This window comes from Andrographis paniculata, unplaced genomic scaffold (genome assembly GCF_009805555.1).
Source record: "Andrographis paniculata isolate CXL003 unplaced genomic scaffold, ASM980555v1 Contig87END, whole genome shotgun sequence".
In the NCBI taxonomy this organism is placed as follows: Eukaryota; Viridiplantae; Streptophyta; class Magnoliopsida; order Lamiales; family Acanthaceae; genus Andrographis; species Andrographis paniculata.
Genome location: NW_026137625.1, coordinates 1,670,786 through 1,789,708, shown reverse-complemented (window position 1 = coordinate 1,789,708; position 118,923 = coordinate 1,670,786). Strand labels below are relative to the sequence as shown.

The 118,923-nt window shown below is 30.0% G+C and overlaps 10 protein-coding genes across 21 annotated transcripts; 7 read left to right on the top strand and 3 right to left on the bottom strand.

The window, feature by feature from the left end:
* The first annotated feature begins 9,037 nt into the window (after positions 1 to 9,037).
* LOC127242699 (probably inactive leucine-rich repeat receptor-like protein kinase At3g28040) lies at positions 9,038 to 12,660 on the top strand. The gene is made up of 2 exons (XM_051262351.1): positions 9,038 to 10,891; positions 10,987 to 12,660. Exons 1-2 carry the CDS (start codon positions 9,342 to 9,344, stop codon positions 12,461 to 12,463), a joined length of 3,027 nt encoding a protein of 1,008 aa, XP_051118308.1. The 5' UTR covers positions 9,038 to 9,341; the 3' UTR covers positions 12,464 to 12,660.
* Positions 12,661 to 17,312: 4,652 nt separating this feature from the next.
* LOC127242711 (uncharacterized) lies at positions 17,313 to 18,113 on the top strand. Its single transcript, XM_051262374.1, has one exon. The coding sequence runs from the start codon at positions 17,352 to 17,354 to the stop codon at positions 17,865 to 17,867; it is 516 nt and encodes a 171-aa protein (XP_051118331.1). The 5' UTR covers positions 17,313 to 17,351; the 3' UTR covers positions 17,868 to 18,113.
* Positions 18,114 to 34,540: 16,427 nt separating this feature from the next.
* Positions 34,541 to 40,595, bottom strand: LOC127242731 (eukaryotic translation initiation factor 3 subunit H). The gene is made up of 12 exons (XM_051262403.1): positions 40,466 to 40,595; positions 40,298 to 40,377; positions 39,686 to 39,802; positions 39,497 to 39,600; positions 37,852 to 37,918; positions 36,651 to 36,784; positions 36,493 to 36,541; positions 36,199 to 36,270; positions 36,020 to 36,121; positions 35,871 to 35,938; positions 35,618 to 35,770; positions 34,541 to 34,831 (listed from the first exon to the last, which is right to left on the bottom strand). Exons 1-12 carry the CDS (start codon positions 40,473 to 40,475, stop codon positions 34,774 to 34,776), a joined length of 1,014 nt encoding a protein of 337 aa, XP_051118360.1. The 5' UTR covers positions 40,476 to 40,595; the 3' UTR covers positions 34,541 to 34,773.
* A 9,808-nt stretch (positions 40,596 to 50,403) lies between these two features.
* LOC127242619 (importin beta-like SAD2) lies at positions 50,404 to 61,429 on the top strand. Of its 2 annotated transcripts, XM_051262220.1 has the most exons (23): positions 50,404 to 50,707; positions 50,938 to 51,073; positions 51,474 to 51,561; positions 51,772 to 51,927; positions 52,658 to 52,820; positions 53,126 to 53,310; positions 53,395 to 53,568; positions 54,408 to 54,553; positions 54,655 to 54,778; positions 54,866 to 55,046; positions 55,302 to 55,461; positions 55,555 to 55,596; positions 55,683 to 55,801; positions 56,139 to 56,337; positions 57,722 to 57,853; positions 58,675 to 58,778; positions 58,856 to 59,035; positions 59,543 to 59,682; positions 59,764 to 59,903; positions 59,995 to 60,170; positions 60,501 to 60,627; positions 60,714 to 60,900; positions 61,171 to 61,429. In XM_051262220.1, exons 1-22 carry the CDS (start codon positions 50,618 to 50,620, stop codon positions 60,878 to 60,880), a joined length of 3,129 nt encoding a protein of 1,042 aa, XP_051118177.1. In that variant the 5' UTR covers positions 50,404 to 50,617; the 3' UTR covers positions 60,881 to 60,900; positions 61,171 to 61,429. The 2 variants fall into 2 exon arrangements, with proteins under 2 accessions (XP_051118177.1, XP_051118176.1); XM_051262219.1 differs by having other exon boundaries at positions 60,714 to 61,429.
* A 7,851-nt stretch (positions 61,430 to 69,280) lies between these two features.
* LOC127242719 (UDP-glycosyltransferase 92A1) lies at positions 69,281 to 71,347 on the top strand. The gene has a single exon (XM_051262389.1). It carries the CDS (start codon positions 69,442 to 69,444, stop codon positions 70,942 to 70,944), a length of 1,503 nt encoding a protein of 500 aa, XP_051118346.1. The 5' UTR covers positions 69,281 to 69,441; the 3' UTR covers positions 70,945 to 71,347.
* Positions 71,348 to 77,332: 5,985 nt separating this feature from the next.
* LOC127242708 (signal peptide peptidase-like 2) lies at positions 77,333 to 85,423 on the bottom strand. 9 transcript variants are annotated; one of them, XR_007836854.1, is made up of 17 exons: positions 85,017 to 85,423; positions 84,462 to 84,620; positions 83,514 to 83,625; positions 83,269 to 83,385; positions 82,684 to 82,841; positions 82,250 to 82,426; positions 81,432 to 81,466; positions 81,176 to 81,332; positions 80,766 to 80,819; positions 80,600 to 80,692; positions 79,547 to 79,689; positions 79,162 to 79,232; positions 78,870 to 78,953; positions 78,670 to 78,775; positions 77,924 to 78,077; positions 77,792 to 77,840; positions 77,568 to 77,705 (listed from the first exon to the last, which is right to left on the bottom strand). XR_007836854.1 is itself a non-coding variant. In XM_051262368.1 (15 exons), exons 1-14 carry the CDS (start codon positions 85,179 to 85,181, stop codon positions 78,675 to 78,677), a joined length of 1,626 nt encoding a protein of 541 aa, XP_051118325.1. In that variant the 5' UTR covers positions 85,182 to 85,423; the 3' UTR covers positions 77,333 to 77,499; positions 78,670 to 78,674. The 9 variants fall into 9 exon arrangements, 5 of the variants coding, with proteins under 5 accessions (XP_051118325.1, XP_051118323.1, XP_051118322.1 ...); XR_007836855.1 differs by having other exon boundaries at positions 77,792 to 77,833; XR_007836853.1 differs by having other exon boundaries at positions 77,568 to 77,833.
* A 3,950-nt stretch (positions 85,424 to 89,373) lies between these two features.
* LOC127242707 (prolyl 4-hydroxylase 1) lies at positions 89,374 to 96,447 on the top strand. 3 transcript variants are annotated; one of them, XM_051262361.1, is made up of 12 exons: positions 89,374 to 89,527; positions 90,168 to 90,215; positions 92,100 to 92,141; positions 92,257 to 92,303; positions 93,002 to 93,067; positions 93,571 to 93,645; positions 93,990 to 94,064; positions 94,209 to 94,279; positions 94,369 to 94,420; positions 94,537 to 94,626; positions 95,557 to 95,649; positions 96,040 to 96,447. In XM_051262361.1, exons 1-12 carry the CDS (start codon positions 89,461 to 89,463, stop codon positions 96,145 to 96,147), a joined length of 834 nt encoding a protein of 277 aa, XP_051118318.1. In that variant the 5' UTR covers positions 89,374 to 89,460; the 3' UTR covers positions 96,148 to 96,447. The 3 variants fall into 3 exon arrangements, with proteins under 3 accessions (XP_051118318.1, XP_051118320.1, XP_051118321.1); XM_051262363.1 differs by lacking the exon at positions 92,100 to 92,141; XM_051262364.1 differs by lacking the exon at positions 93,571 to 93,645.
* Positions 96,448 to 96,806: 359 nt separating this feature from the next.
* Positions 96,807 to 101,735, top strand: LOC127242706 (uncharacterized). The gene is made up of 6 exons (XM_051262360.1): positions 96,807 to 97,201; positions 98,025 to 98,220; positions 98,418 to 98,490; positions 99,537 to 99,586; positions 99,796 to 99,909; positions 101,340 to 101,735. The coding sequence occupies exons 1-6, from the start codon at positions 96,889 to 96,891 to the stop codon at positions 101,464 to 101,466; spliced, it is 873 nt and encodes a 290-aa protein (XP_051118317.1). The 5' UTR covers positions 96,807 to 96,888; the 3' UTR covers positions 101,467 to 101,735.
* A 6,958-nt stretch (positions 101,736 to 108,693) lies between these two features.
* LOC127242704 (pirin-like protein) lies at positions 108,694 to 111,104 on the top strand. The gene is made up of 7 exons (XM_051262358.1): positions 108,694 to 109,010; positions 109,492 to 109,541; positions 109,662 to 109,700; positions 109,790 to 109,818; positions 109,890 to 109,952; positions 110,030 to 110,133; positions 110,281 to 111,104. Exons 1-7 carry the CDS (start codon positions 108,793 to 108,795, stop codon positions 110,765 to 110,767), a joined length of 990 nt encoding a protein of 329 aa, XP_051118315.1. The 5' UTR covers positions 108,694 to 108,792; the 3' UTR covers positions 110,768 to 111,104.
* Positions 111,105 to 113,299: 2,195 nt separating this feature from the next.
* LOC127242705 (ras-related protein RABA5c) lies at positions 113,300 to 114,781 on the bottom strand. Its single transcript, XM_051262359.1, has 2 exons — positions 114,381 to 114,781; positions 113,300 to 113,821 (listed from the first exon to the last, which is right to left on the bottom strand). The coding sequence occupies exons 1-2, from the start codon at positions 114,712 to 114,714 to the stop codon at positions 113,487 to 113,489; spliced, it is 669 nt and encodes a 222-aa protein (XP_051118316.1). The 5' UTR covers positions 114,715 to 114,781; the 3' UTR covers positions 113,300 to 113,486.
* Positions 114,782 to 118,923: the final 4,142 nt, after the last annotated feature.

Sequence of the window (118,923 nt, the reverse complement as noted above, 5' to 3'; positions counted from 1 at the left end):
CGAAGGGTTGAAGAGAAGTCAAAACTTGCTGCAAGTGGAAAATGCACATTCAAGAAAGGCGAAAATGTCGATAAACAAAAAAAAAAACCACATATTAAGATGAGTGCAAGGAAATGTGTTGGCGGACGAAGAAGAAATTGATTGTGATGTATGTGATAGATTGAATAGATTGTTGCATGTGATGGATTAAATTGATGGATTGCATGTGAATGAATTTTTTAATATAATGGATTGGATGGATTGAATGTGAAGTTTAGATACTTTATTCCTTGTTTTAATAAGTTTGTGGCAAACATGTTCAAAGTTTTAGACCTACCAAAATGACCCATCAAACCTCCATAATGTGTTTCATGCACAAGAAGATTCCTAAGTGAATATTTAGGAATACATAAACGATTCTCATACAAAAAATAACTATCATGTAAATGATACTTGTCATGACCATGCTTAACACACGCAGTATAGATGTCACCAAAATCAAAATCAAATTTGTAAAGCTCTTTTACATAAGAAAACCCATCAACTTGAACTCAAGTAATGTAACAAGTGTGTATCTTTGAGATAGAGTGTCGGTGACCACATTCTCCTTACCTTTTTTGAACTTGACAATGTATGGGAAAGTGTCAATGAAGGCGATCTAGCTTACATGCCGTGCACTACACTTCACTTGGGACTTGATGTGCTTTAGTGACTCGTGGTTAGTATGCACCACAAATTCTCAGGGCCAAAGATAGTGTTGTCAAGTCTGAAATGTTCGAACCAAAGAATACAACTCATTGTTATACGTTGAGTAGTTCAATGTAACCCCGTGTAGCTTTTCGCTGAAATAGGCCACCGGACGTCGCTCTTGGGACAACATAGCTTCAATCCCTAGACCAGGCGCATCACAATCGATCTCAAAAGCCTTAAAAGAAAATCAAAAAATGCATATACAAGTGCATGTGTAAGTTTATGCTTCAGTGAATCAAAAGCTTATTGTTACTTTACTCCCCAATCAATTGTTGGTCCCAAAATTCATTTAAAACAAAACAACACCAAATTTTTGCAGAAAGAATTGGAACGTCGCGAGTAGAATTATATTGTTCGTAGAAGATTCAAACCACTAACACACTCTAGGCGAATAATAAATCATACTCGAAACTGATAATCCAGTTCGATCCAATCGTGAACTACATTTGAGGGTTCCACCTAAGCAGTATCATTCTCCATGAAGAATAAATCGAGTTTACAATGTAACAGTACTAGATCCTACTTCAAAAGTACACACACCAAATCTTACCTACTCTATTTTTCTCTCATAGAACTAATCATTACTCCAAGGATTCTCCCTCTAATTACTATGCTCTTCTTCATTTCATTAATATAATCAACATATATAGTAAGAACGTCAAATGTGAAAATAAATCATTCTAAATAAATTCATATATTGACTACATGATATTTTCTCAATCAAATCCCCTAAAATATACTTATTTAACTCAATTAAATCCTCTAAAATCGATGTTCCTTTCTAAGATATGTTAGATTGATTAATTTGGGCTTCAACAAATAGATCTCTTGTTTTACGTTGAATGGGCCGCAACTGTCCACCAAAATTCATACGTTGATCAGACCACGTGCGGACAACATCAATCAAAATCTATTTCATAAGAACAATAAAATTTGTGGAATAAATTATACAAATATGATATTTGTAATGTTAAATACAATGACGTAAAAAATAGTTTGTACAATTCTTATGAGACGAAAATAGTATATATTTAAAAAAAATAATATTGTTCCAACTTTCTGTTTTGAATATGATAGTTGAAAAGTTTGTGATGATGAGAAACACAAATATATGTATAAAATATTATAATACATTATGAATTTTAAAAATAGTCATATATGAATAACACTTCAATCTTATACGAAATGAGAAATAATGATATGTTGAACGGTCTGATATAAAAATACTATTTTATGATTTTAAAGATGTTGTCAATAGAATCATTATATAATGCGCTATAAAAACATATAAAAATTTAGTTTCAAAATAAAAACTTACCGGGGTTCGAAGTACTTTGAATATAATCTTCACTCTCAATATTTTGAAATGTGTTATATTCTTCTTCAAGTAGTGTTGCACAATTGTAATATTTTTGAAAAAAAAATATTCTTTGATCAAGTGATTTTGAGATTATTTTATTTCATTTTTATGTGAAATGAATTCCGTACCAAATAAAAATTAATTTGTATAATCTTATATATATATTTTATATTTTTAATGATTAATTTAAATATGTAAATAGTGAAATCAATATCATAATTAATATTAATGACAAAAATGATACTTTTACTCATAAAATTAATTTCATTTCATGGGTCAATTTTTATTATCATCGAATAACGAGAATACATTCAGTATGATGTTGAATTAGACATTATTTACTTATAACCAGACCCACATTTCAAAATAGATTACAAAGATATTTTTTGAGTTTTAGACATTATTTATTAATAATAATTTTTTAATAAAATTATTTAATAAAACATATTTTTTACATTTCAATTCAAAATATTCTTTTTATCATTTTTGTTTGTTCTATTTCGAAGAATCAATTACTTATTTTAGAAAAAGTAATTATACATTAATATCAAAATAACTTTAATTTTTACTTAAATTACAAATATATCATTACATATAAAATTAATTTTTTTTTACATAGAGTCAAAAGACAAAAGTGTTAAAAATTCTTACACATTTCCACTAACTAATAAAATATTATTATTTCTTAATTTATTGTAAATTCCAAATGACCTAATTGATTTAAAATTGACAAAGTATAATTTTTAAAAAAATATTACATCAAATATTAATTTTTTTTTATCATTTTTAAAATATTTAGAATTTCAAAATTTTCCATGTAAAAGAAACCATTTTAAATAAAAATAAAAATAATTTTTATTTAAAAAAATACCTTAAATCCACGGTGTTTTTCGAGTAGGAACACGACAGCATCTTTTATCCCAACATTCCTCGCCATGCAAAATTATTCCACAAATATAGTAATATAATATTAAATTAAATATTCGCATATTAAATATAATTAATTAATAGAAATTAAAACAATTACAAAAATAAAAATAAAATAAAAGGTGGTGGGGCCCAGAGGCCATATGTTTCCACCGGTGCAGGGAGGCACCCGTGACTCGCCATGTGAACTCATTTTTGTCATCACCTCAATTCCTTTATTTATTTTATTATTATTATTTTTTAAATTATTTAAAAAGTAATATTAAATCAAATTATTGTGTATATATATATATATATATAGGGGTGGACATGGTTCGAATATTTGTAAATATGCAGGCATTTGATATCCGAACCAAATCAAACAAATATCCGAAATCGTGAACTGTATTCGAACCGAAAGTTTCGGTTAATTGAAAATATTTGCAATATTGTAAATAATTCGAACTGAACCGAAACTAAAAAATAATCTATTAAAAATAATTAAAATTCTAATCAAATCAAAATATTTGCAAATATTTCAAATTTTCGAACCGAAACCGAATCGAATTTAATTATTAATATAAATTTTAAAATATAATATCATAAATATATAAATATATTCGGTTCGGTTAATCGAATCGAAAAAAATATCAAAAAGCGAAACCGAACCGAACCGAATAAATATCAAATATGCAGTATTTGTATTCGAACCGAATTTGCTCGGTTAACCAAAAATTCGATTCGATTCAGTTTAGTTCAAACGGTTTGACAATTTGATTCAATTTTTTTGCCCAGCGTAATCTAACAAACAATTGTAGGAATTTGAAATTCCTGAGGAAAACAACAACGATGCACAACCAGCACTAGAATTATTACTCACAAACTACTAAAAATTCTTGCCATAAATCACCAGAAAAATCAAATTTAATCAAACAAACTGTAATAAAATAAAATAAAAAGCATCACAAAATGGGGAAAAGTTAAATGGGACAAATTAAGAAATGACATCACATGAGACACTGCATGCATCCTAATATATATATATATATAGAGAGAGAGAGAGAGGGGTACCTAGAGAGAGAGAGAGAGAGGGGGGACCGAGTACTTTTTTTTTTTTTTTAATTTGTGAAAAAAATTATAAAAATATAATGATATTTTTAATATTAAATACAATAACACAAAAGATAAATGAGACCCTTAGTATCGGACAAATAGAGTATTTTTGTGTAGGAGGGAAGATAAAATAGAATAATTTTAATATTTAGTCCATATATTATATACTTCCTCAATCCCATAATTTAATCTTAATTGGATTGGGCACTGAATTTAAGAAATATTGATATTATATTGGTAGTAGGTAAAAAGTGCATATAAAAGACTTTTTTGCCCTTGTGAGTATATTAGTGTAAAAAACAGTGACAATTGTATAATAAAAATGAAAAAATAGGGATAGTTTTACGGTGATATTATTATTTATGAAAATAAGACTATTGTTTTGGGACGGACAAAAATGGTAAACAAGACTATTGTATTGGGACGAAATGGACTATATAAATAAAAAAAATAAAAGTAATTTAATAAAATTCGATTAATTTATTCATAAAATATGATACAAAATTTATTTGTCCAATATAATAAGCAAAATTTACATTATTACTCATAGGAGAAACCAAACACTATATACATTAGATATGTATTAAACATGTCAATAAAGATAAACAATGATTTCATGTACAAATAGTAACAACATAATAAAATTATATAATTAAAGTATATTATAAAAATATACTTAAACTAAAATAATGTAATTCATTTTAGATCATAAAAATAAATATTTATTGAAATTAAAATACAAATAAATAAGAATGTTATATATAAAATTTATATATAAAAATCAATTATAAAGATTAATTCTAATAATTTATGCTAATTTAAATATATTTAGTTAATTAAGTCAATTATTTAAACTAAATCTATTTATTTAAAGCTAAAAAATAAATTTATAATTATTTATTAAAATAAATTTGATTAAAAAACTTTAATTAAAAATATTCCAAAATATATAATATTATAATTTAAATATATGTATAAAATATGTTAATATTTATTTGATGTAATGAAAAATAAAAAATAAATAAATATTAAAATTTTGAAGATGTTACAAAATTTCTAATAAAATACTTAAAATGTATAATATGTAATTAGATAAAAATAATAATAATAAAATTTCTTCCTTCCAAATTTTTCCAAATTAGAGGGAACAAAAATTAGAAGAAATTGTCTCTCCTCCCTTTTAAACAAAACATAAAAGATTTTATACATTTTTTTTCTCATAAACCCTGAAACCAAACAAACCTTATAGTGTTTTGATTTGAATTTTTTTTATGTGAATTATAAGAAATTATGTCGGTATTATAAAAAATAATATTTTATGTTGAATGTTGACTTTTGTGAAAGGATAAATATATATATTGAAAATCGTGTCGAGAGAAAAAATTTGGCTGAACAAACCCATATTTTCAAATTTTTTTCTAAAATACTCCCTCCGTCTCAGATACCGTGTCTGCTACACTGTAGACACGGTATTTTAGGAGGGGTGTAATTAGTAGATAATTAAGAATGTATTAGTGAAAATAATTATCCTATAATATAAATAATTATAAATTAAGATTAAGATTAAAAAATTTAAAATGAGATTAAAGTGTGTAATCATTTTCCAAAAAAGAAAAGTGATATGGTATGTGGGACGAACAGAAACGGCAACGTGGACATGGTATCTGGAACGGAGGGAGTATTAATCTATCCGTCCCACATTTTTTGTTCACTATTTCTATTTTCTTTCATTCCATATTATTTGTTATTTCCTTTTAGAAAATATGATTATACACTTTAATCGCACTTTAAATTTCATAATTTATAATAATTTTTTTAATTTAAATTTTAATTATACTATATAATTATCTTAATTTTAATATATAATTAATTTTATTATACAATAATTATTTTTACTAATACATTTTTTAATCAGTTACTTTAATTCTCGTATTTATAGTAAACTGGACATAAAATGTGAATTGGGGGAAGTATATTATATAGGACCCATTCGAAATATATTTAATATTTTTTATTTTTATTTCTCTTTTTAATAAATAAATATATTTGTATACATTTAAAGCTCTCAATTTATTCGAAAAATATTGTATATTAATTATAAATAAATATTTATATAGGTATTATGTATTTGTATTATATAAAAAATTATTTTTTATAAAGTAATATTTATATTTTATATATTTTTATTAAAATATGATTATTAAAATAATTAAATAAATATTTACAAAATTTTAATTCTATATATATTAAATCATAAATATTAATTAAATAAAATACTTCTAACTCATTTTTTTTTAAAAAAAAAACTCGATAGGTAATCAAAAGATTTAAATAATTTGAATATATTATATTTCATTGTTACATAATAAAATATTTATTTTTTCATTTTAGACCGTTCCATAATAAAGTATTTATTTTTTTTTTAGTAACTGTACTATCTATTTAACATTACAAATACCCTTACAACTTACAATATATTACACAAATGTCATTACTTTTATATCACACATACTAATAATGTTATTTTAGTCATTTTTACTTTATTTTTACTACTTCCAAATATAATACTAATATTTCTAAAACTACGTATAAAAATGAAATGAATATCTCGTTGTGGAACAAAGGGAGTAATAAGTATTTTAAAATAGTACTCCCTCCGTCCAGCTAGAAAGTATACATGTTTCTATTTTGGGACGTCCAATTACAAAGTAACTATTTCATTAAATACCCCATTTTTTTTTTATAAATACCCCTGCTTTACATCACATCATTACTTTTATACCAAAAAAGTAAGGGCAAAAATGTCATTTCACTACTTTTATTTACCCACTATAATTAAAATACTATTATTCCTTAATCTCCGCATCAAAAGTAAATGTATACTTATTTAGTAAACGGAAGGAGGAGTATATAATAAGTATTTTAAAATAGTATACTCTGTAACGAAGGTACTATTTGGACTCCACTTGAATTGATTGTTCCCGTACTCTCTCAATTATTCAATACCATAATCAGAAATTTTGAGGTTAAAGAGATTTACATTGACTATGTTGTTAGAATAATTATGGAAACTTTTGTTTGGGTGTTTGGATTTTGAGTTGGAATTTGAATAGTAAAAAATTTGAATTTGAATAGTTGTATAATGTGATATAAATATGTGTTGATGTGATGTTTTGAATATAAAATTGATTTTTAATATAATATAAAAATAAAAAATAAGTATTTGATTTGATGTTTTTAGGGGAAAAAAATTGGATGAACAGTGGATTTAAAATCCAATCCTTCAAACAAACACACCCTAAATTAATATGTATATAGTTCAATATAATATACTACTCTCTCTATTCCAGAACTATAGTCTTTATTGGATTGGAATATTGATATTATATTAGTAGTCGGTAAAAAAGTATAGATAAAAGATTTTTTTGCCCTTGTGAGAGTATTAGTGTAAAAAGTAGTGATAATTGTGTAATAAAAATGAAAAAATAGAGGTAGTTTTATGGTGATATGATTATTTATGGAAATAAGACTATTGTTTTGGGACGTACAAAAGTGATAAATAAGACTATTGAATTGGGACGGAGAAAGTCGTATTTAAAATCAGATTACAAGTATTATTTCTATTTCTATTATCATTATTATTAAATAAAAATAATAAGCATATTAATTCAATATAATATACTCCCTCCATCCAGGTCAAGATGACCCCTTTGTTTAAGGACACCGTATTTTTGGTAGTGTAGATCAGTAAGTTATTAATAATAAGTTATGATATTATTTTATTATTTTTATACGAGTAGTGTTGTTGCCATTTTAAATATTTTAAATATTATATATCAATAAAATATATACAATATGGATATCATTTTGTAGAGAATAAAATTTTATATAATACAAATAAATAAGAAAAATAATTTATATATTTATAATTAACTTAAAACTAATTTTATTTAAAATAAGAAGTTTTAAATATTGAGAATTTATTGAAGAGAGAGATAAAAATAAAAGATTTTTGAGTGATCCCATATATAAGAGATTATAAATTTAATTAAATTGATTTATGTTTGTTAAATATATTTAAGATGAATAAATTTATTAAAAATAAATAAAAATCATCTTGGACCTGACAAAAAAAAAAAATGATCATCTATTGCGGAACAAGGGAGTACTACTGTTTAAAATCAGCTTACAAGTATTATTTTTATTTCTATTTCTATTATAATTATTATTAAATAATAATAATAAACAATCCTCCGGGTTATTGTAAGAAAAGTTGAAAGGCTTCTGTGTTTCTTGCAGATGAGTTTGAAAATTACTATTTATTTGAATTTTATATTAAAATAATATTTAAATAAATATTTTTTAATAAAAAATATGTTTTTTTTTCTGAAAAAACACAGTAAAATTTTTTATTTAAATTTAAATTTTTATTTAAAATATAATTTAAATATTCTCTTAATTTAATCTATAGTGTTCACATTACTATTTTTTTAAAAAATTATATTAATTAAAATATATTTAGATTGAATAAATTTAGTGAAAACAAATTCATGTATTATGAAAAAGATAATGATAAAATATTTATATAAGGACGGATAACGTATAAAATTAATTTTAGTAAGATATATAATTAGTAAATAATTAAAAATATATTAATAAAAATAATTATTATATAATAAAAGTAATTTTAAATTAAAATTAAAATAATTAATTAAAATTTTAAAAATTATAATATGAGATTATTGGGTATAATTATATTTTAAAAAAAAAATAATTGAAAGGAAAAAGTAAATAAATAAAACACACGAAAATAAAAAAATGAGCACGGGAAGGAGGAGTAATATTTTAAATTAAAAAAAAAAAGTTAATAATTTTGAAGTTAAAATAAATAAATAAAATTTAGGATGAGTTTCGTGACAAGCTAAGGGCCACAAACTGAACTACTTCACTTCTCTCTCCTCTCCCTCATCTGTTGTTAGTTTCTCACTCCTAAAAATCCTAAAGCAGTGAGCTTCTTTACTCATCAATGGCGGCCTGTGACATCTCTACCAATCCCACCGCTCCCATCAATATCTCAAGATTCCAATTCCACTCCTAACCTTCCCTCCCCAATGCCCCACCACCACTTCTGATCCAAACGCCGCCGCCGCGCCGCCGCCCCTCTCTCTCTCTCTCTCTCTCAATATACAAATACATACACATATACATATATCTACTCTCTCTTTGTGTGAATATGGGAAAGGAGAGAGAACGAAAAGCCCTGCGGCTGCTGTCTTTCATTCTCTCACTCACAACCCTCGCCGGCGCCGTCGACGTCGCCGGCGCCGGAGAAGGCATCCAGCTAAACGACGACGTTTTGGGACTCATCGTCTTCAAATCAGGGCTTCTAGACCCTTCCAAATCCCTAGATTCCTGGACCGAGGACGACGACTCCCCCTGCGCCTGGGACTTCGTTCGTTGCACCGCCCGGAGCCGCCGCGTATCGGAGCTCCACCTCGACGGCCTCAATATCGCCGGAAAAATCGGCCGGGGCCTGGAAAAGCTACAATCGCTTAAAATCCTCTCCGTCTCCGGCAACAATCTCACCGGCCGGATTAACCCCGAGTTACCACTCATCCCCGGCCTCCAAACCCTGAATCTCAGCCGGAATTCCCTCTCCGGCGACGTCTCCAACCTCTCCTCCTCCCTCCAGATCCTCGACCTCTCCGGCAATTCCCTGTCGGGGCTCCTCGCCGGAGACGTGTTCGACGGCGGCTGTTCGCTCCGGTACATCTCTTTATCGGGGAATCAATTCCAGGGCCCGATTCCAGGCAGCCTGTCGGAATGTATGGTCCTGAATCATCTCAATTTATCGGGAAATCGCTTCTCCGGCGGCCTCGATTTCGCCGGAATCTGGAATCTGACGAGGCTCCGGGTACTGGATCTCTCCGGCAATGCGCTGTCTGGGCCAATCCCCGCCGGCGTCGCTCGTCTGCACAATTTAAAAGAGCTTATCCTCGGTGGAAATCAGTTCTCCGGCGCCGTTCCCGGCGACATCGGATTGTGCCCTCACTTGACACGTGTCGATCTCAGCAACAATCTCCTCACCGGAGAAATTCCCGAGTCGCTGCAACGGCTGGACTCGCTCGTTTTTCTGAGTTTATCCCACAACTTCCTCGCCGGAGACTTTCCCCGATGGATCGGAAAGATGACCGCTCTGCAATTCATTGATTTTTCCGGCAATGATTTGACGGGGTCACTTCCGGCAACCATCGGAGACCTGAAATCCGTGAGGTATATCAGCTTATCCGACAACAGACTAAGCGACGCCATACCGGAATCCATGGCAGACATCGCAGGATTATCGGTGATTCGACTGAAAGGAAACCTCTTCACTGGCAGCATACCGGAGGCCCTTTTCGACATGAACCTCGATGAAGTCGACCTGTCTAGAAATAATCTGACCGGACCGATCCCCCCTGCCTCCGACAAGCTTTTCGAGTCACTCCAGCTATTGGACCTCTCTGGCAACAATCTCATCGGAGATATCCCGGCGGAGATGGGCCTTTTCGGCAAGCTAAAGTATCTGAACCTGTCGTGGAACGAATTGGAATCGAGAATCCCGCCGGAGCTCGGCTACATCCAGAATCTCACCGTTTTGGATCTCCGGAGCAGCGGCTTGATCGGAATGATCCCGCCGGATATTTGTGATTCCGGCAGCCTGGCGATCCTTCAGCTCGACGGAAACTCCCTGACAGGGCCGATTCCGGCGGAGATCGGCAACTGCTCGTCGCTCTACTTGCTGTGAGTTGTAATATGTTCGTCTTTTAATATATAATCAATCGGTCGTTCATCGTAATCCTTAGTCGGAAACTGATCGGAGATGTTATCTACGGCAGGAGCTTATCCCACAACAATCTCACCGGCGGCATACCAGAATCCATGTCGACGTTACGGAAGCTTAAGGTTCTTAAGTTCGAGGAAAACCAATTGAGTGGCGAGATCCCTCGAGACCTCGGAAGGCTCGAGAATCTCGTCATCGCCAACATCTCCCACAACCGCTTAGTCGGCCAGTTGCCGGCCGGAGGCATTTTTCCGACGCTCGACGCCACCGCCATAGACGGGAACCTCGGCCTATGCTCGCCGCTGTTAAAAGGACCGTGTACGCTCAACGTCCCGAAGCCATTGGTTCTCGACCCGTACGAGTACGCCGACCAAATACGCCGCCGCCCGGATGGCTATAGCCCGTCGCATCGTAGCTTCCTCAGCGTCTCGGCAATCATTGCCATCTCGGCGGCGGCGCTGATCGCCGTCGGCGTCGTCGTGATCACTTTGCTCAATGCGTCGGCGAGACGGCGGATGGCGTTTGTCGAAACCGCACTCGAGAGTATGTGCAGTAGCTCGACGCGGTCGGGTAGTATCGTCGCGGGGAAGCTGATTCTACTCGACCCGAAGGCGACATCGCCGTCGCTGCCGTCCCCCGAGTCGATCCTCGACAAGGCAGCCGTGGTCGGGGAAGGCGTGTTCGGGACTGTGTATAAAACAGAGCTCGAACAGGGGAACCCGACGACGACGGTGGCGATAAAAAAGCTTGTTGCGGCGAATACGCTCCAATACCAGGAGGAATTCGACCGCGAAATCCGGATACTTGGCAAGGCGCGCCACCCGAATTTGATCGGTGTGATCGGATACTACTGGACGCCGCGGCTGCAGCTGGTTGTAACTGATTACGCCAATTGCGGCAGCCTCGAGTCGAGGCTGCATGGGCCGGAGAATGCGCTAACGTGGCCGGAGCGGTTCGCCGTCCTTATCGGGACGGCGAAGGGGCTGGCCTATTTGCACCACAGTTTCCGGCCGCCGATCGTACACTACGACATAAAGCCGAGCAATGTGCTACTTGCCGGCGAATTTTCCGGCGGCGGCGTGGTTCCGAAAATTTCGGATTTCGGATTGGCGCGCGTTCTGGCGAAGCTAGACAAGCACGTGGCGAACAATAGGTTTCGGAGTGCGCCGGGATACGTGGCGCCGGAGATGGCGTGCCGGAGCTTGAGGGTGAACGAGAAATGCGATGTGTACGGATACGGAGTGCTGGTGTTGGAGGCGGTGACGGGGCGGCGGCCGGTGGAGTACGGCGAGGACAATGTGGTGGTGCTGAGTGAGCATGTTAGGGTTTTGCTGGAGGAGGGGAATGTGCTGGAGTGCGTGGACGGGAGGATGGGGCCGTACCCGGCGGAGGAGGTGCTGCCGGTGCTGAAGCTGGCGCTGGTGTGCACGTCGCAGATTCCGTCGAGCCGGCCGTCGATGGCGGAGGTGGTGCAGATACTGGAGGTGATCAAGGCGCCGGTGCCGAATAGGACGATGGAGGAGGCTATCTGAGAGGTTGCTTCCATGGCGGTCGGCGTCGCCATTAATGGATGAATTGAATTGAATTAGGGTTGAGTATTGTTGGTTTATTTGGTGATTTGGGGATTGGGTGCTTTTAGCCGTCTGAATTTCGGGTTTATTATGGGTTGGGTATGTTAATTTTGTTTTGTTGTTATTGCAAATATTAATCAAGTACCAAATTTTTAAGATGATTTTATTTTTTTAATTTTATTTTTTCTATAAGTAAAAATCCTCTCTTCGTCTAAAATACCGTGTCTGCTACACTGTAGACACAGTATTTTAAAAGGGGTGTAATTAATAGATAATTAAAAATGTATTAGTAAAAATAATTATCTTATAATATAAATAATTATAAATTAAGATTAAAATAAGTAATTAGTTTAATTAAAATTAAAAAAAATAAAATAAAAAAATTTAAAATGAGATTAAAGTGTGTAATTATTTTAAAAAAAGGAAAGTAACATAGTACGGATAGAAACGGCAACGTGTACATGGTATCTGGGAACGGAGTGAGAAATAAATTGTGGAAATGAGATAAATCCAATTTTAGGACTTTGTATATTAAAAGGACTACTATGATATTAACATAAATTATTATAAACCTAACGTTTGGAGTTGATTTAGAATTAATAAAAATTTAAATAATACTCCCCCGTCCCATCTCCAGGTGTTCGTACGAGTATTTTTATTTGTTTTATATTTAATGTTATTATTTTTTTTTAAAAAAAAAATTATATTCTTTAATTTTATTTTAAATTTTTTAATTTATAATATTTTAATTATAATTAAAATAATTAGTTATTTTAATATTAATAGTCTCTTCGTTCCTATAAAAATTATGCATATTGTTTACACACGGAATTGAGATAATGTAGATTAATTATTTAGATATAGAATTATTATTTAATTATTAAAATAAATTTTAAAATTTATGTTCAAATATTTTTAATACTAACTTGTAACCGGTGCTATGCACGATTATTTTTATATTAAATTATAGGATAAATTATATAACATTTTTTTGTGTTTTAAGTAAAAACGCACCAAACACTCTATATTTTATTTATTGTGTGAAACTTTTGTGTTAATGTAAAATTGCACGAAACATTCCTATTGTTCAAAATTGATGTTCGACTCTAAATAAAGACCTAAATTATGCAAATTTTATAAAAAAAAAAGTAAAATATCTTAAATAATTTTTTTGATAAAATAAATAAATAAATAATTGATCAATAATTTATTTTTTACAATTTTTATAAGAATCAGATAACAATTTGTCTTAAAAACTATAAAATGAAGAATTATTTATTTATTTATTTTATTCAAAAAAATTATTTAAGATATTTTACATTTAGGAGACGGTGAGATACTACCGTTGATAATTTCATCCACAATGATGAAAGCCAAAATGAATGAGTTGAAGAACAATACAAAGTATTACACGTGGGATGACCAGTTCAAGGATGGAGAAGAAGTCTGTTTGGATGGCTCTTGAGGGACCTTCATCCTAAATTCTCAATTAATAATGTCTAGCCAAAGACGTTAAAAAAAGACGCTTTTGGAAGGCAACCCAATGTTTTTTTTTTTTTTTTTGCTTTCTGTTGTGTGTTTAGTGTGTTAATTTGTTTGTCTTTACTTTCCGTAGGTGATGGTGATCTTAGCATGCCCGAGACAATATTTTGAGTATTTAAGAATGACATTTCAGCAGGTGGCATGACTTTAGGCATGCCCATGCCAGACTCTCAGCATGCCTATGAAAGATGAATTTATCAAAGTTTTTTAAGATCTTGGGCACCACCCCCAACCGGTTCAGGGAAGTCCTATTATTTTTTGCTCTTTTTCTTTTTCGAGATGCATTTACATTGAAGACAATGTGCATAATGGGTGTGGGGGAAAATATCAATTGTTTACCCGATTGCATGACTGACTTGTGTGCTAAAGACTTGTGTGTATTTCTTTTCAACTTGACATATTTTCATTAGATGACTTTCCGATGAAGTAGACGATAAATATGCCGAGAATGACATGTTTTACCAAATGTGAGATTTGGGTCTAATAGCGCATTCACTATAAATGCTATATATTTTTTCTTGTGTATGATTGTTGCTCTAAACTTAGTTTTCTAGAACTTGCATAGCAATGCATGTCGAATTTGATTTTCTAGGAGTCTATGTGATCAATATGATAAGGGCATTAGGATGAACCATTTGGCCTATTATATTTCCTACCTAAAAAATTAATTACATAGTGAACCCCTTTGAGCTTGAATATCCTATTTTTATTGTTAAAAGAACCGCATTTTAACCTATGACTTTTCTTTTTAAAGCCAAAATTTATTTGAACCTTTAGTCAAAGGAAAATGTTTCGAGCTTATATTATTTTAAAGTCTCCAAGGGAATGAGAAGTTATGTCTATTGTTTGTTATTCATTGCTTATGAGAGAAAAGTAAAGGGACTGAGAAAAGATTGAGAAAAGCAAAAAAAAAAAAAAAAAAAAAGGCACAAGTTTTATTATAGCGGGAATGGGCATTTTTGTATTAACTTTTCGATTGAGTTGGGTGTACTACGGGACGTAGTTTGCATGAATAAAGTTTTAAGTGTGCATGTTAATGAAGGAATAAGTGAGGAATGAGAAGTTATACATAGAGTCTATATATTATAAAATGAGCTTGGAATATTATCTTTTTGACTTATTTAGTCGAATAATATCCTATATCCTACCTCAACCTAAAGCCCCGTTACAACCTTATTTAAAGAACCTCTGATTTTTTGCATTAGATTTCGAAGAATTAAGAGATGTGATCAATATGGGATAATCATTTTTACGATGCGACACGAGTGACTTGTTAATCCATATAATTTGAGTGCTGGGTGTATACACTTTATTTCTAGTGAGATTATGTTGCGCTCGGTGTATTTTGAGTAAGTTCTTGCGTATGCTTGTTTGGTTTATGCTTGAGGGCAAGCATGGTTTTGGTGTGGGGAAATTGATAATGCATATACTGTCTTATATTTATATAGATAAATTATAAAATATAATTAATATTATGGATAAATTTCTACTCATTTTGGCATGTTATTGATTGGTGCAAAGGAATGGAGTAATTCACGCCCATGCCATGTTTTCGATCAAAGAATTTTGGAAAAGCTTGATCTAAACTTGCATGTCAAGAAAAGTGATGGATTACGGGGATTGAGACGTAATTGTAGGCATGATGATTGAGATTGAGTGATTAAAGGTGCAATTGAAGAACCGATCATCTATAGAAAAATGGGGGTCAAGGCATGGGATGAGATATCACAATTCACACTCACATTTCATAGTCTTAAGTGAAGGACTGAGAATGTTGTTTGGAGAGAAAGCACTTTCGGATGATCATCAAGTTTACTGTTTTATTTATTTATAAGCATGAGTAGCTAAATTTCTATTCTAGTCCAAGGTTGAATGTAGATTTCAGATTGAGATTTGTGAGATTGTATTTTGATTTAATCTGAATTTTGTTTAGTAAATTGATATTTGTGCGATTTCTGTGGTTCATGTCTGCAATTGTTTTATTTAATCTTTTATTTTGGCCGGATCTTAGATTCGTTTAGCAATTGTGTGCCAATTGAACATTTACATCCGTAATTGTGTATGTGTTTCATAAAGTGATAAATAGGTTAACAAGCTTAGCCTAGGAATCGCATGATCAAATAATTTAATCTTTTCGTAATTGATTAAATATTTGAATTGGGTTTTTCTCGTGCTATTTTCAATTGAGAAAATTAATTTATGGTCGTACTTAGATTGTTTTTTTTATTAGGGATGCGGTTAATCGGTCGTACCATTGCCACAAATAAAGTAAGTGTTTGTTTGGGGATTGGATTTTAAATATATTATTCATCCCATTTTTTCCACCAAAAACGTCAAATCAAACACCTATTTTTTTCATTTTTTATATTATACTAAAAATCAATTTTACATTCAAAACATCACATCAACACATATTTATATCACATCATATAACTATTCAAATTCAAAATTTTACTATTCAAATCCCACTCAAAATTCAAACCCTCTAACAAACACACCCTAAGGAAAAATTTGACGTTATGATCGTATTTAATGTCCATAACCAATCTATCAGTTGAATAACAAGATTATTTAAAATCAATGATCGAATCTTTAATCCAGTTTCTTATTCACTCCTTGGGCTAGAAGTTTAATTTATTTGAAATCAAAATTTTATTTCTCATATCTTATTTTAATTATTTTAGTGAATTGCTAATCCATCCCCCAAATACTTGAATGTGTGACAAAAATAGGAATTAAACTTCACGGTCCATGTGGATCGATCTCGGCATCACTTGCTACACGTAGTGTTAGAGAATTTTTATTGGAAGCACCGAGGCTATCAAATATATATATATATATAATTATGTTATATCCAATAATTATTTTGAATTAAAATTTTATTAGTCAAAAGTCAAACTAAAAAAAAAAAAAAAAAAAAAAAAAAGACACAACCTAGATTCGTATTCCTTACGTCCCACATAATTTGTCCTTATTTTCTATTTTCGTCTTCCTATATAATTTGTTCTTTTCTTTTTTAGAAATATAATTATACACTTTAATCACATTTTAAATTTTAAATTTTAATATTTTTTTTTAATTTTAATTAAATTATTTAGTTATCTTAATCTTAATTTATAATTATTTTTACTAATATATTTTTAATTACTTATTGATTATGTTTTACCTAAATTTTTGTGTCTATATTGATCCACCGACATTTCCTGGAATGGAAGGAGTAATTAGTAGAATTAGAAAGTGAAAAAACATGTGGAAAAGCAAAGCACCAGTCCCAACTCCAAGATCCAAACTCAAAACTGAAACAACCATGGATCCCCGGCGGATCACTCTCAGGCCGTTCAACCTCTCCGACGCCAGCGACGTCCTCATCTGGGCCGGCGACGACCGTGTAACTCGCCACGGCCGGTGGCCGACCCTCAAATCCCTAGAGGAGGCCACAACTTTCATCCAACAAGTCTGCATGCCTCATCCCTGGCGCCGCTCCATCTGCGTCGACGGCCGCTCCATCGGATTCGTCTCGGTGTTTCCGGCGGAGGGCGACGACAGGTTCAAGGCCGACATGGGATATGCAATCGCCTTCGAGTATTGGGGCCGCGGGATCGCCACCGCGGCCGTGAAGATGGCCGTGAAGATGGTGTTCGAGGACTTTCCGGCGATTCTCCGGCTGCAGGCGATGGCCGGAATCGAGAACACGGCGTCGCAGAGGGTGCTGGAGAAGGCTGGATTCACTAAGGAGGGATTGCTTAGGCAGTTCGTTTGCATCAAAGGCAAGGTTCTAGATGTTGTCATCTATAGCTTTCTTTCCACTCATCGTTTTGGTTGAAATTAATTTGATCACAACCTTTTTTTTTAAATGAAAGCGTATTTATTTTCGGGAACGGTTAGGGCACTGAATTGAAAAAATCAACACCCGTAATATATACAAACAGCACACAGTCTTAATAATGACAGGTGGTGTTATTTCATAATTATAGTGTGTTGTATAACAGCATGTGGTGTGCTGAAATCAAGTATTGATTGTGTTCTATAAGATTATAACATGACATGTGTTGTTAGTTAGTATTGTTAGTTCATGTATTGTATTTGTATTATATGAATGCAGACAGTGTGTTGCCGATAGTAACACAGTGTATACACCGTGTGCTGCGGTGTATTGTCAACACAGTGTTGAACTCTGTAGTCGCCGCCTTTATTTTCAATCTTATTCAATATGGAAAATTTTAATTTTTAATTTAAATACTTTCCGTCTCAATATAATAGTTTTGTTTACCATTTTTGTTCGTTTCAAAACAATATTCTCACTTTCATAAATAGTCATATCACCGTAAAACTATTCTTATTTTTTCATTATTAGTACAGAATTGTCGTTACTTTTTACATTAATATACTCATAAGAGCAAAAAAGTCATTTATGTTTACTTTTTACCAACTACCACTATAATATTAATATTTTTAAAATTTTGTGTCCAACACAATAAGACTATACTTTTGAAATGGAGAAAGTAATATTTAACATAATATATATATAAATATATTTTTGTCTTGCCTCACTTAAAAATATCAATTTCAATATACTAAAACTAAAATAAATTTTTATTTTTTTATCTAAATTATAAATATGCTATTATAGATATAATTAATTTATATTTAAAAATATAAATATTAAAATTACTTTACCTATTTTATTAATTAATAAAATATTATTATTTTTAATATATTAAAAAAAAAACTCAAATAGTACATCCTAATGAGTCAAAAGGAGTATATAATATAAAAGAAAAAATATAAATAATAGTAAATAATTTTGGCGTACAGTCTAAGTTAACGAATTGTTTAGTAGCATTTAATAAATTTTCTTTGGGTGTTTTTTTTTATATATATATATATATATTAACGATGATTTGTTGTTGATGGTGATATTTATATTAAAAAAATTAAAAGAAGCAACAAAAAGTGGCCAAAATTGCTCAAATCTCTAAATTGATGGGTGGATGGGTGTATTCATTTGAGATTTTATTAAATTTTAAAAAGTTTATGAATTTATGTGGATTTAGAAAATCCACTCTTCAGAGTTTAATTAATTTTATTAATTAATTTAAATGGATTCTTATAAATTTTATTAGAATTTTTTTATAAATTTATATAAATTTTGTAGAATTATAAAATATATTTTTTTTTATTAGTTTATATAATTGTATAAACTTATGTAAACACAAATTTCACAAATATAATATATTTATTATAAATTATTATATTTTATAGAATATAAATAATATTAATAAATAATATATAATTATTAATGATATAGAAATATTATAACATATATAATGCTACTATTTTGTATATTATATTTTAAATTTTATAATTTTTATTATATTATCATTCAATATATCAATTTATTTTTATATTTTTTATTAGTTAATATTATTATTCTTATGTAATAAATTTTGTAAAAAATAAATATATAGATTAAAAGATTAATATATCACACACATTTATTATTTTTATATTATATGTAGAATTTCTTATACTTTAAAAAATACCTCTTCAAAATATTTCACAAAACAATCACAACAAAAATAAAAAAACTACATTTACAATTTTGCATAAAAAATAAAATTAAAAAATAAATTAAATATAATTAACTGTTCAACAAAGAAAATATATATATATTTAGTTAACTTTACCGACAATATAAGGTATTCGATAATTAAAAAAAAAACAGTAATACATATTTATTATATAATAGTAATTTACAAATATTATATTTATAATATAAAAATACATATTTTTTTAAAAAAAGTTGATAATAATTTATTAATATATTTTATTTTTAAATTATTAATTTTATTATATATTTAAAATAATATTAATAAATATTATCATATTCTTTATCACTTATGGGGCGTTTGGTACAGAGAATGGAATTGGCAGAGAAATGAGAGTAGAGAATAGAATTAGAGAGAAATGAAATAGAGTAGAGAATGAGAATTCATTTGAGAAATCTAAAAAAAAATGCAGATATATGAATGATCGAACAAAAATAAACGATTAACCCGATAAAAAGAGAGTTTTAACTAATGAAAATTCATAAAAAATATTTTTGGTAAATTTTTATTTAAAAAAATTATAAATTATATACGATATTTTTTAAGATTATATTTTAGTACAATTTTTTAAAATATCGTAAAAATTAAATACTTTAAAAATAAATTAACTTTGTTTTTTGTAAAATTAAAATAATATAATTTTAAAAAAATTATAAAAATTAAATAGTATAAACAAATTTTAAAAATTAAAAAAAAACATAGCAACATCATTTCTCTGCATATGGGAGAGAAATGAAAACAGAGAAATGGAAATGATTTATTTCTCAAGTTCTATTTCTCTGATTCAAACAAACAAGAGAAATGATACCATTTCTATTTCTCTGCTCTCATTTCTCTGTACCAAACACAACCTTATATATTATCAACAACAACAATAATAAATAATAATAATAATAATAATAATAATAATAATAAGAATAATTTTTTTTAAGAATCCATTAAAATCTCTCCTTATTATGAGAGATTTTTTTATTTATAATTCTCCATTAAAATTCAATGAAATCCAAAAGTCCGTTGATTGTTTAATAACTCAAAATTTTAAAAAACTTTTAAAGGTCTTAGATTGAATACCTACTTCCATTTTTAAAGTTTATTAAATACATTCAAATTTTAAAAGTCCAATAAAATCTTATAGAATTGTGATTAAATACACCCCTCAATGTAGATGTCTCATAATTGACTGGGCAGTGGAGTGGGGAAACCCTTCTTTCCGCCTTATTTACCTTAAAAATGGTGATTCATTTATACTTTAAAAAATATTGTATAAAGGGATGTTTTTTGGCGGTGGAATTTAATGTAATATTTTTTAAAGCATAAGGGATGTCATAAAACTTTTAAAGTATAAGAAAATTTTATATTGAATTTCGAAATCACATATAAATGATGAACAATTTTATACATAAAGTGAGAGGAACAAGAAATGAATAATGTTTTTATTCACCAACTTCTTTGTGAACTTTAGATGTGTTAGATTTGTATTTAAATAGTGATTGAATTTAGAGATTTTATAAAAAAATTAATATATTTTTATTTTAAAAAATAGGATTATATAATACTCCTTATGTCCTATTTCAAAGTACTTTTTTTATTGTCCCACTTAAAGGTACTATTTTTTATTTTTTTAGTAAAAATAATCATTCACTAATATCAAAATACTCTTAATTTTTATCTAAATTACAATTATACCACGACATACAAATACTTTATACAAAAGGTCAAATGGCTAAAATGTCAAATTTCTTACACACTTCTACTAACTAATAAAATACTATTATTTTTAATTTACTACGAGACCTTAAATAGTCATTTTCAAAATGGATTGAGGAAGTAAAAAGAAATTAAATGTGGTATATATTTTAGAAAGGATGAATTATCTCAATAAAATATACTCTCTTCATCATCCTTTTTAAAATGATTTTTGAAATGTTATAATAGATTAAAAAATAATAATATTTTATTAGGTAATAGAAGTGTGTAATAGATTTTGATATTATTGACTTTTGGTATAATGTACTCCCTCCGTCCCAACTATTTTGTCTTATTTAATTTAGGCACAGAGTTTTAGATATTATGTAATTAGTAAGTAATTAAAAAGTGTATTAGTAAAAATAATTATGATTTAATAAAAATAATTATAGATTAAGATTAAGATGAATAAATAGTTTAATTAAAATTTAAAAAAAAATTATAAATTATGAATTTTAAAATGTGATTAAAGTGTATAATTATATTTCTAAAATAATAACAAATAATATGGGACGGACGGAAATATAAATAGTGGATTAAGTAGGACGGAGGGAGTAATTGTATGGAGTAAAAATAATTTTTGGTCTCATTCAGTATCATAATTATCAATTTTGATCCTATTGAAATTTTTTTATCAATTTTGGTCTCATTTAAATGAAAATTTATCAATTTTAGTCTTATGATGGTTGGTGAGAGTGAACACGGTCGTGTTGAATGACTCAAAGGGTGACTGAGCGTCCCAGACAGCCAACACGGCCGTGTTGATTAGCCTGCACTGAAGAACACGGCCGTGTTCCAGCCCGTATTCGTGCCCGTGTTTAGCCATGTTCCTGTCCATGTTCATGAACTTGTTCTCAATACAGTCATGTTCTAAGTCATGTTCATGACTATGTTCTTAACACAATCATGTTCACGGCCGTGTTCTTCAGTGCAGGATAATCAACACGGTCGTGTTAGCTGTCTGGGACGTCCAGTCACCCTTCTAAGTTATCCAACACGGCCGTGTTTAGTCCCAGTCAACTACCATGGGATTAAAATTAATAAATTTTCATTTGAGTTGGACCAAAATTGATAATTATGTTTGTTTGGGGGATTGGATTTTAAATACACTATTCATCCCATTTTTTCCCCCTAAAAACGTCAAATCAAACACCTATTTTTCATTTTTTATTTTATACTAAAAATCAATTTTATATTGAAAACATCACATCAACACCTATTTATATCACATCATACAATTATTCAAATTTAAAATTTTTACTATTCAAATTTCAACTCAAAATCCAAACCCCCAAAACACACCCGATTTTTACTTAAATTACAAATATACTATTATACATACAATTACTTTACATATAAAATCAAATGGCAAAAATGTCAAAACTCTTACACACTTCCACTAACTAATAAAATATTATTCCTTCTGTCCAAGAGTAAATTTTCCATTTTGTCATTTTAGTATGTCCAAGTCAAAATTTCTCATTTTTTTTATAGAAAGAGTAGCTATAATTAAATATCAAAATAACTTACTTTCTACTTTTTCACATTTTTTTTTAATTTCATGTCAATGGCAAAATAGATATTGCACTATTTTATTACACTATATATCTATAAAACACTAATTTATTTTAATCTGCGTGCAAATGTCAAATCGAAAACTTACCACCGGACTGGGGGAGTATTATTTTTTAATCTACTATAAAAATTTCAAAGAGGTACATTTGAGTGGAACAAAATGAGTAATATATTTGCAAAAAATATATCCTCAAAAAAATTAACTATACTTAGGGTGTGTTCTTTTATACAAAACTTTTCAACATCCATTCTCAAATAAATTAATATATTACGTACAATCATTATTTTTATATTATCTACACAATTTTTTATATTCGTATAAAAAATATTTCTTTAAACCAAAACACAAAACAAACACACCCAATCTCTACTTCTTATGTTGTTCTATCACATCACACAAATAAAAATAAATAAATACACACTTGTCTCATAAATCAATCACCTAATTTTCAAATTATCCTATTAATACTATCAACCGTACCAAAATTAAATATTAATCGTATTTGGAATGAATGAAGTACTATATATACTTTATCTACTTATAAAAAAAATAAAAAAAATTAATATAAAATATTATTTTCTATATTAACGATATTTTTTTTTATGTATCTAACAAAAAAAATATATCAAATTCAGAATCGAAAACGAACACAGCCATAGGTTTGTTTAGATATTTTGGAGTTTTAGAAAATTTAAAGTATGTTCAGATTTTTTATTTAAATTTGATATTCCATTTCAATACTAATATTTTTATGTGATATTTTACTTAAAAGAAAATAATACTACTATATATTTTTCTAAAAATCTAATGTAAATCTTGATTTAAAACCACAAACAAACAAATCCTTAGTATTTGAGATATTTTTTTTAATTATATATTTTTATTGAATAATGAAAGAACTCCACCTTCTTGCATTTGATAGGAATTAAAATAATATTCTGTCCGTTGCAATTCTTGTTTTACAATTTTAGTTATTTTAAAATAATCTTATTTTTAAATAATAATATGACATAATTGTCCTTCTATAAATTTTATGTATTTTGATAAATTAAACACCTAATTTATTATTAACATAAATTGAAAAGTCATAACTCCAAATATGAGTATATTCTTAGCTTGATAAAAATGTGTATTACTCGAATTTCTGCATAAGAACCATCAAAATAATTCGTAATCGGCATACAATATTGATTTATATCACTAGGCATGATCCAGAGTTCGTTGTTGAGATTATTAACGATTTTTGCCCTCGTAAGCGGTAATCTGGAACCAGAAAAGCTAAGGCAGACGCCGCAAGCGACAGCCACCTTCGCTCACAAGCGCCCAGAATATATTTTGAAAATACTAAGGCATGAGAGGCAAGCGGCCACCTTCACAGCCCGCAAGCGATAGCCTCTCCCACGCGCAAGCGACAGTGTAGATACCCTCTGCCGCAGACTATCACCAGATTTCAACTAAGTACTTCAACTGCAGTGGTACAGCCATTCCAATTCCAGCCAGCACAAGCGAGCTGAGCTGCGCTGATGCCCTCCAGCGCCCCAGCAAGTGAGGAAGATCTGTGCCCTTAACCCTCAATACAAGCGAAGCGGACACCCTGGGAGTTATGGCCAGCAATTGCTTCAACAGAATAACCATCAGCAACCGCCTAACTGTCCAGCGGTTGGAACTGCCTAACAGCTACTTGCAATCGTCTCTTCACACCTACCATAAATAGGGCCAGATATTTTTATGTAAAAGTATCGAGAATTTTTTGTGATTTTTACATACATTTCACATTCGTCGTCTTCCTGTTTCCGAAAGCTCCAACCCTGTAAGGGAGTTCTCCACAGGAATGGCCAAGGGAGTAGGGGTCTTCCCTCTCCCTTGGTCACGTCTTTACTGCTCTCTTAGATTAGATTACTGCTTTCATTTACAGCTTTGTAGTTCTAATCTTTCCGCTTTCGTAGTATATAAAGAATATCATTCACTTCTTCAAATTAAATTCTTTCACAATTTTCCACACTTATATAAATCAAGTTTAGAGAATTTCATATCACTGGTATAGAGCGAGAGAAGAATTGATTATCTAAGCCTTGTTATGCGCCAAAAGCGGTTTCAAGGTAGTTCAATGTAGTTAAGTACGCGGGAGCCTTGTCGACCTGCTTAACTGCTGTGCTAAATTCGATTTTGATTAAACAGTAGTAACATCAGGGGGTAAAGCCACTAATGAGGCAGAAGTTGGAAAAATTAATGGGACATAGACGGGGGTCTATTAGGTCGCAGAAATTCCTAGTGACAGTAGGGTTTCTTTCTTATAATATCTTAATTATGGGTGTCATTGAAGTCTTGTTGTAAATCCCCCCAGGCCAAAAAATACCAGCGTGATGAGTTCTTTACAATTTATTTTATGTAATTACAACATCTTTCTCTCATCATTTTCATAATATACATATAATTTTCCGATAACACACTTACATCATTCGCTCACTACATCAAGAGAAATCTATCCATTTAGTAACGCACAGATCAGGCACAGCACCTCTCCCTCACTCTAATTCGCTTATTCATATATATATATATATATATAATATACCGCTTACTCACGCCCCGATCCTCTGGTAACCGCGATTCATCCATGCCCCGATCATCTGGTCCCCACTTTCGCTCATGCCCCGATCATCTGGTTACCACTGGCACTCCACCCCTTACTTTCGCTTCGCTCGTCTCCGCTCATCTCATCTTTATTGCTTTATTTACCGCTTTCAGTAGTTAAAATTCGGGCCCGCTACAAGCGGATCCTTTCTTGTATCCTTCGTCGCTTTCTCCAGAATTTCCACCGTTGAAATTCATGACTTAAAATCCTTGTGTTCGACCTGGAAACTCACCAGTAAAAAGAGTATAAATAATTGTGATAACTACTCAGGGTCTACAACCACACAAAATTGCTATATCTAGTCGTTTCCCTATAAAATTCTATTCATTGATTTTCGAATAAAAATTTCCTGTGAATCTTATGCAAATTGCAGTATAAGTCAAATTTTAGTTATAAAAAAGATATCAATAATTTATATAAATGACAATAGGTTCGCGTAAACTCGAGACACAATGCGGACCCTGACGATTTTAGGTAGAAATAAGGAAGATAAATTTTTCTTATTCTGAAATTGAACGCGAAAGACTCTGTACTGATTTATATGTATATAAGTGTATGTATATATGCAACAGATCAAACAAACTAAATGGGCTAAACTAAACTAATTAAATGGCCCAATGTTAGGTAACAAAACAAATGGCCCAACTAAAGTTTATCACCCCCCATCGCGCCAAGCGTATCATTGCAAAGCTTGGAGCGAAGCCGGTCGAAAGTCGCACGAGGAAAGGACTTCGTGAGAATATCAGCTAACTGATTACCACTGCTCGTGAAGACGAGAATAAGAAATTTGTTGTCATAATAATGGCGGATGAAGTGGCAGGCGATGTCAATATGTTTGGTCCGTTCGTGAAACACGGAGTTCTCTGTGATGTGAATAGCAGACTGGTTGTCGCAGTGAAGTGGTACCGGGGTAAGGAACTCAAGGCGCAATGCATGAAAGATGTAAGATAACCACACAAGCTCACTCATACACGAGCTCATACTATGGTATTCCAATTCTGCGGTAGAGAGACTGATAGTAGGTTGTTTCTTGGCTTTCCAAGAAACCAAATTGTTCCCAACAAAAATACAATAGCCAGAGATAGACTTTCGGTTGTCCAAGCAGGCAATCCCAATCAGCATCTGCAAAGGCCGTGACATTCAATGCATGATCGGCACAGTAGTGTAATCTGAAATTAACCGAGCCCTTGAGGTATCGAAGAATATGCAAGGCATCTTTCCAATGACAAGAAGTGGGGTGTGACATGAATTGGCTTAACTGTTGTGTCGTGAAAGTAAGATCAGGGAGAGAGAAGTTGAGATATAACAAACGACCAATGAGACGTCTGTAGGAGACAGGATCATCCAAAGGTTCACCAACAGAAGCTGATAACTTGATCCCATGCGGTAAAGGAGTGGTAGCAGCCGAAGCAGAGTGCATATCCATGTCTTCAAGGATGTCAAGGATATACCGTTGCTGAGATAATATCAAACCAGAGGAAGATTGTTTAATCTCAATGCCCAAGAAGAAATTGGCGTCGCCAAGATCTTTAATGGTGAAAATATCATGGAGATAGGACTTGACTTCATTAATCAATCCCACAGAGGAACCAATAAGAAGAATGTCATCAACATAACTGTCAAGGCTAGAATATCCGGACCTCGGTGAAGAATAAAAAGACAGTGATCATGAGGAGATTGATAAAAGCCAAAGTCAAGAACTTTCGTTGCGAGAGTCTGGAACCAAACCCTTGGAGCCTGTTTCAACCCATACAAGGATTTTCTCAATTTGCACACATGATTGAGGGGGACTAAGTACCCTGGAGAAGGCTGAAGATAGACATCCTCCTCAAGAGATCCATGCAGAAAAAGCGTTATTAACATCAATCTGATGTATAAACCAACCTTCAGCAATGCCGATAGCCAAGAGCAGTCGAACTGTAGTGCATTTTGTTACTGGTGCAAAGCTTTCACTGAAGTCTTTCCCATGTTCCTGAAGGTAGCCTTTGGCTACTAACCGAGCTTTATATCGAGAAATTGTTCTTGATTTGTCTCTTAATTTTGTATGCCCATTTACATCTTATAGCTCTTTTTCCTTTGGGCCTCGCAACTATGTCCCATGTATGGTTTGACTCAAGAGCATCAAGTTCCTCTTGCATAGCCTGTATTCAATGGGTGTTATCCACAGCTTCAAGATAAGAGATCGGCTCATCATTGTTGTTAATACAGATGCAGACATAGTCTTTAAGCCAACCAGGTTGCTTAACCTCCCTATGGGGCCGTGTAAAAGGTGGCACAGATGGTAGTGCAACTGTTGTATCTGTATCAGGAGAAGAGGGAATACCATATGGAAAAGCCTGAGAAGTCAGTTGAATATGGGATGGAGTGTCTGAAGGAGTGCCAGATGTAGAAGATTGCGGTTCAGCAACCAGGGATGGAGTGTCTGTAGAGGTGAACTTATCAACCAGCAAAGATTCTGTATCCACAGTCCCAATCACAGAGGAAGGGCAAAAGTCGGAGGTAGAGGCAGAACAATCTAATTCATGGAACACTGATTCAAAGAAGACCACATTTCTAGAGATCAAGAATTGTCTGGTGGAGGGAATGAAAATTTTGTAACATTTTATTCCTTTCTCATAACCCATGAAGATAGCTTTCACTCATCTATTACTAAATTTATTTCTTGTAGGATCTGTGTTATAAACAAAACACAGGCAACCAAACACTCTCAGTCCGTCAAGATCTGGTTTCTTGTTATATAAGATCTCATAGGGTGATCTCCAATTCAACACAGGACTGGGGAGAAGATTGATCAAGTGAGTAGCTGTTAGAACAGCCTCTCCCCAGAACTCAGTAGGTAGATTGGCTTGTACAAGCAAGGTTCTAGCAATGGAGATGAGGTGCTGATGTTTTCTCTCCACTCGACCATTCTGCTGTGGAATATATGGGCAAGACTTGTAATGAGCAATTCCATTCTCTTGTAATAGATTCTTGAAAGTCAGAGAAGTGAACTCCGCTCCAAAGTCTGTTCTCACATTCTTTACTTTGGAGTTAAACTGAGTATGAATCAATTTGATGAACACGGCAAATACGTTCAAGACCTGAGACTTTAGTGGTAGCAAGAAAATCCATGTGCTTCTGCTATAGTCATCTACAATAGTCAGAAAATATTGGCTCCGCAGGTAGATGGTAAGTGATAAGGTCCTCAATTATCAAGAAGTAATAAAGCAAAGGAAGAATCAGCTTTATTAGCACTCAAACCAAAAGGTAAATGTCTTATTTTGGCTAAATTGCAAGCATCACAAGGTAGAGAGGTAGTATGTGCAACATCCTTATTCGTAAGAGTAGAGTTAAACAGTAATTTCTACATTACCAAACTTGATGGATGTCCTAATTTTTTATGCCAAGGAGTATCCAGCTTGATAGCACACACTTGATCGGTGTGACCTTCCAGATAGAGCAGCTGTCCTTCAAGCACTCCTTTTTCAAGCACATGATGATCATGGTCCTGAATTAAACACTGGTTATTCTTGAAGACCATAGATAATTCTGGTGACAAGCACAATCTGTATATGGATACCAAGCAATATTTAAAGGTAGGGAGAAAGTAGACATCAAGAAGAGTAATATTCTCATTGACTGTGCATGTCCACTCTGCTAACTGCATTGGTCCATTGGGCATGAAGACTTTAATAAGACTATCAAGTGGTATTAAACAATCAAATAACCGTCTGTCATTAGCTATATGGCATGTGGCTCCACTGTCAAGAACCCAACCTCTAAGTTTATTCACCTCATTAGATGCATTGAGACAAACAGTACCTGTATGGTGAGTGCTGAACATATTGATTTGTTCAACTGGAGTTTTGTAGGATTCAAAAGCTTTCCTAATATCCCTTTGTATCAGATCGCTTAAGGCTTAATTGGATAATGAAGATGAGGTACTGCTGAATGCAGAGTTAAATCCAGCATTATAGGAAGCAATTGATGTTGTATCCTCACATGCTTGCAATTTAACCTCACCCTTCTCCCTTCTTTTCTTATCCAATTTTTCCTTATACCACTCAAGATAGCCATGAGGTTTGAAGCACTCAACTTTGACATGTCCATTTCTCTTGCAGTGATCAAACACCAAATTCCTTTTTAATGACTTATCCAGCTTTCTTTCACTGATTCTTGAGTTAGCAAGTAACACAGTGGGTGAAGGATCTTTTAACATATCATGTACCTCTTGTTGTTTCTCTGCAGTTGAGAGTATACCGTATATCTTGTTTACATCCAGCAAAGGATCCATCATCAATATTTGGTTCTTTACAGCATCAAAATTGTCATTTAAGCCCATCAGATAATCAATTGCATATAGGTTGTGGAGATACAGATCAACTTCATTTCTATCAATAGGCATATGTGCCAAACAAGACAACTCATCTTTCAAACTCTGCATTTTATTGAAGTATGCAGCCATTGAGAAATTATCTTGATAGAGCCTACTGATTTCTCTCCTCTTTTGGTAAATGAGAGGGTCGTTGTGCTGACCATAACGAAGTTTGAGTTTCTCCCATAACTCATGACTTGTCTTGATGAGACTGAACGCAACTGTAATTTGGGGAGAGATCGAATTCAACAGCCAGCCAAGTACCAAATCATCATTTCTTTTCCATTCTAGGGCAACTATTGCGTTTTCAGGTTGCTTAATTTCCCCAGTCACGAATCCTTTTCTTCCTTTTGCTGAGAGAGCTCTTAAGACCACTGTGCTCCATATCAAGTAATTTGTCTCCGTGAGTTGAAGACGAACAAGACTCATGCTAGGTTGATCATGGGAAGAGATTTCCAAGGATGAATTAGTTGTGTTTCCAGAAGAGAGTGATAGATCTGTAGTCATTGTGTAATTTCTCAAACAAACTGCAACACGAAAATAATAGCAGCAGAACAGACCACGAAGATGAGAATTAATCGATCTCAGTGAAATTCAAAATCACAAATCAAATTAATCAAATGAAATAGAAGATCGGTAATCAATCAGTAATCGATCGAACTCATGCGCTCTGATACCATGACGATTTTAGGGAAAAACAAGGAAGAGAAATTTTTCTTATTCTAAAATTGATCGCGAAAGACTCTGTACTGAATGGGCTAAACTAAACTAATTAAATGGCCCAATGTTAGGTAACAAAACAAATGGCCCAACTAGTTTATCAGACCCGACCTATTTATTTGAAGTTGAGTCCAATTATTTGAGTGTTGAGTCTGGATCATCTTCGGGGTAATATAGTAATAATATATCAACTACACATATGAAAAAATAAGTTCTAACAATATAATTATATTATAAAATATTGTTTGAGTTTAATTTATTCATTGTTTTATTATAATATTTTTTAATAAAATACATAAATTTTAATATATATTAGGTCCGGTACATATGCAATTTTAAATCAAAATTTAAGAATTGTACCAAAGAAAAATGGATTTGTCGAATCCATCCGGTCTTACCGGATATAATTTTCGTCAAATCCGGTATAATCGGATCCAATTTGGATCTCGGATCTAACTATATATATTCGAGACGAATTTCAGTTCCGGCTAAAACTCATTTTCATCCCTATAATTTTATAATTAAAATAAAATATTATAATAAATAATAATTTAAAACAATAAATTTATTATTTTATTTTAAAAAATATTGTACCATAAAAAATAATACTAAATTTACTTAAATATATAATTAATTTTAAATTATTTAATTTTTATTTTATATAAATATATTTATAATATATAATATTATTTCTTTTATAAGAGGATATAAAAGTAAAATTTAAAATCACATTAATGGAATTTAAAACTAACGGGGATAGTCCATTGTAAAATAAAAAATCTCTCATTTGTAGGATTTTAAATCTCTTTTTAAATTTCATCATTTTAAATTTCTATCTTTTCTTTTAACCAAAACATGAATTTCATGGAATAGAATCCAAATCTCATATAATCTCATTAAATCTTTGAATCAAACCGTCCCTAAAGTTTCCTTAATTAAGCATTTTTTGTTAATATTTCAAATATAAATTAATATTATTACTATTTATTCAGCACAATTTTTTATAAAAATATATTACTTCCTTCGTCTCATATAAAATATCCACATTTTCTATTTGGTATCTCCCACGTAATTTGTTATTTCTTTTTCTTTTAAATATAATTTTATACTCTTTTAAAAAGTTCACAATTTACAATTTTTTTTTAATTCTTAATTAAACTATTTAATTATCATAATCTTAATTTATGATTATTTTTATTATACAATAATTATTTTTACTAATATACTTCTTAATTACATGCTACTTATTTTATCTAAATTCCTATATCTATGGGGACAATTTACATGGGACAAAGGAAATATTTCATTTCATAAAATATCACTTTAAAATATTATTTAAATAAAAATTTAAATTGACAATTTATTTCAAATCAATTTTAACTAAACTCACTAACTCAAATTTAGTTGTTTGGAAAATTTTAATTTTAAGTTTGAATTTTAAATAGTAAATATTTTAAATTTAAATAATTATTTGATTTAATATATAAATAAATATTACTAATAATATTATTGAATATAAAATTAATTTTTAATATAAGCAATGTAATTTAATATTTCAAAATCTTTGTATTTTTATTTTAATGTTTAAAATTTTTTGAAAAGCTTTAATGGTAATTATTAAAAGTTATAAAAATATTATACTTAATGTTTGAAACAATAAAGAAAATGATAGAATTTATATTTATCAAAGGGAAAGAGGAAATAACGTGCAATAAGAGAGTATTAAAATATTATTTTATTATTTTTTTAATATTTTGTTAGTAAAAATTGATATTTTATTAAAAATATAATATTACCTCAATGTAAAATTTATGTCTATTCTATAAAATTCGAATTTAAAAAAAGTGAGTAATAATAATTTTTTTTCTTATATAGTGAAAAGAGTAAAAATAAATAAAATTAGGGGATTTGTTTGTTTAATATTTTGATTTTTTTTATTTTAATTTTTTTTTGTGGAGTATAAAAATCGTATAGCTAATATAATAAATAATGTTTTATATTGAATATGGACTATTAACTTTTGTGAAAATATAAAATATATATCAAAATCGTGTCGAAAATATAATTTTGAGCAAACAAATCCAATATTATATATTAAAGAAAACGAAAAAAAAAATTATGACAACAAAAAAAAAAAATTGACATAACAAAAAAAAGACATAAATTTTGATGATAGGAGAATAATAATGAAAGTGAACAAACCCTTAAAGATGTGTTTGTTCATGAGTTTAAAAATTAAATTTTAAATAATAAAATTTGAAATTAAAATAATTATTTGGTATAATATAAATAAATACTCCTTAGTTCCAACTCATCTCACTAAAAAAATATTTATTTGTAATTATAGTAAAAATAATTATATCAAAATATTTTAAATTTTTACAAAATATTCATTTCATTTATAGAAAAAAATATTAAATATATTTTATATTTTTAATAATCTATAAAATACAATTATTTTTAATTTACTAAAAAAATCTTGATTTGGATCGGAGAGTATTAATTAATATTTTAAATACAAATTTAATTTTAAATATTGTATCAATTATAAAAATATATATATATAAATAAGACCTAACATGATTTATTAGCATTTTTTCTCTTAAAAAAATAGTCTCCCACCAATATTAATCCTTTTTTTTTTCCTTCACAAAGAAAATAGGCCAAAATTAAAGGAGAAAAAAGAGTATAATGATTAAATATATTTATGTAACTCAATGCTATTCCATCAAATTGTAACTTTTTACTATCCTAATTTATTTTTTTAAACTCCAAAAGTTCAAAATGTTAATGTATAACCAGGCTTGTAAATAAATATTCTTTTACATTTAGCCTTCGGCGCCAAAGATGTCTGAATAGCAACCATACCACATAAACACCACTCGGCGGACAGATGAAAAATGTATTTTTATTTTTAAAAATTGATGTATTTTTAAAAATAAAATAAAATATATTTTCATTACTACAAAAAAATTAATATATACTTTTACTTTTTACTCCCTCCATCTCAAAAGAAATCTTATTGAGAGTTGGCATAGAAATTAAAGAATAATGGTATTTAATTAAAAATGGATATAAAGTAGAATGTAAATGACTAAAAAAGATTCTAAAGAGTATATTAAAATAATAATTAGAGATAATATGAAAAAATATGAATAATTTTATTATAAAGTGAAGACCACGGCTACTGAATAAAGAAACAAGACAATTGTTTTGATACGAACGAAAATAAAAAAATAAGACAAATCTTTTGTTACGGATGGAGAATTATTTTTTAAAATTGATGTATTTAAAAATAATAAATAAAAAATTAGTATTTGATTTGATATTTAGTGAAAAATCAAATATATTTGATGTGATGTTTTTAAAAAATAAATAGTACCAAATGACATCTAAGCTCAACTGTTCTCTGCATAAATTGTATAATCAAAGCTCAACTGTTCTCTGCATGCCACGTGGGACATCTACAGACGGAGGCCTAAATGTGCAAAAAAAATTTCACTTACTTAGAATATTGCAAGACAATATTCAATTACGAGACAAAAATAATTTAAAAAATTAATTACAGGACTAAGAGAAAAATTTACCCTACAAAAAATAAAATCTCAAGAGCAAAGGAGCATAATTTAAAAAACATTCAAATAATATTTCATTTCCATAAAATTAACAAACCAAACTTCCAATATTTTCAAAGTGCTCTCATATTCATGAAAATCGTAATAGCTCTAACATCATCAATCAAAGTAAATGACAGTAACTTTACAACTTTGTTATAAGTATCAAAGCTCAAACTACTCCACAACATAATACCAACACCCAAAATTCAAAATTCGCCACATAAATAAAAAAACCAGGCACAGATAAAAAGCATCATGTATCCGAAATTAAAAACAAAAAACAATGATATATAGCTATTACACGACAATCGGAATTCCAGTGTCTCGTGATATCATCACTTGTTCAACATTGGTTTTAACATAGTATGCGTCTGAACAGCAAATGGTAGCTCAAAATTTTCATTTGCAAGAAGCTAAATAAATAACAATGCTTACCCTGCCCGATGGAGCTCAGGAACAGCAATAGCCCGGCCATCTATTTTTCGTGAAGAGCCTTCATCAGATATAGTCTACTAAAACTTTGCCCAGCCACCCTGAAAGTCATTCATCATACGAGATCCTTTTCAGGAGAATTTTAGAAGAAATGGGCATAACATGATGATCATACCATCCCATCCATATACACAGTCGAACTCAAAATTTTCTAGATGAAATAGGGAAGGGTAAAATATTTTGATGAGTAACACTACCACCAACAAGAGAACAAACAAATACACAAGACCAATAGGTTGACTTTAATGTAGTTAATTACAAAATTGACCAATTTTAAAGCACCGAATCCTCAATATAACTATTGTCTACATATTCAGAAAGCAACGAAAGTAGGAATAGCAGGTAGCAACACATTTTTTGTTCATGCACTTCTAAACCATTGGCGTGCCTGTATACAAAAATCGCTGCAATTTATTCTTAGAGAAAAATAAGTTCCAGGAAGCCAGTATCATTGAACAACCATCAAACAGCAAAACCTCCTAAAGCAATAAGCCAAATAATCTTGTACTGGATTCGATCTACTTGTTTTCAGCAAAGGAAATAAGGATAAAAACAAAGGTTGTGTTCTTCTGTGGGTTTTACCGCAGGTTTTTACTATTTAGATTTATTTTTTTCCAAAAACATCATATTAAACAATTACTTTTATTTTTTTATATTATACTACAAATTTATTTTACATTCAAAACATCACATCAATATCTATTTATATCACATCAAACAACTATTCAAATTCAACTTTTTACTATTCAAAAATCCAAACCCAAAATCTCAAACCCACAGACAAACACACCCAAAGAAATCTCAGAAAGTAGGTTTTATAGCTTTACCCATTGATTTGGTTGCAGTAGTTTGCAATTTGATTTGTTATCAAAAAACCCTCCAGTCGTGAAGGCTCAGGGATAGGCTTGAAGATGGGATTTGTGGGATCCTCTTCGGGCAATGGTTCTTCCCCTGCATTCTTTCGAGAAATGTTTTCAGCCCTGGAGAGAAAAGGCAACACCAAAACACAATAATCAGCAACAACAGTTGTCGCATAGAACCTAATATATTCCCCAAAAATTACTCGTGCTGAGACATTACCTTCTCTTCTGAAGCCAGGCCTGCTGCTGAGCTTGTTGACGAGAGAGATTCCTGTAGTAGAATTGAAACTGGAAAGCAAAATATTTTGTAAATATAACAGGCCATCATAGAAATCTATGTACAAATGAGGAGCAGAAGGGGATATTTACCTTTTGTTGTTCCAACGACAAGTCATCCATGCATTCAATAAGAAACTCCACATTTCTCTCTAAAAATGGACTGGTAGATAAGTTCAATCTTTCATGATCACACTATCATGCAATAACATTACGGAATTAAACTTTCATATGCATCAGTAGATTAAAAGCGGAACAAAATTGAATTATACCTGTGTCACAGGAGCATCAGGCTCCAGCTCAGTCATAAAAGCACTGATAAGTGCAGAATTTGAAACCTGAATCTGTCAATGTAGAAACAGGACAAGAAACTTTAGCATAAGTGCTGACACCTTTTCATTACTATGAACGTTATTACAACTGAAAAAACTACTAAATCCCGCAATCACATGAAAAACACCAGGGGAAAGCATGCTGAATCACTCTTCCATCAACTAGAACTTCCACAATTCATTATGAAATGATAATTTAATAATCAAACAACAAAAACAGGATGAAGAGTTTACTGGGATCTCTTCAAAGATATCCACCCATGAAAGATTCTTCTCTCTCAACCTGGCAACGACCCATTATTAGACAAGTAATTTACATGCATTAATATTGTAACATGTATAAAATTTCTAGTTTCCAACATTGTAAATTAAATGTGGAAAGAAATACATACTTCTCTCCAGTAAAGTTGTTGCTGCGGTAAAGTTCCATAAATGAATCAGAGAGTTTCAATGCCTTCAAAGCTAGAACACCTTGGTTGGATCTTGATGGATCATAAATGATGCAGACACATCGTCTTATGTTTTCCTGCAACCAGGTAATAGATGTCAGGCTCATAAAACAAACAAATATACTAGGGGTGTGTTTGTTTAGGGGTTTGGATTTTGAGTTGGGATTTGAATAGTAAAAATTTTGAATTTGAATAGTTGTATAATTTGATATAAATAGGTGTTGATGTGATGTTTTGAATGTAAAATTGATTTTTAGTATAATATAAAAAATGAAAAATAGGTGTTTAATTTGATGTTTTTGGGGGAAAAAAAATGGGATGAATAGTGGATTTAAAATCCAATCCCCCAAACAAACAAACCCTTGAGATAATTCAATGTTGCACTAAGAATAATATCCTAATGAAGCTAAATTCAATAGTTTCAAGCTCAACGTATAGGTTAGAGCCCATAAAAACCAACGCAAAATGGCAACTTGACATGAATCCGGCACAAAATAATTGGAATTGGGTCAAAAATTTATGGGTCAACATGAACCCGAGATGACAACCCGATTATAGTATATTAATATTAATTAATTTATTTATTGTATATGTAAAATCATTTTAATTTAATACAACACGACAATCCCACACGAACCCGATACTAAATAATTGAATTTAGATCAGAGATTTTGACCTAATTATGTATATGGGTCAACACAAACCCGACGATAAATAGATTGGGTTAAGGTTGGATGATTTCACCCATTTAAAATGTTCAAACTGACATACATCGACCTATTGTCGGCACTAGTCTAGGTGGTTAAAGCTGATGTGCCAATTTTAAAAGGAAGACAAACAACCCAAAGCAACGGTTGTATAAAAAGGATTAGATTCTTCATTCGAGATGATGACAAGATGCAAAAGGAAGTCCATAAGCAACAGGTGTGTGCATCGGTCAATAAACCAAACACATTCGTGAAACTCTTACAGCAACATAGAAAATTAACCAACTATAATAAATTCTGTAAGAACATACAAAAACGGTAGAAGAAAGGACAATGTTTGTAAAGGGAAAATGGGCAGTACCAACTCAGAAGTTATACCTTCCAATAGTCAAACTAATAGTACAACTGGAAAGTGCAAAAATACATCAGATATGTACCTGGTAATTCATAAAAGTCTCGATCAGTTCCACCGTTTGAAATGACCCAAACAAAGTGGATTGATACCTGGGAGCACAATTATATAAGAGTCATAAGCTTCTGTTTTGAAAAAACCTAAAACAAGGAGAAACATCCTATAAACATTGACTAAACAATCAACATGCTAACCCAAAGGACACTATATGCAACTATAAGCCTTTCCGATCAAAAGCTTCAAAACATATTTCAAATGAAGCTCAACTATAAGCTTTTCCAATCAAAAGCTTCAAAAAATATTTCAAATGAAGCTCAAGTAAAGCTCATCTAAGAAGAATTATATTAAAAACAGCAAAAGCACTATAATTCATAGTCCACAGAAGGTTTTTTTTAACTAAATACCAAAAGACTTAACTAGGAGTTGATTGCACCACAACTTTGTTATAACAATAATGCCTTGCCTCAAGAAATCATAATTAGGGTTTTAGGACAAAGTAATAATGATTAGGGTTAAAGGATGAAGCATAATTAAGGTTGAAGGACAAAGTAATAATGATTAAAGTTGGAGGATGAAGTAATAATAATTAGCATTGAAGGATGAAATAATAACAGGGCTGGAGCAACAGAGTTAAAATCTGTGTTCAGCATAGTTAAAAAGCATACTTTAGTAAGCCAAATGAAGAGCATAATTCAACATCAAACCAATTCCTAACTCATTCAGTAACTTTGGCAGAACCTTTGCATGCCATCCTAGACAAGTGGGATAGAATGCAAACAACTCTACGTTGTAGATCATGTTATCTGTAAACAAATCCAAACTCGGACATCCAATCATTTTTTCATGCACAAACACAATCTTCAGGTTAATTACCAAGCTTACAAATTTCATGATTGATTAAAGAATACTTGGAGCATGATCATAGATACAATGATCAAAACATAGTCCTGGTCAAAGGCTATTTGCAAGGCTTCTACTTTCACCCACGTGAGGAAAAATAACAACATAAACAAAGCACGCCAGTTTGAAATGAATTCAGATATTTGCAGATTTCCTTAAAAGTGAAAACTGCGTATTAACTCAATCTCCCACCCCATAAGTTTAAAAATATTGTATATCAATGTTAATAATTACTTTTGATCTGCTATTCCCTTAATACTATAGTCACCTTTAATACTTGTATTAATCTAAGGGTGTGTTTGTTTGGGGGATTGGATTTTGATTTGGGATTTACATAGTAAAAAATTTGAACTAGAATAGTAAAAAAATTGGGATATAAATTTGAACTGAAAAAAATTTGATGAATAGTAAAATTTAGGAAGAATCCCCAAACAAACACACCCTAATAGAACCACATGAATCAAGTCACACGAGAAAGCAGTGCAGAACTTAAAGAAATATATATATATATATAAGAGAGTGTGTGCACCTTAAGTTTGGCAACATTCATAAAGATGAATACAACTAATTTCTGTTTTATACCATTGTATTTGAGCAAACAATTAAATATAAGCTCATCGCGAACTCATATTCAGACACAAAAGTGTTATCGTCACCCTCTGGCAAGAGAGTTCATATTTTCTAGAATTCTGGTTCAGTAATACCGCACAGCACGACACATGATGTAAGGTCCCATGAAAGCTTAACCATCAATGAAAGTCTGTACTTACCATCCAACAGTGTTGTTGTCAACATTAACCTCTCTCAGGCATCTCATCATTTCAAGCTGATAATTAGCGCCTTCTGCTTCAATCTCCTCGTCTTCCTCACGAATCTGCAATAATATATTTTTAATCTATTAATGTTCAAAACAAAAAAAATGGGTCACTACATAACAATAGCAGGAGAAATCTTCACACCGGAAATGGGAAACAATTTGTAACTTCAAGAACACTGCCAACATCTAACCCAAGAAGCTGCCCAGTAACCAGAGCTGGCGAAAACTCCTTGCAGTGCTTTATTATCTTCAGAATAACCTATATGAAGATTTACAGAGCAACTTTAAGGATGCATTATAAAATTGATTACATACCAAACGCATACACGACATTCTAGCTCAAGAAGAATGAAGACTGATAGGCATTCACAAATGCAACAATCCATACAATTACATTAGACATGGCACAGATATACCTTGGTATGAAATTTATAATAACAGAATTTCAAAAGTAAACAAACTCTTAGAATTTCTGGAGAATATGAAATCTATATTCTGCAAATCACCAGTACTAACACATACGCGCGCGCGCGCACAAACACATATAAATATACATAATTGATGCACTGAGACTACTATTTTCCTTTTTCCCCACAACACACAGGAACCACAAGCATTCCCCACGCCAGTATGAAAAGTAGGGTATTTAAATATATATCATAACCGGATACACCAAACCAATCGAAGAGCAATCTGTGACAATAAGATCATATTCACCCAATCCAATTAAGCTTTCTGCGCAGTAAAATCATACCAGTCCTTCAATCTGAACGACTCTGAGGGGCTGTACCGCCTCTTCCGTTGTTGCTACTTGCAAAAACGACCGTGCAGCGGCTGCATTTAAACACGCCAAGACAAAATCCGTCAGCAATTTAACCACAATACGATCAAAAAAAGAGATTAAATGGAAGAAAGCACGCACGGTTTGCCATGGACGATAGAGTGAGGGATCAACTCGGCGTTCAGAGTTCAGAAAAAGGCTGAATCAGAGAGCTCCTCCGAATGCAATCCAACGAAACCCTAGTCCTTGCCCTATTGATAAATAAAGAGAATTTCACATTGACTCCTAATTTATTTCATTTATCACTTTTACCCCATAATAACAAATAATATATTTTTTGACCCAAACTTTTGGGTGTGTACTTGTATATTTGCTTTTCATTTGATCATTTGATTTATAATTTTTTTATCTTGATATATTAAATTGCGATATTTTTTATTAAAACTTTCAATTAGTTTGAAAGTATGAGACAATAATACTTGAAGTTAAGTTTTCTTTTTTTTTTCCAAAACTTTAACTTACAAATATAATTTTTTTTGACAAATTTGTCTTTCTTTTTTATTTTTTTTAAATAATATTAAAAAATTTATTTATAAATGTAAAAGATAAAAAATTATGAGTGTATTTGTTTAGTATTTTTTAGTTTTAAATATTATTTATATTAAATACTAGGAAGAGGAAAAGTGATTTTAAATAAAAATATACATGTAGAGCGGTCAAAATAGGTTGAGTTCAACGATTTAGCTCGCTTCACCTCACTCTCAAGAAATGTTGAATTGTGATTTTTTAAGCTCGGGTCTAAACAGGTCAACCCACGTGGACCGTGGGCTGGGAATAAGTTAGCCTGCAGTAGGGCGGGTTAGCCTATAATAATTAGTATTAGCTCGTCTCAACTAAATATATATTTTTTTATTATTTTGTATTGTCATATTAAAAATTATAATCAAATTAATCAAATATTAATATTACAACTAGTAAAAACTATCAAAATCAATCTTATACACCTTATTTAATAAATAATATATTATTATTTTTTAATCTACTGAAAACAGATATTTTTAGTTAAGCGAATAAAATATAATTTATATTATCATTAGTTTAAATAAATTAATCAATATTGTATATACGTTGTTTTTCTTTTCTAACCCTCTTATCAATGTCACTCTCGTTTGTTTCGATTTGTCATCATTTATTTTGTTCGTCTTCTATTTTATTGTTTTATAATTTTTTTTATTCTAAAATCTATTCACATATTTATAAAATTAATTATAATTTATTTAAAATATTTCTTATTATTAAGTTTTGTAAACAAACTGATTAATAATATTTAGAATTGAATTTTTTTATATTTTTTATTTATTTTAAAATATTTATTATTAAACTCTACTATGAAATTATTTTAAATTATTTTTAAATATTAATTAAAAAATATTTATAATATTAATAAATTTTTTAATATTTTTAAAAAGTCTATGGACTAGCCCGCTTAACTCATTATCCGCCGGGGAGTTGGGTTAGGCTGATGAACTTTTAGTCCGCCACGTCGCGGATTGGCTCGCAAACAACCCGCTTATTTGCGGGTTGTATGGGTTGTGAGCCAAACCGCCCCATTAACCCGTTTTGACAGATTTATATATGCATATTATACTTCATATGTTATTCAAATATATACTTATACTCCCTCCGTCCTATAATAAAGTATCTATTTTTCCATTTTAGTCCATCTCATAACAAAGTATTCATTTCCTTTTTTAGTAACTGTACTATCAATCTAACATTACAAATACTCTTACAACTTACAATATATTACACAAATGTCATTACCTTTATATCACACATACTAATAAAGTTATTTTAGTCATTTTTACTTTGTTCCTACTATATCCCAATATAATACTAATATTTCTAAAACAACGTACAAAAAGTAAATGGATATTTACTTATGGGATGGAGGGAATATTTCTTTGTATTGTTATAAAAAGAATATTCTAGTTTTTCCTTTTTTTTGTAAAAAAAATATACTATATTTTTGTATTTTTTTTTACTATAGAAAATTAAAATCAACATTTTTATCTATTTTTATTAAAACTTATGTCCAAATATTTGAACGCACAATTAAATAATGGAGTATTTTTTATAAGAAAAACTATTTTTTTTTTAATCTCATAACTGATCTCCTTATCATTTTAGTAGTATAATTGGAACATGTATAAGAATGGTTGGCGCATACGTCCAATCGTCAAGGATTTAAATGCTCATGGGATTCATCACTAAAAGTCAAGCTTGTCAGTTTTAATAAATCGTCACTGCATTGATCCAACAACTTTTCATGGAGAATCAATTTAAGGATAATGTTTGGAGACCAGTCCTCACCTAACACTACTTCAATGGGATCCGAAATAATCAAATTTGAAAGATCAAGAGAATCGTTAATTTTAGAAGATTATTAAAAAATTCTCTAATTATGAAATATTATCAAGAAACTCAATAATTATTATGAAAAGAATCACTATGAAAATTTCTAAAAGTTAATTTAACATGTATTTTTTATTATTATTATAAGTTTTCATCTTGGCCAACTAAATATAAAACGAGAATTTTGAGAATTTTTGAATTTATTTCTCATTTTCTATTGATTATTGTATTTGATTGGTCATTACATATATTAGTTTTTTTTTAATTTATTTAAATATATTGTTGAGATATTTTAGATTATTAATTTTATATTTGGTATGTTTAAATTTAGATTTGGTCTTATTCATATATTATATTGTTAGATTTGAGTCTATCGAGTCAATATGTAGGTCTTGTATGTTGATGGTGAATAATAATACAATTTTTGAGTCGTTTATAATTTATTTCTTACATGGTATCAGAGCCTATTTTTCTTATTCAATAGATACAATATATTAACCTATGTTTCTTCGGGTACATTCAACCCAAAATGTATCCCGGAGATTTTCGAATTTTGAGATTTTATCTCCAATTATTAGTCTTTCCGTAGAGTCTTTATTTTATTCTGTGTTTGAATTTTAGAGTCTTATCTATGATCCATCTGCCGCGTTTTTCCAAAGCTATATGTTCGACTGCATTAAGAGTCTCGTCGTTATCCACGTGCAAATTTTGGAGAGTGATGCATTTTCTCCTTGCACATAAGAGTTCCGTGACTCATTGTTATCCACGTGCAAGTTTCGTGGAGTGACGTATTTCCTCCTTGCACGTGAGAGTTCTATTGTTTCCGACTCCAATGAGAATTCCGTTATTTTCGAATCTAATTTAGTTGAGAGTATTGCTATTTATTTTGAAATAGTAGACGATTGTGGTTGCGTTATCTTTGATCTTTCTTTGCAAACTACAGTTGTTTCTACAATACCACTTGAGTTTGAGGGGGTGTTGAGATAATTTAGTTATTTAGGTTTAGATTTAGATTTGATTATTTTAGTTTGGTTTTATTCATTAGATTATAATTTTTTAGTCATTCACAAATTACACATGGTATCAGAGCTTACTTTTCTCTTGGAATATATATAATATACTAATCCGCATTTCTTCGGATACATTAAATCGAAAATATACCTGGAGGTTCCAAATTTTGAGATTTTTATGGCGCAATGGAAGAATTTCGATTTTCAGATCCATCTGCAATTGGTCGTCTGCCAATTTTATTTTTCAATTTTGCGTCCGAGTTCAACCTTTGATTGTTTGTCATGGTTCAATATAAAGTGTTGTTTCCAATTGCATTGAGAGTCTCGTTGTTTTCCGACTCCAGTGAGAGCCCATTGTTTTTATTTTACTCCAGTGAGAGTTCCGTTTATTCTGACTCCGGTGATAATTCCATTGTTTAAATCCGTTGCGAGTCTCGTTGTTTTCAACTCTAACGAGAGTCTCACTTCCAACTCCGCTATATGAAAACTTATAATAAGAATATATATATTAAGGTAACTTCTATAAGCTTCCATAAGTGATTATTTTCTTGATAATCTTTCATAATTTATAATTCTCATGACAATCTTCTAAAACTAGTGATTCTCTCTATCTTTGAATTCCGATTCTTGCCGATCCCATTGAAAGAGTGTCAGGTAAGGACTAAATGGTCTTCAAACATCATTCTTAAATTGATTCTTCATGAAAAATCGTTGAATCAACGCAATGATAGATTCTTAAAACTGATGAGTTCGGCTTCGAATGATGGGTCCACAGACATTTGAATCCTTAAAAATTAGAGTCCTCGTCAAATAGTATACAATTTTGCATACCGTAATTTATCGTTATTATACTGAAGTTCACTATATATTACAATACTGATTTATAGCAATATTCAATGTACATACGTATTACGATATATGGCAAAAATACATAACATAATAAATTAACTATATATCAAAATTAAACAAAATTTATTATATTTAAATTTAAATTTTTAATTATCATAATTTTTATTTTTTATTTTAATTATCTTTGGTTTCTAGCATAATACACCTATGCTATGCACAACAAAATAAATTAAAAAATCATTTTAATAAGGATTCGTTCACCCAATATTTGTAGATTAAATGACTTTTATGTGTGGCAAGTAGAATTGTATAAAAATATAAAATATATTATTTTAAATTTAATATTTGATTTTTTTACTTTTTGTAATGAAAATTTGATTTTTTTTTTTTACTTTTTTATTTTTGTATAAAATATTTTATAGTATTTTTTATTATTATTTTTTATGAATCGTAATTCAAAAATAATGTTAGAAAATTAGAGCCATTGTATTTATCATATTAAATTTTAATTTATTTAATATTGTATTTTTAATATGTAGATTCTTTGTAAATAAAAAATACTCCATCAGTCCACTTATTAAATTGATATTTATATTTGCTTTGTTATATTAACATTAAAAATATTCTTATATTTTTTTTTATTATACAAATATTATTATTTGTATTATAAGATGCTATAAAAATATTTTTGTCATTTTCTCTTAATTATACTATATTTTAATATAATAATTCATATTTAAATATTAACGACAAAAAGTAAATGTCAATTTATTAAGTGAACAAAAGAGAGTATAAAAAAAATAATTTAATTTAAAAATATAAAATATTAAACACGCAACAAATAAAATATATAAATAATAAAAATTAGATAAAAATTATGCTTATATTAAATATTGAAATTTTAAGAATGACAATAATAAAATAAAAACAAATTTTTCATATAATAAAATGTACCTTAACTTTTTATATGAATTATCCAAATATTCCTACAAATGCAAATACTCAAAACTTTAACACAATCTACAATATTAAAAAATATATATTAAAATATAATATTCGAAACTAAATCAATTAGAAAAAAAAAAACATACACAAAGTTAAAAAATCAAACATTAAAAAATAAAAAAGAACACAATATATATAAAGAAAAACACATATAGAATAAAAATAAAAATAAAATTTTTATATATTAAAATTTACTATAATTTTCTATATGAATTTTTGCAAATTAAAAGACTCAAAATTTGAATACAATATACAAAATTTAAAAATATATTAGAATATAATATTCAAAATCAAATCAATTAAAAAAATAGTATATATAATAAAATGAAAAAAAAAATATCAATAGAAATAAAAAGAACACTTATAATGATAAAAAAAAACATATATTAAAAGAATAAAAGTAATTTAATAAAAATAAATTATATATAAAATTTGCTATAAAATATCTAATCAAACACCTATTTTTTTATTTTTTATATTATACTGAAAATCAATTTTATATTCAAAATATCGCATCAACACCTATTTATCACACCATACAACTGTTTAAATTTAAAATTTTTACTATTAAAATCTCAATTCAAAATCTAAACCCTTAAACAAACACACATATGGATTCACAGTATTTTTCCATATCAAAATATTTAAAATTTAGACATAACCTAAAAAATTTAAAAAATATTAGAATATAATATTCAAAATCAAATAAATTTAAAAATATATTCATAATAAGATTATTTTTGTTTTAAAATTAAAATATTTTAATTTTTTAAAATTAAAATTAAAATAATTTTATATTAAAATTTATCATTATTTTTTTTATAACTTTTTTAACCATCTTTCAAATCAAAATATTTGAAATTTTAACATAATTTACAAATTAAAAAAAAAACATATTATAATATAATACTTCAAACTATGTTAATTAAAAATACATAAAAATAAAAATAAGACCATCAATTGGTAAAAAAAATAAAATATAACAATAATAATAAGGGGTATTTGGTTCAAGGATTTGATGAGATTCCATGAGATTTGGATTTTAAAATTCTATGAAAAATCCATGTTTGATTAATAAAAAGAAGGTGAAATTTAAAATGATGGGTTGAGAAAAGGGTCTAAAAAATTAAATAATTTTAACATTAATTATTATTTGAATTATATACTTAACTAAATTTATATTATTTTTTATTGTACAATATATTTTTTAAAAAATTAATAAATTCATTGTTTAAATTATTATTTATTATAAATTTTATTTGAATTATAAAATTATAGGGACGACCATAAGTCGGGTCAGTAGGAACTGATATTCATCCCAAATATATATTGTTAAATTCGAGATTCAAATTGGATCCGATTATACTAGATCCGACCGAGACTATATCCCGTAAGACTTGATGGATCCGAAAAATCCATTTTTTTTACAATTCTTAAATTTTAATTTAAAATTACACATGTATCGGATCCAATGTATATTGAAATTTATATATTTTATTAGAAAAATATTATAATAAAACAATGAATACGTTAAATTAAAAAAATATTTTTAATATAATTATATTGTTCGGAATTATTTTTTGATATGTATGGTTGATATATTATTATTATACTACCCTGATAATGATAATGATCATGATCCAGATCCAGGCCTAATACTCAAATAATTGGACTAACTTCAAATAAATAGGTCGGGCTCGGTCGGGTCTCGAGTTTACGCGAATCTATTGTCATCCAATGAAATTATTGATATCTTTTCAATTTATATTAATAATGAATTAGAGGTTTAATTTGTCAAAATAAATAAAATTCATAAGAGGACAATTATGTCATTTAGAATATAAAAAATTCAAATCCACGAAATATAGTTCCACCACATTTTACCAACCAAACATAACATGAGATTTCAAATCCTAAATATAATAAATCCCATCACATATAAATCATACTGTAAAATCTCAATCCCACCAAAAAAATTCATGAACCAAACAGCCCCTAAGAGAATTGATATAATAGGAAAATAGTAGTTAATTTTCTTTTAATCAAATTTAAATTTTTTAAAAATTAACAAAGAATTTTATTATATATTGGTGAAAAAACATAAGAGTAAGGGTAATCAATTATATAATAATCTCTTACTCCTTTAACAATTCATTTGTTTATTTTGATTTGTTTCATAAAAAGTATCTATTTTTTTTTAAGTAATTGTACTATCTATATATAATTACAAATATCCTTTCATAATTATTTTTATATTATACAATACTAATAAGATTAAATAACAAATAAATTTTAAATATAAATCTATATCAATCAATTAAAATTTAAATTAATATAAATTCAAAAAATTAGGATTGCGACCAAGTTGGATCATACAACCTTCAAATATATATGCACAAATTATTTTTATCTTAATTTAATATTTTTTATAAAAAATAACATATAATAATTTTTTTTATAAAATATAAAAATAACAAAATAGATAATTAAAAAATATATAAATAATAATAATGAAACTACTACATTAAAAAAAGTTTATGCGTTCAAACTTATTATTTTGAAATATGCATATACAACGATAAGAATGAAAAAAATAATTAATAAAACAAAACACAATAAATAATTTGAAAAATATATACATTGTATATTATTTTTTTCTTGCTTTTTACAATTTTTTTATTATTATAATTTCCTGTATCACAATATGAATGTTAGAATTACTAGAGACAAAAAAAAATATAATAATAAAATAATAGAATTAATATAATACGACAATTAATTTATACATAATCAAATTTAAATTATTAAAAATTAAATAAAAAATTTTATTATAAGAATTTCATTATATATTAATGGAAAAATGTAATCATTTGAAATAATATAAAGAATAATACTAATTATATTTACAAATAAATATTAAAATAATACTATAAATCTTAATATAGAAAACTATTTTCTTAAAAAGAAAAAATTATGGGTCAGTCAAAATAAAGAAAAATATCTACTATAATAAAATAGGAATGCTTGTAAACACATCTCAATCACCGCTATATCAACTAACAAAAGTAACAAACTTAAGAAAAATTAAGATAAAAAAAAATAAAAAATTGTTATGTTATGTAAAATTCTGATCGAACTACAAATATTCGATCGCAAATTTTCTTATTGGATTAAAAAAAAAAACAACGAATCATGAACACTCCTTAAAAATTTCAACTTCATCAAACGCTTAACGAAACACATATTCTTCCATATTCTTCTTCTAATCCGAGTATTCTTTTGTAATTATTTTCTTTTTATCAAAAGAATAAAAAAAATATATTACTATAAATAAAGTTAATACAAATGTTAAAAATAATATACAAAATTTTAAAATAGAATAATTTAAAGAATTAAAAATTAAGAAAATATATAGATAATGAAACTTCAAATTTATCTATATTTTTGTTGTTTATTATCCGAATAAATTTTAATTTTATTGAATTATTTGTTATTTTAATAAATTTTAATTAATTATTCACATTAAATTTAAAAAAATAAAATAAAATATCCAAATTATAATAGTTAATACCCGTTGTTAAATATATATATTAAAAATATTTTTTATATTAATTATATACTTATTTATACCTAATTAAAAAAATCTCAAGGTGCAATTTGAATTTCAGAGTTAAAAATGGAATAGAAAATACAATTAATATTATAATAATAATATTTTAATAAAATAATATGAAGATTAAAATAAAATTTTATACTTAAATATAAATAAATAAAAATTATAAAAATCTATTTATGATTAATATAAATAATTATATATATAAATATAAAAAATAAGTTAAAAATTAAATATATCATTAATTATTTCAATAATAATAATTTAATAAAATATATAATACGGGTTTGTTTGTTTATTATTTTTATTTTTATTTTTTTGGAAGTAAGATATACGAATTGTATCGATAATATTAAAAATAATACTACTTATATATTGAATATTAATTTTTGTAATAAAATAAAGTATATATTGGAAATTGTTTTTTAATATTAATTTTTGTAAAAAAATAAAATATATATTGGAAATTGTTTTAGAAAAAGAAATAGTGAGCAAATAAAATCAAAGATTAAAATAAAATTTTATCTATAGGGTGTGTTTGTTTGAAGGATTATCCAAGATTTTTACTATTTATCAATTTTTTTTTTTCAAAAACATCAAATCGAACATGTATTTATATCAATTTTAAATTTTATATTATACTAAAAATCAATTTTACATTCAAAACATTGTATTTATATCACATCGTACAACTATTTAAATTTAAAATTTTTAGTATTCAAATCCCGAACTCAAAATCAAAACCCCTGAACAATAGGTATAAAGTAGAATGTAAATGACTAAAATGCCTTACTTTTTGAAGGATTTTAAAGAGTATGTTAGAGTAATAAATAGGGATAATATGGAAAAGTAGAAATAATTTTGTTATAAAGTGAGAACCACGACTACTAAGAAAACAAGATAATTATTTTGAAACGGACGAAAATGAAAAAACAAGACAAATCTTTTTGGACTGAAGGAGTACATACAAATATAAAAAAAGAATAAGTTGAAAACATAGTATCACCTTTAATTGGAATGTCATCCAAACAAACCCTAAGGCCTAAAGCATGAACACCCAAACTTACCTAAACATCCTCTAAATATGCAAAGAAGGCAATAATTATCAATTAATTAATTAATTAATTGATTAATAGTAATATGGTAACAATGTTTGTTTAACAAATACTGCAACACACCAGCAGAGCAGAGCAGAGCAGGGCTAAAACCCTAATCATTTATATAGTTTCCAACACACGAACTCACAGGTTTCGCTGTCTGCCCTCGGACTTGAGTCATCTCCTTCCTCCTTTCCTCTCTCCAGCCGCTTCAAGGAAGACCAACCAAGGAATCTTCCTTTCTGGGCTCCAGATTTCGCGGTTAATCGCCCTTTTATTGGAGAAAGGAATTGAACTTTGAAGCATGGATGTTGAGAGCCTGGCGTTGATCTTGCAGGGTGCGTTAAGCCCCAATACTGCTGAGAGGGAAGCAGCAGAGAGGAGCCTCAATCAGGTATCCCATGGTCGAGGGTGATTTTTGATCTGTTAGTGATGCGCAAGCTTTGTTCTTTGTGCAATTGTTGGTATTTTGTTTTTGTTTTTGTTTTTGTTTTTGGTAAAATTAATGTCGTAACTAAAATAAGAGGCATCGTGTTGTGTAATTGTATTGGCTGATGATTTGGTACTTGAGATTGATGTGGTCAGTTTATAGGATTTGGGGATGATTGGTTTGTGTTTCTGCAGATTGAGCATGCTCCAGGGCATTTGGTGAGGTTGTTGCAGATCATAGTGCAGAAGAATCTCGATATGGCGGTCAGACAAGTGGCCAGTATTTCTTTCAAAAACTTCATTGCAAAAAATTGGGCCCCTCATGATCCTGGTAGGTTTTGTACATTCATGGGTGAGCATAGGATTTTTTGGTTGTCGATGATTGGGGTTGTCTGTAATTGTTTTTCGAAATTGAATTGATTTTTGATGTTTAGTCTTGGTTCGTTGTATTACTTTTCTAGATTTTTTTTAGCCCTTCAAGGCTGCAAGTAATAATAACTAAGTTTGTATTTTTATTGTCTCGAGTCATGGCAGGTCATAGTTCTTGTATTTAGATTAAGGTTGCCCAATCGTAGTGGCATTGCATTTATTGAATTTGGGGCAGCTAGTTTAGGTCTCACTGTTGAAAGGAATTGTATGGTATTTTCGTGGACTTTGTTTGTACTAGATAAATTCAATTTGTTGTATTTATGAATTTGCTGCTGACGAAAGTGAGAACTACCTGGTTGTAGATGAGCAGTCGAAGATCTCACCTGTTGACAAGGAAATGGTGAGAGAACAGATTCTTATTTTCATTACCCAAGTTCCCCCACCTATAAGGTATTGAAGACTGTTTTCATCTGTTATTTACTTTGTGATAATTTCCATTCGAAAAATAGATGCAATGCACGTAGAGGTTTAACCAAATTCATGCTCTTGATCTGTTCCATTTTGAAAATTTGATGTTACAATGTATTGGATCAATTGGTATGTAGTTGGCTTAATTGAGTTATTTGTTGGAATAATTGTTCTGTTATCTGATTTGAATAGGTCACAACTTGGTGAATGCTTGAAGACGATTACGCATGCGGATTATCCTGAGCAATGGCCAGCTCTTTTGCAATGGATAAAGCATAATCTGCAGGGTCAACAACAAGAAGTTTATGGAGCTTTATTTGTGCTCAGGATTCTTTCAAGAAAATACGAGTGAGTTAATGTTTTAATCGCTTCATCAGAATAACTGATCACCAATATTAGAGTGGCCTACACATAGTGCTCTTCAGGTTTTGAAATGACGTTGTAGTATCTTTTGTTGACATCACAGCAGAATGCATTTGATTAAATTACTTTTAAGGAAATTCTGTCGGACTTAGTTTTCAAGTTGCTTAAACTAGACTTGTGATAATCACTGCAAAAGAGTTTATATAGTCAACGAGTTGTGATTTTGCTGCATTTTTATTATTGATGATGGAAGCCTTCCAAAATCTGATGATCTCCCTAGGGGATAGATTGTTTATACAGAATTGTATTTAAAGTCAATGCAGTTTTTGACATGAATTTAATATCCATAATTTAATACCATTTATATAAACGACTAAGGATTTTCTTATGATGCGTCTAAATAAGGGCCTTTTTGCTCTGTCCTTGTCTATGCTTATCAATCACAAAGATAGCTTCACATTAAAAACACAATTTTCCAAAGCATTTAGAATTTAATTACACTATTATAATTACTTATGTGGGATTAGTATCTTCAACTTTGAAATAATTGTTTGTAAGACAGCAATAAATACATTATACTACTGGAGGAAGTGTAGATGCAGATGCAGATGTTCGCTAAATCTTCTGTTCATATTATCAATGCCTTGTTGATTGCCAAAAATGATGAAATTTCTGTAATGTAACCTCTTTTTCCCTGATTGTTTTCAACTTGCAGATTCAAGTCAGATGAGGAGAGGATACCTGTTCATCACATTGTTGAAGAGACATTTCCTCATCTGATTAACATTTTTGACCAGCTTGCTCAAGTTGCTAACCCTTCGGTTGAAGTAGCTGATTTGATCAAGTTGATTTGCAAAATATTTTGGTCATGCATCTATGTAAGTTTATACTTATTGGTCTGTAGTTTTTCATTGTGTGCATCTTCAGTTTATTGGACTTTCGGATAGGTCATTTTTTTTAAGAAAAATCTAATATTTGTTGTCTCGTTTGCTTCCACTAATTCTATTTTATTAAAATTTGCTTTTCTGTAAAACCTAAGCATGTTCAACTGAATGAATAATAAACAGACTTTTCTATTATGACATCAAATATTGCGTTGCAAGCTGTGTGTGTTTCCTTTTTCTTTTTGTTAAAATAAATATATTTAAGTTAGAGCTAATTTGTGTGTTTCATTCACAACCAGTTGGAAATTCCAAGGCAGTTGTTTGATCCAGTTTTATTCAATGCCTGGATGGTTCGTTTTTTAAATTTGTTGGAGAGGCCCGTTCCTGTTGAAGGACAGCCTGTTGATCCTGAGCTGAGAAAATCATGGGGATGGTGGAAAGTAAAGAAGTGGACAGTCCACATATTAAATCGCCTTTACACTAGGTAGTGGCTTGTTTCTTTTATGCATTTTCTTTTATATGCTGGCTAGTCTAGTAATCCATCTGGATTTCAATCAACCTATTCCAGGTTTGGGGATGTGAAACTTCGAAACCAAGAAAACAAAGCTTTTGCTCAAATGTTCCAGAGAAATTATGCAGGGAAGATTTTGGAATGTCATTTAAATTTGCTGAATGCCGTACGTGTTGGGGAATATTTGCCAGACAGAGTCATCAATCTTATTTTGCAATACCTGAGCAATAGGTGTGGTACTAACTAAAACTCTATATTACAATTTTCATGCAGTTCTCATTTGGAGTGTTTAATTATAAATCTTGGAGGCCAATTTTGTCACCCCTCTTTTAACATTAATCTCGTCAAGTTACAGTCAAAGAGAATACCTGTTTAGTCTCGCAATCGATCACCGGGAATCTATACACTATATTTAAAGTAGATAGATTAGACTTACCAAACCAGTTGTAGCTTGTAACTAGACATTTTGTCATTTTACGATGCAACAACAAAATTCAAATTCAAATGGTGTTTTGGGATTTGAATTCTTTTTTAATAGCAAATAGGTTTTTGGATGTTATGATTTTTAAGGACAAAAATAAGATTTTATTGTAGATAGCATAGTGTGGAAATGGCAACAAAAGCCCAAACAAATGCCAACCAAACCCTTTAGGCTGTAAAAGCTCTTGCCTTAGTTTCCTCTTTAATAATAGTATTTATTGAAGGCCGGCCTTTCAAATCCACTTTAAGGTATGGAGTAGGTTTCATTAAATAGAGACTACAAAATAAAGCATATCCAATATAAATATATATATATATATATTGAGGAGTATATGAAGAAAACATGTACATATTATATACATGTAAAATGTGAGTTGTATCCTTTGATATTGAACACAACTTTCCATTCTGATATCATTTAGTAACCACTTCATGCAAACCATTTAACTACTGGGGAGATCTATTATATATATTTATCATTTCTCTCGACAGTTATCAATTTATATTTTTTCAAGTTCCTTGCAATCACTTTTTAGTAACCGTAAGAGTTTATTTTTCTAATAACATACATGCACTTGTTCATCATGCAGTATCTCAAAGAAAAACATGTTTAGTCAATTACAACCAAAGCTTGATATTGTTCTCTTTGAGATCATCTTTCCGCTTATGTGCTTCAATGACAATGACCAAAGGCTCTGGGAGGAAGATCCATACGAATATGTGAGGAAGGGATATGGTGCGTTTCACATTTGTGTTTATTTATTTATTATTTTATTTATGTGATCTATGACTTCCGGAATTAAATTATATATGTTATTATGTAATTTATCTTTGCAGACATAATTGAGGATCTATACAGTCCTAGAACCGCTGCATTGGATTTTGTGAGTGAGTTGGTTAGGAAACGTGGAAAGGAGAACCTTCAAAAGTTCTTGCTATTTATTGTAAATGTTTTCAAGAGGTGTGTGAGTGCTTTTACATTTTTTGTCTTGACTAAGTAATTTCATTTGTGAAACATGTTGTAAGTGACTAATTATTCATAAACTAGATATGATGAGGCTGCTCCGGAATACAAGCCTTACAGGCAGAAAGATGGTGCCCTTCTTGCCATTGGAGCATTGTGTGATAAACTTAAGCAAACCGAACCTTACAAATCTCAACTTGAGCTTATGCTTGTACAGCATGTGTTCCCGGAGTTCAACAGTCCTGTGGGACATCTCAGAGCTAAGGTACGGTGTTTTGATTTGTTTTGATGTCGCCATATCCTTTATGTATACTATGGAACCTATGTAAGTGCTTAGGTCTGTTTATATCTGCTGTCTTTCTTTGAACATGGATACATGAATGCGTGCACACATAAGTTAGATGATAACTAAATTATAGTCCACGTTAAGATTCTCTGAGTTATAAAGCCTCAATTTTTTAAACCTTCATTTGGTAGTGGTGATTGATTTTTAATTTGAAATTTGTTTATTGGTTTACAGGCAGCATGGGTTGCTGGGCAATATGCACACATTAATTTTTCAGATCCAAATAATTTCCGAAGAGCATTACACAGCGTTGTTGCTGGGATGCGCGACCTGGATCTTCCAGTTCGTGTAGATTCTGTCTTTGCATTGCGATCTTTTGTGGAAGCTTGCAATGGTGCAGTGTTCCTCTTTCAAAGAGTCTTTAGTTATGTATGTGGTACCACTTTTAATATCTAAAGTGATCTTTGATGAGCATTTTTATGTACAGATTTGGGTGAAATTCGGCCTATTCTTCCTCAGTTACTTGACGGTATAACATTTGAGATTTATTTAAGTCATGCTTTTCATTGCACAATAACATTCAATGAACTTCGTCGTTTGCATTTATATTTTCAGAGTTCTTCAAACTAATGAATGAGGTTGAGAATGAAGATCTAGTATTCACCCTTGAAACAATCGTGGACAAGTTTGGTGAAGAGATGGCTCCTTATGCTCTTGGATTATGCCAAAATTTGGTGAGATTAGCTTTGCTTTAAAATTTATGCTATGGTTACTTATGTTTTCAACTTTTCTTTTCCACACTACATATTCAAACAAATTTCCTCTAAAGAGCATTGCATCCGACACCTAATTTAATATAAAATATTTCATAAAAAATTTTCTATTAAAAAAAGTCACATCCAATGGCTATTTACTCGGCATCCATTTCTTATTTTTCATTCAGAGTATTACTATTTCCAAAACAATTTAAAACACCAAAACACTTCCAAAATATATCCAAACCAACCCTTGGTATATTTATTTTAAGTTGATGGATTTGGTGTCTGTTGAATTAAATGCTTTTCTTTTCAGGCTAATGCATTTTGGAAGTGCTTGAGTTCTGCTGAAGCAGATGAGGACGGTGATGATCCAGGTGCTTTGGCAGCTGTTGGTTGTCTGCGTGCTACAAGCACGATTCTGGAGTCAGTCAGTAGGCTTCCTCATCTCTTTATTCACATCGAGCCAACTTTGTTACCAATAATGCAGAAGATGCTTACGACTGACGGACAAGGTAGCCCTTCTGTTTGCATAATGTGTATTCATACCTTCTTATTCTGCCTTGGCGTTATTGTCATAGCTCCGAATTCTGTTAAATTTTCTGTCATGAAAAATGTACATATGCAACAATGACAATCAAGTCCACAAAAGATCATAATTATCAATAGTGCGCTATAGCGGCGTAGCATAGTGGAGAGGCACTCTGCCACTACGGCCGCTCCGCAATTTCGCGTTTACTCAATAGCGGAGTAGCGGCTTGTAGCGGCACTCCGTTATGCTATACCGTTATTGTAGCTCATTGGGTTATCTTTTAACACGTAAATAATTGAAATTTAACTTTAACCTATAAAATATACCTTTTTTGTTATAATATAGACGAAAAAAAAACTAACATTTATCTTAAATCTTAACCAAATATTTAGATCCATTCCAAGAAAATAAACAAATTAGAAAGTCAAAAGTTGCAAGATTTGGTTTGTATAAGTATAACCAAAATTTGTTAGATCTTTTTGGTATCAATGATGTGATTGGTCCTCTTGTTTTAAACGATATTGATGATTTAAATGAGTGGTTAATTAAAGAAGTTGATAATTGCAAATGAGGGTTGATCTTTGATAATGGTAATTTTACTATGGGAGTTGTTGATATTACTGGAGCTAACGGGTCTGCTTTTCACACTATGATACAAATATCAATACATCAATGAGAAATAAAACTATAGGTGTTTTCAGCTCTAAAAGGGGAAATGATATTATGTAAGGTGACAAACATACAATAGAATATATAGATGAGAATGAAGAAGAAGAGGAAAAATACATAGATAAGAGTAATTAAGCAGTGAGGATGACGAAAATGAGAAAAAAAATTATATAACTATCTAACAATAATGATCATATCTTCTTTTTTTTTTTATATTTTATTATCTTGGATGATTATTACGAGATCAATTTATAAGTTTTTTTTTTTAATGAGCCATGTGTTAATGGTATAAGCCTGCCTGGGAGCAAGCAAGGAGAAGATAGCTGTCTTTGCAGCCTTATTTTTGTTATAATTTTTTATATATAATAATTTAGATATATATTCTTAAATATTTAAATAGCAGCCATATTGCTATCCGCTACTCCGCTATAGTATTCTAGATGTTGACTGCTACGCACCGCTATCTATGATTGACAACTAGCAACAGATTAGGTCAAGGCATGCTATACACAAGTTCAAGAAAATCAAACATAAACCTTGTAATGCAATTGATAACTAGCATACAATGTTTTCCAAACAGATACTTGGGTGATCTGATCCAGAATGTCTATCCTAGTTGATAGCTAGAATGCACGGACCTCGATGAGGACAACTTAGCTCATTTAATGTTCATATGTTCATTATATTTAATTTTGCAGAGGTATTCGAGGAAGTTTTGGAGATTGTCTCTTACATGACCTTCTTTGCGCCTACTATATCACTGGAGATGTGGAGTCTTTGGCCATTAATGATGAATGCCCTGGCTGACTGGGCCATCGACTTTTTCCCAAGTATGCTGTAGCTATTTCAATTTGCATTTGAAGAATCCTTTATTATTACTGTTGTTATTGACTCTTCTTTCTTGAATTAAGTGTTCTTTTTTGCTTGAATCTTCAATGAGCTATCCACGTTTTTCTGCAATCTGTAAATGTCTGAAGGGTGGAGTCAATATGATTCTAACACTATGGCATGTTGATTCTTCGACAATGCCAATTTTGTATCAAGAAACTTTTCTACCTTGCTAGTTTTTAGCTTAGTGAGTATTTGAGGAATCTGAGTTGGTCTGATTTCTTTGCACCATTTATAGTGTGTTTGTTTGGGGTTTTGGATTTTGGGTTTGTAAAATTTTGAATTTGAATAGTTATTTGATGTAATAGTTTTGAATTTAAAATTGATCTTTAATATAATAAAAATAAATAAAAAAATAGGAGTTTGATTTGATGTTTTTGTGGAAAATAAAGTAGTGAATAGTAGAAGACTTTAAAAAATCCCCAATCAAACACACCATTAGATTCTCTTAGATGCAAAATCACTTACAAGCTAAAAAATGTCATCTTCATTTGGTTCGATGAGCAAAGTAACATGGGTTTAGTCATTTACTGTGTCATAGTGGTCTTTTGTCTTGTAGAACAACTTTCATAATTTGTAAACGTTATGGACTTTGTTACTTGGATCATTTGTGCGTTTCGATTGATATGTTTTCTCGGTTTATTGGAAGTAATTTTTGGTTTTCAAACTCTTCTATTTTATAGTGGAAAAAGATACTGGATTTGTACTCCGTGAATACTTTTCATTATTAAAATAATCTTATTCCATGCTCTGCAATTTTCAGATATCTTGGTACCGTTAGATAACTACATTTCCAGAAGCACTGCACACTTTTTGACATGCAAGGAACCGGATTACCAGCAAAGCCTCTGGAACATGATTTCATCTGTGAGTTGTTTTTTAATGCTAAATTCCAGATGAGCACGCTGATGATCTCTAGCATATGCCTTATGCAAATCGTACAGGTCATGGGTGATAAAAATTTGGAGGACGGTGATATTGTGCCAGCACCTAAGCTGATCCAGGTTTTGTTTCAAAACTGCAAAGGACAGGTTGATCATTGGGTTGAGCCTTACTTAAGAATCACCATTGAGCGTTTGCGTCGTGCTGAGAAGCCTTATTTAAAATGCCTCTTAATTGAAGTGGTAAAGAACCTTTTTCCCCCTTCTAAATGTGCACAGTATTATTGAATCTGACACATCATTTGGAACTTTTCAATCCATTAAATTCACATGCATTATAGTCTAGTGTATCATTACTTAATACCTCAGTCTGCGAAATCATTTTCATATTAGTCACTGAAAGTCATCTTTTGGCCATGGGTTGTGGCATGTTGTGCAAAATCGGATGTTTGGTATATTCTGCTGCAAATGTTTTATGTATCTTTCCCTTTAAGAATTTAAAGATACTCAGACCAGCAGTTTGCATTATTTTGGAATAAATTGCTCTATTTTCTTGAAAAGTTGTATGTGCTTTTAGACTAAAAAATCGATTCAATTAAGAAAGATGCATTTTTACAGAGATTTGATTTTATCTATTATTATTATTATTTTGCATCTTTGTGGTTTTTTTTTTTTTAATTTATTTGTGGCTCCTCTTGTGAAAATCTCCATTGGTCAAGTATTGATACAGATGTAAGTATTCGTTGACAGGTTGCTGATGCACTGTATTATAATGCACCGTTGACGCTCAACATACTGCAAAAACTTAATGTTGCAACAGAGGTTTTCAACCTTTGGTTCCAAATGTTAAAACAGTTTAAAAAAAGTGGAGCCCTCGCTAATTTTAAAAGGTATTCAATTTATGTTCCTGCTTGGATTTCAGCTCAGTTTTCGTTGGTTCTGTAAAAGGAACTGATCATTTCTGTTTACAGGGAACATGAGAAAAAGGTGTGCTGTCTGGGATTAACAGCCTTGATCCCTCTCCCTGCTGATCAGTTGCCCGTAGAAGCACTGGAGCGTGTTTTCAAATCTACGCTTGATCTGCTTGTTGCATATAAGGAACAAGTGGCAGGTTGCTTCGTTTGCTTGCCATTACGTGAAAATGAACATCAAACTAACTTTTGTTGTTCATATATAATTATATCTTTTGCCAATTTGAACAGAGTCTGCAAAGGCGGAGGAAGAGGAAGAAGAGGAGGATGGTGAAGATGACGACGAAATGGGTACTTTTCAAAGTGATGATGACGATGATGGTGATGGCTCTGATGATGAGATGGGGGTTGATGCTGAAGATGGTGATGAAGCTAACAGTGCTAAACTTCAGAAATTAGCTGCTCAGGTGGGTGTTGATTAATTGATTCTTTTTCTTAATATGATTTTCCACTTCCCAAAGTCTGAACAATGCATACAAGAGATAATTTAGATATGCATGGAATATACTTTTTGATCTTAAAGTTTGAGATGGATATGTTGCGCACGGGCTTCTTGATGCACTAAAGTTTTTATGTTTCTAGGCTTCCCAAACAATGAAATATCGATCGCGACATTTTGCGACCATTAAAATGTAGACTAGTCGTGCATTCGATAAGCATTGAGTTCAACTGCTGGGATTCACTTTTCCGTTATTTGTTTTTTGTAAAAAACTTAAATTTAAGATTTGGATATGCAGGCCAAGGCTTTCCGTAGTGCTGAATCGGATGACGACGACTCAGATGATGGTTTCAGTGATGATGAAGAGTTGCAATCCCCCATTGATGATGTCGACCCTTTCATTTTCTTCGTGGACACTGCGAATGGTAAAACATTACACTAAAGAGTGATCGAACAAAAAAAAAGCTAAAATTCAATCAGTCTCCTTATCTCTATGCCGTTTGTTCTGCAGCTCTGAAAGTATCAGACTCTTTGCGGTTCCAGAGCCTTATGAACACGCTCGATTTTCACTATCACGCGCTTGCAAATGGGATTGCTCAGCACGCTGAGGCAAGAAAAGTAGAGATTGAAAAGGAAAAGATGGCGAAAGTGACAGAAACCCTCGCAGCTGCCTCGTGATACAAACTATCAAGTTGTCGGTAATACATCTGAATTCTTTTGTTAGTCGTTAAAAAGAACGAAGAGTGAGAGTCTGGATTGAGCCCTTGGCTCGTCTTTGTTGGCAAAATCGGCTTGCAATTAGGGACTCGAGTTTTGAGTCTCGAGAGATGATGTTGGTTTTCGACGAATTGGTTCTTCTACATAAGAGGAAGCTAATTCTGCAGTCGTCTGTCCATTCGTCATTGCAGGGGTCCTGCATTTGTATAATTTTTTCATACTCTGTTGTTCTTGTGTCATTTATTCGGCAGGCAGGCAGGCGGATGGATAAAGAAATGCATTTGTAAAAGGATCGATAATGCATGTTAGGAGTCGGAGTCGCGATAGGCGCTCGCTCGACGTCGTCGTTGAAACATTTTTGGTTTTGATGTCTGCGATGAATGTTTTATCACTTTGGGAGGAATGGTCTGGTCTGGTCTGGTCTGTCCATCCATGGCTACTCTGATTTTTTGGTTTTTCGGATTTGTCCCGGCAAGTTTGGAAATAAATATTATGATCAATGCTTTATGACGGAGTTTCTGTTGCCTGAGTGTTGGTGAAGTATTTTCAGGCGATGGACCGGAGCCGGAGCCGGAGCCGGAGCTTATGCCTTATGATTAAGTGAAATCTTCTTATCCACGAAATGGTATATATTTTAGAGTAAACTGTTTTTTTAGTCCCGTAACTGGACTCCTTTATCATTTTAGTTCTCTAGCGCCGGAGATGCCCACGTGGCTCGCCGGAGGTGACATGTCCGCAAGGTGTCCCGCCAGGTGAGCGACACCCGATTTTTTTATTTTTTAATTTTTAATTTTTTTTATTGTACCAAATTAAAAAAATGAAAAAAATACAAATAAAATTTAAAATAAATTAAAAATAAGTTTTAAAAAAAAAATTAGAAAAATGAAAAAAAAAATGATTTTAAGTTCTTGTGTTTGCGACAGGCTCCATTTACAGGACTAAAAAAAACAGTTTATCCTGTATTTTAAGTTCTTGTGTTTGTGTCTGGTACATACAAGTGAAGCCAGAATAATTTCATTACGGCCGTTTGAATTGACTTAAAAAATAAGTAGAAGTCAAAAGTAGAAGCAAATGCAAATAGTTCGATTTTATGTTTGGATGAGTAATTATAAAAGCAGTTTTTTAGTTTGGTTTTGATATAATAAAGTTGAAAGTGCTTTTAAATTATAAAAATTATCAAATAGAACATAGTAATGTAAATAGTATATTGTTTATTAAAATTTTCTAATTTATTTAGAATTTTATAAATTATATTTAAAAATTTTAATTATCTAAACTATTTGAAAATATATTTTATTAAATTGTATGTATAAATTATATTTGTATTTTTTTTATTTTTTATAAAAATGAAAATTAAAAATGTAATTAAATTTATGTGTTTTTTATATTTTTAGTTTAAAATATTTTTTATGTTGGATACAAAGTGTGTTGCAATATAAAAAATAAATTTTTGTATAATTTTTTATAAACATATACTATAATATACTTCATCCGTTCCTTAACAATCTATCCATTTTTCTATTTTGATCTGTTCCATAACAAAATATTAATTTTCTTTTTTAGTAATAGTACTATCTATCTAACATTACAAATACTCTTCCAATTTACAATATATTACACAAATGTCATTACTTTTATATAATACAATACTAATTGGGTTAATTTAGTCTTTTTATATTTATTTCTACTTTATACCAATATAATACTAATATTAATATTTCTAAAAATTTGTGCAAAAAACAAATAGATTTATTGATATGAGACGCATGGAGTATACTATTGTGTTGGGTATATATATTATATACTTCATCTGTCCCATATCTATATATCAATTTTCTTTTTACACGGAGTTTTAGAAATATTAGTATTATATTGGAATAAAGTAGAAATAAAGGTAAAAAAACTAAATTAACCCTATTAGTATTGTATGATATAAATGTAATGATGTTTGTATAATATATTGTAAATTGGAAAGGTATTTGTAATGTTAGGTAGACAGTACAATTACTTAAAAAAGGTCTTATGAGACAGACCAAAATAGAAAAATGGATAGATTGTTAAGGGACGATGGAGTATTTTTTTTTTAAAAATGGTATTTGATTTAATATTTTAAGGGGAGAATCAATGTTTTCAAATTTTAAAACAAGATTAATTTTCAGAAAATAAGAATAACAAAATAGATAACTAATAAAAATGAAACTACTATAATAAAAATAAATTTTTTATATGTTAAAACTTATTATAATTTTCTATATCAATTTCCTAAATATTTTTTCAAATCAAAAGGTTTGAAATTCTAACATAATTTATAAAATTGAAAATGTATTAAAATATTATATTCAAAACCAAATCATGAAAAAAAAATACATATGTAATCAGATGACAAAATTGATTAGTAAAATATATATATATATATAATATTAAATATATACAAAGTAAAAATTAATGTACTAAAATAAAAATAAAATTTCTATTCTAACATTCATTAGAATCACAACATTTGAAATTTGAATGTAATTTACAATTTTTTCTTAAAAAAAAATAAATCTCATAAAATAATATTCTAAACTAAATTAATTAGAAAACAAATATTGTATATAACAAAATACATTGTTTGGGGATTCGATTAGATTTACACTGTTCATCTAATTTTTTGCCCCCAAAAATATCAAATCAAACACCTATTTTTTATTTTTTATATTATACTGAAAATCAATTTTACATTCAAAACATCACATCAACACCTATTTATATCACGTCATACAACTATTCAAATTTTTAAAATTTTTACTATTCAAATCCCAACTCAAAATCCAAACTCCCAAACAAACACACCCATATTGTAATTTTCATTTGATTTTTTTTTTCTTGCATCATAGTATGAATAACATAATTGATTAGTAAAAAATAAAAATATATATAATAATAAAAATAAGATAATTCAATATAAAAAGAACACGATGGTTAATTTATGGATATCAAATTTAAATTTTTAAAAAATTAAACACAAAATCATTTATTATAAAAATTTCTCTATATATATATTGATGGAAAAATACAATTCCTTTGTAAAAAATATAAGGAATGATAAATCTTTATATGCGTAAATAAACTATGAAAGAGATATGATATTTTTCTATGTGAAAAATCTTTCACTCCATTGAAAGAATATGAAGAATGGTAACTAATTGTAAAAATAAAAATAAAAAATCATGGATCGACCAAACCAAAGTTGAAAATTCATTATAATCAAATTAAATATATAATTTTTTTCAAAATGCATATAAGCACACTCAATCTCCATTTAGTCAACCAACGAAAATCACTAATTAAAAAAAAAAATCAAGATTAAAAAAACAAATATGAAAAATCTGTCACATTCTGTAAATTTCTGATCGAATTATAGACATCCAATCAAAAATACAACTGTTGAATTGAAAACGTAACGAATTATGAATACTTCTTAAAAGTTTCGCCTTAATCCGACAGTTATCCAAGTGGTGATAGCTGTTTTCATTCGAACATGCGCAGTTTTGGACGAAAACTCCTTATAATTTTTGTTGTAAACGATTATGAATTGATTATTTGACTTAGTCTCTTGTGTATATATATATACATATAGATATACAAAATCCTAACTTTATCATGTTATTTTATCTCAATAAATCCTAATTTTTATTAGATTATTTTTTATTAATTTTATCCATATTCTTATCGTTTTATCTCAATAAATTCTAATTTTATTAGTTTATTTGTTATTAATTTTATCCATATTCTTATAGTTTTATCTCAATAAATTCTAATTTTATTAGATTATTTGTTATTAATTTTATACATATTTTGTTATTTATTATCCCAAATAATCTTAATTTTACTAGATTATTTATTATTTTAGCCAATTTTAATTAATTATTCAAATTAAATATTTAAAAAAAATAAAATAATTCCAAAAAATTATGGCGGTGGGAATTGAAGTGTCTTATTAATTTCTTGCAAAATTATATACATTTTAAATTCATTATTAATTTTGACAAAGTCAACATTTAACTATTAGTTTTCATTCAACACTTATTTATAACAAATATTACCAACTTTATTACGTTATCTCTTAATTTACTTTTATTTTTAACTAAATTTTCAAAATATCTCCAATTACCTATCAATTTTTCAATAAAATATTTATTTTTCTTAAACTCCATGCCGAATCCAAATTGACTATTTTTAATTGACGGTAAAATATATCACAAATCAAATGAATTATTTGTTCTAAAAATATATTAATAAATTAAATTTTAAAAAGAAAATTGATTACGGCGGACTGTCCAAAGTGAAGCGTGACAAATGAGCCAAATTCTTGTATCTAAACAAAGAAAGAGATTTTTGGATCTTGAAATCATTTTCAAACGCAATAAACAAATAGCCTCTCCGATCCAAAAGAAGTATCTTATTGAGAGTGGACACGAGAATTAAAAAATAATAATATTTAATTAAAAGTGGGTATAAAGTAGAATATAAATGACTAAAATGCCTTTACTTTTTGAAGGATTTTAAAGAATATGTTAGAGTAATAATTAGGAGTAGCATGTAAAAGTAAGAATAATTTTGTTATAAAATGGGGACAACCACTATTAAATAAGGAAACAAGACAATTGTTTTGGAACAAACGAAAATAGAAAAACAAGACAAATCTTTTGGGATGGAAAGAGTAATACAATTCTTTTATATGCATATATGGTTTTTTTTTTTTTTTTTAAGTCTTAAAACTATTTATAAATAATAATTTTTCAAAATATTATATCAAGTAATATAATATTTTTTAATATTTTATTTTTTATATTATTTTGAAATTTCTCCAAAATTCCTGTTTAAAGTGATTTTCCATCTCTTGACCTTCACTATACTCCTTCCATCCTGAAGATAAAGTTTTTGTTAAAGACACTATATTTTAAGTAGTATAAATTATTAATTTATTAATAATAAATGAAGATAATATTTTATTATTTTTTAGATGTGTAGTGTTGTTGGTATTTTAAATATTTTTACAATTATATTTAAAAAAAAGTATATGCAAAATGGATATAATTTTGTAGACAATAAAATTTTATATAATACAAATGAATAAAATAATATATTTATTTATTTATTATTATCATAAATTAGTATTATAAAAAATGAGGAGTTTTAAAAGTATATAAAAATATTTGTTAATCGAAGAGATATATAGAAATAAAGGGATTTTGAACGGGTCTATGTGTAAAATATTAAATATTTAATTAAATTGATCTACATTTGTTAAGTATATTTAAGATTGATACACTTACTAAAAATAAAAAAAAGATCATATTTTATGGGACGTAAAAAAAAAAAAAAAAAAAAAAAAAAAGGTGATATGTAATGGAGGGAGTATTAAATTATAATTACACCCGTGTTCTATTGTAATAACTATATTAATGATTTAATTCAATAAGTGTGTGTTTGTTCGAGGGTTTGGATTTTGGATTGAAATTTGAATGGTAAAAATTTTGAATTTGAATAGTTGTATGATGCGATATAAATAAGAATTGATGTGATGTTTTGAATGTAAAATTGATTTTTAGTATAATATAAAAAATGAAAAATAAATACTCCCTCCGTCCTATTGGAAGGGTGACATTTGCTTTTTACACGTAGATTTTTGAATATTAGTATTATATTGAATTGTAGTAAAAAAAAATAAAAATACCCCTATTAATATGGTGTAATATTATAAAAGTAATGACATTTGTGTAATATATTGTAAGTTGAAAGGACATTTATTATATTAGATATGTAGTAACCTTGTTTTGGGACTGACGAAAATAGAAAATGGTAACCTTTCAATAGGACCGAGGGAGTATTTGATTTGATATTTTTAGAGGAAAAATTTGATGGAAATAGTAGAAATCCCACAAAATCCCTCAATTAGGGTGTGTTTGTTTGGGGGTTTGGATTTTGAGTTGAGATTTGAATAGTAAAAATTTTGAATTTGAATAGTTGTATGATGCGATATAAATAGGGTTTGATGTGATGTTTTAAATGTAAAATTGATTTTTAGTATAATATAAAAAATGAAAAATAGGTGTTTGATTTGATGTTTTTAGAGGGAAAAAATTGGATGAACAGTGAAAATCCGCCAAAATCCTTCAAACAAACACACCTTAATTTATTCAACCAGAAGTGTATATATATATATATATATAATTATTGATCCAAATAAATTTGTAAGCGTGACAATATACACGTCTCGTCGAATAACCATAGCCACTCCTTACCTTTTATTTATTTATTTTTTAGTTTTTGAACTATAAATATCTTTTGGTCCGGGAAAATAAATGGATAAAAATAAAAAATAAAAAGATTTAATTTTTCTTATTAGTTTGAATCTAAGGAAATAACATTTAAAAAATAAATTATTTTTATTTCTTTTCTTCATAAAGGAAAATAAATATTGAGAAATGATGCAATGTGCTTATTAATTAATTTATTTTACTTTTTAGTACTCTCTCCGTCTCAAACACCGTGTAACATTTGTGTTTGGCACGAAAATTTAGGTGAAGAATATTAAGTATGGTAATTTGAGATATTTTGGATATTAAATGATGTGATTAGAAAGAGATATGATTATTTATTTTTTTTATTTGAGTGATGTGATGAGATAAGTAAAATGTATATTAATATATGTATAAAAATATTATTAATTATTTCTAAATTTGAAAATATTGCAGTGAACTTGGGATAAATAAAAAAGGAAATGTTACGTATGTTTGGGACGGATGGAGTACTATTTAATTTCTATGAGTTTTTCAAAAATTATTATTCTAATTTTATAAAACATTGATTCAATCTTATTAGGTATTTAACCTATTTTTGAAATAGGTGGATTATTCCTCACTCAAATATTTGTGTGTATTCTTCCACATTTTCCAAGAAAAAATAATTTTTTTTTTTCCAAAAAATATATATATATTAAATATTAATTATTTTTATATTTCTAGCATAATTTTATATGTTTTATATAAAAAATATTTATTTTAACAATTTCACTGAACATTTTTTTTTATTTTAATCATTATTTTTAATTGATCGATTCATCCAGATAATAGTATATATATATATTTCATATAATTTTTTGTTTTACTAAACAAATAAAGTAATTATCATTTCATATTGAATTTTTTTTTTTGCGATTTTAGATAATAGTATATATATATATATATTTCATATAATTTCTTGTTTTACTAAACAAATAAAGTAATTATCATTTCGTATTGAATTTTTTTTTTTGCGATTTTAGATAATAGTATATATATATATATTTCATATAATTTCTTGTTTTACTAAACAAATAAAGTAATTATCATTTCATATTGAATTTTTTGTGCGATTTTATTATTTATTTTCTATGCAATTTTATTATTTGTATCAAATATAACTTATAGTCCTTCATCCCAAATTAATTGGGATATGATTGTCTCATAAAATTTAAAAATTTTGACATTATATTAATAATATATACAGATTATTGATTAAATTTATTTTTTATCTATGTAAAAAAGCTTGTTTCAATTTAAACATAAAAATACTACCTCAAATTAATAAAGTTGATTTCTTTCATGACATAATCTTTAAATAAATAATGTTTAATTAGTTAATAATAGTGAATTATAATATTATTTGATTTTTTATATAATTAAAAATATTGATAATAAATAAATTATATATATGATTAAAAATTTAAATATGTATTTAAATATTTTAAAAATTATATCGCAATAAAATATATATATATATGCATATGCGTATCATTTGTAAAAAAATAAATTTTTTATAATAAAAATTTTATTTATTTATAATTAATATAAATCCATTTTATAAAAGACATAAAATTTTAAATATAAATTAAAATATTTATTTTTCAAGAGAAATAGAAATAAGTAGATTTTGTGTAAATTTTTCATATTATATGTTATTTAATTAATAAGTAAAAAAATAAAAGTGTCGGCTTGTTATATAAAAAAGGGAAATAAAAATTGAATTTAGTTGGAACAGAAAGAGCTATTAACATTTATATAATAATAATAAATTATATATATTTTTAAAAAATAAAAAATTATACATTATTTTTTCTAAAAAAAATTATATATAATTTTTTAAAATATTATAAAATTATATACTCCCTTCGTTCCCTTCGTTCCGCTACAAAGTTGTCATTTGGTTTTGCATATTAAAATTAATAATTTACTTTAAAAATATTATTTACTTATTAATATAATAATAATTAATATTCATGGAGTATCATTTTAAAAAAAATAAAATTACATAATACATTCGAAAAAATAACAAAAAACACATATAACACCACAAAATAGCACAAACAATTATTTGACATGAACATAAACAACAAAATGGGACTATAGGAGGCGAGGGGGGACAGATTACAGTAATAAAACCTCCCTCAACATTTTCATTTTGATGTGTTTTTGAAGAACTCTGAAAACATAAAAATGGCTGCCGGAGAAGGAGAAGACAAAAAATCACAGCAGCACATAGTGATGCTGCCGTTCCTAGCGCAGGGCCATCTCATCCCCTTCCTCACCCTCGCCGGTAACCTCCGCCGCCGCTTCGGCGCCGCCGTCACCGTCACCATCGCCACCACTCCTCTCAACGCCCGCTACCTCCGCGCCGCCGACCCCCAAAACCACATCCACATCCACGAGCTCCCCTTCGACAGCTCCGACCACGACCTCCCGCCGGCCGTCGAGAACACCGAAGCCCTCCCCCTCCGCCACGTCATCAAACTCTTCCACGCCTCCGCCGCCCTCGAAACCCCCTTCCGCTCCTTAATCCGCCGCATCTCCGTCGCTGATGGCCGCCCCCCGCTCTGCATCATCTCCGACGTCTTCACCGCCTGGGCCAACGACGTCGCCGCCGCCACCGGAACCGTCAACGTCGTCTTCTCCACCGGCGGCGCGTACGGCACCGCCGCCTACATCTCCCTCTGGCAAAACCTCCCCCACCGCACCTCCTCCTCCGACGACGGGAATTTCTCCCTCCCGGGATTCCCCGCCGCCCACCAATTCCACGTCAGCCATCTCCACCCCTACCTCCGCGCCGCCGACGGCGCCGACGACTGGTCGCGCTTCTTCCAGCCCCAGATCGGAAAAAGCCTCAAATCCTTCGGCTGGCTCTGCAACACGGCGGCGGAAATCGAATCTTTGGGATTCGAAATCCTAAAAAACTACGTCCAAAAATCCGTCTGGTGCGTCGGCCCTCTAATTATCCCTGCGAGAACCGCCGTCGCCGGAATCGATTCCCGCACCGGAAAAAAGTTCGGCGTCTCGCCGGAGGACTGTCTCCGGTGGCTGGACGGTCAGTCGGAAAAATCAGTTCTATACATTTCGTTCGGCTCCCAAAACACGATCGGACTTTCGCAAATGACGGAATTAGCCCTGGGATTAGAGGACAGCAGATTTCCATTCATATGGGTACTCCGGCCGCCGGCGGGGTTCGACGTCGACGGCGAGTTCCGGCGGGAGTGGCTGCCGGCGGGGTTCGAGGAACGGACGGCGAGGAAAAACCAGGGGCTATTAGTGCGGGGGTGGGCCCCGCAGGTGGAGATTTTGGGGCACCGGTCGACGGCGGCGTTTCTCAGCCACTGCGGGTGGAATTCGGCGGTGGAGAGTCTGAGCCAGGGGGTGGCGCTGATAGGGTGGCCGTTGGCGGCGGAGCAGGGGTATAATTGTAAATTACTGGCGGAGGAGATGGGTGTGTGCGTGGAGTTGGGCCGGGGGGCGGAGTGCGAGGTCGGCCGGGAGGAGGTGAGGAGAGTGGTGGAGACGGCGGCGGGAGGGGGGCGGAAGGCGGCGGAGATGAGGAGGAGGGCGGCGGAGGTCGGGAGGAAGATCAGGGCGGCGGTGGCGGAGGACGGCGGAGGAGGGTCGGCGTGGAAAGCTCTTGATGATTTTATTGCTGCTGTTGGAGGTAGGACCAATCTCATCGTACCTTAGGGATATGTCTCACTTTAAATTTAATTAATTATTTATTGTGCCGCCGTCCTTTTTTTTTTTTTGGTAAAAAGCAAAACAGATATATTAATGAATAAGCCAACATAGCAAAACTGAGTTAACATGTCCCACAAGGGGTCACGTGGTGGCGTGAAAATTGGACTCAGATTACCTGTTATATATGATTTGTGTAGTATGACTTGTCTTGTTGGACCTAATTTGCAGAGCATTAGGTTCTGTAATAGAAAAATATGGAATAGATCTTAAGTTTTATTATCAAAATCAAGTAAAACAAAAAATATTAGACTAGTTTGGTTAGACTCAGCCCCAACTAACTCAAAAAAAGCCAAAATCGACACACACATACACACTAGCGACAAACACAAAAAACACCGGCCCGAAAACCCACAATACAAGACAAAAATAGCCAAAATCGACACACACATACACACTAGCGACAAACACAAAAAACACCGGCCCAAAACCCACAATACAAGACAAAAATAACCCTCACAGAATGTAGCGAGGCATACAAAACAACACATCAAGGCTACCACGTTAAAAAGAGCCCCTTGCGGTTACAAATCAATAAAATAGGAAACAAAGGTGCCAAGGAAGCTCCACACAAAAGTAAGAGGAAGGCACCGCCGTGAAACAGCCGAAAGTCGCCGTAATATCGTGAGAGTGAGAGAGTGGGATTAGGCTAGGGAGAGAGGCGAGTGTTTAGAGAGAGGAAGAACATATCGAATGACAGCGCCCCTCACGCACTCTCTTGTATATATACTTAGGTCAACCATCAACGAACGGCCAGGATTCAAGCACCAAATCGGACAGCCAGCACTCAATCTCAGAAAGATGCGGAGCCCCGTGGGTCACGGGTCGAAGAAGGTGGGCCTGTAATGTGGGCTAGGGCCTGGATGTAATTTGGATTGCATAGTGTGTATATTGTGTATTATTGGGGTGGATCCGAAAGGACTATAGGACTGGGTCAACTCAACACTAGTATGATATTGTCCGCTTTGGGCTGAGCCCGCACGGATTTGTTTTTGGATATCCTCCAAAAAGCCTCATACTAGTGGAGTTCACTTGGGACTTATAAGGTGTGAAATTTTCTTCACAACTTCCGATGTGGGACTTGGGTTTGCACCCCAACAGGTTCAATCGAAATTTTACCCCGTACATATTTTTGAGTAAACATTAATGTCTCAGATTTAATTTTCAGCATCCAATACACTGCATAAAAAACACCAGCAACAACCATCACCCACTATAATATGATAACCATCTGTTCTTCTATATATGTTCTTCCTTTATAAATTTCATCTGAATTTTCCCAACCAACTTGTGACCATACACGTAATGAACAATCACAAATGAATATAACCAACTATGCCCAATAACAACCAACTCACCAAGTCTGAGTCTCCCTTGGCTCCTTTCAAGGCGTTCCTGAGTTTTTATGGGTTGAGCAAAAATAAAAAATGAGATCCTTATTTAATTATTGTATACATAAATAATAAAAAAATTAATTATTTTTAATTATTCTTTTGGGCTTATTTGCTTCTATTACAAATGCAAATATATTTTCTTTTTTTTTTATAAAATATCATATCAAAATATATATAACAAATAAATTTTAATACAAATATTTTAATGCTATACATATATTTAAAATATTGCTGGTAAAGGTCTTTCAGCCTAGCATTTTTCACTCAAATATCCTGCCAGAATTTCGTTTTGAGGCAATTTCCATTATAGCATGCAACTGCAAACCCGCAGGCAACTGATTTTCAAAATTCAGCCAAGTTTTCCCTATATTATACCATGTCGAACCTTTTATCCCCCAATTTGGGAATCAAGCAGGATCTAGCCTCCCCTCTGATCGACCCCGAGCTTTTCACCACTTGTTACAGTTGTTTATCTTCTTGGAACCTCCATTTCCATTTGTATAAGAGTGCAAGGTTTAACATAGATATTTTTCACTCCTAAACTACTCAATTTCTTATGGAGCTGAATTAAACCCCAACTTAACATTCTCAATTTTATTTTATCCTCACTATCCTCAGAATTTTTTTTTATTAATTCTTCTATGTTCTCTGCCACTCATGTCGACATCCGAAAAATTGATAGAAAATAATTCGGCAAGGCGTTACAGACAGCTTTAATCAATCATGTTCTATCTGTCTGCCAGAGAATTCTCCATTTCCACTGATTGAGTTTAGCTTGTATATAGGTCAGCAATGGATTTCCACAGACTCATCGTAAAATATCTCCCACCAATGGGAGTTCCCAAATACTGGCCCGGCCACTGCCCTATTCCACAACCCAGCATCCCCCTCCTCTACTCAACTCCTCATTGTTAACATTGATTCTATACACCTTGCTTTTTAACAGGTTAACCCGCAGACCCGTGCAAATCCGGAATATCCTCAAGATTCGCCTAAGCACCAGCATCTGATCCTAATCCGCTTCTACGAATAAAATTGAATCATCCGCATATTGTATATGGCATAATTGCCAACCCCAGTTCTCCCACTTTAATTCCCCTTAACACATCTTGATCAATGGCTCGGTTGATTAAAGAACTCAAAACTTCTGCCACTAGCAAAAATAGATAGGGGATCCCTTGACGTAAACCTCTTTTAATTCGAAAAAATTCTGTTGGGGATCCATTTATTAAGACTGCCACTGATACTGATTTTATACATTTAAGGATCCACGAGATCCATCTATCACCAAAGTTCATCAAAGTAAGGGAATTTTCCAATTTTGCTTGCCAAGATACGCTATCGTATGCTTTGGCAATGTTGAGTTTGATAACGAACACCTGACTCTTACCTTTTATGGCCCACTGCACTGCCTCCATTTGTCTGCCTTTAACGAAAGTCATTTGCTGAGAACCAATGATGTTTGACATGACTTCCTGCATTCTGAGGCTAAGTGTCTTTGCTACTGTCTTGTACAAGCTACATAACAGAGTGATTGGTCGGAAATCATCAAATGAAATTGGAGACGGCGATTTAGGGATAAGGGAAATAAATGTTGCCCTAAAGCCTTGTGGAATATGAAGATGATCCTCAAATTTGTTCACTGTATCCATCACTTCTACACTCAATTGCTCCCAAAAGACTAAGAAAAATTTCAAGTTAAAATCATTTGGGCCCAGAGCTTTCTCACATTGACAACTGAGAACAGCTCCATACTTCCTCTATATTCATTGAACGATTTAACCATGCTTTCGAACTCTCTGAAATACTACTGAGCTTTGATACTGACAATGTGGGCCAGCTTCCTATCACTTCCTCAAAATGGCGCTTGAAATAATCCACAAAATGACCATCGTTATTTGATTTTCTCTTCTTCACACCTTTTTTGCACATTATTTTTATTTTTCTTCGTCTCACTTTATTTATTTATTTTTAAAAAAAATATTATTATATACTTTAATTATATTTTAAAATTTATAAGTTATAATTTTATTAGTCTTAATTATACTATTTAATTATTTTAATTTTAATTTATAAGTAATTTTATTATATAATAATTATTTTTATTAATATATTTTTTAAATTATTAATTATATTTTACCTAAATTGTCATATATATATATATAGTAAAACAAACACAAATAATTGGACGGAGGGAGTACATTAATGGTTTTTATTTTTAGTTGAAATTTAAATAAAAAAATATTTTAATTGAAGTAATTTTATAATATGGTATAAATATTCCTATATTTTTTAATTTTTTTCTGTAAATAGTAAAAAATTAAAAGAAAAATATGATAAAAGAATATAATTATTCGGCACAGCCATGTGTAAATAAGGGCGAGTGATCAGGTGTGCTGAAAAAATTTCTTCAGCACCTCGTTGAATAGTTATTAATAAATTATACTTTTTCTGTTTTAATAAAATAATTTTATTTATAATTTTTTTTTTCTGTGTTTTAAAATAATATTCTTATTTTTATAAATATTTATATCATTATAAAGTTATTCATACGTTTTCATTATTATTACACAAATGTCACTATCTTTTACACTAATACACTCGTAAGGACAAAAATAAAAATATTGTACTCATATTTTTTTTACCAAATATAAATATAATATCAATATTTTTTAAATCTTAGGCTCCACCGAAATAATTATATCAATTATACTGTTTAATTATATTAATTAAGAATAATTAACTTTGTCTATTCAAACACCCTAAATTGAAATATATTAGCATCAAATCAAATCTGGTAAATAAGATAAGTACTTGCTATATTTTGATTTTTAAATTTCGTTAGTTAGTATTATTATATAATAATACTCTCAGTCCACACAATAATTATATATTTACTTTTTGCATTAAGTTAAAAAATAATAGTATTTTAATTATACTGATTAGGTAAAAGTAGTGTAATAATATTTTTACTCTTATTTTTTGGTATAAAAGTAACGATGTGATGTAAAATAAGGGTATATGTGAAAAAAAAAATAAAAATGAAGTATTTAATGAAATACTTACTTTGTAATTGGACATCTAAAATAAAAATATGTATATTTTGTAGCCGGACGGAAGGAGTATTAAATTTCAAATACTAATTTTAATAAGTTGGGTCGGGCCAAACATAGCTCGATGATCATGGGCTTGGGCACAACCTGCTTTAATGGTGTGTTCAAAAAATTTTGAATATATTTTTGGAGGCTTAAACACAATTTTTTTTGGTTGATTCGGATCGAATTTTTGAATCGGATCTATATTTGTCAGTGTTTGTATGTACAAATGCTTCTTGTGCTGAATTTAATTATAGATGATACTCTTTTACTATAATATACTCTCTTCCCTCCGTTTTGAAAGGGATCTTTTGGAATTTTATAATAAATTAAAAAATAATAGTATAAATATGCAAGAAGTTTAATATTTTTGTCATTTTATTTTAATAAAAAATAATTATATATGTAATGATATGCTTATAATTTAAATAAAAATTAAAAGAGTATTTTGATATTAGTGTATAATTATTTTTACTAAAAAATAAAATGAATACTTTTGAGTTAGACGGATGAAAAATTGTAAAAATAGTACTTTGAATTGAGTTTATTTTCGTATGTTCCACTTCAAAATATCTATTTCTTATTTTTTTAAAAAAATAATCATATACTAACACTAAAATAATTTTAACTTTATTTAAATTACAAACATACTGACTAATAAAATATTATTTCTTAATTTATTACAAAACCCCAAATTCCTTTTTGATTTGGGACGAACGGAGTTGAATTCAACACAAATAATGTATTTATGTGGTACAGTCATCTACTTTTATTTTTTTTTGATGACCTGGCAATCCGCGTCCGCTACCCGAAAGTACGCACCGGGTAAACCTCCGACAGAATTTAATACTCTGCAAACCAGGCCCGACAAGAAAGTCACACTAGACGAACCATGTGTGGCAGATGACCTGAGGCGTCGGGGTTTGAACCCATAACCGATTACAAATCCAATCCCTACAGTCATGTACTTTTATTTGATACAACACATGTTAAAAACAAATTTATGTTATTTTTATACTTCAAATATGCTAAGAAAATCATACCACAAGTTTGTGTTATTTATATGCTGCTAAATGGAGAAATCACCATAGTACTTATATTTCTTATTCAACACAGTAAATTACGTATAAATATTATACTCACTTTATTTAATACGATATTAAAAGAAAAATAATTATTTTATTAAAAACATAAAAAATAATAAAATAAATTGAAGATATTTTTAAAAATTTAATTAATAATTAAAGAGAATGACAGAAAAAAATAAAATAATAATAATAAAATTAGTAATATTCGTTATAAATAAATATTATTTTTTTTATTTTGCAGAATATAATAATATGACAAATTTAACGAACAGTTAGAAAAAAATAAAACGAATAAATTTCACGAACATTGAAAATAGTGCATTATAATAATTCATATCATATATGTTGTCATTATTATTTTAACATCAATGTTGTATGTCTAGTAATATTTCTATTTAAAATTAAATATTTGTTACCATGCTAAGTATAATTAATCTTCATCCGTTCCATTGAAAGATTATCATTTTCTATTTTCGTCCATTTTTTAATTTAGTAATTGTACTACCTACCTAAGATAATAAATACCCTTTCAACTTACATTATATTACACAAATATCATTACTTTTATATTACACAATACTAATAGGAGTATTTTCGTCTTTTTCACTACAACTCATTATAATACTTATATTAAAAAATCTACTTAAAGTAAACGGCAATCTTGTACCGGAACGGAGAGAGTATATAAAATATTAATTAATAATATAAAGCATATTTTTATATAATTAAATATAATATAATACATATAAGTAGTTTATACATAGCATGCTAACATAAAAAGTATATTAACACAACATGTGTATAAAATTGATTTCTTATTCCCTTATAATTGATATGATCTAAACACATGCTCCGTTGGATAAAATGTTTAAACTTCTGGCTGTTCTCTCTTCCTCTTTTTCTTAGTTTTTAACTATGTAATATTCCCTGTACATAAAATATTACATTCAACAATTTTCAAATAAAAATAAAACCATAAAACCCTTCCAAGAATATGATATAAATGGACTCATTAGCTAGATCTAATCTGTCATTGGAATTCCCTTATCCGTGTTCTTATTATTTTTCACCAACTTGGCAAGAATTCCAAATACAACCCTTACATAAAAAGTGCCTAACTTTCAGACAACAACCTGCTCGGAAAATGACATCCACCATGGATCAATATCATGTGATAATGTTAAAAAAAATTTATAACGTGGGAACCCGCAGCCGTTACCCGAAAGTGCGTACTGGATAAACTCCGACCGAACCTAATACCCTGCAAACTAAGCCCGACAGACAAGTCACACTAGGCAAATCATGTATAGTAATGTTAATAATTGATTCCACAACCAACACCTCAGCTCACCTGCCACATATAGTGTGACTTGCCTGTCGGGCCTAGTTTGTAAGTTATTAGGTTCGACCGGAGGTTTACCCAGTGCGTACTTTTGGGTAGCAGCTGCAGATTCCCACGTCGTAAAAAAAATAAAATTGATTCCACAACTCCTGTCCATTCCTTCCTAAAATGACAATCAAAGTTGATGCAGTTGCAAGAAGATATATTCTAAATCGTAATATTCGTGTTTGATTTTGACTTCAAATCATAACCAACACTATTCTTCCAGAAAAGTATAATATCTTCTCTCACTGATCACAACATCAAAATATTATTTAAACAAAAAAACTCAAATTCGAACTCAAACCAAAACCAAACAAACACGAGGTCATGGATAAATCAAATTAGATAAGAAAAGTTCCCCGGAAACAACTTTTCTTATAATTTGAAACCTTCCAAAGAATATACTAAAAATTATACAACATTTCCTTATCCTTTCAAATCCATAAATCAAACTGCGGATAAGAAAGGGAAAAGCAAAAACCAGAATGACATCAAGTGTATCAGAGTTAGCCATTGGATATAATAATAATGTAACTATCATTTAACAGAGACTGAAGCTTTTGATCACGACGATATTCACTAGCACAAAATGAGCCAAAACTTGACAGGTATACTTTAGATCAGTTGGCCCATCGATTTTTTTAATTTAAGGGAAAAGTTTACCTGCATCAAACTTCATCGATTTTTTTTTTATATTTAAGGGAAAAGTTTACCTGCATCAAACTTCTCCTGAGGGAGGAACGGTTGCTCCTGAATCAGGGCCATAAGTCCAAAGCCGTTTCAATTCACGTCTTATCATACCCAACACTATGAAAGTTCCTGCGATTGGAGTGGAGAACCACAAGTCAAGGAAGAGAAAAAATAAAATGAAATAGATATGAGACAATGGGTGGCAGTAAATAAATATCGATACCCAGTGTGCACGGGACCAGGTACAGAAGGGCGGGTTGACCCTGTCCATTCATCAAATACAGCCCTAGGTAAGTAAACAACAGTCCTGCAGTGAAAGATATTCCATGTCCATAAGTTGAGTCATTCTCAGCCAAAATCGACAGATTATTGACTAAGAAACTCAATTGAATTCAAGTATACGGATGCATAATTGTGTAGAAAATTGCTGCCATTCCGATATCATTGGAGGTAATAAACAGCAAATGGGTAATCAACCTAAAGGGAATACACAAATTTACAGAATGTTCACTAACCAACTCCATAGCCGATTGTCAACCAGAGAAAATATCCATTCAGTATTCCCCTCTTATTGTCTTTGTCATATCTGAGAGGCAAGAGTGGATAAATCCGTAGTCAAGGAGTTGAAAATAGAAATATAGTGGAAAGAAAATAATTTCCAGATTTGCGATTGCAATATGTTTAATTATACTACTGCTCTTCTGACTTTTATTATAATAATATCATTAAAAATAAAAAAATTAATTCTATTCGTAGTATGGACTGCAAAAATATGTCAATGAAGATTTCCACAACAAACTAATGAAACTAGAGACTTAAGGGATGGATAGATATTCAAAATAAAGGCATTATTATTGTCATACGATGCCATCATAAAATATAAGGGGCAGATAAAAATACCTAAAAGCAAAAGAAACTAGCAAACCGGGGAAAAGAATGTCTCCAAAGCCAATCATGTTATAGCCGTAATAAGGGTCAGAAAATCGAGGAACTCGCAGAAGCATGGGAATTAACTCTCCGCCACTTCTATCACCTTCAGCAACCTAGATGACATGGGAAACACTCAGGTAGATACGATTAATAAGACAACTCATTGTGAGTGAAACCTTAATCATGTCCCCTAGTGTCAATTATTAATATATCATGTCACTTTCTCACAATTAAAAAAGATTCACTAGGTGCAAGCAGTCCATGTAGAGGAAACAAATGATCCAACACAATTTTGAAGAGATTTGAAGGGAAAAAGATTTTACCAATAACCAATGCCACATAATTCTACCAGTGTGTTAAAAGATGTAAAAATCTATGCCAATGTGCTAAAATAAGTTAAGTCCTAATTTGTTTTCCAATCATCTGTTTGATCTCATAGGCGATTTCATTCACATGGGTGGAAACCTAAGCCAGGTTTCAATTTGAATCCCAGCTTAAAATTCGTTCAGCTTATAATAGCGTCTCAATTCATTAGGGGTTCTAACAAAACAATGGCATCTAAAAGCACAAAATGAGCCAGGAGGTGGTATTTATCACCCAAAGAATGTAAACGGATAAAACAGAAGAACAAATGATGAACATAAACTGACAAAATGGTAACACATTATCAGACAGAAATTAATAAAAGTTGTGTTTGTTTGAAGGATCTTGAAAGATTTTGACTATTCACACAAAATTTCCCTCCGAAAAATATCAAATCAAACATCTATTTTTCAATTTATATATTATACTAAAAATCAAATTTACATTCAAAACATCATATCAATACTTTTTATATCAATCATACAAATCCAATTCAACTTTTTTACTATTCAAATCCAAACCCAAAATACAAACCTCCAAAAAAACATACCCAAAGCTAGTTGCACAAGTTAATCAGGAATAGCGTATAACAGAATCACGTTATCCACATAAGAATATTACATGGAAGTGAACAAGAGCAATGAAAACATAAGAACATACCGCAATCATAACACTGTCGTGGAATATAAATGGAGATAGGAATACCCAAAAGATATCGTACAGGAATGCGCAACACAGAAGGACTGTGGCAACCTAAAATACAGCAAACGTAACCGCTGAAAAAGAGATCTCCAAAATGAAGTCCTTGCATAACACAACCACATACCTTTATATTTGGTAATTGAACCAATTGCAAGACAGTTATCATCAAACAAATGCCCTGACATGCACAGATTATCATCAATGGGTGGACAGAATTTTAACAAGATGGGTAGCTGTTGCACAGCTCAAAATTTGACAGAAATATCAGAGGCTACCAAATGATACAGAAATCAGATTTCGTAACTGCAGACAGAGCTCTCAAATTGTTCATAATAAATTTACAAAATAAAATAAGGTAAATCAGCCTCAACAACCAGACTTAACACCCTGGCCCGTGGGAAGAATCATCAGCTCATGATTTTTTATTAATAAATGTTTGATAGAGCAACCAGTTTATGGTGGAATTGTTTTCATATCAGACGCCAAATTTTGAAAAAGAAAAGAAAGAGGCATTTGGGCTTGTTGATATCTTACAAGAATGTCTTGTCCAATCCAAGAGTAAGATGACTTCCGAGTAGCAGCCCAGGAGATGGCAAAACCCACACAGAAAATCAACACAACAAAAGAGAGAATGGAAACTTCTCCTAGAAGTGGCAGATTCACTGTCTTCTGCCCACAGCTTCTCCATTTTCTAATATAATAAGATACGCATCAGATTGCAATGAAAACAATATATCTTGACAATGAAAAAAATGTGGTAGATCTTTCAGCAAGGACACAGAAATTATACCTTGTGATTAGTGAAACTATGCAACTATGCATTCCCTGGTAACATAAAGAATCAATGAGCAGGGGGCATTAGCACAGGAGTTAAGTAATTGGTTCATACAGAATGGTATGCTTAGATTTTGAGGCATCAATAGTTGTAATATAACCATGCAGACTAGGATCAATAAAAATATGAATCAATAAACAGTGACCTCATCAAACGTAAGTAGGAGAACAGATCCATACACATACAAGGATATCATACAATTCACAAGGATATAGTTACTAAACAAGCAATCTTAGCATCAAACAACAGCAGGTCCATTTTAAGATTCTTAGTGAGGAAAACGGAAAAAAAAAAAAAAAAAAAAAAAAAGAACTCAGGCAATAAAATGCTATTGTTTTATGTTTCAGTGATATTCACTTGCTTATTCTTCATTAGAACATGGAGCGAAAAGGAAAAATAAAAATAAAAAGCCATAACATAAAGATCTGCTAAAATAGATTTTTAAAATTCTAGCAGGTAAAAGAACATTTTCTTCATTGTCAACTGCTAAGAATAACATTTAGCAATCTGTATTAAAAAATAAATAAATAAATAAATAACAGCCAAATGTCAAAGATTGAGAACTTTAATGGCCTGTCAAAACTTATTTCTAAGTTATTGGAAATGGCAGGTTTTCAATCCTTGAGAAATAATGTTACACAGATTACATGCATTCAATGACAGGCCAATCAAAAACTTTATTCCAAACAGTTCAGATTATGTTTTTCTATGAATGCTTCACTTGAATTTTTTGAGAATGAAAAAAAAAACGTATCAGCTCAATGACTATTTACCTCAACGCCTCCAATGCAGAAAAGTACAATTAGCACCCACACAAACCACGAAGAGATAAAGAAGTATAGTAATAGCAGAAAAGCTGAGGCCACTACGACAAAAACAATTGCACTTTTTGCACTGATATGGAGGATTTCCTTCTCATCCTCATCACTGGCTGCCACAGCATCAGGTTCCTAAAATAATATATGAAGAAAAATATCAGTGCAGCTATCAAAATTTTCCAAAGCAAAAGATATATCCATCTTCAATGTTCGCAGAGCAGTAACTTTAAGAAACCATAATAAACAACAACCAATGTATTTCAATGGTACATATACATTTTTCTTTTTAATCAATGCTAAAATATGAGCAACAAGCAGACAACTACATAATGAACTTATATAGTAAGCATAAAATTAGACAAAGATGAAATTCGATTAATCAAAGGAACCTTTGGTGACAATATATTATAGCGCTCATCACTTCGCTCTGATCCAGTGATTTCAGACCAAAGTGAAGCACAAACTATTGTTCCCACAGCCATCAGCCATAACAATATCACTGAGTAATCTAAAATTGGTCTGTTAGGAGAGTATAACAAAAGTTCCACTGCATCAGAAAAGATTGAAGTCAGCATTATAGCTTTTATCAAATCATATATTTGAATAAGGTACAAATACACATACGTCATTGAATTAATTCGAGATGCCAATAGTTTGGTAAAACATATCAGATCAGTAACAACTTCAGGCATTAAATGCAAAATGTTGATTTGATAATGTGAGTATTTTTTACAGGCATATCCACATGTAACTGTGCCATCAAGACACAAGACACCTATTACTTACTATAGTAAGTCCTGAATTAGAAATTAATAAAAATTTGCACAAGGAATTTGCAGTGCAAGCAATTTAAGTCAATTTGATCGACTTATCCTCCACATTATGAAAAGTAACATTAGATTAATTACAACTCAAATATCAATGCGCACAGTTATTTATAGCTATTTTGACCATATTAGATTAAGAAAACTCACCTTTTGCCCCTGCATCCATGGCTTTCTTTAGTTCTTCTCCTCCTGACTTAGAAATCATAACAACAGGTATTGTAATGTTCAGATCAGTATCATTATCGCAACCCATCTGCACAAGACCTAAGCAAATTCAACAAACTATGCATCATATTTAAAGGCCAAAGCACATATAGATAACAAGGACGGATATAACATAGCCATAACCAACTTTATGAAACAGTATGAATGAGGGTGTCAAGCTAAGCTACCTTCATCGTCATTTATCACTACCAAACCTACTGCTCCTGCAGCTTGCGCAACTTTAGCCTTAGTTGTAAAAACACAATCACCACGTGTTGCCAATAGAATGGAGCTCGGTAGCTACAAGAACATAGACAGCACATTCTTCATTGAGCTTGATAACCCAATTGTTAATTGTGATGATTGAAAGAATTTGTGCAGGCTTTCTGAGACATTAAGCTTGCCACCCTTAGCATACAACAATAGATGATGAATGCAATAAAAAAAAAATCAAAGTTCTCATCACTAGAACTGCAGGGAATGCTGAATGCAAGAAAAACCTTTATATAATTTCAACGGTCTGCCATTTAATGGTACGTGAATCAAGACAAATTTATAGGTGTTAATTCAAAACTTTATAGTCTTTGTCCTTCAACAATAACATTATACCTAGCCAGGCAGCCAAAATGACTCAGAACTTAAATTCTTGGAGCAGCTTCATCTAAAAACCATTAGCTGCTGCTCTATATCATTTTTGAGTTCTTTCAATTCATTCAGAAGGCATTCATCTTTTAACAGTTCAAACCTAACCATCTACTTCCTAGTTATCACTGCCAGAGGTAAGAGTAATACAACACAAATATTAGGCTTAAATCATGGCAAGACAATAGCTTCCTTAACAAAGAACTAGAAGTGTACAATAGGGCTTTCATACTTCATTTTAGAATTAGAACTGTTTTTCCATGATAAATCATTGAGTTACCTATCTCACATTAAACCCCAACCAAGTACCATACAAGTAAATGCTAGCAATATAACCAGATCATCAAGACCCATACATCACATGAAAGAGAATGAAATCATAAATAGGCTAGGGTTTGTTACAAAAGCATGGGCCGAACTCATAGGAAAAGCCTGCCTATTCCAAGACTCGTACAGTATTTAATATGCAATTACACAAGAACGGTGAAAAGTACCGTGGAAGACAACTGCGAACAGCAGTTTAAGGGCTTTGAAAAAGTGGCTGGATAGCTGTGGCCTTGTTTAGCTTGTTCAGGTAATACGGCACCAAAATCAGCTGTCGCCCCACCAATTGGCTCCTTCTCAACACCATTCACCCACCTCTTGATCTTGACCTGGCAATGTGCAAAACAAGAAAGAATCGAAATCAGGACACAGTAAAAAGAAGTATTTCCCTGAAGCTCCGAATATACTTAAAATTTATTAGATAGAAAAGTTTGGAACAAGCACACTCTTTACAAACAGAACGATTAGAGTAATATAAGACACACGATCTAGCACGCTATATACTAAACATAATTGCAAATAAAAGTAAGTTAAGTCTCTCAAATCTCAGTTATTACTAATCTCCAAGGCAATAATAGATCCAGATTTCAGTCAAGCGCATAAAACAACGCAAGATAATGGAAACAGAACCATCATAGTCAACATCAATTACGTCAAGAAAGCTGTAAGCTAAGCGAAGCAAACACAAAGAAACATCCTAATTCACCGACAAAAGCATAAATTACCAATCGAAAGTCGTTCCTGCAAGCGGGGGAATCAGCAGTGGGTGCGGCGTGTAAAATGTCATCCCCAACGGCAATTGATGGGTGGGAGAAGAACAAGAAGAGAATGCTAGCCTGGAGTACGACTAGTAAAGCCAAAGACAACCCGTACCGAGAAGCACCGGCCATTCTTAAATTAGGGTTTTACAATCGAAAATTGGATGGCGATCCTCTTGAAATACTGCTCTAGATCACACCCGGCGTATGGGCACCGAGCAAGTGAAGGGATCAGAGAAACGAAATCAGTAATTTAGCCGAGAGATCTGCATGGAGGATAATGATTATGTGTTTTGCTTAGGAAGATGAAACATAGAGAGGTATTCCATACGATGAACTGATTAAATTACAGTTCTGTGACATCTGACTTCACCGATGCCGGCAGTAAACTGCTATGCTATTTCCTGAAGATAAAATAAAAAATAAAAATAAAATAAAATGTGTAATGACGAAAATACCCTCTATGTTGACTGTGATGTATATTATTTTTTTTTTCGTCATTTAAATTTCTTTTTTATTTTTTTATTATTATTATTTAAATTTATTCTATTTTATTTTAGTTAAAAACTATGTTCAGTCAAATAAGTATACATTTTTAGGGAGAGAGTATTATTTTTCACAAGGCTTTTGGACGTGTTTGTTTTGTTAAATAATTTAAAAGAATATTTTGTTTGGGAAAAAATCAATCCTGATTTCAATATAACTAAAATTTATCAATTTTTATTTCAATATAAAAAATTCATCAATTTTAGTATCGTTAGGAATAATTTCAATTAATTTTAGTCCTATTATATTTTAATCAATTTTGGTCCCATCATTAATAAATTAACAGAAATTGCTGACGTTGACGTAACAGAGCTGACGTGGCAGCTGACATAGAAACTACACAACCATATACAAATATATACGGTCATGTTGTCACACGATCATATATATATTTCAGTATATAATTATACATAAACATACTGTTACACGGCCATATTGTCACACTGTCATGTATAATTTGTACACAGCCGTGTACATTTCTGTTTTGATTTAAAATTTTATTTTATTGTTATATATTTTTAATTTAAAATAGTTGATATAGTGAAAATAAAAAGAAAATAATAGTAATCCTAATATAATTAAAATATATCAATTTTAATTAAATATAAAAATTTATGAGATATATTCTTTTGAAATGTTTTGTCCAAAATTCTATTATTCATAAAAAAATTTGTATATTATAATAGTATTAAAAATTAATTTATTATTTTATTACAATGATATATGTCTATGTTGAAGTTATTTGAAATTATATTGAAATGTAATTTTTTTTAATATTATAATATACAAAAATATAAAATAGTTGTGTAATTGAATATTTTTAAGATAATTTTTTTTTTGGTAAATAGTAGAATTTTAGATAAAAATTTTCCAAAAAAACATACTCTATAAATATTTATATTTGAACTAAAATTGATACATCTTAATTATATTATGATTATTATTGATTTTAATCCATTTTAACTATATCAACTATTCTAAATTCAAAATATTTTTTTTAAGAAAAATAACAAAACATAAATGTACATGGCAGTATAAAATTATACAGGGTCGTGCAAGAACGTGACCATGTATTATGCACTGAAAATATTAAAATTGTAATAGCGTGTTTGGTTCATGTGGAAACTGAGGAAGGCGAGGGGAAGAAAATAATATTGTATAAATAAAAATTTTTAATAAAATTTTAATTAATAAAACATCAATTTTGATATAAGAATGACATAGTTTGTTTTAAAATAAGTATATAAATATACTCATATCATGTAAATAATATATAAATAAAATTATATGTAAGAGATTTGAATAATTTATTAGCAAAATAGTCATTCTAACATATATATTATTTATTTAAAATAAATTATAAGATAAATATCTTAAGAGTTTAATTAAATTAAAATTAATTTAATTTATATAAAATTTTATGTTATAATTTAAATACATTATAAATTTTAAAAATATTATAAATAATTATTAATTATAAAATACGTATAATATAATTTATTTATAATTAAATTTAGATAAAGTAATACTACATCTGCTTAAGGGTCTAATTTATTTTTTTTACGTTGATCTTTAAATATTAATTATTATATGAAAACATAATACAAATCAAGGGAAAATGACAAAAATAATTTTTTTTTTTAATGTTAAATACAATAACGCAAAAAATAAATGAGACTTTAGAGCCGGACGGAAAGAGAATATAATATTAATGATATACTAGTAATTTTATAAATTAAAAACATAAACATTTTTCTCTCACCTCGGAGTTCCTCCAATTTTGAGGGGAAATAAGATAAGCTCATTTTATATTCCCTCTCGTTCATTTTCCTTCTCCTTTAAAAAATTTGAACCGAACGAGGTAATTGTAATTTTTCTCATTCTCTCTCCTTCTTTCCCCTCCAAATTTCTCAAACCGACAAGGGTCTGTTTGGTTCAAATGGGGGGAGGGATTTTAATAGAAGGGAGAGGAGGCGAAGGTAGGGGAAAGAATATTAAAATTGTAATAGCGTGTTTTGTTCATATAGAAGAAAAGGGAAGGGAGACGAGACGAGACGAGGCGATGGAAAATAGTATTTTTGTATTTGGTTAAGCAAGGGAGATAAAGAAAAAATATAATAATTTTACTGTTTTACCTTGTGTTATATAAATAAAGAAAAAAAAAACTATTTAATAAAATTCGATTAATTTATTCATAAAATGTGGTACAAAATTTATTTGTCTAGTATAATAAAAACAATAGATTATTACATCTTGGAAGAATCAAATACTTAATACATTAGTTATTTATTAAATTTACCAATAAATAAAAACAATAGTTTTACGTATAATAATGACATTGTAACAAAAATTATATAAACTAAGTATATTATAAAAATATATTATATTTTATAATTTATAATTTTTTAATATTAATTAAACTATTTAGTTATCTTAATTTTAATTTATAATTATTTTTACTAGTACTTTTCTTGATTATTTACTAATTATATTTTTATCTAAATTCTCGTATCTACAGTAATATGCTCATATTACATGGGACAAAAGAAATAAAATACTAGTATTAAAACTTTGAAAAATGTCATAAAATTTTTAATAAAATATATAAAGAGTATAATAGGTAATTAGATAAAACAAAATTTAGATAAAAACTCTCTCCTCCAAATTCTCCCAAATTGGAGGGGAAAAAAATTAGAAGAAATTGACTCCACTCCCCTCTAAAAAAATTTGAACCAAACACAAATTTTTTTTATAGTTTTATCCTATTTCCTCCAAAACCCTCAAACCAAATAGAAGTAAATGGATCAAGATGGGTCATCTTGATCGGGAGAGAGTATATAATTATACTTCAATTTATCTAACGTCTCGCAACAGATGATCCTTTTTCATTTTTTGTTCGTCCTATTATATTTTTAGTAAATTTATTAATCTTAAACATATTTAACAAATATAAATCAATTTAATTAAAAATTTTAACCTCTTACAAGTAGGACGACTCGCTCAAAATCCCATTATTTTTATCTATTTTCTCAATAAATAAATATTTTTATCTGTATTTAAAACTCTTTATTTTTAATAAAATTAGTTTTAAGTTAATTATAGATAAATAAATAAATTATTTTTTATTTTTTTTATTATATAAAATTTTATTTTCTACCAAATAAGATCCATATTGTATATATTTTATTGATATATAATGCTAAAAATATTTAAAATACTAACAATATTACTCATATATAAAATAATAAAATAATATTATAACTTATTATTAATAACTTACTAATTTACATTAGGTTTAAGTAAATGGGTTATCTTGACTGGGATGGAGGAAGTTATTTTAACATTGACTATCACATCAATCAATACAGTTTACTTTAACTATCAATTAATATACTCAGGAAAATATTTTTTTTTTTTTTTTTTAAAGTAATTGTACTATTTAACTAACATTACAAATATTTTTATAACTTACAATATATTATACAAATGTCATTATCTTTATATCATATATACTATAAATATCTAATTATGGGACAGAGAGTATCGTCATTACAAAAACCAAACTTAAATTTAAGTATCTAAATTCAAAAAATTTAAATAAAATAAAAAAATCAAATCAATTCAAATTTCAAACTTACAACCAAATATATTCTAAATTCTTCTTACCAGGTATAAGAATATCATTTCAGAAGTTGGTGTGCGGTCAATTACTTCGCAAACCGTACGGAAATGATCGTGCAGCGGATATAAAAAATAAAAAAATAAAAAAAAATAATAATAATAACTTCTTCCTTCACGCGGAACGAGAGTGTGCTCATTCACACCCGTCCTCACCTCGTCTTTCCCTTTTCTTCAATCTGCAGAAATGGCTGCTTTCGCGATGCGATTTGTCGTTGTTCTCCTCACATTTGTAACAGTAGGAATGATAATCGGTACTTCTTCCAACTCCTTTTGTCCTTTCACTGCTCATCATTTTGATACTATGCTCTGAATTTTATGATTCAATGGTGTTAGATTTCTGCTTCCTTTTGAGTGTAATGACCTCATCATACTCCATTTTTGAGTAGTCAAGTGTCGCCCTTGCTTCTTTTCTGGTTTTTCTTCTTTTGTTTGGTTTGGTTTTGTTTTGTTTTGTGTTTTGTTTTGTTGCTTTGTTGATGTTGTTGGTTTGTTTGGTTGTTATTATTACTATTATTATTATTTTAAACCTAGATTAGTGCATGAAGTTGGGAAAGGAACTCCCGAGAAGCAATGAAAATGATTGGGTTCTTATTCTAGCATTTAATAATAATTCTTGTGTGCTCTTGCAATATATATATATATATATATTTGAGAAATGGGATGATGCCCGAATCAGTGTGTAGTAAGTAATAAGTGAAGTAAGAGGTTTTGATGAGGTACACAGCAATGGAAAGTTAGATGACGCGTGAACATGTGTATGTGCATATGTGGAGGATTACAAATATTACTTGTCTCAAGTTCAAATACAGTGTTGTTTCGGTTAATTTTGTTTCTTGTACTTATGTTTTTAATACAAAAAGCGACTGTTGTGCTGTGATTATGGATATTCAGGAGCTCTGATGCAGTTGGAATTCATTAAGAAGCTTGATGATTCATATGGTAATCTTCTCATCATTCTCCAAGAGTACTTAATAGTGTTTTTCTTTTGCCTAATTTATTGTATATAGTTGCATTTTGTTCACTACCTTTTGACAATGTGGGAGCCTGACTATAACAACCTTCTGTTGTGAAATCCTAATAGTTGAATTTATCAGCATAGTTCTAACTCCAAGCTTTAAGGGTGTGTTTGTTTGTGGGTTTGGGGTTAGGATTTTTAATAGTAAAAAATTGAATTTGAATAGTTGTTTGATGTGATATAAATAGATGATGATGATGTGATGTTTTGAATTTAAAATAAATTTATAGTATAATATAAAAAAAGAAAAAGTAATGATTTGATTTGATATTTTTGGAGGGAAAAAAGAATTTAAATAGTAAAAATCTTGTGTAAAATCCACAAAAGAACACAAGTGTTTTTGTGGATAGATGAGCAAGTTGTTAACGTTAACAAGATAAAATCCTATTGCCAAAGGTTTTACTGTGATTTGTACTAATCATAGGCTCATAGCTAGCAATGACTTTAGCTTCGTCTTCTTTCCTTTCTTGTAGCCCCTTCTCGGTGCTGGGCATGTGATGTTTCATTTATGCTGGTTCAACTCTGATATTACTTTTGATTGATTTTATTCTTAGCTATCAAACTAGATTTTGGCTTCAAAATATATCCATTGACTGCCTCCTCGAGTCTCTTTTATAAATAGCGTGCAAGTTCTACAATGGATGTTTCTGTATCTTTCTGCACTATTTGAGGTTCATTTTGGCCACCTGAAGAAATTCCTTCACGACAGTCACTTCTCTGCAAAACATGAGCCACTTAACAGAGAATACAAATTATGCTATATACTTAATTCCATTTATGAAATTAATCTTGACAAAGTAAGAAACAAGTATAGTTACATACATAGAGAAAATGTAAATATATTTTGTTTTTATGAACTCTGTTAATATTTTCAACCTTTATTGTATATATTTGATGAATGTTCTACTATTTTCTTTGAAGTTGAAGTATACACGCAAACCCACACATTAACCCACCTAGTTTGACAGAGAACTCCTCAAATGAATTACATAAAGCCTTTCTCGACATTTAAGCTACTTACTTTGTACATAAACTAAATTGAATAGTGGTATGGTAGTTTATGATGGTTTTGCAAAAAAAGGGTGACAGTCTTCAATATTTGTGCCTTCTCATGAAATGCTGGATACTTGGAGTGCTACTGATAGTAATAGTTGTTTACTTCTAATTTGTAATTATAGAAAATGCTACTGAATGTGTAACCTAGACCTCGGCCACACATTTTGCTAACTGTTTGTGCCAAATGTCTCACCAAGTCTTGTCAAAGTAATATGTTTTGTTATTATTTTTGGGCACTTTGTGTCTTCCAAAACAAGTTTGATATCTATGGCTGGATAACATGTTATCCTTTTGTTACGGATCGAAACATTGGCCGAGGAACACCGAGGAGCGGCCTATGGCGTGCCACGAGGCTAGCAGAGATCTCTCTTCCGTAACCTCCTGGAATGTCCAGGAATGACAGAGGTGTTCGAAGAGGAACCATCCGACCCGTTACACTTTGACCCAAGTTACCAAACATAGTTAGCTTCAAGCCTTTTAGAAAAAATTTCAGTTAGGTGCCTATACTTCTTAATCACCCTCGTTTCACATGTATATTTTATATAATTAAAGGTAGTTTTCAGGTGAATGTTTAAGTTTTCTCAATAAATTAACTGATCACTCCTATGTGAATAATGCATTCAATCTTGTCATAGAAAGATAAATTTTCCTTCCTGTAGGTCACTTGTATTTTTCATACTGACTTTAGTTTGTGAATTGTGATTTAATATGCTGTTCTTATAAAATCAACATATGAAAATGTTGGTGTCTAGGGGCCAAGTTTTCATTGACAAGACTTAGAGGTTTGAGGGGAGGTATATTCTTTAACTTACATGTGGATAATAGTTTTTTTTTTTTCTTCACACATGCATCTGTTGAAAGCATTTGTTTTGGCGCATATAACATATCACCTCAATTCTCCCTTTACAGGAGCCTATTGGGGTGACCAAGAAGATGTAATGTTGCGGATTGGATATGTATGTTCATGGTCTTTTCATTTTTATAATGAGTTATTCTTTCATCTTCCAAATCTTAGACTTTATAACATAGGCCCCAATTAATCTTTGATATTGTTTGACTTTGATCTATATTTTTGTTGATATCATGTATCGTTATCGTATATGTGTAGAGGACATTAATTCACAATCCTTTTAATTATTCTAAGTGTGGTAACAGTTTAAGTGGCATGCTTTAATATTTGTTTTTTGTGGGGTGTTGTGAAACGATGGGCATAACTTGAGATTGGGTAGTGGTTAGGCCATCCAAATAGGACAATAATGTATGATAGAGCCCATATAGAATAAATGGAATGGAAAATTTCCATTTGACAACTGATTCTTTGGTTTCTTCCTGGGAAACCTTGTTCTTCCTGTGTTGTTTTGGTCTGAGTAATGAAAGGAACCTCATTAACTTTTCTTACTGGCTTTATCTCTGTGTATATTCTTGTGAATCTAGTAGATAATGTTTGACCTCTCTCCGATTATATAAGCTATATGTACCACTAAATGCTTTTAATAACTTAGGAAGGTCCAGAGTTCTGTTCGAGTCATTTGGGTCTTGTCTTATTCCTTGATAACAGTGAAACCTTCTAGAAGTGCCAGTTTAATTGCATGTTTATGAGTAGAGCTGTTATCTATTTACTTATATTGATAATTTATTATTTGCTGTGATGCAGGTTAAACCTGAAGTAATAAACTGGTCACCTCGCATTATTCTGTTTCATAACTTCTTAAGTGCTGAGGTATTTACATTTGTTGAATCATTGTCATGATATTCTTGTCAGATATCTAGGTTTGTTTACCGGTGTGACTATCTACTTGTTATGTGTATTAGAATATATTTTGTTTGAATATTGTGTACGTAGTATTTTTCTGTTTTTCAGTTCTTTGATTTTTGGGTTTCTGTATTTAAATATATAATAATATTCTATACATAGGGTAAATATTGTTCTTACTATTGCCTATGATGTATAAAATATGGCTTTTCTTATTATTGCCTATGATGTATCATTGAATCATGGATCACACGCCTTTAATCAAGATTAAAAAATGGCTTTCTATTTATTCAACTTTTAATTTTAAGAAATTGCTCATTTTAACAATTCAGTATGTTTGTAACATTTATGCTTTTCTAAAAGGGGGTACATTCATGCTAGGCCTAGAGTGCTTAACAAACTTAACAGTGAAAAAAAAAAAAAAAAGACATAACAGTGTAAGAAATTGTACTGTCCTTTTGCCTTTACAGGAATGTGATTATCTTAGAGCCATTGCCAAACCCCATCTAGTGGTTTCTACTGTTGTGGACATGAAAACTGGAAAGGTAAGTGTCGGTTTAGATACTAGATTCAAAACATGAATTTCCAAGATATGTTCTTGGTCTTGTGTTGGCATGTCTATATAGTACAAAGCTTTTTTAGTATCACCAAAATACATAAAAATGTTAACTGTTAATCAGCCTCTAGAGTTTGATCACTTGATTGCATGGGGGTCATCATTGTTTTTGCCTGATAAGCTAATTGATTATAGCAACCAGTACTTGCAGAAGCAACCAGATCCATCTAATGTTGTTTTCATGTTAATGAAGTTCATTTTATCTTCTCAGTTTTGTTTACAAATCAAATAATTACACTATCAACTGTAGTTTATGTAATATTTCTGTTTCAGGGTGTTAAAAGTAAAGTTAGAACAAGTTCTGGCATGTTTCTGAGTTCTAGAGACAGGAAATATCCAATAATACAGGTTTGATGAAACCTCAGTTTAATGCATTCATGACATTGGTTATGCTTGTGGATATTCTTTAATGTAGTGTAATTTTCGCTTCTCCTAATTAGAGCATTACAAATGATAGTTTCTCACTGTTATTGGAAATCATGTGCGTGTCAGGGAATTGAGAAGCGAATTTCTGTATACTCTCAAATACCAGTAGAAAATGGAGAGCGCATACAAGTGTTGAGGCGAGTAATAGTGCATACTTGTCTTTTACTACTCGATCAAACACACAACTAATAGATTAATTTAAAAGCTAACATCTGCAGAAGCACAGGTATGAAAAGAATCAGCTATATCGGCCACACCATGACTACTTCTCGGATCCGGTAAGCTTGTTATGTCCTTTTCCTTGTTGTGTGGGCTGAATATCATCTCCAAGCTATCATTATCATTGCTGACAGAAAAAAAAAATGCTAGAATTTGATGTGTTTTTTTCTTTCAGTTTAATTTAAAGTTTGGTGGTCAAAGAGTTGCAACCATGCTCATGTATCTGAGCGATGGTGTCGAGGGGGGAGAAACATACTTCCCAAAGGTAATGCATGTCTGATTCTATTTCTTAGGTGGAAAAGATGTTTCTGCTGACGTGGTTGATTATCTCAGCTATAGACCTGTTGAAATTCGTTGCAATGCAATACAGATAATAAGCTGAAGAGTTTTTGTGTGTGTCGGGAATATTTTAGCTAGTATAGATCATCAATAGTTTGCCAAAGTTTTGGGTATATCTTTGAGTCTAATATCAAGATCGGACAGATCAAACAAGCAAACCCTTGAATGTGTAATTAGTACACAAGACCAGATGCAGTATGGTTTTTCTGGTGCGTGAAAACATTGTGATGGTACTATTAGAAATTGATTGCTAGAAATTAAATGAACAGCAAATAAGCATCAGTTTTCTTCTGCATGCCCAGTTAGTGATTACTATCTGGAAAAGTGATGAAGTTATTTTCGTGACTAGCAATTATATGCTGATGCTTATAAGAAACTTCACGGGGGTTGAATGCAGCGAGTTTGATCGAAAGTTGTGAATTTCTGCTATTGAAGCAATCAAGTTTTTGTACAGATATAAGTCAGTTGGTCAGGATAAAGCACTTACGATATCATGGAGGAGGTTTTGTTTGATCCTCCATTTAATGTTTGGTAGAGAAGCCATCGAGGCTTGCATGAATTTATATCATTTGATATTTTGTCTGCATCATCATAAGATTTAATGGTTAATAGGACGTTATATTATTTTCTATCATGTCAACTGCATAACTAACAGGATTTTTTTCCAGAACTCCATTTCTGCCATTTCACTTTCATGGAATCTGCCCCGACTGTTTTGTTCTTCTGTTTTTAAAGTCCCGAGCTTACTTTTAAAGCTTCTTAGTATCCTTATTTTCACGATGTTATCAACATAATTATTACTTTTGATTCCTATATTGACGCTCATGTTTTGGTATTCTAAATCCGTCACTTTCAGGCTGGATCTGGTCAGTGCAGCTGTGGGGGCAGAACAGTCACAGGATTATGTGTGAAGCCAATTAAAGGAAGCGCCGTGCTATTCTGGAGCATGGTATGTTTTTTCCCCTCGAATTCTTTCAAGTCAAGACAGCACACGGTGTTACTACAGGCAGCATACCGTATACATTCATATAATGCAAGTACAACACATGAACTAACAACACATGCTATAGTCTTATACAACACAAACAATAGTTACTTTCAGCATATAAACTAACAGCACATGTTATAGTGTAATACATCGCAAATAAATAATAGTTGATTTCAACACATCATATACTGTTATACATCTCACTTATAATTATAAACTAACAACACATGTCTTTATTATATACAACATGTGTTATGTATAATAAGACTGTGTGTTGCTTATATATATATATATTACGGTTGTTGATTTGAATTTTCCATGTTACTTCTTGAGTCATTGATAATCTGTCAGGGGCTCGATGGACAGTCGGATCCAAGAAGCCTGCATGGCGGATGTGAAGTATTGTCGGGGGAGAAGTGGTCCGCGACAAAGTGGATGAGACAAAATGCCACAAGCTAAGTAAAAATTTTGTGAGTCCATTTTAACCTACATTGGAATATTGCATTAAAAATCCTTGCTTGGAAGCATGCATCGGCTTAGCTTTAGCTTGAATGAAATCAATTATTTGTGGTGGATTTACAATATACGATATGATCTGTGGCCTAATCCGACAATTTATTGTGAAAATTACATCACAGATAATATAATGTTTGGATTGGGGATTATGGTTTGGTTTGTATTCGATGATGATGGCCGATGGGGACTTTATGTAGAGTTTGCCGTATCCGTGTATATAATAATTAATTAATATTTCATGAAGATGTTTTTTTTTCTTTTTTTTTAAGATCTGGGAATCCTCAACCTATATATATATTATTCAGATATAATATTTTATCTTTCTCTACGATAAATAAATATTTTTATTTATGTTAATTTTTTTTTTTTTTATAAAATTAATTACAAATAAATAAATAATTATTTATACTATATAAAATTTTATTTTTATAAAAATAATATATATATATATTTTAATAAATATAATATTAAAAATATTTAAAATATGACTGATACTAGTCGTTCCTTATTTTTAAAGAATTATCTTAGATGGAGAAAGTGAGAAAGTACTAGTACTATATAATCACCCGCTACAGGAGTATAAAATAATTTGATAACCTAACGAAAAGAAGTGCGAAAAAACAGTATACGAATAATCAAACCCAAGTTCGCAAACACTCGCCGGACCCAAAACCTAGAACAGCGATGGGCTCCTCCTCCACCGCCACCGTCGCCGCCGCGAAGGAACGAGGGAAGCATCAGCCAGGTCTGAGGTCCAAGCATGGTATTAAAAAAACCAAAACAAAAGAAAGGAATAAGCAATCCAGCAAGAGTAAGAGCAAAAGCAACGCGGAAAAGAACAGAGGTGATAAATCAGTGGCCGCCGCCGCAGAGGAGAAACAGGAAATCAAAGCCATCGAATGGGCAACGGCTTCCCAGCAGCTGAGCTTTTTCATCAACCATTATCAGTCTGCCAATGGCGTTGCACTATCATCCCTCGAATTGGATTGCCTTAAAGGTTTCAATTCGGATCTCTTCCTCTCTAATGATGTTCAGATTATATGTTTTATGCATAGTCTTCACTTGCAGCTTTCTGGTATAAATAATTTACATATATATATAGAGTTGAGTTCCAAAGATATTTCTATTCTGAATTTGTGTTTATCCCAAAAAAAATATTGTTGATGTACCAAAATTTAACGCATACCAAAAATTATTTCTAATTTCAAGATTTTGGCATGAAAGTATAAACTCATAAAGATTATTGGGTATAGTTTCTGCTGTACCGAAATTTTGGTATACTAATTTTTAGGTATGATATCCAAATGGTAAAAATGCCATACCAAAAATTTCATACAGTACTAGTTGATTTTTTAATATTAATTATTATATCAAAATATAGTACAAATTTAAAAAAAAATTGCAAAAATATTTTCATTAATGTCTTATAATACAAATAGAAGGACATTTGTACAAAAAGTTATACAAATATAAAGATATTTTTAATGTTAAGTACAATGACGCAAAGGTAAAAGTGACCCTTGAAGGCAGACGGAGGGAGTATATGATATGTGGTATAAATTTCGGTATGTCATACCGAACCACCCCTAGTTAGAATTCTTCTAAGGTTGAGAATCATCTGGTTGAACAGAAGGCCGAAGGGGATCAAGTAACCACTCATTTCTTATTTTGTTGTTGCATCTAGCATCACAAGTACCTATTAATTTCCACCATCATTTCTGCATTATTAAATACACTTCTAAAGATACGGATGTATGCATATATCAACACTGCTTTCGTTCTCCAGAATTATAAATCTTAACTAGAAGTTTGAATAGCAGAAAAATGTATTGCCGAGCTCCCAGCTCCGACACAAACCACTAAAGGGAACTTGGCCGATCAAGTAAAAGTTGTTTTTGGATCATCTTGGAAGGAAGTGCTGTTTGAAAAACATCTTCGGGGTGGGGAAGTTGATCCTGGTAATCCTGCACTTCTTGTGATAAGTGCATCGGCATTAAGATCGTTAGAGATTCTCAGGTTGGTACTAATATTCGAGCTTTTGCTTGGCAAGTGAGTGTAACAGACCTCGAGGATTAAACAGGCTATTTTTATGTGTCATAATCTTGTAAATAATAGTTGCTGGATTCCAAAAAGATTAAATACGATGATGTTACATATTTATGGTGTGCTTTTTGATCTATAGTTTCATTGAGCTGAATAGTTTACCTGTGCAGGGAGTTACGGTCTTTGTCAACAGAATGCCATGCTGCAAAGCTGTTTTCTAAGCATATGAAGGTTGAGGAGCAGGTGTGTGGAATCTTACAATTTTATGCTAGAGTGTGAATTTTATGTCAAGTTGAGTTTCTAGCGTCTTCTTGGTGCAAGCAATGTAGATTATCATATAAGAATGTAAAAGGGAAAGAATCTATATTTAATGTATCGATTATCAAGAATTTCATATGCTGCTTAAGATGTATTAGAAATTGCTGTACTAAAAGAAAGATGCCAACTACCTACTACCTAGGGAGTTTGCTGGAAGACTATTAATGATCATTTCTCTATCAATTTAAAGTTTTAGGTGATATAATCATTTTAACATGATATCAGAGCGGGAAGTCCCGTGTTTGAGTCACATCGCCCTCCTTTGTGAAAAATTGTCCACTTGCATGGGAATGGGCCAATTGGAAAGACTATTATGATGTATGTTTTTATCGGCTTAAGGTTTTATATGAGATGATCATATAACAAGAGTAAATTTGCCAGGCTGCAGTAAACCTTTATAATATTTAGCTAGAGCGGTTAACGAGACGAACTGAATAGAATTTTAAAGTGTTTATGTTTGTTCGGTAACGTTTGCGAACAAAGTTCGTATTCGTTCATTAAATATTCGAGTTCGGTTCGTTAAATAATTTTATTGTTCGAGCTTGTATTCGTATTCAAGTCGAATAAGTTTGTTTGGGCTTGTTTAAGCTCTTTCAAGCTCATTCAAAGTCATTTGAATGGGTATGATATTTTATTTTTATTTTTAATTTTTTTATATAATATTTTATTTATTTATTTTTAATTAATAATTCCATATATTTATTTTTTAACGAACTTTTGTGAACAAGACTCAAACTCATTCATTAATAAAACGAGTCTATTTATATTGTTTGGCTTGGCTTGTTTATATTCGTAAACAACCTTAAACCAAATTGAGACATGTTCACGAACGGCTTTGTTTGTTTAACAGCTCTATATCTGGCTCATGTTCATATCACTAAATAATTTTCTCTGGAAGTTATAATTTTCTTCATGGTGCTAATATCTTGTCCATGCATATATCATTTTTCTCCTCTCTTATCTTCCTGTAGGTAGCTGTTCTAAAGAACCGTGTAAATATCGCAAGCGGAACACCCAGCAGGTATCGTGTTTTCGATCAGTGCTTCTGCTGTGCTCAACTATGTATTCTGATTTTCTGATATCTGTATTTCTTCTATTTTCTTGGTTTCAGAGTCCTTCTCGAATCATTTATATTATCATTCCTTTTCGTAAACTTAAACACATGCATCTTTTTGTTACTTGTATAGTTACCCTTCTCTACAAATTAAATTAGTTGACTGTTTGTTTCAGGATTAAGAAATTAATTGATATTGAAGCCCTTGGTCTTTCTCGATTAGCAGTTGTTATGCTTGACATGCACACGGATGTCAAGGGATATTCTTTGCTCACTCTTCCTCAAGTGAGGTATGAATCCTTCATTTCGTTCCTTTCTATTACCTCCTTATTTTGTAGACAAAAAATGTTTATAATTCATGAGTGGTTTGAAAAGCCGGCATAATTCTCCCTACTACTTTAGAAATTAAGTGAAGGTTCCTCATGTTTCCAAAAATATTGTATAGAATCCCCTTTCGAAAACATATGTGAGCCTTGTGCAATTTTTAGGAAATTCTGTGCAATATCCTTTAGAACACTAAAGAGTCCGTGAAGTTTTAAAAACATAAAAGGAATATGGTATATATTTTTCAGACCACAAATGAGTTATAAGTAATTTTTCCTATTTCGTATATCTAGCTTTTTACTTCTATGAGATACGGACGTATCAAATTTTTTCAAGAACTTGGTGAGTTAAAAATCTGTGCATGATGTGCCAATGTCTCTGTCCATGAAATTTATTAGTAGACTACTGAAAAGATTTATGGTCAAGTTCTCGATCCGAAAATGGTACATTGCAGACTAACTGATATTTTCTGAATTTTCGTCTAGATTGGAACCTTCAGAAGTAGGACCTCATTTTATGTCTGAAATAGACTTGTAGTGCATTTTGGATTGATTGTGGTGTTAAAGATTGACATAAGTAGAACTTAGTTATGGATCAATAAGTCATGATTCTTCTAACAATTTCTTCGGGGATCGATCATGATATGCATTGTTTATTCAATTTTCTGTGCTGAAGTTGCCACTGGTCATGTTTCCTTATAGATCACTGCGTTTCACCAAATAGAAGGGATAAATTCAAATAATAACCACCAAATTTAAATAATATTAAACAAAATATCTATTTAAAATGTATATCAAGAAGTTCCATTGGAGGTTGTATTCTTTTGGAGTTAAGCATGCCAGGAAAGGATTCAGTGATCTAGGAACTATTATACATAAAATTTGGTTTATGTCGGATGCTTTTCTACAGCTTATCATTAGGATGTGTTTGTTTGTGGATTTTAGTTTTTGGGTTTGAATTTTTGAATTGTAAAAAGTTGAATTTGAATAGTTGTTTGATGTGATATAAATAAAAGTTGATGTGATATTTTGAATGTAAAATAAAATTTGTAGTATAATATAGAAAAAGAAAATGAATTGTTTGATGTGATATTTTTTGAGAAAAAAATAGAATCTGAAAAGTAAAAAAATTCTGTGTTAAAACTCGCAAAAAAACACAATGTAAAAGCTTCTTCACACCAGATAAAATTGTAATCTATATAAAATTGTTCACACCCGATATAAAAAAATTGTTCATTTCATATGACAATGTGAGCTAGGATCAGTTTTGGAATTTCATTCTCACTTCTCATTACACGAAGCAATGAGAAGTATCATACTAAAATCTTTTACATTCTAATAATAACACTTCCGGGCGATTATTAAGTTACTAAGCTGCAATTTCTTTTCATCTGCAGGGATGAGTTTTGGGATTTGTACAGAAGTTATTTTCACCAACGATTGATCGAAGGCAAGCTACAGCTATGTCTATATGGTCCATTACCCACTACTTTGCCGAAAAAGAAGAGAAAGCATGACAACTAGTAAGTCAAAAAATATATTGCAATTTGATGGTTTTTGGTTACAGTACTTAAATTTTGTGGGAAGTAGGTTGAGATATAGCGTAATTAGTTCCGAATATTTATGAGATTTAATAGAGCAAATCAGACTCAGAGCCAAAAAACACAATAGAAATTGATAAGTATGATGTGGGATTAGGGAAATTCTTGAAACTTTGGCTCTTGAGCTTAGAGTATGTTGTTTTGTTTATTGTAGTCTCTATCAGTTTTTTTGGTTCAATGAAATTTATGAGGAGAAGATCATGTGTCGTATTTTTGGTATTTTGGTTCAGAAAGTTAAAATTATAGAATATTAATATTGTTTATTATGGGTAGCATAAAAGAATGTATTGATTAAAATGCACTTAAAAAAGAGTGTTATGGTTGTCATTTTAGATGAAATGTAAAATTATTTTACTAGTGTGTGGAATCATATTTACTAATTATTAATTAAAATTTTTTGTTCAATGAAATTAATGCTCCTTCCCTTTTGGGTCGGATTAAATTTTTAACAAATTTCGTATCGGATCGGATCGGTATACTTAAAATCCGAACCAATCCGAAATTCGAAATATAACATTTTAATATATTTTTTTATTATACATGTTTAATATTTTATTAGAGAATATTATATTTAATATAAAAAATTCAAATTTATTAATTATATTTTAATATATTTAATTTATATATATTATATATATTTAATATTATAAAATGATAATAAAATTTTAAAAAATGTAAAAATTTTAAAAAAATAATAAAAATAGTTAGAATTTCGGATTTTTTGGTTTGTTCGGATTTTTTAGTTCGGATTTTCGGATTTCGAATTTCGGTTATTTCGGTTCGATTCGGATGGTTTTTTTAAAAATTTCGGATTTTCGGATCTGTTCGAATTTGGCAAAATTCGAACAAAAAATTCGAATGCTCACCCATAATAATAGAGGTATTTTTATTTTTTTTTTATTTTTTTTTTATTTTTTTTATTTTTTTTTATTTTTTTTTTTTTTTTTTTTTTATACTGTAACTCAATAGAATACTAATGTTAAAAAATGCAGAAAGTATCGCCGAACGGGAGCGAGTATTAAAATCTCATTGATTATTTAATAGATATTAACATTAATTTGAAAATAGAGACGCTAACGACATATTGTTTAATGTTGATCTACGGGTTTTTTTTTTTTATTCTTTAAATCTCTTTTGAACAGTTTTCTTTGTCATTTAATATGCAAAATATTATACTACATTCGTTTAAAAACAAAGTATTTTTTATTGATCCGCATATTGTAGGAAAAAAAAATATTACATCTCAATATAATATTAATATTTCTAAAATTTTATTAAAAAAATAAATGAATAGATAGATATGAGACGGATGGAGTATAATAAAAAAATATATTAATGTGTGTGAAATTAACAAATAAATTTTAAGGATAAATAAGAAATAAGAAAATAAAATAAAAAAGGTGATCTAAAACTATAGATATAGAACGTATTAAATTAATTAGTTGACTGATCGAATAATTAAAAGCTTTTCAATAAATTGTTTGTCAAACTCCATCAAATTCTTTAGTTTGTTCTTTTTTAGTTCAAATACCATCCACTTTGTATAATTTTTAACATAAATATATTATTTATTATTACAAAATATTATACTCTCTCCGTCCCATAAATATTAATTTGCTTTTTACACGTAGTTTTATAAATATTAGTATTATATTGAAATATAGTAGGAATAAAGTAGAAATGACTAAAATAACCTTATTAGTATGTGTGATATAAAAGTAATGACATATGTGTAATATATTGTAAGTTGTAAGAGTATTTGTAAGGTTAGGTATATAGTACATTTACTTTAAAAAAAAAAAATTAAATACTTTGTTATGAGACAAACTAAAACGTAAAAGTAATATTTGTTATAGGACAGATGGAATATTAACGTACTATCAAAGTAAAAAAATTAAATAATATTGTCTTTCAAATCAATTTTAAAATAACACAACACTTGTATCTTTTAATTGAAATATTTATGCAATAGTATATCACAAAAATACTTGGGTTTAAACCTCCAACATATTTCATTTGTTGGTGTTACTTTTGTTACCTAAATTGGATAATCTAGAATATAACTAAATATAAAGTTATTTAAAATTCGAAAAATATCATTACTCTATATATAATAAGTAGATTGAAAATATAATGGATTAATGGTACATTCTAGAATGATTAAATATAAAGTAACTTACATTAAAAAAAATATTTACTTTATGTATATAGTTAAGTAGTGTAAAAATATACTCCCTTCATCCCATGTAATATAAGTGTATTACCGTAGACACGAGAATTTAAGTAAAATATAATTAATAAATAATTAAGAAGTGTATTAGTAAAAATAATTATTATTTAGTAAAAATTAACTTAATATACTTTCAATAAGATAATGGTAAAAATGATATATTGATTATGGACAATTTAATACTTATGAACTCGTAGAGAAAGGTGAAGATTTCAAGAATTTATCTTTTATTTGAATTTAAATAAATGTTGCATGTAATATATTTTAAGATGAAATAATTTAGTTTTATAAAAAATTTAAATTTTATATACAAAATAAATTGATAAAAAATCAATCAAAGAGTGTGTTAATTTATATTTTTTAACACATTTTTTGTATTAAGTATATATATAAAAGTACTCCCTCCGTCTTAATTAATTTGTTCAATTTAATTTAAGGTACTAAGCAATTAAAAAATTTATTAGTGAAAATAATTATGATTTAATAAATATAATTATAGATTAAGATTACGATGACTAAATAATTTAATTAAAATAAAAAATTATAAATTATGAATTTTAAAATGTGATTAAATATATAATTATATTTTTAAAAAAGAAAAGAAAAAATTATGTAGGACGACCGAGAAAACAGAAAAAATGAAAAATTAAATTGAACGGAAGGAGTAATATTTATATTATATTTGTAATCTTGTATGAGTAAATAAAATTTATTTTCTTCATCAACTCAAATCTTTTTATTTTTTATTTTTATTTTAGTCTGTCAACTCAAATCTTCTTATTTTATTTTTTTTCTTTTTTTAGTAAAATAACATTTCATATAAATAAAAAAATACTTTTTTTTTTTTACTTTATCATTGTATTATTATTTTTATAAAAAAAAATTAGAGCAAAATTACTTTTATATACACCATTTATACTAAAATTTAATAAAATACTAATATATTTAAATTTATATGATAAACATAAATAAATAAATTATTAAAGAACAAAAAATATATATTATATATCGTGCACGAATATATATTATATATATATTTTTATAATATTAATTGAGAATTGTAACAACATAAGAGAGAGGTAGGCGAAAAATTTATATATTATATATATATATTTTAAGGGTGTGTTTGTTTGGGGGTTTGGATTTTGGATTGGGATTTGAATAGTAAAAATTTTGAATTTGAATAGTTGTATGATGTGATATAAATAGGGTTTGATGTGATGTTTTGAATGTAAAATTGATTTTTAGTATAATATAAAAAATGAAAAATAGGTGTTTGATTTGATGTTTTTGGGGGGAAAAAATTGGATGAATAGTGGAAATCCTCCAAAATCCTTCAAACAAACACACCCTAAATAAACCCAAATCAACGACTCTAATGATGATTGTGGAGTTATATAATAAATTGTCTTAATTGGATGGGATACGAGATTTAAAAAATATTGATATTATATTGGTAGTTGGTAAAATATATGGATAATAGATTTTTTTTTTGCCATGTGAGTATATTAGTGTAAAAAGTAATGACAATTGTGTAATAAAAATGAAAAAGTAGGGATAGTTTTACGGTGATATGGTTATTTATGAAAATAAAACTATTGTTTTGGAACAGACAAAAATGGTAAATAAGACTATTGTATTGGAACGAAAAAGAGAGTATAATTTTATGCATTATTTGACCAAATGAAATTATACGATAAATTTTATGTTATATAATAATATAATAATAATGGTAAGTATATATATATATATGTATAAGTACTTGTATATTAGTATATACTCCGTAATATTTATATATTACTTCCTCCGTTCCAGATACCGTGTCTGCTACACTGTAGACACAGTATTTTAGGAGGGATGTAATTAGTAGATAATTAAGAATGTATTAGTGAAAATAATTATTCTATAATATAAATAATTATAAATTAAGATTAAGATAACTAATTAGTTTAATTAAAATTAAAAAAAAATTTAAAAATTTAAAATGAGATTAAAGTGTGTAATCATTTTCTAAAAAAAGAAAGTGACATGATATGTAGAACGGACAGAAACGAAAACGCGGACATGATATTTGGGACGAAAAAATAATAATATAGTACAGATAGATGGACACAAGGACAGAGAGTTTAAGAGGATGAATTGTGTGTTGTTGTGTCTCCTTATTCCAACAATTAACACCTATTTATAGGTGTAAAAACCTTGTTCCGAAGGAAGAGAAAAGCATACAATAAAAAGGCAACGTAGTCGCTACGTACATATTACATAACAATAATGTGGAATTGTTATATTTGTTTTATTATAAGCCTTCAAAATTTAAAGTGTTTGTTTGTTTGTTTGTTTGTTTTTTTTTTTTTTTTTTTTTTTAAATTTGATTTAAATTTATTTTTGTTTAAATAATATAAGCGTTCATAATTTTAAAGTATATATCTTTTTTTTTTTTTTGAAATTTGATTTTAATTTATTTTTGTTTAAATAATACTCTCTCCGTCCCACATATTATGTCCACGTTGTCGTTTATGTCCGTCCCACATACCATGTCACTTTAGTTTTTTGGAAAATGATTATACACTTTAATCTCATTTTAAACTTTTTAATTTTTTTTTTAAATTTTAATTAAACTAATTAGTTATCTTAATCTTAATTTATAATTATTTATATTATAGGATAATTATTTTTACTAATACATTCTTAATTATTTATTAATTACATCACTCCTAAAATACCGTATTTATAGTGTAACAGAGACGCTACGTGAGACGGAGATAGTATAAGCGTTCATAATTTTAAAGTATATATATATATATATTTTTTTTTTGAAATTTGATTTAGATTTTTTTTATTTAAATAATATAAGCACTCATAATTTAAAGTGTTTTTTTTTTCTTTTCTTTTTTAAATTTAATTTTAATTTTTTTGTTTAAATAATATAAGCCTTCATAATTTAAATTTCCTTTTTTTATTTTCTGAAATTTGATTTTGATTTTGATTTTCTTATTTAAATAATAATTTGAATGAGATATTTTATATTTAAAAAAATATAATATATTTTTATAAATAATTGCAGAGATTGCATTATATGTAATTGAAATAAAATCATCAAACTGTAAAAATAGATTTGGTTTAATTTAAGTTGTTTACGGATTTAAAATTTTTATTTATTTTTTAAAATTAAATAGTAATTTGATATCGTATTGTATTAGAAAAAATAATATACTATACCACATCTCCTTAAATAAACATCTATTTGCTTTTGAGGTGTAGAATTTTGAATATTAATATTATATTAATAAATAAATACATATTACGATAAAAAGATAACAAAAATATTTTTATTATTGTTATATAATACAAAAATAATGATAATATATAAGAATATTTTTAATGTTAAATTTAGTACAGTAACGTAAAAAAGCAAAGGAATAATATATTATTGATGGAGGAAGGGAGTATATGTTTCAATTATAAACTTTATGGATGTGTTCGTCCGTGAATTTGAATTTTAGATTGGATTTTTTTAATAGTAAAAATTTGAATTTGAATAATTATTTGATATAATTTTTTGAACATAAAAATTAATTTTTAAAGTAATATAAAAATAAAAAATAATTATTTGATTTAATATTTTGAAAAAAATAAAAACTAAACAAATAAAAATCTTGTAATAAATTCACAAGAAAACACAAACTATGAGTTCCATTGTAAATAGTCTATTTGGCCGCGTGTGTTTGTTTGAGGAATCTAAAAAATCTGCTATTCATCCAATTTTTGGTTTTTTAAAAAATCAAATAAAACACCTATTTTTTATTTTTTATATTCTAAAAATCAAATTTATATTTAAAATATCACATCAATACTTATTTATATCACATCATACAATTATTTCAATTCGGAAAAAAATCATTTTTGGTTCCAATATAATTAAAATTTATCAATTTTGGTCATAATATAAAAAACCTTATCAATTTTAGTCTTATTATAAACAATTTCAATCAATTTTGGTCTTATTATAAAAAACTTCAATCAATTTTGGTCTCACCGTTAAAAAACTAACGAAAATTGCTGATGTAGACATAACAGAGTTGACGTGGCAGCTCACTTGGAAACTACACGGCCATGCACAATTATACACGGTCTTATTGTCACACGACCATGTATATTTCAGTGTACAATTATATATTGCCATGTTGTTACGGTTACGTATAATTCTACACAGCTGTGTATTTTGGTATAAAATTTTATCTTATTTTATATTTTTTTAAAAATATTTTGAATTTAAAAAAATTGATATAGTTAAAATATTTGACAAATCTGAGCACACAAAGAGGCTCCCAGAAACCCTAGCGGAATCATCGGAAACCAATCTCAAAATAAAAAAGATAAAGAACTACGACAAATTAGTCGGCGTATGATTGCAAATCTTCTCCTAGCAGAGGCAAAAGAGGAAATAAGGAGGACTTTTTAACTGTAGCCGACCGGTTTTGATGGCAGCGTAGTTGAACGGGAGATAAAGAATTCAATGGCTGGATTTTGACTAAGGAGTACACGAGAAGACGATGATAGAATATGAGTAAGAAATGACCGGAGGGTAGATTTGTATTTTTACGTGGCAGGCCGTACGAAACTAGTATTTATAAAATATACTCCATTTGTTACATATAATATGGGTGTATAATTTTTAAGTGTATCACTAAAAATAATTACTGTATAGTAAAAATAATTAAATAATTAAATAATTTAATTAAAATTTAAAAAGATTTAAAATTTAAAATATAATTAAAATGTATAATTGTATTTATAAAAAAAAAAAAGAAAAAAGAAAAAAAAAAAAGAAAAGAAAGAAGTATCCGACCAAAATAGAAAATAGAAAAATAGGGTGCGAGTGAGTAATATATATAGAAAGTGAGTATATATACATGTGGATTGAGCGAGCGTTGAATCGGAAGCGAGATTATTCATCGTCACCAATCTCCGTGATCTGATCGACAACAGCCTGTTCTATATTATCATATATATATATATATGATCTCTGTATGCAGAGATTTTGTATTGTTTAATCTCCGTTCAAGTAAAATCAAACAGGTTTCAGGAGTACTTCAACGGAGGAGCATCGTCGCCATGTCTGGAGCTTCTGGAGATGGAAGGTTGGGGTTCGAGCAGCCGAGATTAGTGGCGAAGAAGATTCTCGCCAAATCGCAGAGCGAAGGCGTCGGCGCAGTCGTCAGAAGAAGCATTGGCAGGTCAGAAGGACGATGATTCATTTCTCCTTTTAATTTCCGTCTCTTCCATTGATTTTCCCTCTTCATTAACGGTTTTGAGTCGAATTTGTGCATTTCTTGAGACTTGAGGCGCTTTTAGTTCTTAACTCTCTTTGAATTTCACTGTCGTTTTTGAGGACGTAATATGTTCCTATGATTAGTATCACATCCATTGGAAAAGAAGTTGCGATTCAAATCGGAAATTTACAGTTTAGACGAATTTTTTTCACTTGAATCTTCTCTGTTTTCACGATTATCCAAAATTAGGTTTGTTGTATCCAATGGATTCAAATTCTACCAAGTATCTGTCGTTTAACTGATTGACTGATAATTCCCTAATTTTAGTAGCTACTCTGTTCCTTAAATCAGTATAGATACGCATATATTCCGTAATATACACCAAAATCGAAAATCTGAATTCATTTCAATTCCGGCGGATTAATGTAGTGTTCATAATTTGCAGGCCAGAGTTGAAATCATTAGATCCTTTCCTCATGCTAGATGAATTTGCTGGTAATTTTTCCAGTCATCTGCTCAATTCTCTCATAAACATTTTCCTTATTCCGTACTTACCCCAGTATCTTCAAATAAGCACTGATTCGAAAACTTTTTATGATCGACGATACTTTACAGTTTGCCCTCCTGCCGGATTCCCTGACCATCCACATCGAGGTAGTCGAGCAATCTTGTACTAAACCTCTTCTTCTTCATGCATTTTGATATACTTAAAAGGTTAAAATGGTGTTTGTTGTTTCTTACAGGTTTCGAGACTGTTACATATGTGCTGCAGGTAATTGTTACAGATTGAGAAGTGGTTTAATTTGGTTGGTTTCGCCTACATGATCTTGTGTTTCTATACAGGGGGGTATTACTCATCAAGATTTCTCCGGGCACAAGGGCACGATACATGCCGGTGAAGTTCAGGTAACTGATAGAAATGTAAGGTATCCTGTTGATCTTAGTCTTCTGATTTTATGGCTCGTGTTGGTTTGATGCTGCAGTGGATGACGGCCGGGAGGGGCATTGTGCACTCGGAAATGCCTGCTGGAGAAGGCACACATAAAGGCCTCCAGCTATGGATCAATCTCTCTTCCAAGGATAAAATGTGATATTTAGCCTAAAAGAATATATTGATTTTTTTTATATTTAACCTAAAAAAAATAGTAAATATACTTAAAAAAAAAAAATAGTTATTTTTCTCAAGTTTTAAGAATTTATTTTTACTGATTCTTGTATATGCTGTTGAATTTAGGATGGAGGCTCGGTACCAAGAGCTGCTGAGCAACGAAATCCCCAAGGCGGAGAAAGACGGGGTGGAAGTAAAAGTGATCGCCGGCGAGGCAATGGGGGCACATTCTCCGGTTTACACACGCACCCCGACAATGTACCTGGATTTCACCCTCCAACCCAACTCCCAATGCCACCAACCAATCCCGGAGTCTTGGAATGCCTTCGTGTACATCCTCCAAGGGGAAGGCGTGTTCGGGGCACCTGATGCGCAGCCTTGCGGCGCGCACCACATGCTGGTTCTCGGCCCGGGAGAAGGGCTGAGTGCATGGAACGGATCGGAGGAGGCGGTGCGTTTCATATTGGTCGGGGGGCAGCCGATCGGGGAGCCGGTGGTCCAGCACGGCCCCTTTGTGATGAACACACAGGGGGAGATTGACAGGACCATTGAGGACTATTACTATGGGAGGAATGGATTCGAAATGGCAAGAAATTGGAGGTCGTCTAAATGATCATTTTTTTGTCAAGATAGAATCGATCGTTGCGGATGCGCTGGCTGGCTGGCTGGCTACCATCAATATAATGTGGTATGTATCGTGCATTGTTTTTGTTTTTTCATTGACATTATTTTGTGTTTTGTGTTTGGGTTAATATGTCATTTTCGGACAAAGAAAGGGGGGGATTATGTTGTCGGGTAATGGAAACGGGGCTTCTAGAAGGTTGTTGGGGGGGGTGGTTACGCGTGGGGTTAGAAGATGATGGTGAAGGGGGAAGTGGTGAATGTGATGTTTAGTTGTTGGTTTCATATTTGGAAGTAGTCATAAGTCAATTCTTGTTTTTTTTTTTTAATCATAGTGTTTGGTACTGTTTGAGTATGTTTAGGGTGTGTTTGTTTGGAGGATTGGATTTATACTATTCATTCAATTTTTTTATCCAAAAAATATTAAATCAAACATCTATTTTTTATTTTTTATATTATACTAAAAATTAATTTTACATTCAAAATATCACATCAACACCTATTTATATCACATCATACAACTATTCAAATTCAAAATTTTTACTATTCAAACTCAAAATTCAAACCTCCAACCAAACACACCCTAATGAATATCATTCAGTCTTAATACTTCAAATATAGATATAAAATATTAAATTAATAATACAATGTTTATCTAATACATGTTACACTCTCGTTACTTATACAATTTTTTCATTTTCATTAGTTGCTATATATATATATATATATATTGAATATCTCCATTTCATCATTATATCGTTATTTTTACACAAAAAAGATAAAAGATAAAGTTATTTTTATATTACTGTTTACTATCAGCTAAAATTAAAATAATATAATTCTTAAAACTCGGCTTAAAAAAATAAACATATATCTTAACACAAGTCGGGAGGATTATATGAATTGTTGGGGTATATTAAGTAGTCTTTAGAATTAGTACTATCATTAATTTATATCTATTTGTATTTGAATTAGTTGTCAAGTTGGTTTATTTATGTTAGTTTGATAAAAACATATTTAAAATAATGTAAAATTTTGTAAACTTTATAAATATAAAATGTATTCTTTTTTTTTTTCCTTTATGGTAATATGTGAATTTGCTGCGGCCCTATTTGTCGAATGCACTATGAATAAACTCCGGTCAAACTTAATACTCTGCAATTAAGTCCGACAAAATAAGTTATACTAGGCGAATTATATGTGATAAATAGACCTGGAGTCTTCGGAGGTTTAAATTCATAACTTTACGATTACGAATTTACCTCCGTACCATCGCCCATCCCAGTATAAAATGTATTCTTGTCACAAAAGCATGTTAAAATAGTAGAATGATTTTTATATTGCTTTGATAAAATAGCATGGGCTATTAGTAAAAATATGATATTCAATCAAATAATTATATGATATTCAATCAAATTGCATAGTAAACTATGCAATATGGAACAAAGGGTGTGTTCCTCTTCAATTTCTACACAATTTTTTTTTTTTTTTGGTAAAGTATATCTTACTCTTGTGTTTTACTAAAAATACACAAAATATCTTATATTTATTGCGGATTTGTGTTAATATAAAATTTGCACGAAATAATTTTATTGTCCAAAACTGATATTTGATTTCAAATAAAAACCTAAATTATACAAGTTTAATACAAATAAAAAATACAAAATATCTTAAATATTTTTTTTGAATAAAATAAATAATAAAATAATTAATTAATCTTTCATTTTATAGTTTTTGAAAACAAATTATTATATGATTTTTATAAAAGCTATAAAAATAAATAATTGATCAATTATTTGTTTATTTTTTTATTCAAAAAAAATTATTTAAAATATTTTATGTTTTTTATTTGTACAAAATTTGCTTAATTTAGGTCTTTTATTATAACCAAATATCAGATTTGGACAAGACGGTATTTCGTGCAAACTTTACATTAACACAAAAAAATTTCACGCAATAAATAAAACATAAGGTATTTTGTGCATTTTTACTAAAACACGTGAGGGTATTGTATAAATTACCCTTTTTTTTTTTTAATATTGTTTTGACTCTATATAACACCATAAAAAATGGATGTGGATGTGTGACTACTTTATGTTGTATAGGCCCATTCATGTCCTTAAAAAAGAAATAACCACCATGTCCTAAATTAGTTTATTCGTATTGGATAATTCAAAAATAGCTTTACAACTAACCAATGACCTAGCAGAGACACCTCTTAATATCACCAACACACTTAATTTAGCAAATCTCCTGTATATCTATATTTTTCACAAAATATTAAATCCAATAATTTATTTAAATCAAAATCCAAAACCCATCTTTATACTATCTTCCAAATATCAATTGCAACCTATGAAGGGTTTCATATATCACACTTAGAAATCAAATTGTCCACAATACTCAAATGAACTCAAATAAATACATAATGAGAGAGATATATGCATATATATATATATATAATATATAGATAAATTCAAAATAACCCAAATGAATATAAAAAAAAAAAAAAAAAAAAAGAAGAAGAAAAAGCACAAACTCAATAAGTATGATGAGTAGAGTATGACAATCAAAAACACATAATTTACAATTCAAGAACAAAGAAAAATTTTGAGAGTAGAGATGAGTTTGTTCAAGTTCAACTAATGAAAGAAGCAACAAATTGATAAATAGATCAAAGGAAAGGATTGATAATGGATTCAGTCTGACCTCTAACAACAAGAAGAGGATCTCCTGCCGGGCTTGTGTTCTTCATCATCATCATCATCATCTTTGCCATCATTGACAATGGAGACTCGGTTGACGGATAATGCTGCTTTGTAAGAATCAGAATTCAAGACCTTCCTGCTCACATTATTGTATATCTCGCGGATGACCACTTCAAAAGCCTTTTTAACATTTGTCGAGTCCAAGGCAGAGGTTTCCATGAAAAATAGCCCCTCCGACTCTGCAAGAGTCTTGCCTTCCTCCACGCTCACAGACCGGATATTCTCTAGATCGCATTTATTCCCCACGAGCATCCTACCAACTGTTGTATCGGAATGTGCTGCAAGAATTGGATACCATCAAACTAATGCAGCTTAATACAATCATCCCTTTCTATTACAATATTCCTATTCCTATTCCTATACACATGCTCACAGTCACAGTATGAATCTAATCAGCAATTGCTAAAGAAAGTTGCCATTGAATTTGTAAAGTGCAAAAAAGAAAAAAAGGTTAAACATGAATGCAGGATGGTGTATCCATCAAACAAGTATCTGTAAACATTTACAGACCATGGAAGGGATCAAAATATTCACAAGCACCTAACTAAGCAAAAAATGGTATGAAACTCAAAGTTGACTCAAGAGAGTCCACCCAAGTCGCACCAGTACTGTCACTTTCAGTGTTAAAAATTTAATTCAAGGCTTGAACAGTACAAAATTCAGATCTGGCTGGCTCCAATCCACAATTCTCAGATAATACAAGCTATATATATCGATCAATTTCCAGATAACCTAATCGGAAGGAAGAACAATTGAATTGAAACGAAATGAGAAGGAATAGCTAATAGGAATCAATAAAGCAATTAATCAAAAAGGAGAAAAGCATAGCCTAGTTACTCTTGAGCTCGTCGAGCCATCGGGGAATGCTTTCGAAGGTGGAGCGTCTGCTGATGTCGTAGACGACGAGAGCACCGAAAGCGCCGCGGTAGTACGCCGATGTGACGGCTCGGAATCTCTCCTGTCCGGCGGTGTCCCAAATCTGAGCCTTAACCTCCTTTCCGTCGATCTCGAGGGATTGCGTCTGGAATTCGACCCCGATGGTGGCCTTGGAGTGGAGGTTGAACTCATTCCTGGCGTAACGCGACAGCAGATTGGATTTGCCCACGGCGGAGTCGCCGATTATCACGATTTTGAACAAGTACTCCTCCCCTTCCTCGTCAGAAGACGCCATTGATTATTATTCAATGCTAATGGTAATGGTGATGTAAATGATTTGGCTGGCAGACAGGACTGCGTGAATAATGGCATTACATATACATACATATATATATATATACATAGGGTTGGCCGTGTAACGGTTTTCATTAATTAACGTTGCCAACAATTCTTTCTTTTTTCTTTTTTTAATTAAATAATTTTGATTCTATATATATTTTTAATATAATATTAGAATCCGACTTAATTTTTTACTTTTTTTTTTTTCCATCCCAACTGTAGTTATTGACATGCTTACGACAAGACAACAGCATAAGTAGAGACAAGGGGTGTGTGACAAAAAATCCGAACCAAACCGTCGAACCGCTGGATCGAATTTAACCGAATCGAATTTTTGGTTAACCGAGTAAATTCGGTTCGAATACAAATACGACATATTTGATATTTATTCGGTTCGGTTCGATTTCAATTCTTGATATTTTTTTTGGTTCAGTGAATTTATTTATATATTTATATTATTATATTTTGAAATTTATATTAATAATTATATTCGGCTCGGGTTCAGTTTCGATTCAAATATTTGAAATATTTATAAATATTTTGATTTAATTAGAATTTAAATTATTTTTTAATATATTATTTTTTAATTCGGTTCGATTCGAAATATTTGCAAGTATTGCAAATATTTTTGGTTAATCGAAAATTTTCGGTTCGGATACAGTTCACTATTTCGGATATTTTTTTGATTCGGATATCAAATATCTGTATATTTGCAAATATCCGAACCGTGCCCACCCTCAGTAAGAGACAGTATAGACTAGAAACACAAGCCAAAATACTTGACTCTTTCGGTTCCACTTGAATGTAATCTTTTAAGTTTTATAATAAATTTAAAAATAACACTCTCTTGTCCCAATACAATAGTCTTGTTTACTATTTTTATCTGCCAAAAAACAATAGTCTCATTTCCATAAATAATCATATCACTATAAAACTATAATTATTTTTTTCATTATTATTACACAATTGCTCGTACTTTTTACACTAATACACTCACAAACAAAGGCAAAATAGTCTTTTACCCGTACTTTTTATTCACTCTGTGCCAAACACAACCCAGACTATAGTTCTGAGATGGAGAGAGTAATATTTTATTAATAAATAGAAATGTATAAGAGATTTGATGTTTTGTATATAAAGTAATTGTATTTGTAATATAATAATTATAATTTAAGTAAAAATTAAACGTATTTAAATATTAATGTATAATTACTTTTACTAAAATAAAAACTAAAAACTTTTGAGTGGACGGGTGAAATAATAAAAAAAATACTTTGAATTAAAATAAAAGAAATATAAATTATTAACATAATATAAATATAATATATGAAGTTACAAAATATTATATAAAGATATATTAACATAATACTAAACAAAACACATTAATCCGACAACAAACCATATAAAGATAGATAATATATCATATAAAGATAAATACTATATAATTATGTTAATATAAACAAATACGGCATATGACTGAAAATATATGAAATATTCTCGTACTATATAAAATACTTCCTCCGTCCCACTGAAATATTGTCATTTTTAATTTTCGTCCGTCTTAAAACAAGGTTACCGTTTCCTAATTTAGTAATTGTACTAACTATCTAAAATAATACTCCTCCGTCCTATTGTAAGGTTATCATTTTTTATTTTCGTCCGTCCTAAAACAAGATTATCATTTCCTAATTTAGTAATTGTATTACTTACTTAACATCATAAGTACTTTTTCAATTTACAATATATTACATAAATGCCATTACTTTTATATTCCATCATACTAATAGGGATATTTTTGTCTTTTTTACTACAATCCAATATAATACTAATATTAAAAAATTTAAGTGCAAAAAACAAACGCCACTCTTCCAATGGCACGGAGGGAGTAAGTACATTTCCAACTTACACTATTATTACACAAATATCATTACTTTATATTACACACTACTAATAAGAGTATTTTTGTCATTTTCACTACAATCCAATATAATACTAATATTAAAAAATTTATGTACAAAAAATAAACGGTAACCTTTCTATTACGAAAGGGAGTATAAAATATAAAATAATAAAAAAAAATACAAATTATGTTAATATTATATAAAAACATCGTATGAGTTGAAAATATATCTAACAATCTTACATATCAGAGTATACGTTACGGTAAGTGTCTCTTTCATTACTTTTATTATTATTTTTGTCCATATCATATTCACGTCAACATTCAAATAACTTATTTTAATATCCTTTGTAGCATCATCATTTTCTCTACATTACCTTTATAATTTTATAAATTTAGAATAATTATTTATACTTATATATTTTTATTGTTTAATAATATATAAATAATATGTATTACTCTTTTCGTCCTATATCTATATATCCATTTACATTTTGCACGAAATTTTAAAAATATTGACATTATATTGGAATGTAGTAGAAATAAAGATAAAAAAACTAAACTATCCTTATTAGTATTGTATGATATAAATGTAATGACATTTATATAATATATTGTAAATTGGAAGGATATTTGTAACATTAGGTAGATAATATAACTACTAAAAAATAAAAAAAAAAGAAATGGATACTTTGTTATGGGACATACCAAAATTGAAAAATGGATAGATTGTTAAGGGACGGAGGGAGTATATAATATTATATTTTAATTTAAAAATATTAATTTATATAATTTTTTATAATATTATATAATTTCTATTATTATTTTAAAATATTAAAATTATTCGAATTTGTGAAATAAATGACATTTAAAGAATTGAATGATTGAAATTAACTTAGATTAATACATTGTCTGAAAAAAATTATTTCCAAAAATTTTATTAAAATGAAGAAAGATTAATATGAAAATTTAAGAAAATAATAAATGTTGAAATTGAATATATATATATAATTAAAAAATTATGTAGGTGAACATGATATTTTAACATAAATTTTGATTGTATTTGTGTAAATAATTATGATAATTTAAAATTTTTAAATTTTTTTAATTTTAAAATTTGAATAATAATTAATTAAATAATAATTATTTATGATTTTTATTAGAGGTAATAAATTCTTCACGAAAATAATAATTGTATATTAACTGTATTTCTTAGTAGAAACAATAAATATTATTATAATAAAAATTGATGAGGTAATGGGAGAATTGAGTATATATAATTTAATAATTATATTAATATATCACACTTATATACTTTTATTTAACACAACTTGCATTATATTCAATAAAGAAAATGTATTATTTAGTTATTTTATATGTGCTAACTAAAAAAATCAGCATCATCTCGACTTAATTAGTTATAACTATGTCTATCCTTTTCATATCTATTATTTCATTTATATACTATTTACATTCCAAATCAATTGTCATCTTATTATAAATAACTATATCACTATAAAATTATACATATTTATTATTATTATTGTACAAATATAAATATCATTATTTTTTAGATATACATTATGCATCGGAAAAAAAATAAGAATAATAATATTTTATTAGTTTATGAAAATATCAAAGAAATTTTGATATTTTTGCCTTTTAATTTGTGTATAAAGTAATTGTATATGTTGGGATTGGGCCAACTCAACACTAGTATGATATTGTCCGCTTTGGACTGAGCCCGCACGAATTTGTTTTTGGATATCCTCCAAAAGACCTCATACTAGTGGAGTTCACTTGGGACTTATAAGGTGTGAAATTTTCTTCACAACTTCCGATGTGGGACTTGGGTTTGCACCCCAACAATCCTCCCCTCAAACCAAGGACTAACTAATGGACTTTTCTGCCCACCTTGTACCGCCTATCACAAAGGAACCCGCTGCCTGACCACCTCAATCGGGACCGACCAAACACCACCAGGAGACTTTTGACACAAGGCACATCCGCAGGTCACGAGGGCGAGCCCACCACCACAGCCAATGCCCAATGCCACCCAGTCCACTTCACCGTCTAACCTGATTGGTTCTGGTTCGGGTCGGACCGGGTCGGGTCGGATCTGGGTTTTGATGTGGGTCGACGTTGAAACACACCAACAATCTCTACCTTGTTTCTAGTCGACCCTCGTGGTTACATTGGAGGGCAATCGAGAGTGGGAACATGCTATCATAATCGCTATTATTCCTGCAATCTCAACACAGAGTC

What these genes read in the sequence shown, in the direction of transcription:
- LOC127242699 (XM_051262351.1), top strand. Translation starts at nt 9,342, where the DNA reads ATGGGAAAGGAGAGAGAACGAAAAGCCCTGCGGCTGCTGTCTTTCATT. An exon ending in TGCTCGTCGCTCTACTTGCT is followed by an intron (nt 10,892 to 10,986) that starts GTGAGTTGTAAT and finishes TATCTACGGCAG; the next exon opens with GAGCTTATCCCACAACAATC.
- LOC127242711 (XM_051262374.1), top strand. Translation starts at nt 17,352, where the DNA reads ATGGATCCCCGGCGGATCACTCTCAGGCCGTTCAACCTCTCCGACGCC.
- LOC127242731 (XM_051262403.1), bottom strand. An exon ending in TCGTTCAGATTGAAGGACTG is followed by an intron (nt 39,803 to 40,297) that starts GTATGATTTTAC and finishes ATCTTCATATAG; the next exon opens with GTTATTCTGAAGATAATAAA. An exon ending in CAAATTGTTTCCCATTTCCG is followed by an intron (nt 39,601 to 39,685) that starts GTGTGAAGATTT and finishes ATATTATTGCAG; the next exon opens with ATTCGTGAGGAAGACGAGGA.
- LOC127242619 (XM_051262220.1), top strand. Translation starts at nt 50,618, where the DNA reads ATGGATGTTGAGAGCCTGGCGTTGATCTTGCAGGGTGCGTTAAGCCCC. An exon ending in CAAGTTCCCCCACCTATAAG is followed by an intron (nt 51,562 to 51,771) that starts GTATTGAAGACT and finishes TGATTTGAATAG; the next exon opens with GTCACAACTTGGTGAATGCT. An exon ending in ATATGTGAGGAAGGGATATG is followed by an intron (nt 54,554 to 54,654) that starts GTGCGTTTCACA and finishes TTATCTTTGCAG; the next exon opens with ACATAATTGAGGATCTATAC.
- LOC127242719 (XM_051262389.1), top strand. Translation starts at nt 69,442, where the DNA reads ATGGCTGCCGGAGAAGGAGAAGACAAAAAATCACAGCAGCACATAGTG.
- LOC127242708 (XM_051262368.1), bottom strand. Translation starts at nt 85,181, where the DNA reads ATGGCCGGTGCTTCTCGGTACGGGTTGTCTTTGGCTTTACTAGTCGTA. An exon ending in ATAATATATTGTCACCAAAG is followed by an intron (nt 82,427 to 82,683) that starts GTTCCTTTGATT and finishes ATATTATTTTAG; the next exon opens with GAACCTGATGCTGTGGCAGC. An exon ending in CTAGTTTCTTTTGCTTTTAG is followed by an intron (nt 79,233 to 79,546) that starts GTATTTTTATCT and finishes CTTGCCTCTCAG; the next exon opens with ATATGACAAAGACAATAAGA.
- LOC127242707 (XM_051262361.1), top strand. Translation starts at nt 89,461, where the DNA reads ATGGCTGCTTTCGCGATGCGATTTGTCGTTGTTCTCCTCACATTTGTA. An exon ending in ATAACTTCTTAAGTGCTGAG is followed by an intron (nt 93,068 to 93,570) that starts GTATTTACATTT and finishes TTGCCTTTACAG; the next exon opens with GAATGTGATTATCTTAGAGC. An exon ending in GAGAAACATACTTCCCAAAG is followed by an intron (nt 94,627 to 95,556) that starts GTAATGCATGTC and finishes CGTCACTTTCAG; the next exon opens with GCTGGATCTGGTCAGTGCAG.
- LOC127242706 (XM_051262360.1), top strand. Translation starts at nt 96,889, where the DNA reads ATGGGCTCCTCCTCCACCGCCACCGTCGCCGCCGCGAAGGAACGAGGG. An exon ending in AGATCGTTAGAGATTCTCAG is followed by an intron (nt 98,221 to 98,417) that starts GTTGGTACTAAT and finishes TTACCTGTGCAG; the next exon opens with GGAGTTACGGTCTTTGTCAA. An exon ending in GCAAGCGGAACACCCAGCAG is followed by an intron (nt 99,587 to 99,795) that starts GTATCGTGTTTT and finishes TGTTTGTTTCAG; the next exon opens with GATTAAGAAATTAATTGATA.
- LOC127242704 (XM_051262358.1), top strand. Translation starts at nt 108,793, where the DNA reads ATGATCTCTGTATGCAGAGATTTTGTATTGTTTAATCTCCGTTCAAGT. An exon ending in CTGTTACATATGTGCTGCAG is followed by an intron (nt 109,819 to 109,889) that starts GTAATTGTTACA and finishes GTTTCTATACAG; the next exon opens with GGGGGTATTACTCATCAAGA. An exon ending in TACATGCCGGTGAAGTTCAG is followed by an intron (nt 109,953 to 110,029) that starts GTAACTGATAGA and finishes TTGATGCTGCAG; the next exon opens with TGGATGACGGCCGGGAGGGG.
- LOC127242705 (XM_051262359.1), bottom strand. Translation starts at nt 114,714, where the DNA reads ATGGCGTCTTCTGACGAGGAAGGGGAGGAGTACTTGTTCAAAATCGTG. An exon ending in ATGGCTCGACGAGCTCAAGA is followed by an intron (nt 113,822 to 114,380) that starts GTAACTAGGCTA and finishes CAATTCTTGCAG; the next exon opens with CACATTCCGATACAACAGTT.